This window comes from Eulemur rufifrons, chromosome 19 (genome assembly GCF_041146395.1).
Source record: "Eulemur rufifrons isolate Redbay chromosome 19, OSU_ERuf_1, whole genome shotgun sequence".
In the NCBI taxonomy this organism is placed as follows: Eukaryota; Metazoa; Chordata; class Mammalia; order Primates; family Lemuridae; genus Eulemur; species Eulemur rufifrons.
The window spans coordinates 65133371-65277549 of NC_091001.1; the positions used below are offsets into that span (position 1 = coordinate 65133371).

Sequence of the window (144179 nt, forward strand, 5' to 3'; positions counted from 1 at the left end):
TCACCATAATTTTGGTTTTATGGTTTATGCTTTTAGAGTGTTGTTTAAGAAGTCCTTTTCTATCCTAACGTTACAAAGCTATTCTATTCTTAATTTCTATTAGCTTTATAGTTTTACCTCTTACTTTTAGGTTTTTTAAATTCATCTACAGGGAAATGCAAATCAAAACCATAATGAGATATCACTTAACTCCAGTGAGAATGGCCTTTATCAAAAAGTCCCAAAACAATACATGTTGGCGTGGATGAAGAGAGACAGGAACACTCATACACTGCTGGTGGGACTGTAAACTAGTGCAACCCCTGTGGAAAGCAATGTGGAGATACCTTAAACAGATTCAAGTAGACCTACCATTCGATCCAGCAATCCCATTATTGGGCATCTACCCAGAAGAACAAAAGTCATTCTATAAAAAAGACACCTGCACCCGAATGTTTATAGCAGCACAATTCACAATTGCAAAGATGTGGAAACAACCCAAATGCCCATCAATTCATGAATGGATTAGCAAAATGTGGTATATGTATACCATGGAATATTACTCAGCTATTAGAAATAATGGCGATATGGCATCTCTTTGGTTCTCCTGGAGAGAGTTGGAACCCATTCTATTAAGTGAAGTATCCCAAGAATGGAAAAATAAGCACCACATGTACTCACCAGCAAACTGGTTTCCCTGAGTGCACATTTGGGAATAACACCAATTGGATATCGGACAGAGGTGGGGGTTGGGGGGAAGGGATGGGTGTATACCTACTTGATGAGTGCGATGCGCACTGCCTGGGGAACAGACACGCTTGAAGTTCTGACTGGGGGGGGATGGGAGGGGAGGGGTTGGGTGCATACCTACATGAGTGCAATGTGCACTGTCTAGGGAATGGACACACTTGAAGCTCAGACTCGGGGGGATGGGGAGGCATGGGCAATATATATATAACCTGAACTTTTGTACCCCCATAATGAGCTGAAATAAAAAAAAAATTCATCTAGAGCTCACCTTTGCATATGATATGATATGGACTCGATTTCATACTTTTTTGTAGTAAAACAATTTTTCCAACATTATCTATGAAACCAAATCTCTGTGTTAGATTGGATATTGTTCCCAATTCTTCATGTGCTCCTGGCTATAGAATTACACATCATACCCTTTGCCCTGTGAGTTTGCAGCACCTTCCACCTTTGATACTCTACTTGGCCATATGACTTGTTTGGCCAATGGAATGTTAGTGGATAGGATGGGAGAAGAGGCATTAAATGTGTTTGAGTGATTTGACTTCACCTCTTAGGCTTCTGTTGTTTGCCAGAATGAGACACACAGTGAAGACTTGAACCTGACCTACACCCTAGAGCCAAGTCCAGCTGAATTCGTCTGAGCCCAACCAAGTCTTGAGGAGCCCAGGTGAGATTCAGCTGAATCTCAGTTCTCATACCGACCCCTGAGGGAGAAAAACAAATGGCTGCTATAAACCACTGATATTTTGGGATTGTCATTTATATAGTAGTATTATTGCAGCAGCAAGCAATAACTGACTATCTCAACATGCTTTCCTTATGGATTATGGTATTAATATCACATACCACGTTCTCATAGGAAAATGGTTTATTTCTGAGTTCTCTATTCTGTTCTGCTGTTCTATATGTCTTGTACTGTACCTTATAATGTGTCTTAATAATCTGGGAGGGCAAATCTCTCTTATCTGATTTTCTCTCTCAAAAATTATCAGATTATAATTGAATTTGGTCTTCCATATGCATTTTAGAATAAATTCCTCAAATCCTGCTACAAGTTTGATTTGTATTGTTTAGGAATAAATTTAGAGATAATGGATATCTTAATAATGTTACATCATCCTATTCATAAACATTATATATCCCTCTATTTGGGTCTCCTTTGAAGTCCTTTAATGGAGTTAAAATTTTGTTCCGTAAAGATTTTGTGTACTTTTTTAGGTTAATTCCTGGCGACTTTATAGTTTTATTGCTATTGTAGATAGTATCTTATTTTCCAATTTGTTAGTGCTAGTGTGAAGGAATACTTTTGGTTTTCATGAATTGATTTTGTTTTGGGGAATCTTGCTGTATAAGTTGGGATTAGGTTTGGCTAGAAATAACGCAAACACATAAACATAAAGTAACAGTGTCATGATGAGATGGAGGTTCATTCAAGAAATTTAAAAAGATTGGTGGTAGACACTTCAGAGCTGGTATTGGTATAGCAGGAGCTCTGCCATGTGTGGCTTTCCTATCCATGGTTAGCTCATGGTCTAAAATGACTGCTGAAGCTCCAGCCATTATGTCTGTGTTCCAGCTGACAGGAAAAAAGGTGAGGACACACCTTCTTTCTTTAAGGATACATGCACCACTTCTGCTTATAACCCATTGCCTGGAACATGGCAATGTTTAGCTGCAAGGGAAGCTAGCAAATGTTGTCTTTATTCTGGTCAGACATATGCCCTGCTAAAAAATCTAGTACTATGGAAGAAGGGGAGAGTGGTGTCTCTTGTCACCTTGCCGAACCCTCCCATAATTTGTAATAGCTTGTTGTTTCTATTGGGTGTTTTATGTGGTTGATCACATTACTGCAAACAACCCCACTTTTGTTTCCTTGCTTCTGATTCTTATATTTAATTGCCTCTTTTTTTAAAAAAATATTACTCTGTCAGCCAGGACATTCAGTATCATGTTATATAGTAGTGGCAGCCTTGTTTTGATCTCAAGCTTACTTCAAATGTGTTTAAAGTTAATTCACTAAGCAATTTACTTCCCATACATTTGTGGTCCTTTATAAAGTTAAGTAAATTTCCTTCTGTTCCTAATTTTATGAAAATTTTTTATCACTGATAAGTGATACACTCTCATAGTCTTTTTGAGATAAATTCCATTGATAGGTTTTTCTGATATTAAATCATACTTGAATTTCTGGAATAAACTCTACTTGATTTATGTTTTCATGATAGATAACTAAATATTAAATAGGTGGCTAGACAGATAAATGTACTCTAAGTGAAAGACACGGAAATGAGTTTTAAGTTTTCTCCTAGCTCACTGGAGTAAGCATGTTGGATTTGGTTGATGAATATTTTATCTATAATTTTTGCATATATGTGTATAAGTGAAATGGGCCTATTCTGGACTGTCCTTTTTCAGATTTAGGATATAATTCTGCTGTGTGTGTATGTGTGTGTGTGTGTTTTTCCTCTGCTTCCCCTTGCACACAATGACTTTTTTCTTCATTTGTTTTGTAATTTGGATTGTGAACTCATGTTTGCCTAGGCTTTATATGTGGGAATTCTATAGGTCTGGGTTCAATCATTTACCCTTGACAAGAGGATTTGCTTTTTTTTTTTTTTTTTTGAGACAAGGTCTTACTCTATTGCCTGGGCTAGAGTGCAGTGGTGTTATTGTAGCTGACTGCAACCTCAAACTCCTGGGCTCCAGCTATCCTCCTCCCTCAGCCTCCAGAGTTGCTGCGACTACAGGAGCACACTACCACACCTGGCTAATTTTTCAATTTTTTGTAGATATGGGGTCTGGCTCTTGCTCAGGCTGGTCTTGAACTCCTGAGCTCAAGCAATCCTCCTACCTCGGCTTCCCAGAGTGGTAGGATTACAGGCTTGAGCCACTGCTTCTGGCTGAGGATTTGCTTTTCTTCCTGGGCCATGTGGGTAGTATATAGTCAAACCTGTTTTATAAGGAGCTTAAATTGAAAAGATCACCTACAACCATAAAAATATCTAAATAACAATAAAAAGGAAATCTTTTATTATCACATATTACTTGTTTTTTTATTTTAGATTTTAACAAATTATACATATAATTCATAATCATAACAGATAAGAAATAGAGATAAGTAAAAGGAAAACTAGACAGAAATGAGCCAAATCCTGCTTATTTCTGACAAACACACTTAAAGTTTCCCTAGACATTTCCTTGGGTTCCTATTTAAATGTTGCATGTGTGCATTTTTGAACCTCTCAAATAGGTTGTAAGCCATGTGAAACAACAAAAATCTCATATAGTACTTAAAAAAAAACCATCACAGTCTTAGTACATCACTAGTCTCTTAGTACATCTTTAGTGTGGAAGAAAAATGACAGTAACACTATAAATATACTATTTGTATGTTGAAATTTGCATTTTGAAATGTGGCTCCCACATAGGAAAAATTCTCTCTCTGTGCTCTTTGAGATCATAAACTAGTAAGCATTTCACATATTATAGATTCACATATAACATCAATTATAGTGATTTTTTAGGCTTATAAAATTTTGATTTGACTTTCTCACACTTTTCATTGGTGTAGCTATGAGCTATGTCCACGTCATTTATGAAAGACTATTCGCCAATTTCTTCCATTTAGAGACTACCCTTTCCCCACCAAGGCATGTGTACAAGAAATACAGAAAAGGAAGTGATCACAAAAATGAGAAACAGAAGATATAGGGGAGAGAGGAAATAGATATATGTGAGAAAGGAGAAGGAAGAAAGGAAGGAATAAATAGGGGTTCTCAAATCAAATATTTATTTTAGTATTTTAATATTTTAAAAATTTAGTATTTATTCAAGTCACCTGAATATTTGTTTTAAAAAGCAGATATCCAGGTACAGCCTGCAGAGATGATGATTCAGTAGGTCTGAGAGCAGACCCAGGAATCTAGGTGGGCCTGGGACAACTCTTTAAGAAATACTGGAATAGGGAGAGCACAGAATTAGAAAGTGACACATGGTGGGGTTTGGAGGCATGCCAATAACAATTGACAAAGAGGCAACTTCTGCCACAGGATGCTAACCCTGGGTATTTGGAGAGCCTCTGAAAGATGGTAGTATACATCTAGACTCAAAATCTTTTTCTGTGTTATTAGTACCCACTATGGAATGTAAAATAATACTCTGACCAATTACATTCACCTGAGTCATAAAATGACCTCACAGTGAAAAATTTTTTTTAAAAAGGCGGGGGGCAGGAGCTTTGTAAAATGTGGCATTAGCACATTCTTAAATGTAGTACAATAACCCACATTAGAAATGGAGCAGGTATTTCCCATATGAGGGATCTAGTTTGTTTAGCTTATCACAGGGTGACCTGGCTAAAGGAACACTGTCCACCTTCTGCAAATCTCTATGTCCTGGGGTGAGGACACTGGCCTTCTAGCACTGCATAATTCCAAAGGAGTTTCAACACATTGAGCATCAACACATACCTATACAAGCTATGTGCAGCAAGAAGTTTCTGGCACAGCTTATTTTTGTAAGTGGACTTAGGACTTTAGAAAGAAATCATGGAGTAGGGCTAAAGTCCGAGAGAGAAGGTGTCAGGCTGTGTGTCATAACTAAGCCCAGGGGAAGGATCTGTATCCCAAAAAGACAATAACCAAGGAGAACCACAATATGATTAGAGTAAACCTTTGTGTTCACTTAGTATCTCTCTTCTGATTTCCAGACCACTGTAGGTTTCAACTATATGAAAAAAATAAAATGATCTTGCTCACTTCAAGACCCTAAATTAATCCTAGGTCTCGTTAGTTTATGGAAAATGGATGTTTAGTGTTCTGAGTGGATTTTAATAGAGACGCAATGTCTGATTTGCCTTTCCTTGATTTCTTGACAGGAAGCAACTGTCTTAAGTCTCAAATAACGTGCAGAAATGCACATCGTGGGGAAGAGGGTGGGTTTTTGCCAGTGTATTTGCTTTAGTGAACATCCCTATTAGGGTTTATTCGTGATTACAGTTACAGCACTCCCAAGTACAAGGGTGTGGAAAGGGTTAAGGTCTGTAAAATGATTACTGGACAGTAGCCAAGAAATTGAGAAAAGCCATAACTCCTGGTAGTCAGCAGTGGGAAGATGTAGTAGTGGGCGCTCCCAAGCATTGCCTTAAGGGTTCAAGGTGAGCAAGTGGGAGAAAGAGCGGCGCGGGAGGGAGGGTGGAGGAAGCTAAGGTCTATACGTGCATTTACAACTTCGCTGATGCCAGGTTAAGAAGTGCCTTCTCCAGAAACTCAAAGAAACGGTATGTATTCAGGAGCTGTTTCAACCTGTCCACACCCTACCCTGACTTCCCCAGAATTCAGGCAAGCAAGGGGACAAATGTCATCGCCAAGCCTCCCCTCTCTGGCTTCCAGCCTCTCAGATCCCAGAGCACAGCTCCGCCGGATTTCAAACGGAGCTGTCTCCAAGAGTAGGCACTGCGTGGACGCGGGGCCAAGTTCTGATCTGATTCTCTCCCAACCTGCCTGTCCTCCGGAAGTGGGGTTTGGAGGCAGGGGCTCCCCGGTAGCGCCAGGCAGAGGCTGAGCAGCAGCAGCAGCAGCAGCAGCAGCCTGCAGGCTGAGTAAAAAGCCAGCCTCCGCCGCCGCCTCCTCCTGCCGGCGCGGAGTCGGCAGCACAGCCAGTCCCTGTCGCTGTCACGCAGCCAGCAGCGCGGCTCGCGCCCCCCCCTCCCCCGCGCGGCCCCGGCCCTCACACTGTTATTTGCGTGACTGACCCGAGCCGGGCGGGAGGGAAGGCCCGGCAGGGAGGGGGAGGGCGTGCTACCGCCCGCTCCTGCCCCTCGGGCTGGCTGCGGCAGCCTTCTCCTCCTCATTGGTCACACGCCTGCGTCCATCACCTCCACTCTGCGCTCCGATTGGCAGAAGGCGCACTTCTGGAGCGAGGAGGGCAGAGAGACTCCGCTGGTCTCCGGCGCCTCGTCTTTCCCTCCACCCCCCAACTTCAACGTCCACCCACCTCTCCCCACCCCCCCCACTCCACTTCCCCCCGCCCCGTTCGCGGCAGTGTCCTTAGAAGACTCATTGGGCCAGGGGGGAAGCCAGCCGCCTATCGAGCCGGGCCACCATTGGCCGATGCCCACGCCCGTCGGAACAGCGGGCCTCGCCATTGGGTGTTCCGCTGCGCTCCCGCCCCCTCGGCGCCTCGCCCTCCCGTCACCGCCTCCCCTCTCGGCTCTCCCTCGGCCCCCTTACCCCGCCCGTCCCCGCCGCTTCTCCCCTGTCCAGCTGGGCGGGGACTGCTGTACGACTCTGTAAAGTCTGTGAGTCACTGCACAACCCATCAATCCAATTAAATGTCTTGAGCGAGCCGAGCAGGCGGTGCTGCTGCCCGCCGCCGCTCGCCCCGCCGCGGCCGCCCTGCTCGCAGCGCCCCTCTGATCCATGGCTGTCTGTCTGTACTTGTTACGGTGTAACATCCTCCTCCTCCTCCTTCTCCTCCTCCTCGGGAGCCGCTGCAACTTCCCCTCAGCCAGCCTCCTCCTCTGCTTGGGGACTGCAAAGGCATGGGATAGACCCAGAGCCACTTCTCTCTGTCTCCCCTACAGCCCTCGCTCAATTCCCTTCCTTTAAATTAAAGTCTGTTCCTCGCTCCTCGTCGTTTTAGAGATTTATTTGATTGTCTGTTATTTCCCCTGATTTTATTTTCCCTCCCTGGGGCAAGGGCTCATAGGGTCCGGTGGGTTTATTTTAGAGAGGAGGCGCTCCACCCTCCCACCTCCTCCGTTTCTCCCCCTCCCTTGTCGGCCGTGACTTGGTTTCCCTGCTTCTCTCCGCTCCCACCCCTCGAACTCACCGTCCTGCACGCGAGTGACGCACCAGACACCCCCCGCCCACAGCCCAGACGTCCCCTCCCTCGCTGCCACCCCGACCCGTCTCGGAGCTGGACCAGGTGCCGACTTCTTCGCAGAGGGGTGAGTACCGTGTTGGGTTTTGGGGGGAATCTGGGAAAATGTGGTGGCCGGTCCACTTTTGGGGCGGGCAGGGATCAGGTTGTGGGCTGGAGGTTCCTGGTCCGGCGTGGATTTGAGGTGGCGACTCCCTCCCTCCCTCGCTCCCTCTTCCCCCGCCCCTCGACTCCTTATTCACCAGCTTTGCTGTATTTCTAGGTATTGCCAGACTTCCACCAGCGGGGCATTATAAAGCTTATAAAATAATTGGTAATGGCATGCTTTCCGTCTTTAGGATGCTAAGTGAGTGGTAATAGTCGGCATTGTGATCTGATGGGCTCTATGACCTGCAAAAAGTGTAAAACGGCTGATGGGTGCATTTTCCTCTAAATCAAAGTTAAACTTTTATTCAATAAAGGCAAAGCAAAAGGTATCTTTAATTTGAATGCATGGTGATAGAGCAACGGAAGACAGGTTGCCTAGAGGCATCGCTTAGTATTTTCATTTTAAGATAGTTTTATGGGTTCCCTTTTGAAAAAAATAACAATTCAGGATTAAAGGTTATGAAGTCTTTGAACCTGTTGGAGGAAAGCAAGGTAAGATGGAAATCCTGTTTGACACTTCATCTTTCGCTCACCTCTGTTCTAGGGAGACATTACAACACAGAATTTTTTATTTCTCAGTCACTACACACAGTGGAGTATGTTAAGGATACCAGAGAAATATGGCTTATTTTTCTTTCGAGATCCATCTTTTGTGTACTTGATTGCTCTTTAAACAATGTCATTTACAGAATGTTGTAAAATTTTAATTTGGTGTTTTGGTTGTCAGTACTTCAAAAGTGCAAATACTTGCCCATATATGCTTTATGAGAATGTTGCCTTATGCATCTTTAGTATTTAGTTTGAGATAAAAGTAAAAATTAGGAGAAATAGTTGCTCTGAATTGGCTTCCGAGGTTGCTTTTTAGAATTCAGCTGTTTTAAGATGTTATTACTCTTTTTGAATCAAGTTCTGGGCTAGTTGTCCACAAGATTCAAATTAGGCCAAAGCAAACATGTTTTGAAATATTAAAGTACAGGAAAGGCCTCTTAGTAGTTCATTCTCTCCTTCTTTTTCAGACTAACCAGAATAAGTTGTTACTAAATTTAATTTTAAAGAATAGACTGTTCCTGTGCTGAAATCTGCCAAGTTGCTACAGAAAGATTTCTTTTTAAAGAGCAGAAATGTGTTTATGATTAGCCCAAAGTAGTAAAGTTGAAAAGTGACTTAAATGTAAATGTTGTCTTAAAGAAATGCTTGTCATAAGTCCCAAAACCTTTCAAAGTGTTTCAGGAAGACTTATACAAAGCCTTTTTAAATTGTTTAATAAATTTTATCACGTGACCCTTTTCTTGAGTGTAAGACTGAATCACTGAAAGGCCTCATTGCACAGGGGAGCCATGCTGCCTGAGTTTGACTCTTACCACCTTCCCTCACTGGCTGTGTGACCTTGGGCGAGTTTCTCACCTGCCTATATGGGGTTTTGCCTGTAAATGGGGAGGACAACTTCTCAAGGGATGTAAGGATGAATGAGTGTACTTGTCACAGAGCGCTCCTTGTTAACTGCCCCATCATCACTGCCAGTCTCATAGAGGGTGTCTAGTATAGTGGTCAAGAGTGGGGCCCCTGGAACCAGATTCTTTCTATAGGTTCAAGTCCCAGCTTTTCCTCTTGTTGTCTTTGTGACTGGTCAAGTTAGCCTCAGATTCCTCATCTGTAAAATGGAAATAATAGTTGCACCTAATTCATAGGGTTATTATGAGGACAGAATGAGTTAATATATGCAAAGATCTTTACTAGTGTTTGGTACATCTTTTCAAGTTTAACTCTGATAGGTTCCTTATATATCTTGAAATATAGGTGACTGTATTTTTAGAAGTAGGTTTGTAAAGAATCATTGCTATCAATAAAATAAGGAGAATTTTTATCCATATTTGCCTGATGTTTTATGGGGTTTACACTTTCAAACTAGAGTTTATATGAGCCTTTAAGAAATTTAGTTACTGAGTTGAGTTGACCCCTCTTTCATTTAAACTTGCATAATAGAATGTATATACTTTTATTGCAAGTATAACACATAACACACATTTGCTGTTTGTAGTTTTCTCCCCTATTAAACAGAAAGCTCTTTGAGGGTAAGAATAGTATTTCATTCATAATTTAATCTCCAGTGCCTAGCAGAGTACCTGGTACATAAAGAAGATTAATGAATGCTTGTGGAATTAATTAAGTAATGTTATTCTCAAGTTGTTTCTGTGTAGTTGAATGAACATTATAAGTGATATTGTGGAGAGTACTATTATTTGTATTGTTGAATTGAATTTTCACTTTCTCTCTTATTATTTTTGCAAATAGAGAATAACTGAGGGGAATTACAGTATAATTTACCTTTTACTATGAAATGATTTTTCATTTTGAAGATTAACTAGAAAACAGGCTGAAAAGTAGTTGTCTAATATCTTTTTTTTTTTTTTTTAACTGTTCTTTTTTTTTTTGAGACAGAGTCTCACTCTGTTGCCCAGGCTAGAGTGAGTGCCATGGCGTCAGCCTAGCTCACAGCAACCTCAAACTCCTGAGCTGAAGGGATCCTCTTGTCTCAGCCTCCCAAGTAGCTGGGACTACAGGCATGTGCCACCATGCCCGGCTAATTTTTTCTATATATATTTTTAGCTGTCTATATAATTTCTTTCTATTTTTAGTAGAGATGGGGGTCTCGCTCTTGCTCAGGCTGGTCTCGAACTCCTGAGCTCAAACGATCCGCCCACCTCGGCCTCCCAGAGTGCTAGGATTACAGGCGTGAGCCACCACGCCCGGCCTAATATCTTATTTTGATATCTGACATATCCATTTTTTAATCATTACAACTTTCTGACTCTGACTTTTTGTCATCAAGTTGGATGTTGTCATTAATCAATATGAATTATACAAATTAAATTTGGAATGTCCCAAATGTTAATATGATATTACTATCTGCTTCAGAATTAATAATAATAAAGAGAATTTATCAACCTAACACTATGAAAATAAAATGGTATGATTTCCTTAGGGATCAAAGCCTTATTTCTCTTTCCATTTGAGAGTGAAGCTCTTCCTCTTGAGCAGTCTTAATAAATAATTAGCTATTGAAATAGCTGCACTAAATAATGTGATAGGAATCATAAAGGAATTATATGTAATTAGTAAATAAAACATTTAACCACACACTTAATAGGTGTTACACAATTGGAGAATTTTTTTTAAAAAAATAAACAAAATTGATGGGCCCTACCACCTGCTTCATTTATAGACTCATTCTATTGTACTTGTCAGTAAACTCCAGTTTAATTACTGTGCCTCTGAAGTGATCAACTGCCAAAATTATCTTTCGTGAGCAATCCTTAGTAACAAAATCTGAATACTAATCTACTCAAAAGAGTTACAGTGTTCCATAATATTGTTAAAACTTTTCAAATATGTATATGAAATATCTATTACACTGTGGGAAATTTTGTGTACATAGTCCTTCATTGAAGCAAATCATCAGTTACCCAGTTTTGTTGAATATATTACATTCTTGTTCGCTAAAACAATTAATTCTGAAAACTTGACCCTTTTTTTGTTCACATACTTTTAAAGCAGCTAATCTAAAGTGAGACTTTTATTTTATTTTATTTTTTTATTTTTTCAGACTCATGACTGGCACATAATAGAGACTTTTAAAAGTAATAATGTATAGGCACTTGGAAACTACACTTAAGTGTTGGTCTGCAAGATGGAAGAAGGTCTTTTATTTTTCACTTGACACATTTTAGCATGACATTTATTCCGTAGCTCACATCTCTTAACCTTTTTTGTGAAGACATTTGGGTATTTGTTAGTATTTTATAGACATATACAATATCTCCAACTTTTAAAACAGCAATGTTTGTTGTAAAGAATTATTTGTAAAGAAGAGCAAGGAGTAGAAATAAACTTTGAGGCGTGTGATATCTACCTTGTCTTCTGACATTAGGAAAATGGATAACTACCCATAAACTCTTGTCAGTCATCAAAAAGAGAGGAAAATAATATGTGCATTATATAATGACATAAACTCGGAATTAAAGTCCATGGAGTTTTACACTGAGTGATGCTACAGATTGGCACGTGACCTTGAGTTTTACCCTTCACCACCACTCTCCATAAGTGAAGGCAGTTACCCTGTGCTCACTCACAGAGGAAGTTGTGGAGTCAGATGTAATAACTTTTTAAAAGCATTTGAGAAGGACAAAATGCAAGCAAATACAAAGTAAACATTGGCATTCAGAAATGAATGTTTGTTCATCATTATTTTAAAATTATGACCTTTCAGATTTTTTATCTTAAGGGCATTTTTCCTTTTAATTTTACATTTGAAGAGACTTCTTATTGGTATGTTCACAAAAATGTATAAGATAACTTTTAAAGGAGCAAGGAACTTTAATTGAATGGGCGTTTAAATGTTTTTTTTTTTTTTTTTTTTTTTGAGACAGAGTCTCGCTTTGTTGCCCGGGCTAGAGTGAGTGCCGTGGCATCAGTCTAGCTCACAGCAACCTCAAACTCCTGGGCTTAAGCGATCCTACTGCCTCAGCCTCCCAAGTAGCTGGGACTACAGGCATGCGCCACCATGCCCAGCTAATTTTTTGTATATATATATTTTAGTTGTCCATATAATTTCTTTCTATTTTTAGTAGAGATGGGGTCTCGCTCTTGCTCAGGCTGGTCTCGAACTCCTGACCTCGAGTGATCCACCCGCCTCGGCCTCCCAGAGTGCTAGGATTACAGGCGTGAGCCACCGCGCCCGGCCACGTTTAAATGTTAATGCTGAATTTTCCTGAGTTGTAGCAGATGTTGATATTTTAAGAACAAACTTTAGATATCTGAGAGAGAATACATTTTATTAAGTTAAAGTTTGTAAAACTTGTACTTGCATTGCAGGAAAAAATGTTCAGACTTATCAGATTCCATTAGAAGCATATTCAAAGAGAAAAAATAATCATATTATCTACTTCTGAATTTCAAAAAGGTTGACTAAAGGCCCCCTCTTTATACTCATTTATTTTGTACCTTGAAGGCAGTGAAATATACATATTTCGGAATATAGTGGCTTAGAGGCTTTAGTTTATTCTAGTTAATTTTTTATGTAAGAAGGTGAGTAAAGGCTTGTGTGGAAAGGCTGCATTTTAAGAAACTACTTTATTTCCCCCCTTGTCCCTAAAAATGAGTTAGGAGTTTTTAAAATTTAAAAGTCAAAACCTTAGAGTTATCACATTCTGTAAATTTCTTTGATTTCAGTTTTAATTCTCTCTGATTAATAGCAGAATTGTCACAAACTCATGATGTCACTTTTCTAAGTGGAAATGAAATTCTAGTGTACTCAGAATAAGAACTGTTAAAACAAATAAGGCATGTAAAAAATATTTATTCTAACTGATATTAGCAATAATAAATAGTAATTCTCAAATATGAGGTTTCCAAGCAGAAAGCAACTTTTAAAAATATATTGTCCTTTTGTCCGTACTGTTCAAGAGCCAACCCACAGAAACTTAGAACAATCTGATTTCTTTTTGGATTTTGAATTTAAAGTCCCCATTAATGTTTATAACATTTTATGTGGTGGTATGTATAACTCTTTAGTATTGTTTACTTTTAATATATTAAATAAAATGACCAAAGTAGTCCACCTTTAATTTAAATTATATCTATTTTTGACAACCATCTTCTTTTTGTTATAAAATTGTTTTTCAATTTTCTTAATATTTCCCCATGAGTTTATCTTTTCTTTTAATGCAGCGTCTTTCTTATTTTGTCCTGTCTCCTTTCCAGGAATCACTGGAATTCTTTTTCCTTGATCATAGCAGGGTTTTTTGTTTGTTTGTTTATTTTGTTTTTTAGCTCCCTTTGTGTTTGCCTCTGTATAAAGTATGGAATAAGGGTTTTCATTTATTTCGGTCTGCTTTATGAAACTGATGGAAAGACTTTCTATGGAGAGAATTTGCTTTGCCTTATCTCAAAAGATGAGCTCTGTATCTTATCTACACAAAACTTAAGGGGCCACTTCATAACCTGAGACCAAGTTTTAGCTTATGTGAGGTGGTGACAATGGAAAACCGTAGCATGTTTATTATTTACTGATTTTCTGTTAATCTGTTTTATGTGAGGAGACCCACGGAATTTTTTCTGTCCGTGTTACCTTGAAACGTCTCAGACACACAAACTTTGTTTTTCTCCATGCCTGGTGCTCTGGAGAGCTTTGGGAACTTTTGGGATGACCACTTGCCACCTGAACACGTGGGGAGTGGCTCACCTAAGAGCATCACATTAGATAGGATGAGCAGCTCCCTTGTTTTGTTTCGTTTTTAATGCCTTCAAACTAGTGGAACATCGGACCATGTCCACTGTGAGGTTTTCTGGGTCAGAATGATGAATGGTTCCTAGTGAAGTAACCATCAGCTTTATTGTCTGCCATGGCTTCAACTCAAACAAAATGTATCCCTTTGCGTTAACTCTTGTTATGATTTTGAGAGTGCTCTTTACCCAGAAAAAACAAAGAGTATGCAAATAAATATGTATTTTTAAAAATAAAAGATTTACATAAAAATCTTGTGAACAAAAAGTTTTCCTAAGTACCAAAATCCATTGATCTGGAGAAAATGTTTAATAGTTTTTCAAAATACCTGACGTTATTCAGACACCAATAGGAGAAAACCTTTAAATTTGATTAAACAAAATGAATCCTCTTTTTGATTTAGAAAACAATCCATTGTTACTTTTTTTTTTTTTTTTTTTTTGTTGAGACAGAGTCTCACTTTGTTGCCCAGGCTAGAGTGAGTGCCGTGGCGTCAGCTTAGCTCACAGCAGCCTCAGACTCCTCGGCTTAAGCGATCCTACTGCCTCAGCCTCCCGAGTAGCTGGGACTACAGGCATGCGCCACCATGCCCGGCTAATTTTTTCTATATAGATTTTTAGTTGTCCATATAATGTCTTTCCATTTTTTTAGTAGAGACGGGGTCTCGCTCAGGCTGGTCTCGAACTCCTGACCTTGAGCAATCCACCCGCCTCGGCCTCCCAGAGTGCTAGGATTACAGGCGTGAGCCACCACGCCCGGCCCATTGTTACTTTTTATTTAAACAATCCAAATATAAAATTAGATACACTGTATTTTGGAGTTGATTAAATTAGAGACTTTCTAGAAATTAGACTTTATAAAATCTATGCCACATAGAAGAAGTTTGATTTTTTTTTTTTTGTACACCTGTATCCTATTTTTGGCTTCCATTCCTTTACTCATTGAGGTGACTCAACAGGTATTTATTGAGTACTTACTATGGGCCAGCGACTCTTATTAGGCATATATGATATAGCTGTGAAGAAGAGAGATATTCCTGCCTTTGTGCAAATTATATTCCAAACTATTTTAGGGTGTATAGAGCTTGTTATCTACTATTTGGAGTAGTCATAATTAAACATTGTGCATATCATGGCCTGAAAAAAATAAGAGTTCTTTATATGGATTTTATCCTTTTGACTTGGTATAAAAGGAATTCTAAATCCTAAAACAAAATTCTGCTTTGAGTAGACAACTTTTATTTGATTTTGATTGAAATATTCAAAAACAATAATGTTGTTGGTATTTCCAACAGAAATCATGAATCGTACTCATTTTTGAACCCTGGAAGACCTTCTAGTGGACATGGTCTGAAATTTCTCCTAGGTTTTCTTTATACTTTTTAAGTTGTTTTCTCCTGTTCCTTTGTGTTTTGGGTGACAGATCCTGAAAAAAATGGGTAACGCTGAAAATTGTACAATGGAAATGTACTCATCTCTGCTCTATTGCACAATTAAAAGAAAATCTTAAAAGTTTGCTTTGTCTAGTGTACATGAAGAACTTAATTTTTTGTCTCTATGATTGTACCATATAATTTCCTAAACAAATAAAGCCCTTAGTGTTCATTTCCATCTCAAATATATCTAAGTGTTTATGCAGTACAAATAATATTAATGCACTATAATATAACGTAAGGACTTTCATTAATTATTTTATTCATAAATATTTAATACATGTCCCAAGTGCTTAGGGGTATCAGAGACTAGTAACAAGGCATGGCATCTGCCTATGATGGTATTCACGGTCCAGTTGGTGACAAAAGATCTCCACGTGAAAATTAAATCTCTTGTATTAGGCAATATGTGAATTAGCTTAATGGGAAGACTAATGGAGGCTACCACAGTAAGCCTAGTCCAAGTTAAGTGGACTTGTTGTCTAGAAGTTCTGGGTGGTCTTTCTGGGAATCCATCCTTCCTTTTAAGTCTGGGCAAAGTTGATTAGCAGGCCTTCTTTGTGCCCTGGACGCCTAAGGGTATAATAGCCTTCACTGTGGCTTCTGTCGTGGCTCAGCAAGGAAGGGGAGGAAAAGGAATGGAGCACACATCTAGTGTTTATTCCGGTCACTAGCTGTCCCCTTGGGAAGCAAAAACTGCACCTGAGAATAGAATATATGGGCCAGCATGGATACTTTTAGGTTCTTGAGAATAAAGATTGTTCAGTAGCTTTGGGAAGCCTGTTGTATCAGTGAGGGTCCTGCGGATGAGGGGAGCTCCCTGAAAAAATGGAAGAAGCACTGGAAGGGGAGGAAAGAAGTGGAGTTGGAGGCTTTTGACAGTTATTAAAGACACTTTCTTCCTCACTTTTGCCTCAGGCAGCCCTGCCTACAAGATGAGTATACTCCGGGCCTAATATGACAAATTTAGGAAGTCTGCACATGTTGCTAAAGTATGTAGATATAATCTTTCTAAGTGGTTTTGCTTTGGAATTAACTGAAATTCCTGATGTGTGTGTTTAAATTCTCAAATATAATGCTGTGTGACTATGACTTTTGTTTTTGTTTCTTGGATATTTGGAAATATTAAGAATCTCTTTGTTTTTAGAATACAGGTATTAAAATATTTGTTTATTTGGACCTAAGTCTGAGATAGGATAATACAATGTATGCTTGTCTCTTAGATTTAAATTAGGGTGAAAAAATCCAAAGCTTCATGTTTATTTTGTCTGTTAATGAAAGTATTTGGATAGTTGTATGGAAATGTCCTTTTTTTTTTTTTTTTTAATAACAATCTCTATGAAGTGCTTCTTTCCCTGAAAACTCTATTTCTTTAGAACCATCACCACTCAATCTATTTGATTCAAAAGGCCACCTAGGGTAGTTATGTTAATTATCTTGACTGCTGTGATGATTTCAAGGGTGTGTACTTACGTCAAAGCTTATCAAATTGTACTTTTTAAATACATGCACTTATTGAATATCAATAAAACTTCTAAGAAAGCTACCTAGTTTGTAAGGTATATTTTCAAGATAAAATCCCTATTATAAGAATTATATTTTTAAAGTTTATCATTTATTTTTTATTTCTTTATTTTATCTACTCTTTATTCACCTGTATCCCATACCCCAGACACCTACATTTCAAGTAAGAAAGAAAAATAGAACTGAGGAGGCCCTTGTGCCAGCTGAAATGTAGATACAGGACCTTAGAGAGCTTTTTTCCATTTGTAAGACTCACTGGAGTATCTTTAAGTAATTTGCACAAATTTGAATTTGGAGAATTGGAGTTGGGTATTCTTTAAGGAATCCTTTCCTGATAGTTTAACAGATTATGACTCATCTTTGGCAAGGAGTAAAGAGCATGAGTTTTGTTAAGGCTTTCCCCCCGCCCCTTCTTTTTTAAGAGATAAATGGCTTAATGCTTCTCCTTAAATATTGTTCCTTTTTAATTTTTTCATTTTTGTAAATTAAATTTTGGTAGAATGGGCCATAGACTCTCTGAATAGATTTGTTTAGGGAAAAACTAAGTCTATTCCATTCTTATTACCGCCATGGTCTTGAGCACAGCACAGACAGCTTAGTATATGTTTGTTAAGTGATGGTTTAATATTAGTTGAGTATTCTTTATGTTATCCAGTGTATGCTTCAGGGAAATTTCTTTATTGTTGGAATTAATGCCTATGTTAATTCCAATAATTGCCAAAAATGTTGGCAATTTTTCATGAATAAAAACAGTCTAGAAACTTTATCAGAGTTATCTTTCTGGGGTTGGGACTCTCAGGGTGTTAATGAGTTGTGATTTGGAAGCTCAAGCTCTTTCTACCACACCAGCAGTACATGTGCCCAGGCCACAACCCAGGGTGAGGCCCTGGCTTCAGTATGTTAAAAGTCCCCAGGTTGTTGTAATGTGCAACCACACCACTCTCCACAATGCTGTCTCCTGCCCTATCTCCCACACCAAAGCTTTCTATTGTAGAACTTTTCAAATATGTAGAAAACCTGGAAGAATAATTTGACAAAGACCCATATTCCCTCTGCTTAGATTGAGTAATTATTAACCTTTAGCTGTATTTGTTTTATGACTCTCTCCCTCCCTCTTTCCTGTATGTATACTTTTTCTGTAGCAAGTGAAAGTAAATTCCGACATGCATCTCCTGAGTATAAGGGCATACTCCTATAAAACCACAATACCATTACCGCACCTAAGAAAATTAGTAATAACTTGGAATACTTTTCAAAAGTTTGATTCATTTATTAAAAGCATATGAATCCATATTCCACTAAAAATTAAATGCACGTGAAGTGAGAAGTTCTGCAGAACTCTGGAAATTTTGGGTAAAGATGTGTTTCTTCTTTGTGTTTGCAAGTGAAGCCACTACTTCAAATTTTTCTATGAGGTAAATGGCTTTTATGTGCGGCGAGGCGAGATCCTTTCTGGCTCTAACATCGCATGATCATATCATGAGGAGAAACATTTATCAAAGTTTATGCCACATGTGGTTTAGTGGAAAAAGCTCAGTTTCGAGCCGGAATGATGTTGGTTCAAATACTTGCTCTGCCACTTAACTACAGGTGACCTTGGGGAAGTTAAATTCTTGTTATCAGTTAAGATGCTTTTAGAAACTGCCCTCAAGCTTGCTGGAATCATCAGGAAATTTATTATCTCACAACAAATTCAGAGGTAGGGCAGGCTTCGGGGTCGGTTAGTTCAGGTTCATAGCATCTTTCTGCTGTGCGAGGCTCCTTGTTGGCGCCAACTTCTGTTTTGACTCCTTTCTTCGGCTGGTTCATATCCATACATTACAGTATTCAGAGGAAGTCAGAAACCTCTTCACAGGTGTGCACTGTCAGTTTCCCTGTCTGATTGGGCTTCTCTGCCCACCCTTGGACCGATAGCTATTTTCAGAAGAGCATTCTGCCCTGACTGGCTTGGACTAACCTGTATTCCCCCTAGAGCTGGGGCTCTCTTAGGAAGAGGAAGGGAGGAATGGGCGTTGGATATGCCTCTAACAGTGTTTATTACTCCTCTCTAAGCCTCCATTTTCTTTGCTGTAAAATGGGAACACTGATATCTACCTCTATGATTATTACTGATATGAAATAGGTAAAGCTCCAATCCACGGAGCAGCAAAATAAAATATTAAAAGAAAAAAAGAGAAAAAAATTAAAAAATGATAATAGTAAAAAAATAAAATAGGTAAAGCTACAAACACAAAGCTGATGTTTAGTAAATGCTAATTTCTATTCTTTCTTCTCACCTTTCCATCTTATAGAAAAATCCAGTCTTCCTTTGACATCGCCACCCTCCATACTGGTAAGATGTGTCAGTGACTCTCCCTTAGCTGATCTCGTATCTGTCCGCTAACCTCAGTATCTAGGACACAGCCTTTGATGTGAGCTTTGCAAATTGTTCAGATACTTTCCATTAACCTATCTTGGTCCATCTTACTTTTTCTTATACATTTCAACTTCACTTTATATTATTCCAAAGCTAGGGAAGGAAGACTGTCAACAGTGTCTACATATTTATCAAGATCCAGATCAAATGTGAACAAAAATCTCTTCCACTTTACTGTCCATAAGAACAACAGAGTTGTAATAGATTTGCCCCCTTTATTAAAATTAAAGCACCATGACCCATGAAAAGGTCAGCAAGATGAAATGCTATTGGAAATACAGTACTTTATTTGTCCAGGATAGACCAGGTCTTTGATATTTGGGGAAAATCTAGGCTTACCACAGTAGTTTAACTGCTCTAGTTTCTCTGGAACTTCCTTTCTAAAATATATTGTGTTTAATTTAGCGGCAAATCTTTTTTGGATTGTTGGGTCTTGAACCCTCTCACATCCAATGTGAGAGAGTCATCTTCCAAAGACATGTTTTCTAATACTATGTGTGTGAACAATGGAGGGTCTTTGTTCAGGCATGCCCTTTTCAAAACAGGGAGAGAAGGATTGTCATCTTTTTTCCCCTATGGCATTTCTAAAGCACTCCTGAAACACCTGTGATGTCTTTCAAAATTGTCACAACCCAATTACATGGAAAGATCTTCACCTTTTTGGGGGTGATTTTCTTCTAAAATAATAGGATCACTCTTGAAGGGGAGCTGTTGATCCTTCTTGAGTCCTCTAAGTGGAATGTTTAATTCCTGCTACCCTCCATGGCAAGGGAATAGAAGAAAGGTGGAGTCTGGTGTCTCTCTTGACTCGAAAGATGCTGAACCGTCTCTTGTCCCTTTTCAGTTACAATTCTTTTCAGTTTGTCTTTAATTTTTAGATTTAGTGTTGATGAGGTATCTATTGATTTGTTAAGCTCTGTGAATGCTAAAAATTCTTACTCAAATTTTGAATGGTTCCATCCACAACTCAAAGCTTCTGCTGGCGTGAATCGTTTCAGCCAGAGAGATGTTTTTTAAAGGAACATTTTAAGTGTGTGTTGATGTTTCTTATACATCTCAAATGAAGGTTCTGCAAACATTCAATTGTAATGCAACACAATGAAAGCAAAACTCTGAAATAAATTGTAATTTTATTAAAGAAGCCAGAGAAGGAACACTGTGGCTATAATTTTAGTTAGAAGTACTAGAGTTTTGAGAACAAGAAAAGTTTGAAATTTGAATTGCATTTCCTTGTGCTATTGGTTATGTTTAAGAAGGATAAAATATGATCATAACTTGTGAAGCTTGGTTTCGTTTGAGCAGCTTTTTAATTTTAATGCCTTGCAGAAAAGTTTTCTGGACAAGATCCCCTTTGCTGCGTAACAAATGCTTTCACTGTTTAGCTAAGGTTTGCTACTAATGGCTCAGAGGCTGAAATGAAAAGTGAAATGGCTGTTGTTCCCCTCCAATAACTGGATTTTATTTTTATTTCCACTACCCAGTGTTATAAAAAGAAAAGAAAGCAAAGATCAAGATCCAAAAGCTCAAACTAAAATTTAATTTCCTAACTAGAATAAGGCTGGCTTTGCCATGATGTGAAAAGTCCTATGTAGGAACCATTTGTTCATAGCTACACAGTTAACCGTACTGATGGCTGGGATTAGTGGTCGGATCAGGATGTATTCTTATCTTCAAACAATCAAGCAGGTAAAAAGCAATCAAGACTAAGCGATTAGACTGACTTAACTTTTTATTTCCCCTTGCAAGAAGTGTTTCCACTATGCATCTTGCCCCTACTTCTTAGTCCACCTGAGAAAATGAAACAAAAGTCTAAGTGACAGTGGATTGGAGGGCAACAAAGAGTACAGAGTGTGTTATCTGCTTCTTATTACTGAAGATTCGTACTCAAATCATAGAGTAATTGCCAGAGCTTTGTCTTTGCTTTCTTGATTCCATCATTCCTGTGTTCTGTCTTGAAGCTTCTTCTGGGCAAGGTCTACACCCTCAAATTGTGCGCAGTGGATTCTGAGGGCAAACTGCTTTTGTCCCAGGTTATTTATTCTTTTCATTTTTCTCTAAAAGAATTCTTGTTCTGACTGAAAATTGCAGCATGACCTATGAAAAATTGTTGACCAGCTGAGAAAAATATATTTATAGTAACTTTTAAAAGAATTATTTGGAAAAGAGATTATACTTGGAGAATATTTGTTATTACTTCTGAAAGATCCAAATAACCTGGGGAAATGTTAGGGCCATGAGTCCATTTTGCCATTCACATAGCACCAAGTTCTGTGCTATGTGACTGATACTTTACTGGTCAACTTGAGTTTTAAGAATCACTTTTTTTTAAATTGTAGTTGAAGAAAAACAAAGGATAGTTTGAGGGTACTGTTGGAACTGTATTATGTTTGAAAATTTTGGTTGTCAGAAAATTTGTCTATAATTTGGCAGAGTCCCTAGACACAAAGTTAGTTTTATGGTGGACCAAGTCATGGAGTCATCTTTCCTACTTGTGGTCCAGGGACACTCTGGTCTTCTCAGCACTGTTGTATATCACTGCAACGATAGTCATATATTATCACTAACATAGTGACTATTAGTGGTAAGTTCACTAGATTGACATGCGTCATGAACTTTTGGTTTTTTGCAGTACTTATGCATCCTGAGAACAATATGATGAAAACGGAAGCATTTTGTATTTGGCCTAATTTAGGATTACCAATAGAGTTATAATATAGAATTACAATGGAGTTATAAAGGCATTTGACCACTCCTTTTTTCTGTTTTGCTCTCACATGATGACTGGACAGGGAGATGGGCAAAGAAGACTTATATAAAAGAGCTCACTTTCATGATGCAAGAGAGGTGCTTGTTGCCACCACTTTTTGTTTGTGTAATCTATGAATCATTTCATATGGCTTCTGACCTAGGTTCTGGTGCCCTTGGTTTCACCTCTTTTGGATGACTGTGACTTTTTTTTTTTTTTTGAGATGGGGTCTCACTTTGTTGCCCCGGCTAGAGTGCAATGGCATCATCATAGCTCACTGCAACCTCAAACTCCTGGGCTCAAGCAATCTGCCTACCTCAGCCTCCCAAGTAGCTGGGACTATAGGCATACTCCAGCATGCCTGGCTAATTTAAAAAAAATTTTTTTGTAGAGATGGGGTCTCAATATGTTGCTCAGGTTGGTCTTGAACTCCTATTCCTCGAGTGATCCTCCCACTTTGGCCTCCCAAAGTGCTGGGATTACAGGAATGAGACACCGTACCTGCCGTGTGACTTTTATTATTGAATAATTATATGAACAAGAAGGTTTTTCTGAAAAATGGATTTTCTATTTCCTAAAATAAAGTGGAGGTCTTTTCTTTGGTTCTTCTGCTTCATCCTATGTTAGTCATTTGTATACTTATAGTCATTGTTGGTGTGAGCATTACTCTTTTTTTTTTTTCAGACAAGGTCTCACTGTGTCGCCCAGGCTGGAGTACAGTGGTTTCATCATGGCTCACTGCTACTTCAAACTCCTGGGCTCAAGCGACCCTCCTGCCTCAGCCTCCCGAGAATCTGGGACTATAGGTGTGCACCACCATGCTTAGCTAATTTTTGTATTTTTTGTAGAGACGGCATCTCGCTCTTGCTCAGGCTGGTCGTGAACTCCTGGCCTCCTGGCCTCAAGCAGTCCTCCCACTAGAGCCTCCCAGAGTGCTAGGATTACAGGAGTGAGCCACTGTGCATGGCTGAGAATTACTCTTTTTTAAAAGCTTTCAAATTGTTTTTCAGACCCAGTTGTTGGCATTCTGGCTAGCAATATCCCTACCGCTTACCTTAGGAATACAAAATAAGATGCACTTTGGAATATTTAACTCTTAACTTTTGAATACAGGAAGCAGGTATCAGTACAAACTCATTACACCATTATATGATGAGAAAAAATATAGGCATTTTTATGACTAAGAAAAAGTTTTTGGCAAAGAAAAGTTCTGTCCTGTTCAGTAAGTTACTGAAATGGAACCGAATCTTCTTTTATTAGGTATGTCTTTGAAGTTGAAATGACTCAATGCTTACAGTCACCCATGAGCCTTAGTGTAGTGAGTTCTTGGAACCCTTTGTGCTCCCCAGGAGGCAGTTTATGCAGCAGATGTGTAGTGAGCAAGTATATTATGAATTTTCTTAATAGCATACCATAGAGCAGATGATGTTTTGGTATACCGGAGTGCAGCAAGCAGTTAAGCCATGAGGCGTCAAGTGGAAACCCAGGCACTTGCCAATCCAGTTATAAATTTCTACTCTTCACATGTCACCCTGTTTTCTCTGTGTGCATTTATAATTGCTTTTAGTGATCCTGTCAATTTGACAAACAGAAAGGGTAACAAAAATAAAGTCTAAATAGGCAATTTTAGAATTTTAAGTTAAGTTGGATGGGGGAAATATTAAGAATGAAGGTTACCATCCATTTGGTTTCTCTTACTGTTCCTCTTGCTGATTGCCTTGACTGACAAGTTGACTGCTTTACTTTATGTAAAGTTTTATTCCTTTTAAAGATGAAGTTCATGAACTTTGTACTGGCATAGGATGTGTGTGAAACTCTGCTCTAATCCTTTGCTCTGTTCAGTCAATAAAATTTCTGCACATTTAAAACATCCCTAGCTGTAAGACTGTTAATGCACCTACCTGCCGCCATTTTGTTACCATTGTTTCACGTTGTCATTGACTTGTGTGTTCAAGGTGTCCTTTACCACATGTAGGAGTGAAGCTGGGAACAGCTGTTTTCAAGTACAATCTAAAACTACTTCTGTATTTTTCTGTAAAGGTTTTTTGACATCCTTTTTGGCACTCGTGTTAAGGAGGAACCCAGGGATGGCCCTTCAGGTTTCCTGATGTGTTTAAGAATATTGGCCAAAGTTACATGTTGGAACCAACCCTGGAAAAGTTGAACCGGTGCCATATTTTTCATGCTGTTTTGTCTAACTGTAAAATGAAGGAAGTGCTAATAACACTTCCTACTTTTTTAGCACGTTTTCCTCCCCAGCTCTCAAAGGAGTTGGCCAATATCAGGCTTCATTCCCAGCCCATGTTTCTATTCTTTTCTAACTCCCGTAATGTGATGTTGCACAAAACTCTCACTTGTTATCTTCCTTTTTCTTTTATGTTCCCCTAAAGACTGGAAAATTATATTTGCTATTATCATCCCCATTTCTAAGATGCCGAGAATAAGGTACCTCTTGGCTACGTATTTGACCTACGATTATACATAAACCGCCTCAGAGCCAGAAACAGAACTTGGGATTCTTCCGCAGTGTCGTTTTATTTCTGAGCCATAGTTTCTCTCCTTTTCAGCTACACTTACAACAGGACCAGAGAAACACATTTCCAGGTACCAAAAATATTTCCCATGTCTCTTCTTCAGTGTTCCAGTGTTAGGATTTACACTAGATTTATTGCCTGAAGTAAAGTTTCATTGCCAGTTATAAACATGATCTGCTCCTGTATTATTTCTGATTTGACTGCCATCCCAGGGATAGTTGAAGAAAGATTATAATGAATGCAGCCCCTATTTTCTTTTTGCCCTTCTAAATTTGATTTAGCAGGTTGTTTTTGGCCAAGAAATTTCATGAATGAGCAAATGTTAATAAGCCAGCTTTTTTTTTTCCTTTATAGTAATAAACCTAACAAAGTATCTTCCCAAAGTGGATTCAGTTAGAGTATGTTAATACTTGGGTGAGTACTTCCTGAATGTATAGGAGGAAGCAACTCCAACTACTCTGAAAATGAGTTGTTCCTGTAAAACTCGGTTACTGCAGTCTGAATATGTTTTATGCTTTGAAATACATCGTCATAGTTCTTTTTGTTAGTGAATGTTTGTAGAACTTGAGGAGGGTTCTGTAAAAACTAAAAGAATTGCCTGTTCTGCTTTCAAAATGTTTTTTAAAAATTAAGGATGAAGTTTCTGAGTGACAGTACCCCCCCCCCCCCCCAGAGTAACAAAAGTGAAAGTTGTTTTTTGATCAATTTTGCGTAGTCTTGTTAGTGAAAACGTAAGACCCAAAGTGCATGCTGGTGTGCATACGCTCTGCAGTTTCCTTGTTTTGGTGCCCCTGCACGTGAACCGGTGCGTGCGCACACACGCCACACATAAAGAGTCCATTCTTGCTCACATGCAGCCAAAGGAGGCTGGCCACTGCGGGTCTCGGGCTCAGTGGAAGTTGGCAGCCTTTCTTCTCCTGTAAACAACAGCCTGACGTCACCCCATGCAGTGGCGATAGCGGACCCACTTCGGAGATTCTCAGTTGGCAGAACTGTGGAAGGCCTGGCTTTGATCATCTTCAGTCACACTTGAGTAAATGCAATGCAGAGAAATTTGTTAATGTCAGAAGTACTGGGGTAGCCCTTTAAAACCGTTTTTAAAGTACTTTTCCTTGAACTTTCACATGTAATCCTACCAACAAACCTGTGTGATCAGCAAGAGAATTGTGGTTATTCCTATTTTAGAAAGGCACTAACTCAAGTCCAGAGAATTAAAAAGTTAGTAAGTGGTGGTGGAGAGACTGAAGTTTAGGCTTTTCAAACCCACTATGTTAAATAACTTCTTTAGAATAGTAGTTGTTAATTGTCTCTTCTGTTCCTTCCATCCCATCTAATGTATGGGATAATGATGTATGAGTTTTTTCCAGTCAAGACATCTGTCATTAAAATCAGATACAGTCTTGCTGCATTTGAGAACTCCTACGGTAACCCACTCCCCAGCCTCTGAGAGAGCCTTTGAAATATCTAGCCTAAGTCTACACTCAGCAGTGTAATTGGAAAGATTTATTAACAAGATGATCCTGTTGCTCATTTGGCCTCTGAAAGCTACATAAAGTTGAGAGGATGAGTGATCGTAATTCTTTTGTGTTGTTAACTGCAAGAGACAAAATCAACATGAAAGGACTGCTTTATTAGTTAGAAATCAAAATTTTATAGGGGAGAAGGAGAGAGTTGAACAGCCACTGGTTAAAATATAACTTATTTGTTATATAAAATAGTTGTCTTTCTCATGTGTCCACTTCTAGTTTATTTTCAGGCAGTTATAAAAAGTGGAAAAAAGCCAGTTACCTTCCACGATTTATATAGTTGCACATATGATTTGGAAATACTTTAGATTGCAGGTAGTCCTTGATTTTCTGTTTGTGACTCTGAGTTTTTCAAGGTGACATTAAGAATAAACAGGAGGCCGGGCGCGGTGGCTCACGCCTGTAATCCTAGCACTCTGGGAGGCCGAGGTGGGCGGATCGTTTGAGCTCAGGAGTTCGAGACCAGCCTGAGCAAGAGCGAGACCCCATCTCTACTAAAAATAGAAAGAAATTATATGGACAGCTAAAATATATATATAGAAAAAATTAGCCGGGCATGGTGGTGCATGCCTGTAGTCCCAGCTACTCGGGAGGCTGAGACAGGAGGATCGCTTGAGCCCAGGAGTTTGAGGTTGCTGTGAGCTAGGCTGACGCCACGGCACTCACTCTAGCCTGGGCAACAGAGTGAGACTCTGTCTCAAAAAAAAAAAAAAAAAAAAAAAAAAAAAGAATAAACAGGAAGGGTGCTTAGATACATGTGGATTATCCACAGTAAATTACGTGGACCTTAACTTCTCTGCTGAATACCCAGAACTCAGGAGCTAGCTCACCTGATTTTGAAGTATATGTTTAGGGGATGCAAATCAATGTTAATTTTAGCTTAACACTGACAGAAAATATGTTAAAATCCTGTACATTAAAAAAGCAAATATAGTTTTTTCAAAAAAACTGCATTTTAAAAATGCACTTTGGCACATAGTAGGCACTCAAAAATCAATTTTAAATAAAGCTGTGATGATCAGAAGTTAACTATATTAGTGATCTCAATATGCTAGCATCTGTACAATAGTAGACTAAAATATGCCCAAGGAAAAAAGCCCCATTTTGGGTGAAAGAATGTATCTTACTGAATAACTTAAAATAAACCAAAAGGGCTGTTTATTTTGCTTTTAATTTCATTAAATGGAAAAAAGGTTTTGCCTTTAAAAGATGATACTACGTTTTAAAATTACAGCAGGCTGAAGGAATAGAGGTGAAGTTCATAAAACCTGCTTTAACAAAGAAAACAAGTCACTGCCTTCTCACCATCTTTCTTGTCTTTCTGTGAGTGACAAGGAATAAGGAACAAGTAACAGCTACCAGCCAAAGCCTCTCACTTCTGTTCTGCAGCAAAGTCTCAACGTCTGGGGCTGCCGTGGGAGTGGGGCGGCCCATCAGGGCACTGTGCAGGCTGTGTGGGGAGCTGCCATGCAGGGAGCAGCCATGCAGGAGCCCAGGCAGGGAGCATCCTGTGCAGTGCAGTGAGCGCGCCCGCCCTGAGGAATGCAGTGCAGAAAGCCACCAGCCCAGTGCAGTGTGCACACCAGGCCGGGTCTTCCCCAGCACTGCCCTTGGGGGAAACCCACACCCACTTTTTACAGGAATGGCAGCAGGGGGTCTGCCCAAACCAGCTTTAAGTTAAAAAAAAAAAAAAAGAAAAGAAAACTAAACTAAACTGTCCTAGCTTATCATCTAAGAGGCAGTGGAGTTTCTCATCACTGCATAAGATTGTTTGTAATTGTAAACAAATAGTAGTTAGATAACTGAAGTCAGTGGTAGACCAGTTGGAGAAAGAAGCTGGGCTTAGATTTTCACTCTTAAGTAAGTTATCTTGCTTATCCCTCTCCCACCCCACCTCACTGGATATAATATGAGCAGAAAAAGTAAAATTTTAGTTTTAATCCTTCAGGAAAGCATTAGTTTTTATTCGAACACTTCAGAGTTTTTTGAAAAATACCATTCTGGCAGATTTGTTCCAAGTAGTAATACCACCTAGATTTGTATGGTGCATTGCAGTTTTATAAGTGCTCTCATGAGATTGTCCCGTTTAACACCCACAGCCACAACCACCTTATGACATGTTTTCTTTCCCATTTTATAAACGAAGAAACAATGCTGAGAGTTTACAGCCTGTGGAAGGGCACACAGCTGTAATGCAGTAGAGCCCTCCTGTTCCCCTGTTCCCAACATCTACCTTCCTGGTCTTCCCCACCTCTCACTCTCATATTTGCACAGAAAACCACAGTCCAAAAATCTAGCTGAGTGATCATTTCATGTTGCTCACAATGAGAACATATATATCATCAAAGGACAGCTTCTTGATTGACTTAGAAGTTAATAATTGAATAAAAGAAGAGAAGCCTTGTTATTTCTTATTTAGGATCATGCCGAATGAACCTTAGCAACTGTTGAGTTTTAATATAATGTTTTTAATCTAGAGTAAAGCCCTTCATAAAGAAAGTGAAACTCCAGTTAATTGCAAATAATAGGGCCTAGTTCCTCAAACTCAGACCAGTGTGTTCTTTCTTTTAAAGGGTACCTCCTTCAACAGCAGCTACAGTTCTTGTCCCGGGAGCTAATTTGACTTGAACTCCTAGCAGACATTCCTCAGTATATTTCCTGTGCAAAGGCCTGTGTGGAACTGGCTCTGCAGGAGTTTAGGATCTAGTAGGGGTAGATCCTAATCCAGGAGAAAATGCACCTAGTGCTAAGTGTTCAGGATTTAAAAGACTAAGAATGTCATAGATAACTCAAATTTGGCCTCAGTCCTCTGGAAACATTTATGTAGAAACTCTTTTTGTGTGTTCTTATGTGACCTCCTATTTGTATGCAAAATGACAACTATGGCCACTTTGAAACCTTTAGAATAATGCCACCTATCTCTGAGAAGCTGAAATATAAAAAGGTTAAAAGCAAACCAAATTGTGATTGTTAGCACCAGATTTCTCTTTAGGCATCGTCCCTAGAAGTTTTAACTGAGAGAAGAATCACATTACTCATGCCTTGTTATAAAAGCTCTGCTGATAACTTTGAACTCCTTGAAATACATTTTCTAAGAGCTGATGGCGAGCAAGCCGCATGCTTTGTGGCCTTCTGTGAGCGGTGGTCAGCTGAGAACCTGGAGAGCCTTTCTGAATGCACCCCTGATAATCTGGGCAGTCTCCAACTCAAGCTGAATTGATAGGGAATGAAGAATTGATCAGAATAATCATTATATAAAGGTGATCACTTTGCCGACAAACATTCACAGAATGCCTTTATAGACTCAACTTGCATCAGAATTAAACTTGTCTTTCTCAGTAGTTGCTTTTGAAGCTGAACAAACTTCATTGTGTAAATGGGTCAGTTTCTACAGTATTTTGCATGAAATGTTCAGGTATATACAAAGGCAGTTGTATTGTAAATTTCAAGGGCAAACTAGCCTCTAGTAAAGCAGGTAACGGAAGAAGCTATGTTATATTCTTAGAGGAAGAGAAGTTTCTCTTTAATTTAAAAAGCTGCATTCAATTTCCTAGTCTCTTGGCTTGGATCATAATCACCTCTGTCAGCTCCTGTTTTTGCTTTTTTAGCCAGACTCTTCATTCTCTCATGTTTCTGCCTGTCAGTCAGCAGTATTTGGTTATAATCAGGTGATCTTGCCCTCACTCAGTTCTCCAGGGCCTAAGAACTTGATAGAATGATTTTGGGTTAGGTTTAAAAAAAATAAATAGGAGCCTGTTTTGTTTTGTTTTGTTTTGTTTTTTTAGGAACCCTTTTAACAAAGAGCTATGCAGTACCAGACGTGTAATGTGTCTCAACGGCTTCCAATCCGGCCAGCAATAGAGGCAAAATATTATAAATGGTACATACATGAACTTTGCCAAAGAGGCTTTGAGGGTCCCACCTCCACTTACCATGTTTACCCCAAAATGTTCTTTATTTCATTATAGTAGTGAAGACCAAAGTTGAATTCCAATAATAATCTTTTTATATTTGTAGTTTTTAAATGAATTGTGCCCGTTTTCCCTCTTACATGATAAATGGGCTCGGGAGGGAGGAATTTCATGGATTAGTGGAAGAACCTGTTTGTTATTCATTGGGATTGAAATTTTCAATTCATCACCTCAGTCCCCAAGACTTCAGGAGAAAAACAGGCATTGCATGTCTATTTGATTGAATGTGTTGGAAATCTATCAAAGTAACTTAAGAGAAAACAGACACTTATTGGCTTACAGGATCTAAGAAAAGGTTAGGCCACCAAACTATAGAAAGGGCAGTAACACAGGCCAGGACTCTCTCCGTATTTCATCTCTGCCTCTTTCTGCATGTTCATTTTATTCCTTCTCATAGCAGACCATTTCTCCACATGGCTGGAAACATGGCCACCAGCAGTTTATACTATAGCTTCTGTCGCTGAAAAGTTCTCTGGGTGCTGGGTTAAAAAAAAAATCATAAGCAAGGAAGTCATCAGATCAATATGGTCGGGTGTCTATCCCTGGAACCCTCAGCAGGGGTCAGGGAGGAGGGGGTCATGTAGAGATATGGTGACATGTGTGTTTGCCCATATGACTGTAACTGGCTGGGTGGGTACTTCCCAGGATAAACGATGGTTTAATTCCCCAGCATGTATGCCCACTACAGTGTGCCAGCCTAGTGCCTTTCCAATGTTTGGGCAGAAACCCACAGTAAGAAATGCATTTTGCGTTGAGGCACACATATATACACAGGTTTAATTGAAAAACAGTTTCTTGAAACAAAACTCACCATCACTGTGTGCAAGGCATTCTGATATTTTCTGTTATATTCCATGGTAGTTCATTTTTACAATGCTGCTTATAACCTGCCTAATTTACTTCTGTAATTTGAAAAATACTGTGCTAGACATTAAAAGTAGCAGGTAAGTTTATGTGTCAACAGACATTTGGGTATGGATATTTATTGAGTTTTGTTGAACAATGTAGAAAGATGCCAGTGACTCGGAGGGTGACAAATATGACGTGAATTCCCTTTCCAGTTCCCAAGGTGGATATTACAGCAGCTTTCCCACTGAGGAATATTCTGGAGCCACTCCCCGGCCCTTTGTAAAGTCAAGTAAGTTAAAACAAGTGCCATATGGTTATTAGCTGCACTTCCCTCTGTTTTGGTTTTACCTTTTGCTGAGAAGTACTGAAATCCTGTAGACCTAGAAAATTTCCCAAAGTGCTTTCAGTTCTCTCTGAAAACAAAACATCAACACAGCTTTCTTGAAAGCTTTCTTGTGGCAGCAGGAAGGGCAGTTTTCCTGGTCATTGTAATGCCATGAAAGGATGGATGATTCCTTTACCTATGGGGGAAGCAGTTGAAGAACTCTTAAGTCTCTGATTTTTTATCTTCTGTTGAAACATTTGAACCCCTAGCCTTCTATCTCTTAAGTTGCATTGAAAGATTCAGATGGAAACTTAATAACAGTAGTCCAGAATGACTCCTGAATGAGAGACATATGAAAATGCAGAGAAGAGTGGTAAAGTTTGTTACTGTAGTCAGAAGCCCAGAGATCCTAAATAGCTGATATGCATATAATGCCATGGATCCAACTGTGAACTGTAAAGCAATAAAACTTTTAGAATATATGGGGAATATAGAGTTAGGAATAGAGAAACATTTCATAAGCAAGACACAAAAAGTTCTGACCGTAAGGGAAAAGATGGATAAATTTGACTACTGTTGTTGAACTTCTATTCACTAAAAGACAGATTGAGAAAAGTATTTAGAACATATATAACAATAGATAAATGGCTCATATTCAGAATATATAAAGAACTGCTGGTGGGAGTGTAGGTTGGTACAATCATGTTTGGCAGTGTCTAGTGAAGCTGGAGATAAGACACCGTACCATCCAGCAGGTTTACTTCTAGCTTTATATTCTGAAGCAGCCGTTCCTCAAACCTTTTGATCTCACTTTACACTTGATCTCCTTTACACTTTTAAAAAGTGTTGAGGACCTCAAAAAACTTTTGTTTGAGTGGATTATATCTATTGATATCTACCATATTATATAATTGAAAATTTTTAAAATATTCATTAAAAAAGCTCCTTACATGTTAACATAGTATATGTTTAATGAAATTTTACCAAAACATAAAAAAATTAATGGAAAAAGTGGCATTGTTTTACAATTTTGTAAATCAATTTAATGTATGGCTTAATAGAATACAGCTGGATTCTCGTATCTGCTTTTGCATTCAAGCTGTTGTGATGTGTTGTTTTCTTGACATATACAAAGAAAATGTGGCCTCACACAGATATGTAGTTGGAAAAAGGAGTATTTTAATAGCCTTTCAAATAATTGTGGACATTCCTCTTGGTTACTCAACTAAAACTTGACAAATGGTGGTTTGAAAGGTTGGTGGCAGTGTGAAATCTGAATCCATATCAGTGAACTTTTAATTATTGTTACATTAAAATCTTTGGTTTACCTTGCATGTTGAATAGGTTTTTACTCTTGCATTATTTTGTGTTTAATAATATACATTGATTATTTGGAAAATGTTGGTTTACTGAGTTATATAGATCTTTCCATTGTTGACACATTTCATTATACAATCTTAAAATATCACATTCTTTAATTTCACCACTGATCTCATCAGAAAAGTGTTTAAGTATTGGGAAGCTGTCATGCTCATAGTGGCAGATGCATTTTCCAAAACTAATTTTCACTTGAAAGCCAGAATTTTATCACTGGCACCAAAACTGTCGATTGTTTTTCTCCAAGTGATAGGTTCATTTGTCTGCCAGATACTCAAGTCTGAATAACCATAGTTTGTCTGTCATTCCTTCAAGTAATAATGGTGTCCCATGATAAAAGCAGTCCTGCCGGCTCAAAGGCAAATTACTGCTCAATGCTTTTCATCCATGTAACCTTCCTACCTGGTATGCAGCAGAAGTGCTTTCTATGTGCTCTCCCATTTTGTCACACAGAATATTAAAAAGACATGTACTCAAGGGTAGAGATTTAGTAAAAGGAGTGCATCTACTGCCTCACCAAGGACATTTTAAAGTGAAACTGGCATATTTTCTTTAGTGTGTAGAGGTGGGGAATACGATGACTGCCATGGGATTTGGTGCTACTGCTTTTGTTCATGCACCAGCAGTGCTACCCACCTAAATGTCAACAGTGAAAAAGGCAAGTAATAGCTTAGAAATATGAAAATGAGGCCGGGTGCGGTGGCTCACCCCTGTAATCCTAGCACTCTGGGAAGCCGAGGTGGGTGGATCCTTTTAGCTCAGGAGTTCGAGACCCCGTCTCTACTAAAAATGGAAAGAAATTAGCTGAACAACTAAAAATATATAGAAAAAAGTAGCTGGGCATGGTGGCGCATGCCTGTAGTCCCAGCTACTCGAGAGGCTGAGGCAAGAGGATTACTTCAGCCCAGGAGTTTGAGGTTGCTGTGAGCTAGGCTGATGCCACAGCACTCTAGCCTGGGCAACAGAGTGAGACTCTGTCTCAAAAAAAAAAAAAAAAAAGAAAGAAAGAAAGAAAATGAGGCCGGTGCGGTGGCTCACCCCTGTAATCCTAGCACTCTGGGAGGCGAGGCGGGAAGATTGCTAGAGCTCAGGAGTTTAAGACCAGCCTGAGCAAGAGTGAGACCTCCCGTCTCTACAAAAAAATAGAAAAATTAGCTGGGTGTGGTGGCGTGCGCCTGTTGCCCCAGCTACTCAGGAGGCTGAGGCAGGAGGATCGCTTGAGTATCGTTTGAGGTTGCAGTGAGCTTTGATGACGCCACTGCACTCTAGCCGGGGTGACAGAGCAAGACTCTGTCTTCAAAAAAAAAGAATTATTATGAAAATGGTTTTAACTTTTTGGACCCCCTGAAAGAATCTAGAGATCCCCAGGGGTCTCGTTCCCTTCCCCCAAAGGCTGCGCTTGGAACCAATACCCTAGAGCGGCAGTCCCCAACATTTTTGGCATCAGGGACCGGTTTCATAGAAGATAATTTTTCTGCTGATGGGGGTGGGGGTGGGAGGAGCAGGGCTCTGCAGCCCGGTCCCTAACAGGCCGAGGACTGGTACTGGGGGTTGGGGACCGCAGCCCTAGAGCAGCATGCACAGCTCTTGTGCACCAGGATATGTGCATGCAAGTGGAGGTGAGGCGCAGGGGTCTGACCTAGGAGGAGTAGTGGCTGGGGCAGAGAGTGCTTCTGGAATACTGATAGTGTACCCAGGTGGGGGCATTTGTTCTAGAATAGGGGAATCTGTCCATTTATATTTATGTACTTTTTTAAAAAGTCTGTATAACTTTTAAGTTTTTTTTTTTTTTTTTTTTTTTTTTTAGCAAAGCCCGGGCTTTAAGTTTTTAAACTGTATTGTTAGCCTCTGGTTTAGTGAGGTAAACGGTGTTGAGAAGGAAAGAACCATCCTCTGATGCTTCCCTCTTTGTAATGTATGTGGGATTTATTTGTTGAGCCTTTTCTGCTTTTTGGGCTGTGGTTCCTTTGGTTATATTGTAATTGAGGTAGGAATTTAAGTACTTTTATGTACCTTTCCCCCTTATAGTTGCTGACATGACTAAAGCAGTGAAAATTATGAAGAGTAAACTTTTTTAAAAAATCAAAAACTTTATATCATACTTAGTTACTTGAGATTTAAGAAACTTACCATAGAAATTATTCCCATATCATTATTTTCTGGAAGGGAAACAAAATGAAAAGTGACAAGGAAGAACACAAGTACAAAATAAAACCATTTCCAATTTCCTCAAATAACCTTGCTGTTTGTTATTAAATCATAAAACTATGGTGGCTTTGTAAATGAGATAAGAAATAATAGTAATAAGATTTTGGCGCTACTGTATTATTTATGGTCATGCTTTTAGAATTTTAGAACACTTTCACTTTAGTTGTCTCATTTTATCTCTATAACACTGTGAATTTAGCATAACAAGTACTAATATTTCCATTTCATAGATAAGAAGAGTGAGGCACAGAAAAGATCAATGACTTACATATAAACTAATTCAGTAGCAGAGCCAGGACTAGTCTAGATTTCATGACGCCCAGAATTTGCTTTTCCCACAAAGCTATTTTAATTGTAAGCAATTAAAGATAGTCACCAAAATGTGGACATTTTTGTCCCTGCCTCGTTGGTCGTCTTGCTGCAAGCCAGGCTCTCCCACTTGTAGACAGGAACGTCAGTCTGTTCTATATGTGCATCAGCATCATCTACTGTGCTTCCTTACAATCACAGACTTGGAATGAAAACGTTTAGAGGATAACAAAGGCTAAATTAAATTTCACTTTTGTCTGTTAGAAACTGAGTTCTTTGAGATGTGCATTCCATGCTATAAGCATAGCCATCAACATGAACTCAGCTGCCTTAAGTGAGAGGAGTATTTATTCTATTTATCAGCTGTCAAGATGACTGGAAAGTGGTGGAGTTGGGCTGTGGATAAAAGCGATTGACTTTCAGATGTAGCTGATGTCCCAATAGGAACATACTCCTGTTCTCTGGCATTGGTTCACACACTCCGGGTTTGTGTGGTGTGCAAGAGTGTATGCACTAAGAGAAAAGAATTATTACAGCTTGGTTGCAACAGATTAGGCAAAGATTTCCTGGGCTCTGCAGTGTACGTGGCACGGCGTCCTCACAGAACTCAGTCTGATTGAAACGGACATGTAAGTTCCTCATGAAAGCGGTTAAGAATCTCTGGCAACAGAGTGAAGTAATTAGAAAATAAATTAAGGCTCTTTTTATAGTTTGTCCAGGCTAATCTTATTTTTTTAAAGTAAGATTTACCTTTTAAAGTAAGATTTAACATTTGTTAAATGTTGGTGTCTCTGAATAAATAAAAACATTTTTGGATATCATGGGCTTTGTATTTCACAACTAGAATCCAGATTTGGTAACACTTTTCTCGTTAAATCCTAGCAGGATATTATTTGTAAGACGTAATACTTAATCCAAGTATTTCACAAGTGAAATATAACAGAAATCTAATAAATGAATCCGCTAATTGCATTTTTCCTGATGCATTTCAAATAGGGCAGTCTCTAATTATAAGCAACCTCTACATACAAATGGCTGCTGTGCTTGCCCCAGTTTTCCCCTTCTAACCAGGCCCAGATGCTGCTGCCACAGAAGGCATTGTCAGTGCTTGTAGAGAATCAGAGGGTCAGAGTAGGGGAAGGAGGAGAAGTTACGGAGACCGTAGCCAGGGGAGCAGACCCCAGGAATAGAGCCCATGTGGACCTATTGTGGTGCTTTCCTGCTCTCCTGTTTGCTTTGGAGAGTTCTTTTTCTTATTTATCCTTGTCGAGTGCCACTGAACAGAGTAACAAGTTTGGGGTAACAAGTGTTGTCTTTAACGTATGTCAAAGAGGTTAAGAGCATGAGCTTTGGAGTGTGACACTTCAGACTTGAAATTGGGCGTTGCCACCTCCCAGCTGTGTGACCTTTGGGCAGGTTGCTTCACCTCGCCTGTCAAATCTATTTTGTCTTCTGTGAATGGGGATAATTGTACCTAGCTCCCAGAGTTGCTCTAAGGATTAAATTAAGATTTGTGTACATACAGTGTACATAACCCCATGCCTAGGACCTAGTAAGCTCTTAGTAGGCGGTAGCTCTTATATGTGCAAACAGCTAAAAGGTTTATTAATGATCTGTATAGCATAAATTATTTTTATGACAGTGCTTTATTCCAAATATCTAATTGAGCTCTACTCCCTGGAGGAACTGACATTTTGAAAGGGGTGGGATGGTAGGAGACTTTTAGCACAAAGATGCTAGGGAAAGTGGCAGATCAAGATGGGGAATGAAGGAGAATTATAACATCATATGGAACTGGGAAACAGGGAGGGGAATTGTAGAAGGTAGGAGTGAGTGCGTTCTTCCTGCAGTTGAACCCCACATACTCGTTGCTAGGACCCCAAACTCAGTCCAGGACTGCTACTACTGTATCTGCCCTCTGGCCGTACATTCAATCACCTGTAGAGCGTAAAACAGACACCCATGCTTGGGTCCTGCCCCAGTCCCTCAAATCTCAATCTCTAGGGGGGTGAGCAGCAGCACCTGAGGTTACTGAACGTGCAGGCAGGGTGGGGAAGCACTTGAGCTATGTATGGCTTGAGTACACTTGTCAAGGCCAGCCTGAAACCTGCCCATTCCAACTTCAGACAAATGGGAAAACACACATACACACACACACACACACACACACACACGCATACACACATGTGGAGTCCTAACCTCACCAAAACTTAGTTTTTCTTTGATTCAACAGTCATGAGGAGTGCAGGAAGAGATGCTATTTTCAATGTTTTTAAGGTGGAGAGATAAGATTTTTTCACAAATAACTATAAAATTTCCAAGATATCGCGAATGCTGAATAGAGGTACAAATTAGGATGACAGTTTGGAGGAAGGACAAAGTATCTCATCAGTGCTAGCAGGGAAGGCTTTTAGAAGGAAGTGCCATTCAAACTGGACCTTAAGGGGCAGATGGGGTTTTGGACAGTGAGGATGAAGAGGGGAAAGGCACGGCAGAGAGACGGAATGTCCAGAGGAAAGCCTTGGCGATGGCAGAGTCTGAGGCTCCTGTAGGAAGGAGTTCCTTGTGCTGGGTGGGTGAAGCAGAGAGTTAAGGGAGAAATTCTACATATAAAAGGGAAGACAGTAGACAGACCAGATGGGAGAGATGAAGAGTTCATGCTGAGGAATGTGGCAAGTTAGTGCAGGTCTTGAAAAGGAGGGTGACGTGGATAGAGCTGTCTTTTAGGAAGCTGAATGTGACGGTAAACGGAGGGGTTGGGGTAGAGGACTGGAAGCGGATATGTTTTCAGGGCCATATGTCTTTTCTGAAGAAAAGCGGCTGTGTGAAGGAGTGAGGGAACAGTGCGTGCTGAACAATGAACAATGGTGGTTGGGGTGACATGGTGAGGATGGGAAACGGGAGAGGAGGCGGCTGCATCCGAGGAGAGGACGCGCATTCTTTCATTCGACCTGCTGTTGCCCAATATCTGCATATTATTCTTTAAGATCTATGTTGGCCCATTTCAAACCACTGTTTGGGTTATTCCTGGAAATGCAAAGATCTAGAAAAAACCTGCAACAGTTTTTTGAAAACTACCTTTTGGTTTTCCTGAGAATGTTTTTCTGGAACTGAGTCTAGACTAGTGGTAAAATTGTTTAAGACGAGGTGTTTCCATTGCAACCTGCTCATAACTGCTGATTCCTCCCCGATTGTTTCTAAAATCCTGGCAATAGGAAGACTTCCCTGGAAAACCATTTTCAGCTCTTCCCTGAATCTCATTTTCCCTTTGTCAGGCCTTCTTTATCTAATGGCCTAGATAAAATGAACTCTTTGGGAGAATCTGAGTGCATTTCCACTTATAAGCACAGAGACATACTTTATTTAGAAATAGGAAGAGTTTTGCTGTAAGCCAATCCGCACGGCTGCAGAACTCTCATATCCAGAAATGAAGCAAGGAGTGTGGCTGTGGGAACGCCTCCCTGCCTTTGCCTGGAGTAGCCCTGGACTTGGAGGCTTGGGAAGGGATAACGATTTATCTTCTTTCCAGTTAATTAAAATAAATGTTAAGGGTGAGAAGAATGGCCACTGTTAGTGCTGCCTCAGAAATGAGACTAATTAGGCAGAACCATACATGGTAGAAGTTACAGTCAGTGAGGTTAGGGGTAGGGAGGTAGCTTTCCCTTTGGAAGTTTCCTCCACTTTTAAAGAAATTGAAAAATTTCTTACAGATATAAAGATGATAAAAAGACAGTAGAACAACATCATTTAGACATTATTATTTAAAACTTTTATTTTAAAAATGACACTCATTCACAACCATTGAACAACTATGTTTTTAGTCCCAATACTGATAAAGGCAGAACTACTATTTTTATATTTGCCATTTGCTTTATTCCATGAATGTATATATTTTTTTCCTTTTTAACAGATTCTATGGAAGCAGAGTATGTATGTTTTTATACAGGTATAAATAACATTGATATATCCCAGAATAAGCACTTAAAATATAATAATTTTCTTATATTTCTATAGTTTTATATTAGAAATTTATTAATATTATAAATACTCTATTATGTTTATAAATCATTATTTATCAAGCAGTTCCTGAATGCTAGATTATTTTTTTTCTTATTTTTAGGTACTAGAGAAATGCTGCCTTGTGTAGCCTCTATGTGTGCTTTTTGCTTGTATTCAGTTATTTCCCTAGAATAGATTCCTAGGAGTGGATTTATTGAGTCAAGGATATAATATCTCTATGGCATTTGTCTTAGTTCCTTTCTGAAAATGAATGCTTTATCTGCTCAACACTCTAATGATAATAAACATAGAAACTGGCCGGGCGCGGTGGCTCACGCCTGTAATCCTAGCACTTTGGGAGGCCGAGGTGGGAGGATCGCTCGAGGTCAGGAGTTCGAGACCAGCCTGAGCAAGAGCGAGACCTCGTCTCTACTAAAAAAAAAAAAAAAGAAAGAAAGAAATGATCTGGACAGCTAAAAATATATATAGGAAAAAATTAGCTGGGCATGGTGGCCCATGCCTGTGGTCCCAGGCACTCGGGAGGCTGAGGCAGAGGGATCGCTTGAGCCCAGGAGTTTGAGGTTGCTGTGAGCTAGGCTGATGCCACGGCACTGTAGCCTGGGCAACAGAGCAAGACTCTGTCTCCAAAAAAAAACAAAAACATAGAAACCATGAAGCTTTCTTATTTTACCATAATTTTGATTTTAGTTTTTTAATCCCAAATTGACAAAAACTGTTATTCCCTTAAATTTAGCATCTCATAAATGCATAGACATCTACAATTTAAATTAAAAATAAATTCAATTTATGAATTTATAAATATCTAAACAAGCTATGTCCTTTATTATATTTTAAAAATCCACATTGTCTTCTCTTTTCTTCATTATTTCCAGGAAGTTTATATTACTAGTTTGTTAAAGCTATAAATCCCTATAAAATTTTAATTTTTCTTTTTTTAACAATATACTAGGTGAAATCAATCATATTTACATATCTAGTATGTCTCAGAATTTTCTATGTAAAATCTGATGTTTGTACATACACATATATATGTGTCTTTTGTTAATTTTAAAAAGGAACAACCTGGCCGGGCGCGGTGGCTCACACCTGTAATCCTAGCACTCTGGGAGGCCGAGGCGGGTGGATCGCTCGAGGTCAGGAGTTCGAGACCAGCCTGAGCAAGAGCGAGACCCCCATCTCTACTAAAAATAGAAAGAAATTATCTGGCCAACTAAAAATATATATAGAAAAAAATTAGCTGGGCATGGTGGCACATGCCTGTAGTCCCAGCTACTCGGGAGGCTGAAGCAGTAGGATTGCTTAAGCCCAGGAGTTTGAGGTTGCTGTGAGCTAGGCTGACGCCATGGCACTCACTCTAGCCAGGGTAACAAAGTGACACTCTGTCTCAAAAAAAAAAAAAAAAGGGAACAACCTGATTTTTATTTGAGCCAGTATATGTAGATCTGGAGCACTAAAGTACAATTTTCTACAGGCTGTAAGTTTTTTGTGTTCAGGTGGGTCTTTTTCCAAGGATTTATTTTTCTGTGTGTCTGATATATAGCTTTGTTAAGACTAAAATAAGGTTTGTGGCTTAGAATAGTCTTCTAGCCAGTTGGTCTCTGCTATACTTTTCTTTCTCCTCTAGTCTGTCCTATTCATTACTCTCAGATTAATTTTTGTAAAACACTGGTTACTGAAAAACCTCACTGAAAAACCTTAATTTACTCCCCATTTCTAGATGAATTGAGCATAAATTTTTCACCTTGGTACTTACAACTGACAACAAAACATGCCTTTGCAGCAGGCCCATGAGAACCACTGAAGGGGAGATCACGTAGATCTACCTAGTCAGAAACCTCTAGGGGTAGGACCCCCTGGAATCTCTCTCTCTTTTTAAAGCTCTTGCACTGGGAACAGGTAGACACAGGCTCACATCCTGGCTTTGCCACTTCTAGCTCAGTCATTTCTAGCATGGGTGCAGGCCTTTCTATGCCTAGGCTTCTTCCTTCAAATAATATCTTATGAGAATAATTGCGATTATGCATATAATAATAATTGGCACAGGGTAAGCACTGAACAAATGTCGGTTGCTACTGTTTCATAGAGATAGTAGTAGTAATAAAAGTCACAAGCTTCACGTTTAGGCAAATGGGGGCCCAAATCACAACTCTGTTCCTCCTTTCTCTAGATCTTACCCAAATTGCCTCATTCTTTGACCCTCAGCTTCCTAATCTACAAATAGGGCTAATAATTATTTGATATAAAATGTAAGGTAATAGCATATTGCTACATAGTAGGCATAAAATAATAGCAAATGTTTTAATATGTGCCAGGCACTGTCCTAATTTCTTTATGTTTTAACTATTCTTCTCGTCAACCTTGTGAGATGGTATCACTATTATCATTATTTTGCAGATAAAGAAACTAAGACACACAGAAGTTAAGTGACTTGCTCAAGGTCACACAGCTAAAAAGCCATGGACTAAGCCAGTCCTCAGACTCCACAGCCCACTCTTACCTGCCATGCTGTGCTTCTTTTCCAAATTGTATTATATAAATATTGAATTACTTTATTTCCACACCTCCGCCCCTATCAACACTAGCTCTCTTAGGACTGTGGGTAATTCTTCTTATCCCCTGCAGCACCTGGCGAGCACTTCATATGTAGAAGACACTTAACAAATATTAAGATGTACTGAAGTGAGAATAATTATTAATAAACATATCCATTTCTCACATCTGGTCACAAGTGAACTACTACAGGTTGAGTATCCCTCATGTGAAATGCTTGGGAACAAAAGTATTTCAGATTTCAGATTTTTTTGGATTTTGGAATATTTGCATTATATTTACTAGTCAGACATCCCAAATCTGAAATGCTACAATGAGCATTTCCTTCGAATGTCCTGTTGACACTCAAAAAGTTTCAGATTTTGGAGCATTTCGGATTTTGGATTTTGGGTTTGGGATGTTCATTCTATATTGGCTTTCCCCTTCTAGGCAGCTGTCTTCTGGCAGACCATCTTCCAGCCTCAAATTAGAGGACTCCGACTTGTCACTTAGCTGCTTTTAGGAGCCTCTTCCCTCTGAGCTTTGAAAGTCTGTCTCCCGAGGGAGGGGAGGAGGGGAAGACAGGAGTCTGGGTCACAGGATATGGTAGGAACTCTCTGGAAGTACCAGGCATCTGGAAGGCAGCCTGCTCAGCTGTGATGGAAGGTAAGAGGCCAGGCCAGGAAACAGCTCTCTCAGGGGAGGCAGGTTTAGCCTCTGTCCATGTTACTCTTCCCTTGTGACTGAGCTGGGAAGAAGCCTCACCTCCTGGGCGCTATTATAGTTAACCCTGCAGACCTCATCATTTTAGAGAGATGTTGTATTCATTTCCCAAAAGCATGATCCTGTTTGATTTGCTGTTTTCAAGGGGTCATTTCTGAGCCGACTGTCTCCTCTGACCTCTTCTTTATTCTACTTGTATCATGAGAGTGTCAATCATGTTCTCTTTTCATGCTGTTACACATACTTCTATGGATTTCACACTTACTCCTTAAAAGAACCTTTTATTCTAGTTTTCTCCAAAGGAGAAATTTAGGTGTACATTTTCCTTTATTTTATTACTTATATTCTGAAAATTTGGAAATTTAATCAGAATTTCCATCTTCCTCAGTAATCTGAAATTCTGTATTACAGTTGTGATTATCTTTCTTTGATATTAAAATTTTGATTTTTTATAACACTGTTGCATTTCTTCTTATTACCACATGAATATATATTCATTGTAGAAAACTATGTAAACATGCAGAAAAGAATACGTTAAAAATTTAAAACTATGCTGCATTTTGTTCCTTAGTCATACTCACTTTTAACGTTTTGATAAATGTCCTTATATTTTTTCAATGAACACACACACCTTTCTTCCATAAAATTAGAATCCAGTTATACATACTGTATCTTAATTTTCTTTTATTGTGTGATTTACAAGTATTGTTCTTTGACTTGTTTAAAAAAAATAGAAATGAATGAAAAGCAGATTTTGTATACGTTGGTGACAATCAACATTAGGCATTTATTACGAATGCATTTCTCAGGACCTAGGCAGACTTTCCAAGCTCCGTTTAGAAGTTTATCTCAGTAGCAAGAGTGACTAAAAGAAAATGAGCTTGACAGGGAATTTCGAGGTGGTTCCCTCTGTGGATAGCAGGCGCTGGCCTTCACCCTGCCATTTGAGTCCCGCTACTGAAAACAAAGCTGGCTTTGGGCTGTGTACTACTACATGTGGTATTTGATTCTATATGCCTTGGTTTTCCACATGCCTTGCCAAATTGGTTTCCTGACCATGACCTTGTAGTTCAGCGTTTCCCCTTCCCTCCACCCGTTTCCTGCCTTTACTTTTGATCATCAGAATCTTTTTTCACACGAGTCCCATGGTAGTAGTGTAGCAGTCAGATCCACAGTCGGGAGACCCCACCCTTGGTCTCTAGAAATTCTTCTTGGAAAACTACATTTTACAGAGCTGCACTCCATCACTGTAATATGACACCACCACACAATATAACAATGTCTTTTTCTTACTATTTTTAATAGCAGATTTTGGAATAGGGAAACATTTTTTCTTCATAAATCCTGGCATGACATTGCTCTTAAGGAGTGTTTTCAACTCCTACCTGCATGCCTGTGACTCCTGCATCTCTCCAGCCCTCGCCTCTCCCCTCTGCTCCAGTTCTGTATTTCTGTATACTTTTAGGACATCTTTGGTTAACTCAGCCTTCTTAAATGGACTTCGTTATCTTACATGCAAACCTGTTTCAACTGCCTATTTTTTTCTTTCCTGTGGAACTCAGTAAATACTCTTTTTACTCTGCTGGAGTGTTATTCGAACTAATAAGAGAAAACAGTAAGGTGACCAGATGCAAAATAAGTATACACAAGTCAGCAGCTTTCCTATATATCATGAGTGATCATTTTGAAAATGTAAGGAAATAAAGTCCCAGTCATCATAGCAATTACAATTATAATTGTGTAATTACAATTATAAAATAATTGTATAATTGTATAATTACAATTATAAAATACCCCAAGACAAAAAATTTAATAATAATTCTATAAAACATATATTACCAAAAAAAATTTTGTTGAAAGACTAACTTCATAGACAAACATATATTCCTAGAAGGGAAAATACCAATTCTCCCCAAAGGGATCTATTGATTCAGCCCAATTCCAACCAAAAGTCCCCATGGAATTTTAATAGAATTTGATAAGCTGATTCCAAGGTTCCTCAAAATTTGAATAAAGAAGAATGAGAGGAATATAGTCCTACCAGCTATAAAAGCATGCCTTAAATCTAAAACATTATGGCATTGTCACAAGAAGAGACAAATAGATCATTGAAACAGATACAATATATGATACATGCAGCATTTAAAATCCGAGAGAAGAGGAGGGACTGTTCAGTAAATTGGAGAGGACGAAGAGAACATTGCCAAGGCCTTCGGGTGAGAGAGCATGTTTGGTGCTCTCTAGGAGCAAGAAATGCCTATGCCTGGAGAGCAGGAGTGGGGCAGTGGAGAGGTGATGTTAACGAGGCAGGGGAGGGTCACCTCTCATGTGCCTTCTAAAGAGTGTGGACTTCTATTCAAGTGCTGTATTCATCCCCCAATTAGTAAAACTATTCTCTTATATTTTCTTCAATGTTCTTTTATACTTTTTAAAAATTACATTTAGATCTTTATTTGGAATTTATACTTTTCATGACGAGGTAAGGATGCACCTTTCATTTTTCCTCACTAAATAGCCTTTTGTCCCAACTCTATTAGTTGAATCCTCTCCCACTGATTTTAAATGCGGCTCTAAATGTCATCATATATAAAATTATGTTTCTGGACTCTATTCTGTCCATAAATCTGTCTCTTCTTGTGTCTTTGTTAAATGCTCTGCCTTGCATGGTCTTAAGCAGCTGCCTGGCATAATCAGATTTTCATTTGTAGAGCAATTGCCCTGGCCAGTTAGGATTCTGTTCCAGTAAAATTCAAGTAAGAGATCCTCTCAGCCTGAACTGAATGCAGCGCATGGGGTGGAGTGGGCAGACCTGGGTGCTTGCTGGCATGTGGTGGGTTTGTAAGGAGGAGGAGATGAGGATGCAGCCTGGCTTCTGACTTGGGAAACTGGGTGGATGGTGATGCTGCCTTCCACTGAGAGAGAGGACGTGGACCAGGTTTGAGGAGAGGCGTGGAGAAGAGAATGAGTTCCGTTTTAGACATGTTGAATTTCAAATACTCATAGGACTTCTCAGAGGAGAGGTAGAGTTAGGCATTTGAGGTTGTAAATCTGATAATCTCGTTAAGGATCTGGGTGGAGATGTACTCCTGAGGCATCAGCATGTAGCCCACAGTTGACATCACAGAAGTGGATGAGAGTACAGGGAGAGCATATGACTAGGTGGGGACAACATCCTGAGGAATACCTGAGGGAGAAGAGCCTCCACAAGAGACCGAGAAGGGAAAAAAAGTGAATATAGACAACTCGTTACGAATTTTGGCTGCAAAGAAAAGAGAAATGTAAAAAAGACAATATGTAGAGTTGAACAGTTTTCTGAGTTATTTTTTTGAAGATGAGAAAGGCCTCAACATTCTTAGGTATTAATGAGAAGGATCCACAAGAGGGAAAGGAAATAATTGGATAGGTCCTGGTCCCCAGGGAAGCTGAAAACAAGAGCCCCAGAGGGGTCGAGGTGCAGAGAAAGTGCATGTCTAGGGGGCTTTGTGAGATTGGGATCTAGTTGAGAGTCTGATGTCTTCTATTTTCTCCGTGAAGTAAGAGCAAGGTTTTCTGTTGCAAACAAAGAGATGTGGTAGAACAAGGGGTTTGAGGAAAATGCAGAAAGTTTGAAGTAGCTGCTGTGGAAAATGGAGAGAAGGGCAACTAGCACAGTATGATGATTTTGGACAGATGGAATTTGAATTCCAGAGAGATAACATCTATGTAAGGTGAGGGTCTGAAGCTGAGACTTGAGTTCAAGATTAGATACGAAGATCTGGATTGTTAAAAACCTTAGATTAATGGTTGAGTGGAAAATCAACAATTGACAGAGCACAGGAATCAGAGAAAGAGACTCCAGACAAGGATATTGAAGATGAACAATAGGAGAAACAGAAATATCCAGCAAGTGTGATATCATGGCAGCCAAGAATTCCAAATAGAAGGAGTGAGGTAATGAGCAGAGTCAAAGGTTGTAGAGTAGTGTTCTTGACCTTGCTGCATATGAGAATCACTCGGGGAGCTTTAGGCAAGGACCCATGCCTCTGCAAACCCAAGGCCAGTTAGACTGGAATGTGTGGATGGGGTCCTGGCATCAGTATTTTTCTTTGTTACAAAATTCTAATTTGTAGCCAAAGTTGAGAATCACTGTGTGTGTGTGTGTGTGTATGTGTGTGTATGTGTGAGAGAGAGAGACAGAGACAGAGACAGAGAAAATGAAGTGATTGGATCTGGCAAGCAGGACATCAGTGGCTTTTGAGAGAGCAGTTTCAGTAAAGTGGGGACTGGATTCCAATTTATAGCAGGAGGGGCCGAATGAAGATACAGGGTTTTGTGGTGAGAGTGAAGTAAATGGAGAGAGTTCATGCTGCACACCCCCCATCTTCCTATAAAGTTAAATGTTATCATCAACTGCTAACTGTGAGTAGGGTGTGTGTCTATTTGAGACTTTGTGGAGAGTGGGGGAAAATGAGGAGATGCTGTGAGGAATACAAGAGACTGCACGGCCACAGTGATGGCCTGGAAGAGCATGACTTGCCTTCTGTAATTACGTGGCCTCTATCACTCACTGTTACTGGAGAAATGTGTAGCGCTGATGCACTCAGTGGAGTTGCTTCTAAGGACTGAGATAGATTCTGAACTTAGCATGTAAGGCAAAAACTGCATTTGGTCAAAATTGCTCTTATAAATCTCTTAGGAAGGTGCACAGTGGGGACTGACATTCCATCTCCACAGAGAGCCAGTTTTCCCCGGCAGCAGTGCGATAATCTTCAATTGAGCACCAGATGAAATAGTTGACTTGTATACAACTAATGCTATATGAAAAATGTGACTCTTAACACTAAAGCCACACTCAGCTTAATTAAATAGTCTCATTAAGGAGAAGTACTCGGGTCATTAAGGAGGGGTACTTAAGTACTGAAATCAACTGAGGGTGCAAAAGAATTACTTTTCCATCTCTGTCCTCGTAGGCATACAATGAGTAAAACGAGGAATGGCATATACTACCTAAATTGTTATTTTTCAGTATTCCTTTTTTTAATTTGAGCACATATAATTGAGTTTGAGTGAATTAAATGCATGATGATGCAGCTCACACCACTGTATTTTTATTTCTTCTTGCCCAAAATTATCTTTGAGAGAGTATAATGCAGTAGTTAACAGCACGGACCCTGGGTCAGACCACCCGGGTTTAAATCACATCAGCATCACTCACAATCTATGTGACTTTGGTCATGTTACTTAAACTCTCTCCTTTCCTCCAGTCCCCATCTATAAAGTCAGCATGAAAATAGTATCTAACCTCATAGGTTTGTTGTAAGGACGAATTAAGTTAGTATGTGTAAAGCACTCAATACCGTTAGAAGTTATTGTTAGTTATAGTAATGGTGTGTGCTGAATCATAAGTGTGATATGATGTAAGACTACAACTTACACCACAAGGTCAAACTTTTACTAGAGCTCAGCTGTGGCCCAGTAGATGATCTTGACTTTCAAATCAAGGACCAGATGAAAGAGCTGCTGACAAAGTTTAGACATTTTACTGCAAAAAAAGGAGGGGGAGGCTTATTTATGATTTTTAAAAAATTGAGCCTGCCCAATTTGAGCCTGCGCAAAGCTCAGATCAAAACAAATACACCTATCAAGACATAAAATCCTAGTCTTTGGACTAAGATAAATGGTAAATACATTGGGATGTGGTAGATTCCTAGCAAATGTAAGTTATATGAATTGTCTCTGCCAAAGTCAACGGTGCTGGATGTGTTAAAGGCAGACTCTTTTAGGTGAAGTGATATGATGAGTTTGTCAGATTTTAGGCCTCGTGATTTTTTTGTAAAAAGAGACAGAGACATTTGTTTTAAAAGAGCATCCCTATTGAAAAGGGGGAATGAATTGAAGTCTGATGGTGTGTTGATGAAATTAAAGGATGGCTAAAAATGGAGTGATAAAGTGGTGAAAAGAAAGCTTCATTTAGATGGGGGGGGCACCAATACATCTGAGAAGAGGTTAGTTTTTAGTACGGCTTTTTGTATTTGGATTTTGGAATGGTCTCTTTCAAATTTATAGTAATTACTGGCATAAACTTCTCATTACCACTTCTTTGAAGTATATCTGTCATGTTTGCAAAGATTTTTTTTTCAGAACAAAATCTGCAGCTGATAAACATGTCCACATTTAGAAATTGTCTATTTGAAAAAAAAAAAAAGCCTCACACTTTAGCTCAGAAAATAAATAATTAGATTAAGCCTCTGAGCTCTGAAACAATTGTACCATATAACTTTATGGATAATATTTAACTAGTGCTTAGTTTAGCACCTCAAAGAATTAAAATTCATTATTTGTTACTTTTTTTTAAAAAGTTAGAACAATAATGAGTGGAATAATAAATGCCTTAAAATTTAAGTTTAGTTTGGTTAGTTCCATGGCTATCACCCAGCATTAGAGTACTAGAATCATCTATGCCCCATAACCATAGCTAATATTTATTGAGCATTCTTTGTGCCAGGATCTGTTCTAAGTGCTTTATATATATTAGCTTATTTAATCATTACAAGTCTATGAAGTAGGTCTTATTGTTTCCCCTGTTTTATAGATGAAGAAACTGAGGCATAGAGCAGTTAAGTAACTTGCCCAAGACTCCATGGCTAGTATGTGGCAGAGCCAAGATTTATATTCCTACCATCTGCCTCCATGGCCTTAACCACTAGGCTAGACTGCCTATACTTGAGTATGTAAATTCTGAGTTGGAACTTAACATGCTTGGATTCCCATATATCTTAATTTTTAAAGAAGTGGGGAGAATTTAACTTGGACTTATTGTACTAGTTATGATACCCTGTAGAGAAGTTTTTGTTTCAAAGGTAGAATTCTTGAGAATTTAAATACCTCTGAATATTACGGGCCATTGAAACAAGACTTTCACATACACTGGTTGTACTAGATTGTACTAAATTTACTGTACTAGATTGACAGCTTGTATTACGTTCCCCCTTCCCTGTATCAGTCTTGCCTTTTCATAGTACATGCCAAGCATTTTACTTACTACTTTTAAAATTGATCATATGTCTGAGGATTTTGGGATAAGTAGTGGGTGAGTATGTTTGAGTTTATAACAAAATAAGAGATATTATAGTGGTTTTGGAAAAAGAATTCCATTGCATTTTGGATGTTTTTCAAGTGTAGCTTTTCTGACTGTTGAGAATTGATGCAACAGCCATCTGAACAACTCTTGATGGCCTTGGTTCATTCCCTCATAGTTCCTCATATACCTTTGCTTTTTGTGTTAAATTCCGAAGAGCATCATTTACAAGACAAAACAAGTTATTTTCTCAGGATGTTTCATGTGGGTTGCTGATCTAGCTTAGGCCTTTCCCTTGGGTCTTACATCTCTGGAATAAAAAAAGGGGATTTTATTCCCTCTTAGGTCAATTTTGTAAATTTTTAGGCTTATATTGACATAATGAAAAGATTAAAATTATCTTATGTCTTAACTGACTCCATATTAAATTTAATTCTTTTGGAAATTGCACTAATTCTGTGTATGTGCGTGTGTGTGTATGGTTTTCATTATGATTTTGTCTGATTATAAAGATAATATATGTTTATGCAAGAGATTTAAATGCCCCCAGCTCGCCACTCAGAATCCACTGGCATCATTTTAATGAATAAGCTACTAGACCCCACCCTCCCCCAGGGATATATAGAAGTAAATAACTTGACATAAACAAAATCATATTGTAGATGTTGTTTTGCTTTCTATTATTTTCAGTCATGGAGATCTTTCCATGTCAATATAGACTGTCTTTTTAAATAGTAGATAGTATGCCAGTGTGATGGATGTATAATAATTTATTCAACAAACCATTATTTGTCTTGTTTTTTATTTGTACTTTTGTTAGCAGAGTGCTGCTGGGAATGTTATGTAAACTTACATATTTGGACATTTTCCCATTTTTTTCCATAGGATAAATTCATAGATATGGGCTTGCTGAGTCTAGCAGAAGGTAACTTGATTACTTCTGTAAAGTTGAGCGAGAGGATAGCCATATCTGTAGGAGGTTAAGTACATTAAAATATTTTCTCATATTGCCAGTTTACTTCCCAGTGTCTGTACCGGTGTGTGCTTCTATGAACAGTTCATGAGACAGTCTGTTTTGTTATACTCAATTTCTTTTTCCTAATTTGATTCACTCATTTACTTAATAACTGAGTGCCTACTACATGCCAGGTACTAGGGTTTTAATGGTAGATAATACAGAAATGATTTTTGCTTTCCCATGTTTTGGAAGGCTGTATCTTTCTGTTTTGTTTTACTTTACTCTCATTTTTTTCTTCTCATTACTTTCAATATTTTTATGTATATATTGACTATTAGTCTTCGTTTGTGAATTATATATTCATATACTCATTTTTCTATAATTTATTTTTTCTTGTTACTATTTTTAAATTGTTATGTACTCAGATGTAGCTTTCTAGGCAGGCCTTCTCTACTTTAAGATCATAAAATTGTTTGCCCATTAGACTAGCCAGGGTTCTTGGTTGCAAAATCAGGAAGCTAACTATGGTCTACTTAAACCAAAAATGGTATCAGATGCTCCCAGCATTGTCAGGAAGGCTGGAAACAAGGAGTCAAGGGAGCTGGGTAGCTTGCATCAAAATAAGGCCGCACGACAGGGATAGGCTGGTAAGACCTTCCCTGTCCCTGAACTTGCTGCTGCTCAAATGATAGTATCAGGAATATAGTTTCCCCACTTTTCTTCATTTTTTTTCCCTGTGGTTTCTTCATTCTTAGATGCAGTGTCCCCATGTGGTTGCAAAGACAGCTAGAATCGACAGTCTCACAGTTTTAGCATCCCAGGCAGAAAGAGGGCACTTCCTCCCCAATAGTTTGTGCAAAGTCTTGGCCTTGAATCTCATTGGCCTGTCCTGGGACGTGTATGTATCTATGAACCAATCACTGTGGCAAGGAGGATGGATTGCTTTGATTTGCCAGGCCTAGGTCATTCGCCCATCCCTGGTGCTGAGAATGAAATCATTTGGACTGAGAAAAAAGGGAGGGTGGTCCTCAAAGAAAAGTAGGGTGCTGTTATGGGAGAATGGGAAATAGATGCAACCAAAGAAGTAGATAGCCTCTGTGATCATGGTATGTGACATTTTAAATATTTGACTGGATTCCGCATTCTTTCAGTAAAGCAGAATGCCACTTTGCAATTTACTATTTCAGAAAATTAAAATGCCTTTTTATAATCCATTCCTTCTCACTATATATCAGTTACTAGGTAGAAGAAATATTAAAATCCCAATAAGGAAAGTAAGTTTCACTTTTGAATCAATTATCCTGAATTAAAGCAAGCTGTATACAGGAATAAAGAGTTGCTTCTTTTTTATTGTATACATGGAACATGGATTATTTTTCTTTTTTTTTAATTTTTAAAATTTTTTTGCATTGTTTTTGTTGGGATAGAGTCTCCCTCTGTCGCCCTGGGTAGAGTGCAGTGGCATCATTGTAGCTCACTGCAACCTCCAGCTCCAGGGCTCAAGAGATCCTTCTGTCTCAGCCTCCCAGGGTACCACACCTGGCTGGGTTTTTTTTTTTTTTCCTTACTTTTTGGTAGAGCAGGGGTCTTACTTTTGTTCAGGATAGTCCTGAGCTCAAGCAACCCTCCCGCCTTGGCCTCCCGGAGTGGTAGGATTACAGGTGTGAGCCACAGCACCGAGCCCATGGATTTTTAAATTTGCAAGATTCATGCATGCTGAAGATGTATATTTTACTAAAGGACTATATATTAGTGAATCTTATATAGTGTTATAGACACGTTTAGAGGTCTAGATAGTAGCATACACTAGGAAAGCCAAAAACATAAAACGAAAAGAAAAAACAAAACACCAACCCCTCGGTCACGTGAGATAAAAAAGTCACTGCTATGTGTTACAAGACAGTCCTGCAGTCATTCAAAACTGTTTCCCCATTTGAGTCACTACTTGCTCAATACATTTTCTCTCATGAATGTCGGCAATATGTCCTTTAGCAAACAGAAGAATATCAAAAAACAAGGTAGTGTAGTGAAACAAACATGGGTTTTAGAGTTAGACAAACTTGAATTTCAATCTGATCTTAAAGATTGTGACCTTAGGGCTGGGCTTAGCTCTGTAATCCTAGCACTCTGGGAGGCCAAGGTGGGAGGATTACGTGAGGGGTTGAAACCAGCCTGAGCAAGAGCAAGACCCCATCTCTACAAAAAAAATAGAAAAATTAGCCAGGCATAGTAATGTTTGCGTGTAGTCCCAACTATTGGGAAGGCTGAAGCAGGAGGATCGCTTGAGCCCAGGAGTTTGAGGTTGCAGTGAGCTATGATGATGTCACTGTGCTCTAGCCAGGGTGACAGAGTGAGACCCCGTCTCAAAAAAAAAAAAAAAAAAGAAAGAAAGAAAGAATATGACCTTCATGTGTCTCTCCATCTGCCCATCTGAAACGTACCTCATGAGTTTAAGGATTAAATGATGTTATTTATGTAACTATAGGATAACTATTACCATTGTTATATAATTTGGAATTACTATTTAGAGGAAAAGTAATATTCTTTTGGAAGATCAGTTGTGCCAGTTAGTATATTCTGAGACAGTCGCGTCTGTAAGAGAAGTATGACACATTTCCAAATGTGTACTGAGAATTTTCTTTCCTGTCTGCAGTTTTGGTGTAGCTGTGATAAGCCTATGGGGTGAAAAGGTTAATTTACCAAAGGTAGGCTGTGATATGCTAGCTGGGACTATTCCACAGCCTTCCAGGATCTGTGAGAAATGGCGCTTTCTATACATTTTCAGGTGTAAGAGGGAGCAGCAGTGGCTCAAAGTGCCTGGTCCCTGCACAGCCATCTTACCCCTAGGAATTGACTCAATCTGTGGAGTGAGCCAAATCCAGTCAGCAGTGTTTGAACTCTGGGCCACACTTTAATTTGATTAACACTTTCTCTTGGCCGGGTGTGGTGGCTCACGCCTGTAATCCTAGCACTCTGGGAGGCCGAGGCGGGTGGATCGCTCAAGGTCAGGAGTTCGAGACCAGCCTGAGCAAGAGCGAGACCCCGTCTCTACTAAAAATAGAAAGAAATTATATGGCCAACTAAAATATATATATAGAAAAAATTAGCCGGGTATGGTGGCGCATGCCTGTAGTCCCAGCTACTCGGGAGGCTGAGGCAGTAGGATTGCTTGAGCCCAGGAGTTTGAGGTTGCTGTGAGCTAGGCTGACGCCATGGCACTCACTCTAGCCAGGGCAACAAAGCGATACTCTGTCTAAAAAAAAAAAAAAAAACACTTTCTCTTATTGATGGTCTTGTTTTGGCACTTTGCAACTGAATGATTTAAACAAAGGCTTTATCCATTGGGCAAAGCAGATATTTGTTGTCTAACTACAGAGTTTAACGTTGAATAATTTTATGACAGACCACATTTGGCATGCCTAGTTATTCAGGGAATTTTCAAAGAACCGTAGAGGGACTTTTTAGTCACACATCCTCTCCGTTCTTAGTCATCTACTCCTTTTATGGTAGTCATTAGCAAATATCTCTCAACCTCTTCTGTAATGTTTAACAGGCAGCGTAAGCTCTCTGTGGTGTTGGTTGTACTGAGCTCTGTGTATTTAATTATGAGACAGTCAGATTATACTTGTGAAAACATAAACTAAATGTTGGTATATTCTCCACATGGTTTCTTTTTACAAAACCACAGTTGTTAATACACACATTAAACTATTTCAAAATCACTAATTAAAAGATTTTTCTGATACATACTTTTTGGATATTATCTTTTCTCTCCTCCAGGTGTACCACTTAGTTAAAGTGTCATTGATTACATTCAGAATTAAGGAACAAGAGAAATGAAAGTCAGTGTGATTAGTTGTTTTGCTTTAATGCACAGGAAAACAGACATTTTTACATTCTAGGTAGTCAAGTCGTAGCACCTTCTACATTTATCTGCTTGACCGCAATGGCCTGGTCAAATTCCAGTGTTGCACAACTGCATTCTACCTTCCCTCATACCTAGTAAATCCAATTGTTTGCCTGGTACCTATTCCACTTAACTTTTAAAGACTGTTTATAGGCTGTGCTCTTACAAACGTAGACCAGAAGCACCACTTGTCACCTTTTCTAAAAATTTGATAATTTTCACTCCAACTCCTTCGAATCCTGCTACTTTCTCCCCATACTCATAGACACATTTCCCCAAATATGTTCAGTAGTGTTTCTTTTTCATACACCCAAAAGACATTGGGCACACAGCTTGAAAGCAACACTAGGTGTATTAATTAATTAAGGTAAGAAAAAAAGGATTTTGAAAAGTATGGGTTGATGACTCAGGTAATGGGTAGGCCCTTCCTCCTGATCGCCAGTAATGTATTACAAAGCACTCTTCTAAATGTCTTGCAGGCCCTGACTCAGCATATCCGGTGTTAAACTTGTTCTCTCTCCCCAGCCCCTAGCTTAAATTCTCTATCTCCTGTCACGGCATCTCTCTCCATCCTTTAGTCATCTAAACTGGAACCCCAGCTCTCTTCGTCACACTCCACAGCCGATCCCCTCAGCCCTTGGGAGAGGGGGGCCGTGGATCCTGGGCTGCCTCTGTCCCTAGTGGGCTCCCCCAGTCCCCAGGGGGCTCCAGCAACAAGCAGGTGCATCTATTCACTGTAGTATGCTGTACAAATATTATTTTCTCTGTATGCTATAATGTGAAAAAGTTTGGAAAGTATTGCTCTGCAGTATAAAATACACACTCCCCTGAAGGCTGTGCCAGAAATGACCCCAACTGACTTCTGGCTTTATCCCCCGTCAGCCCACCCAGTGCATTTTCTGTTATAACCTCATCAAAAAATTCTCAGTACCCTAAACACACTTTGCCATTTCATTCTCCTGTCTTAATTAGGTCATTTTGTGGTTGCTTTTCCCTGTTCCTGCATGGTGAAATTTTATTCATCCTTCATCCTTTAAGCACAACCCAAGTGTTATCTCTTTCTTGGCCTCAGTAGGCAGACTTAATGGTGTTTCCTTTTGTGAGTCCAGCGTTTATGCTTTTAACCACTATGCTATGTGAGCCAGTAAATCTGTATTGCTCTGGAATTCTATTGCCCGGATTTAGATCTCAGCTGTGTAGCAGTTGAATGACTTTGGGTAATTGTGTAAACTTTCAAGTACTCAGTTTCCTTATTTGTAAAATGGATATAATAACAGTCTCTAATTTGTGGGGTTGCTACAAGGATTAAGTAACAGATAATGGTATTTAGTGTTCAGTAAATGTTATCTTACCATGATTATTTGAACTCCTGAATATTTGGAAAATAAACTTCTTGTGTGCCCTTTGCTGGGTTGTAAACTCCTTGGGAGAGAGGGCTGTCTCATTCATTTTGTCCAACATCTCTGATAGTGTTTGGCACTATTTTTAGTATCCGTATTAGTAGTAAGAACTCTACAGATCTTCTTATGCTCCAGGCACTGTTCTAGAACTTTATTAATATTATCTCTCGCAGATACCCTCACAACAGCCCTATGAGGGAGATACTGTTTGTCTGTTTAACTGATGAGGAAACTGAGGCATAGAAAGGTTAAGTACCAGCTAGGCGTGGTGGCTCACGCCTGTAATCCTAGCACTCTGGGAGGCCGAGGCGGGAAGATCACTCGAGGTCAGGAGTTCGAGACCAGCCTGAGCAAGAGCAAGACCCCATCTCTACTAAACATAGAAAGAAATTAGCCAAACAACTAAAAATAGAAAAAATTAGCCAGGCATGGTGGCGCATGCCTGTAGTCCCAGCTATTCGGGAGGCTGAGGCAGAAGGATTGCTTAAGTCTAAGAGTTTGAGGTTGCTGTGAGCTAGGCTAACACCACAGCACTCTAGCCCAGCCAACAGAGTGAGATTCTGTCCCCAGAAAAAAAAAAGAAAGGGTAAGTACCTTGTCTAAGCCCTCAAAGCTAGTTAAGAAGAGAAACCAGAATTTGAACCCAAGCAGCCTGACAACAGATTCCAGGCTATGAAACAACCACATTAGGCTATCTCATACGTAGTAGGTGCTTAATAAATATCTGTTGGAACAAATAAGTGAACGAGATTCAGATAAATAGGCATGTGGGACAGAGTGCTAGGAAATGGTCTTATTGAAAGAGATGCAGGTAAGAAGTAAAGAAATTATCAAGAGATAGACTAAATGAGTAAGAGAAAACATTGATAGCAGTAGTAACACCAGGGGGTAATCAGCAGTAGTGAAACTGGGCGGCTGGTCATTGGCAGAAGTATAAAAACCTATTTTCTGAGTTGGAATGCTTCTAGATTGCAAAAAGTAGCTTTATACCTCAGATTAGCTCAGTTTACACCCAAATAAAATATATTATGATGAGGATTTCTTTTTCTATCACAATAGAGTAATTGGTAGTGGTCTTTCCCTCCTGCCTCAAATAACTAGAAAACTGGACAAAATGTGTGAAAGAACTATTTCAAACACTAGATAACAGGCAGTGTGCACTGGGATCTCTGAGAGAGGGGAATGGGCCAAGTCCTGGTGTCACTATAGGCTTCTGCCCAGAGGCACTGCTTGTCCACCATGTAGCTGTGCTGAGGAAAGAGAGATTAGAGGCCAGTGAGGCCGAAGAGACTGGGATTTGTGAGGCTACGTGCCAGAGAGGCTTGAGCTATGCAGAAAAAGAGCTTCAGACATCTGTGTAGGGGTTCCTTGAGTCAGTTCCTGAATACTAAGCTATGCATGCCTACAGTTAAACTCCACATGGCTGGATATGTTGGTGGTCCCCAGATCACCCTCAGTTTGATGACTTACTTGGAGGACTCAGAGAATATAGTCATATCTCTGGCTAAGATTTATTACAATGAAAGGATACAAAGCAAAAAAAAAAAAAAAAAAAAAAACCACAAACAAAACAGCAAAGGCATGAAATGAAGTCTAGAGGAAACCAGGCACTAACTTGGTTCCAAGAGTCCCCTCCTGGTAGAGCCATATAGGATGTGCTTAATTTCCTTAGCAATGGGTTGTGACAACACATGTGAAATGTTGTCCACCAGAGAAGCTCATTGAAGACTCAGTGCCAGGATTTTTATTAGAAGCTTGTCACATAGGCACATTCTGCCTGGCACACACCAAAATTCTAGATTTTCACAAAGAAAGCAAATGTTCAGCATAAACCATATTGTTTATAGGAACAGTTTAGGGACAGTGAGCCACTCTTATCAGTTAGGGTGTTGAGAACTCTCCTGAAATCCAAGTTCCCAGATGTCAGCCAGGGGCCAACCTTGTAAGCAGGCCTTTCAGAATATAACAATTGGGCCTGCTATGTTAACTTTTTTCTGAACACTGGGCAAAGAATTGGGAGAGACCCCAGAGGACATTTGATAATTTATGGAGACATTTTATATTGTCACAACTGAGAAGTGCTACTGATGTACTGGGTAGAAGCCAGGAATGCTGCTAAATACTCTGCATTCCATAGAATAGCCCCGCACTTTCAACCAAGAAATGTGTGGCCCCAAATGTCAGTAGTGTCAAGGTGGAGAAACCTTTGTGTAGACCCACCCTAACAGAAATTTAAAAACAAGTCTGGAAAGGATCAAGTTGATTTGCAGGTGACTTAAATGCTAATCAAAACAAAATCAGCACTTTATACAGAAAGACAATAAAATCAAGACACTTAACAATGCAACATTTATAACGTCCAGCATCTAATAAAAAATTACTAGACATGTGAAGAAGCAGGGAATGTGATCTATAACCAGGAGGGGAAAAAAATGGTCAATATAAGAAGGACTACAAACTACTAAGATGATTAATTAGTGGTTATTATCAATGTGATCAAGGATTTAAAATAAAACATGAACATAAATAAGGGTAGAAATGGAAGATATTTAAAAACTAGAACTTCTAGAGCTGAAAAATACGATGTCTGATATGAAAACTTCACTGGATGGAATTCATAGCAGATTAGAAATTGCAGAAAAAAAGGATCAGTGAATTTGAAGATCTACCAACAGAAACTATCCAATATGAAGCAAGGAGAAAAATAACTGCAAAAAAGATAAAAAAATGAACAGAGCCCCAGTGACCTGTGAGACAGTATGAAATGGTCTAGTATACAAACAATTGAAGTTATAAGAGTGGAGAAAAAAAGAAAAAAGAAAAAAAATTAGACAAAATAAAGGCCCCAAATGCCCATTTTATGAAAACTATAAGCCCATAGACTCCAGAAGCTAAATGAACTTGAAGCAGAATAAACACAAAGAAAACCATACCAAGGCATATCAGAACCAAATTGATGAAAGCCAATGATAATGACAAAAATAGTAAAATAAGCCAGAATCAAATACATGTACATATAGAGAATTAAAAATGAGAATGCCATAGACTCCCTATCAGAAACCATAAAGCAGAAGACAATGGAATAACATCTTTAAGATGCTGAAGGAGAAGACAGCCAATATAAAACTATGTACCAGATGAAAATATCCTTCAAAAATGAAGACAGAACAAAGACCTTTTAAAACTAATAAAAGCTGAGAGAATTCATGGCCAACAGACCTGCACACCAAGAAATGTAATGGGAAAATTTTCAGGCTGAAGAAAAAAGATCCCAGATAGAAGCAGATATACACAAAAGAATAAAGAACACTGGAAATAGTCACTATGTGGGTAAATAGAAAAGATTTCTTTCCCCATTAAAAATTTTTTAAACTCTTTAAACAACATGGACTGTTGAAAGTAAACATAAAAATACTGTATCGTAGGGTTTATAACTTATGTAGAAGTAAAATGTATGACACTAGTAGTACCAAGAATGGTTCTTGCAGTATGTGTGAAGTAATCTAATATTATTTGAAGGTACAGGTTGAGTATCCTTTATCCAAAATGCTTGGGACCAGAAGTGTTTGGGATTGGGGATGTTTTTATATTTTGGAATATTTGCAGTGTGCTTACCAATTGCATTTCCCTAATCTGAAATCCAAACTCTGAAATGCTTCAATGAACATTTCCTTTGAGTATCATATTGGCACTCAAAAAGTTTTGGATTTTGGATTCAAAAAATTTTGAATTTTGAATTTTTGGATTAGGGATGCTCAACCTGTATACTGTGTTCAATTAAAAATGCATGTCATAAATACTAATAAAGAAATAAAGAGGTATATCTAATGCACAAATTGAAAAGATAAATGAAATAGTAAAGTATTCAGCCCCAAAGAAGGGAGGGAAAAAGGGAAAATGGGACAAAGAATAGATGAGATAAATAAAAACCAAATATCAAGGTGATAGGCTTGAGCCTACCCATATCAATAATTACAGTAAGTATAAATGGTTTAACCTATCTGTGTAAAGGAGTCTGGTGGAAAAAATAAACTATATGTGCTATCTACAAGCAGGGCCCAACTATATCCCATGTGCAATTGTATGTTATCTATGCACTTAAAATATAAAGACATAGATTAAAACTAAAAGGATAAAGAAACATAAATCATGCAAACACTAATCAAAAGGAAGCTGTAGTGGCTATATCAATATCAGACAAAGTAGATTCAGAACAAGAAATATTACCAGTGTTAAAGAAGACATTTCATAATGATTGTGGTGATTTTATAGTATGTGTTCAAATTGTTTGATTTTTCTTTACGATACGGAGCCTAATTCTTCTCCCCTTGAATGTGGATTAGACTTTATAACTCACCAGTAGAATATGGTGGGAGAGATAAAAGATAGTGTGGCTTCCAGCTTGGTTGTTCTTTATTCAGTCATTAGCTCTGGGAGAGGTCAGCTGTCATGTCATGAAGAGAGGTCCAATAGTGGTCCAATAGAGAAACTGAGACCTCTAAACAAGAGCCTTGTGTGTTAGCCGTCCTGGGAGCAGATCCTACAGCCCCAGTCAAGCCTTCAGATAACTGCAGCCCCAGTTGACATGTTAATGGTCACCTCATGAGACTCCCTGAGCCAGACTACCCAGCTAATCTACCCCTAAATTTCTGACCCTTAGAATCAGTGTGAGATAAGTCTTTGTTGTTTTAAGCTGCTAAATTTTAGAGTAATTTGTTACACAGCAGTAGCTAGCTAATAGAGTGATAAAACGGTCAATTCATCAAGAAGACATGCAAATCTTAAATCTGTGTGGACTTAACAGCTTCAAAATATGTAATGCAAACCTGACAGAACTAAAAACAGAAATAGATAAATCCATAATTAAGTAGAAGATTTCATCATTCCTCGCTCAGAATTGATAGAACAAATAGGCAAAAAATCAGAAAGGAATTGGAATTCTTGAAAAACATCATCAACATACCTGACTGAATTGATTTTTACAGAATACTCTATCTACCCAGTAGTGGCAGAATACCTATTCTTTTCAAGTGCATATGGAACATTCACCAAAACGGGCCATATTCTGCCCTATAGAAAAAGTCTCAGCAAATTTAAAAAGATTGAAATCATGGAGAGTGTGTGTTGTGACCACAGTAGAATCACACTAGAAATCAGTAACAGAAATATATCTAAGAAATTCTTCAAATATTTGGAAATTAAACTTCACACTTTTACAATAAGACATACTTTAAAGAAGATATCACAGGGGAAAATAGAAAATATTTTGAACTCAACGAAAATGAAATCATAACATATCAAAATTTGTGGGATGCTGTTAAAGCAGTGCTTGAGGGAAATTTATAATTTTAAATGCTTATACTAGAAAAGAAAAAAAGATCCAAAATCAATGATTTAAGTTTTTACCTTTAAAAACTAGAAAAAGAAGAGCAAATTAAAACCAAAGTGAGTAGAAGGAAGAAACTAATAAAGAAAAATCTATAAAATAGAAAAAGGGCAACCAATACCAAAAAAATCTATGAAACCAAAAATTGGTTCTTTGCAAAGAACAATACAATTGAATAAATGAGTTTTCCTTTTTGCATCCTTAAACACAATACATTGTTAAAATGACTTTTTGAAAACCAAAAACCTGAATTCTTAATTGTGCATTGAAATACACGGCTTTGTTTTGAGATCTGGATATTGAGCTGTAGTAAAACTTTTTTAAGCAAGTGTCAGTTACAGGTTTAGTTATGAATATTGTATGTATTTTTGTCCAAATATTTCAGAAAGTTTACTCTGAAAGATAGTTATACTGATGGACAAATAGTGTTTCGAAAAAAAACCCTACAATTTCTGTATTCCCTATTTTGTCTTCAGTTTTGAACAAACGTATGTAAAGCACACAATGAAAAGTCTGAAATCAAGAGCAATAATATAAATTTTAGGAAAATCCAGTTAAAGACGTTGAAAAACATATATTGGGCACTTACAGATTCCATTTGTAAGAAACGCATTCTTGTAGTACACAGTATTTACTTCGAGGTGGTGTTCAGATACTATTGGTTATAAAAAAATTACTTGCTAAAAGAAATAAAACTGTACAGAGACCAAACCACAAAAATACCAAATGATCATGTACAATTTTAATAATTGATCTCTTCAGTTGTCAAACCCATTGATAAATAATCTGTGCCACTATCTGTAATGTTATTCACAGTGACAGACTCTTGTAATAAAAATGATATGAAGTAAATGTGTATGTATAAGGAATAATTTTGTTCTTAATGAACACGATCTCAAATATTCAGCTTGTAAGATAATAAATTACTTAATTGTACTGTTCAGTAAATACTGAATACAAGCCTGAGGAAAAAGTAAAATTCATTAAAATTCTCTTAATCGCTAGGATATTTGGTCAATTTATATCCTTCCTTGCTGATTCACTCTCTGATTATTTAGTTCATAGGCTATACAGATTTCCTGTTTGCTTATAAAATCTTAGACTCAAATAACATAAGCCAGCCCCCTCATTCAGTTTCCTTTTGCTTTTCATCTTTTGAAACACTTCACTGATTATGAGCCTCCCAGATACAGGAAGAAATACTTAAAACTAAACCAGTCAGTTCTGCTATATTCTAATAGTGTTTTTAAGAGATTTCTTCATGTAGGGGGTGAGAGTGGAGGTGGAGGAAGGATATGCAATGATAAAACAACGATAGAACAATGATTAGGATTTTAGGATGATAGGTGGAATTCAATTTCAAATTCTAATTTGTAGCTTTGTTTAGTCACCTCATATTAATAATTTGTAATAAGCTTGTCCACCTGCTTTTCAAGAATAGTTTCTTTCTATTTTTGATTATCTTCCTTCTGAAGTATGAATTTTCACCCCAGGCTAAACATTTCAAGTTACTAAACTAATAGGGTAGACACAAAGAAAACTTTATAAGGATTCATGTTCTGAGGGAATTTTGCTGGTTTGATTAGATAGGGTGCAATGCTCAGAAAGAAGGAGACTTTTGTCTGGCCTAGAGAAGAACCAGTTTTAAGGATAGGAGTATCTTTCTTTGTGCCTGTTGTACAGTTTCAGCTACCAGGAATTCTGGCTGTGAATCCCAGGGATTAAGTGTGACAGAGTAATTGTTACACCCATTATTGTTGGGTATTGTTTGCACTCTTGTTTCCTATATGCATGTCCTCCTTCCACATTTCTGGGGTTTGCTGTATTTGACAGCTGTGCAATCAGTGGTATTTTTATAGATCAACATAAATTGAAGGTGCTATAGCTGTAACTCTGTTTTCTGTAGTTTTCTCTCTTTTTACTCTCTAGTATGAGGATTTGTTTTTGTTTGTTTGGAGCTGTATTTAGAAAGTAGCAGGAAATAAAACACCAGGCACATTTGAATTCTAAGATTTATTGTTGCAGAAGGTAAGGTCTAAAGCCATCACAAATTATCAGAGAGATGTAAAATGAATTGTGACCATCTGTACTCGCTCTGCTTTTTTTTTTTATTTGTTATAATGAGTGCTTCCCTTTTCTGAGTTCGACTTCTCAACTTGCGATTTCCCTTTTCCTTATTATTATTCTAAGATGTCTCTTTCTAGGCTAGGCAGTTCTTAATTATTTCTTCTGAGAACTGGGTCTTTCCTATTTTCTTTTTTTTTTAAAGGCATGACCTTTCTAGAATCTCACTTTTCTTACCAAAGTTTATTTGGCAGATAGCATTTTTAAATGAATATTATGAAATCTGTAGTAAATTTTCCAATAAAAAGTTTCCTATCATAGTGGGCACTGAATAAATATATGTTGATTAATTAAATGAATTCTTATGCTTAGCTTTAATTCAGAATTGAGAAATGCCAGATTATCAGAGTCCCCAGAAAGGGATCAATTAATCCCAGCAGACTAAAGACAAAGATCGCATGTTCCCAATGGTTTGTAATTCTGCAGAGACTGACAAAAGTGAACCCTTGGTTACTGGGTCACATTGCATAAGAAGAGGAGTGTAAACTCTATTCATTCAACAAAATGTATTTAATACCTGGGATAAGCTAGGCACTGTCTGGTGTTGGGATATGGTGATAAACAGGGTAGAAGTTGTCCCTATCTTCATGATGCTTGCCTTCCAGGTTCCCTGAGAAAGTGATCCTTAGCTAGAGGCAGCCATTTCTCATCTGATTCCCTTTTGCTTTTCCCTTTTATTTCTCAAACCAAGTCCAGGAGTTTTCTTTCTTACATTCCATCTCAGTAAACCTGTTAAAATTTTTTCTCTGCTGTATTTGAGGTTTTTTTTTTTTTTTTTTTTTTTTGAGACAGAGTCTCACGCTGTTGCCCGGGCTAGAGTGCCGTGGCATCAGCCTAGCTCACAGCAACCTCAAACTCCTGGGCTCAAGCTATCCTTCTGCCTCAGCCTCCTGAGTAGCTGGGACTACAGGCATGTACCACCATGCCTGGCTAATTTTTTCTATATTATTTTTTTAGTTGTCTGGTTAATTTCTTTCTATTTTTAGTAGAGGCAGGGTCTCTTGCTCAGGCTGGTCTCAAACTCCTGACCTCAAGCGATCCTCCCGCCTTGGCCTCCCAGAGTGCTAGGATTACAGGCATGAGCCATTGCTCCTGGCCAATATTTGAGTTTTAAAAACATAAATTTGGGCCGGGCGCGGTGGCTCACGCCTGTAATCCTAGCACTCTGGGAGGCCGAGGCGGGTGGATCGCTCGAGGTCAGGAGTTCGAGACCAGCCTGAGCAAGAGTGAGACCCCGTCTCTACTAAAAAATAGAAAGAAATTATATGGACAACTAAAATATATATATACAAAAAAAATTAGCCGGGCACGGTGGCTCATGCCTGTAGTCCCAGCTACTTGGGAGGATGAGGCAGTAGGATCGCTTAAGCCCAGGAGTTTGAGGTTGCTGTGAGCTAGGCTGACGCCACGGCACTCACTCTAGCCCGGGCAACAGAGTGAGACTCTGTCTCAAAAAAAAAAAAAAAACATAAATTTGAAGAAAACAAAAAACAGTTCTCTGTGCAAGAGAGAGTCTACTTAGCTATTGGAATGACCAAAGTATGAGTATTTAAGTTACCAATACTTAAACATTTCTAATTCTGAATATTTAGAAATTTGCTTATTTTTATTGCTACTTTGTGAATTTTATAACATTTTATACATCTCACAGATAGAATTACATCCTGAGTTATATAATCAAAATGTTATTTTTTGTCTTGACAGAAAAGAGTAAGAAATCTTTATGGCTATATAGAATAGATTATTACTTTGAAATGAAATCATTAGTCCCAAAAGATTTAAATAAAATTAGTTATTTGGGTACTTTCAAAGACTGATTTGCTAGTATCCAAATTATAGCTATAAACAAAGCTATTTTCATAGTTTGGATAATGTATTCCTTTTGTTTTCATATAATCACTACCTACAAGTATGTATAAAAGCTACAAAATAATGAAATGTACGTGTGCCTTTTAAGGATTATGATTTGTTATTGATATTTATATTTTGTAATATCCATATTCATTATCTATCACTACATAACAAATTATCTCAAAATTTAGCAGCTTAAAACAATAAGCATTTATTATCTCGGTTTCTGGGAGTCAAGAATCCAAGTGCACCCAAGTTGGGTGCCTCTGCTACACGATGTCTCAGTGTCAGGCAGGGCTGCAGTCTCATATGAAGGTTCGAGTGAGGGAGGATCTAATTCTAAGCTCACTCACGTGGTTGGGGGCAGGATTCCGTTCCTCATAGGCCGTTGGAATGAAGGCCTTAGTCCCTCATGGCCGTTGGATGGCATTCCTTGACACACGGACTTCTGTCTAGAGCAGCTCATGGCAGCTGGCTTTCATCAGAGCAGGCAAGCAAGAAACGGTGAGCAAGATGGAAGCCACACGGTGTTTTTGTAAACCTAATCTTAATAGTGACAGCCCATGACCTTTGCTGTATCTCTTTGTTAGAAGTGAGTCACTAGGGCAGCCTCTACTCGAGGAAAACGAACTTCACAAGGGTGTGAATACCAGGAGGCAGGTACCACTGGGGCCATCTTAGAGGCTGCCTATCGCAACATTCCTCTCAGAAGTTTCTAGATAACATATATTTTAACTTGGAATTCATTTGTTTACTAAGAATGTTATGTTATCCCTTGAAAATATTAGTGATACTCAAAGATAAAATAGGTAAAGGATTGAGGAACAATAAACCAGAACTATTATCATATCACGTTCTATCTTGTTGCTCCACTGTCCCTGGAGCATGGCCTTTGTCCAGATGCTTCAGCTCCTATTACAACAAACACTGGAAGGTGAAACAGGGGCTGAGGGGGAGATAGGCACAACCCAGAAGTGGCAGCTGTCACTTCAGCTCAGATCCCATTTGCCAGGACATAGTTACGTGGCCACATCCAGCTACAGAAGAGGCTGGGAAATTTAGGCTTTGGTTGGGCAGTCATGGACTCAACTCAAAATTACATTATTATGGAAGAAAGGGAGTCTGTGGATTGGGGAGAAAGCTAGAAGTCTCTGCCCAAGGCTGCCAGCAGCATTAAAATAGATATCACACGGCCATGCACTAATGCATTTTATTCAGAGGTGAGTAAAATCATGTCCTCATTCAGAGCCTCTTACTCTTACTTAGACAGAATTCTTATTAGCTTGGTTATAAGGCTTCCTATACCACTGCAGATTAAGAGGCAGTGTAGTGAGGGGCAGGCATCTTGACAGCTGCAAAAATTGAGAGTAGAATGTCCGATAACAAATAAGGACATACAAAAGGCTGAGGCAAAAGCTAAGCTGGCAGTTCAGAGGAATTTGATATGAGGGGCAAACAGTTCTGTGAATTCTGGTAGCCCTGAGGCATTGCCCATTTAACATTACCACATAGTAAGATACTTAGACTTAGCAATGACGATCCAGAGTCTTCCACTGTAGTTAAAAGAGAAAACATTTTGGCACTCTAAAAGACGTAAGCTTCATCAATTATCTGGAAGATGCATTTATATGAAACATTCTCTAAAAATGATTCTGTCAAATAAAGGAGTAGCCTCCCTGCTCTCGATACTTTTCACCTTTATCTAATTACCACCACATTATTTGTATAGGAAAATGCTTTCTGAAGTCCATTTCTGGAGTCTAGGATGATATATTGTCTCAGAGGGTTTGACGCTAGTAATTTCTTTGTTTTTAAAGAAAGTATTTATTATATTCACCAATCCCCAAATATTTCAAATTGTAAAAACAGAGCAATTATTCCCCATTCCCACCTCACCATCCTATAAAGAGTATAGAACTTTCTGGCTGCCCAGAAAGTATTGTTGTAGGTATAGGATTGCCAAAAAGTTTCCTAGTTGTCATATTTTTTAAGCTAACTGGCATCCCAGCTAGTATTGCAATCCTGATACATTAGCCCTGAATGTTCTTTCCCATTTCTTCATCTGGCAAAGCTTTAGTCATTTAAGACCCAGGGACATTACAAAATAAATTATATTATATGTGTAAAGCCCTATCAATAAAAGGAAAAATTGATAAATTAAACCATCAAAGTTAAAAAGTTTGCTCTATGAAAGACCATGTTAATAGGATGAAAAGATAAGCTATAGACTTGGGGAAAATATTTTTAAACCTTATATCTGAGAAAGGACTAGTATGTAGGATATATAAAGAACTCTCAACACTCACTAATAAAAACAACCATGCAATCCAATTAAAAAATGGGTAAAGGGTATGGAGAGACATCTCCCCAAAGGGGATATACTTATACAAAAAGAGGTTCAACATCATTAGGGAAATGCAAATTAAAACTGCAAAATACATGCACAACCCAGCAATTGCACACCTGGGCATTTATTCCAGAGAAATAAAAACTTAAGTTTATACAACAACCTGTACTCTAATGTTTGTAGCAGCTTTATTTGTAATAGCCCCAAACTGGAATCAACCCAGGAGCCCTTCAATGAGTGGATGGTTAAAAAAACTATGGTACATTCAGCACTACTCACCAATGAAAAGGAACCAGCTAATGGTTCATATTACAACGTGGATGAATTGTGCTGAGTGAAAAAAGCCAGTCCCAAAAGGTTGCATACTGTATGATTCCAGGTACACGGTGTTTTAAATGACAAACTAGAAATAGAGAACAGATTAGTGGTTTCTGGGAGTTAATGGGGAAGGGGGAGTGGGAGGGTGGGTAGTGAGTATGGCTATAAAGAGACAACACAAGGGATTTGTGTGGTGATGACAAAGTTCTGTATCTTGTCTATATTAATGTCAACATCCTGTACTTTTCAAGATGTTACCCTTGGAGGAAACTGAGTAAAGGGTGCAAAGTATCTCTCAGGATTGTTTCTTGCAACTGCATATGAAAATACATTTATCTCAAAATAAAAGGGTTACTTTAAAAAATTAAGAACTTCCTAAAACTCCACTGGGCTATGAGCTCCACGAGGGAAGGATATTTGTTTTTCCCCAGCAGTTAATACAGTGCCTCACTCATACAAGATGCTTGCAAAATGTTTGTGGTTTGCCTTAAGTGAGAGAGGCTGAACATTTGACTGTAACCATATTAAGCACCCATAACTGACTGTACTTCCCCAAATGAAGGGCATCTCTTTGTTTAGCCATTCATTTAAAAACTATCTACTGAGCACCTATCTTATGGTAGACATGGTTCCAAGTGCTAGTGTCTTAGTCAGTTTGGGCTACTATGACAAATTACCATGGACTGGGTAACAATAAACATTTATTTCTCATAGTTCTCGGGGCCGAAATGTGAGATCAGGGTTCTAGCATGGTCAGGTTCTTGGTGAAGTCCCTCTTCACGGTTATGTCCTCACATGGCCTTTTCCTTGGTTGGAGCACGTGGAGAGATCTTGGGTCTCTTTCTCTTTCTGTAAGGGCACTAATTCCATCATGGGTGCTCCACCCTTATGACCTTGTCTAAATCTAATTACCTCCCAAAGGCCCACATCCAGATATCATCACCCTGGGAATTAGGGCTTCAACATATGAATGTATAGGGGCTACAAACGTTCCGTCCACAGCAGCTAGAACGGGGCCAGGGGCAAGCCCTGGCTTTCATAGAACTTAAGGTTGAACTGGGGCAGAAGACGATAAACATAATACATAAATTATACAGTATGTTAGGAGGTGATAAGTGCTATGGAAACAAATTTTAAAGCAGTGTTTAGGGCTTGAGTATATGGAAAGGACTGCAAGAGTGGGTGGGTTGCAGTTTTAAACAGGGTTTGAAGACAAAGGGTGTCATTTGAACCGAATCTTGAAGGAAGTGAGGGAGAAAATCATACAGACATGCAGATATGTATGGAGAGAGAAAGTTGCAGGCAGAAGGAACAGCTGGTGTAAAGGGTTTGAGGTAGAACATGTCTAGCATGTTCCAGGACTAGTGAGGACGTGAAGCCAGTGTTGGTGGAACAAGAACGAGTGAGGGAGAGTAGTTTGGTGATGAGGTTAGAGGGACAATGAGGGCATGGATTGTAGAAGCCTTTTAGCTTCTGTTCTGAGTGAATGGGGAGCCACTGGAGGATTGAGTGTGGAGCAGTGGCCTGACAGCTAACATTTTTAAAAGGATCACTCTGGCTGCTGTGTTAAGAGTAGACAGTAGAGGAGCACACATAAAATCAGGAAGAGAACTTAGAAGCTATTTCAGTACAACATGTCTAAGAGGTGAGGGTGATTTTGGGCTGGGTGGTAGCACTAGAATCCTGAGAAGTGACCCATGTGTGTTTAGGTTTTGAGGCAGAGCCAGCAGCATTTCCTACCAGACTGAAGGTGAGGAATCGATGGTAACTCCAAGGCTTTGGAGCTGAGGACTCGAACAAATGGTGTTGCCATTAACTGAAGTGGAGAAAACTGCAGAGGGACAGACAGCTTTGGGGAAGTTGAGGAATGCATGTTGAATTTGAGACATTTACGTGGAGATGTTGAGGACAGTTGGAGATTCAAGTCTGAAGTTCAGAGGAGAGGAATACAGGTGGGAGATGTAAAATTGGAAGTTGTCAGCATTTGTATGGTATTTAAAGTTGTGAACTAGATAAGATTTCCAAGGGAAGAGTATGGTGAAGAAGCCCAGGGACCGTGCCTGGGGTATACTTTAGTATTTAGAGGCCAGGGAGAGGAATCAGCTGAGAAAGAGAGCCATGCTAGTGAGAGAGGAAGAAACTTCTCAGCGTCCTGGAAGACATGTGAACAAAGTATTTCCTGAAGGAGGTCAGGTCAGGTAAGGTCTGAGAATTGACCATCGAATTTAGCAATGTGGAGGCAATTGGTGACATCCACATATGAGAGAAAGAATTTTAGTTGCTAAGCTAATTTGTGGCTCATTACAAGGACATAATTAAGTTTTAATTATGATTTAAAAAAATTTTTTTTAAAGATCTATTTTTTAATTCCTCAAAAAGTTAAACGTAAGGCCGGGCATGGGGTGGTTCACACATGTAATCCTAGCACTTTGGGAGGCCAAGGCAGCAGGATCGCTTCAGGCCAAGAGTTTGAGACCAGCCTGAGTGAGAGTGAGACCTCATCTCTACAGAAGATTTAAAAAATTAGCTGGGCATGGTGGCACGCTCCTGGAGTCCCAGCTACTTGGGAGGCTGAGGCAGGAGAATCGCTTGAGCCCAGGAGTTTGAAGTTGCTGTGAGCTATAATAATGCCACTGCTCTCTAGCCCAGGTGACAGAGTGAGACCCTGTCTCAAAAAAAAATAAAAAAATAAAAAAAATAAAAAGCTAAGCATAGAATTACTGTTATGATCCAGCAATTCTACTTCTAGGTGTATCCCCAAAAGAATTGAAAACAGGAACTCAAACAGATACATACTTGTGTGCCAGTGTTCATGGCAGCATTATTCACAACAGCCAAAAGATGGAAACAACCCAAATGTCTATCAACAGAGGAATGGGTAAACAAAATGTGGTATATACCTACAGCAGAATATTAGCCTTAGAAAAGAGTGAAATTCTGATGCATGGTACAACACGTGTCAACTTGGAAAATAGGTGAAATAAACCAGACACAAAAGAACAAATATTGTATGATTCCATTTATATCAGCTACCCAGAATAGTCAAATTCTTATGTATAATAGCAGTTACCAGAGGCTGGGGGCAGGAGAGAATGGAGAATTATTGTTTAATGGGTACAGAGTTTCTGTTTGTGGTGATGAAAAAGTTCCAGAAATGAATAATGGTGATGGTTGTGCAACATTGTGAAAGAACTCAATGCCACTGAATTGTACGCTTAAAAAAGGTTAAAAATGGTAAGTGTAAATACCACAATAAAAAAGAGTATAGGATGCAGGTAAAACACTGTCTGAAGGGAAATTGATAACATATATTAGAACTAAAATCAATGGATATGCAAAAGAAAAGCTTTCACTGATTGCTAATCTAGGAACTAAGTTTGCTTTAGGCATCATCTGTGACTTGGCTTTTCCTTGTAGATTCTTTCCTACGTATTTGTTACACTCCTTTCTGAAAGGTTCAAGCCTTAGCCATTGCAGTTAAAGAAAACAGCATCCCCTTATAGAGGTCATTATCATCAGAAGGGCGGGAGAAAAGTCAGTTACTACAGAGTGATCCGATTAATTATAATTTTTGGAAAAGAGTACATCTTTTAAATTATACATTTAAAAAATTATATGCATGTGCATACACACACACACCCATTCAGGAAAACCGTTCTCTCTCTCATATGATGGTTCTTGAAAATAATGTTCCTTGAACGCACATGTAAATAATTCTGCTAAAACCAGTGTTACTGATAATTGTACAGAGCTGATATGGAGAAAACCTTGAGTACTGGAAGGTTTTGTGGTACGGCATATTTAATAACCGTGACAACTCAAGAATTTTAAGCAGACTCGCCTCCTTGTCTGGGATCTGTCAGCAGCATTGTGTCTCTACTGGCAAGCCCCTAAATGTACTGCTTCAGCCAAAACCATGCTAATGATGGCCTACCAGATTTTTACAGGATATTTTTAAGTCTCGATATTCTCAGGATTTAAAAAATACTTTCCCCTATTTCTTTCAAAAGCTGCCACTCTAAGATATGTAGCAAATTTTTTTTTTTTTTCAAAAAAAGGTCTAAAATTGCTTTACAGCCTTGATGAAACAAAGACTGGTGTGTTGGTGTGGCTGCTTTTGTATGATTTCCGAGGTGAATTTAGATGGCTGGAAGATAGATGGGTGCCAGATGCAGTTTGACATAGATTCAGGCAGCTGCTCCTGGGCTAGGTTTCATTAGCTGGTAAGTGCGCCAGCAGAAGCAGCAGAGCGAGGCCCCAAATGCCAAAATGACAGTGAGAACAGTGGAACAATACAATATTCACCAAGTGATTTTAATCTCGGAGATTAAATGTCACCCAATCAGTTTCCAGGTTTTAAAAGACCAACTCGTATGAAGCCATTAGAGGGCCCAAGTCTTTGTCCATTGGAGGAAAAAAGTTTTGCTTTTCTTTTTTTTTTTTTTTTTATGGGGGAGGGAGGTTAGTTTTAAAACCAAAGAAATCTGTAATATACAATTCAAAATCTTGTCAACCTCCCCAACACCCATACCACAGTAAAAGAAGCGTATTCATTCTTGCAGCCAGGCAAATATTCCTCAATAAATGGAACAATGTTTGTTTGTTTATCTATCTTTCTTAAAATGAAAGTCTTGGAAGAGCTTTCCTGGGGCCTCTTCCAGCTTTAAAGTCCTCCCTCCCCCACCACAGCCACACCCATTCTCTTCCAAGGAAAGGCAGAAGTCTCAGCACAGAGAGAGTATACTTGTTTTTGAGACCTTAGGATCTGCATAGCTAGTGGTGAGTAAATATGCACCCAACCACATAATTGTGAACTTTTTAAAAAAAAGTTCCTATAAAGGATTTTTGCTCCAGCTACTTGTGGGGTCATAAGTAATCATGAAACTGTCTCCAGAACTCCCCATACTTGATTTCAACTCACGTGTTTTCTCAACTGAGAAGAGGAACCTTTATTTAGTATATTATTTACACGTACTAAACTTATCTTTGCTTTTCTGAAAAGAGCGTTATGATCTAATTCATCAGTGATGCAACCATTTCATGTGAAGTAATTTTTTCATCAAAATTAACACTAAATAAATAATTATTGGACATATACATATTTGCAAACTGTAAATCTAACCAGTCACTGCTTTTCTTGTGTAGTCTTAGGAGAAGCTAATGCATCACTTTCGATAGCTCTGAGGCATTACACGGTATTTTTTTCTCCTCCAAATGTGCGTGTGCTCAGCTCTCTTAATAACAATGGGAGTTGTATATGTGCTCAGAGAAGAATAGCTTCCTTTGTGTTTTAGTATTTTTAGTATTTTGCTTAGTAATAATGTTGTAATACTACTTTTTAAAAAAGTCTATAGAATGGTTAAAAATTTGGAAATAAGCTCTGATTGAATTAGAAACTCTATACATTCAAGAGCAAATTATAATGTTAATTAATGGCTATATGATACCCTCCTGAGTTTGACTATATTCTGGGCTTAAATATATTGCATACATGTTCTCCAAAATTTTAATTTTCCTTGGGGGGCAGAGCTACCCATCTGTGAATTTATGTTTGAATTTACAGGGAATATCTTAGGTGACATGGTTTGACTTCATTTAAATCTTTGGGAGATGTTCCATAGTGATCAAACCTCCCTCTCCCTTCTTTTGTCCCTCCCTTCCTCTTTTGGTCTGGCACTGGCAGCTTGACCACCTTGACCTAAATATTGAGTCCTGTCTTTCGTTTGACTGCACATACTACTCGCAAAGGCCGTGCTTGCAAACCACTTGATAAGCGGCGAGTGTTGGCTTAGAGAAGAGTCTGCTAGGTTCAGCATACTGCTAGGTCCAGTTTTGGTGAACCTGACTAGACTCAGATTGCATTTCTTTTCAACAGCCTTTAAAAGCCTATCTAACCTTTCTTAATCCTGAATTTATGTAATTCCTTGGGTCAGTTTTACTTCTGTTTCTACCAGGGGTCTGGCCCTTCTCTATCTTAAAAAAGATATTGTGAAAAGAGTGTCATTGTGGGGCCCTTTACCCCCAAAGTTGCCCCCCTGCTCAGCAAGAGCCTGAGCGCTGTCTGCCTCACAGGGCTGCGGGGAGGGGTGCGGGAGGCAGCGTAGGTGATACAGCTAGGGTAGTACTTGGCACAAGAGTTCGTTCCATGCTTCCATATTCTATATTTCTTCCCGTGACCTTATGCAATATTCTCAGGAAAAATTCTCATTTAGTCTTTGTGAGAAAAGTTAATATGTGTAGAAAGCATATGAAGATCCTCAAAGAAAAGTGCTGTCAGTCCAGGATGCCATTGTAGTTATTATATTAATTACCAACCAATACAAAACCATTTCAATTGTTAATAGTCATTTGACATCTTAATTCATTTTTTTCCACAGTAAAATCATAAATTTAAGTCACAGTCTTTTACCACTTATGGCAAATTCTATTAACTATCTATGCTGTATCTATTCCCCCAGTTCTCCCATTTTGTTTTAAGGCAACACTGATTTTATTTGGGGTAGCTTTGTACTAAGCTAAAAAATGTGATGTCCTGTTACCCTTATAGCTGAGGTGGCTATGTTCTCACTCTGTTCTGGCCTGCTGGGGTAGATATATCCCTTTTGAATAAAAAGACAAAGCCTCACAAAGACAATGCTTTTGACTTTATTCTTACCTGGAATGTGGATGAAAAATCTGATGGATAGCACCCTTCTTATGACCTTGAGGACAATGAGGATTGTGGAACAGGTACCTTTGAGCCACTTTCTGGTCCTGGACTGCCTAGCCCCAGATTTCTAATTTTGTGTGAAAAAATAAAAGTTTAAGCTAATGTTAGTCTGTATTTCTTTACTGATAGCCAAATGTAAATCCTGATATACCATTCAAGCCCTATAATCCATCTGCCTGGGGCCAAAGGAAATATTTGTGTCTGTGATTGCACCAATATTTTTCAGAGCAACTCAAAGACTGAGATTTGAGTTTCAGTTGCACCGTGGTACAATGGGTACTAATTAAAGAAAGATGAGTACGTCTACTCCAAATGAGGCTTAAAGCTCTCTATATTTTTTGTGTACAGTCTATGTTTCTTTGGGTTTATTTGCCAAACATTATTGCCTTTTTTTTTTTGTACAGGGGCTCACTGTGTTGCCCAGGCTGGCCTCGAACTCCCGGGATCAAGCGATTCTGCCGCCTCAGCCTCCCAAGTAGATGGGACTTACAGGCTCATTGCTGGCATTTTTTTTTTTTTTTTTAAGGTGGAAAAAGAAAGTATTGTAGCCCAACTATAAAAATGAAAGTAGGAAGAGGTATGCCGGTTGCTCCTGCCACTTGTATTATAAAGCTATTGAAGAAAGTAGCTGATCTTTCCTAGTCTTTATTATGTTTTCCCATCAGAATATAATTAAAGCAAGGGGATAAGGAGGAGGGAATCACAGATAATTAACAATCTAGAGGTTTAATACTCTTTTAGTTAATTTGTGAGAGAATCTTTTCTTAAGCTTAGCCTAGGGCCTGACACAGTGGGCATTCGATAAATGTTAGACAAAGGAAAAAAAAGTGGTGTCAGTTTTATATTGAATTGCAGGGACAAAGGTGTATTTTGAATGCTAGTCAGATGATAAAATTCATTCAGTAAAAATGTCTTTTTCCTGTACTCCAGTCTGACCTAATGCCTTAAGTGAGTGAGTGGAGCTTCATCTACTCTTTGGTGCGCTATAATGTGTACCCCCAAGCCTTACCTGGGCTCCATCACAGCTGCATCCCCACACTGTGGGATGAACAAGGGCGCTCTCCTTCCAACACCGGCGACCACCGGCACAGCACTGAATTCCGTGAGCGTTATGTGAGTAATTATTAACAAAAACAGCCACCGCTCTTTGTCATTTTCAGAGGCTGCGCTGACGTCTTTACATACATTATCTCATTTAATCCTCACAGTCACACCATGCTGCAGGTCCGGGTTCTGTCCCCGTTTTACAGATGAGGAAATTGAGACTTAAGCAAATTGCCTGAAGTCAACCAACACATGGTCAAGCTAGAACTTGAAACCCTGTCTATCCCAGGACTATTTGACTCCAAAGACAGTGTTTTTAGACATGTTGGAAAATGTTGATTGTAATTTGTTAAGTTACATGTTAAATAGTCTCAGAATACTCTATATTTTGTGCTTTGGTTTCTCTGCAAAGGAACCACAAGGTAGTGGTATAAAAGAGGCTAAACTCATAGGGAAGACTTTTTTTTTTTTTAATGATAATTTTGGTTTTATTTGTTATTCACAATGGCAATAACAAGGGAAGACTTTTTTAACTGTTAATGTAGAAAAGCTGATTCTGACTAAGGGTGCCTTTATGTAATCCTTTTTTACTTCAGTCTCTTGGCGTGCCTGTGCTCCCTCGGGTGGGCAGGGGTGGGTCAGAGTGGACGAGAGTGCTTTGCTGGAGCTGTTCGCAGTGCGTGGTCGGGGCGGAAGCACATGAATGCAGGTGGCGCAAGTGCAGCCTCACTTCCGATGGGCACAGTCCTGAGCTGCACGACTGCGGCAGCCTTGGATGAATCATGGCATTTTAGGCCCCGCATGTGTCGTCAACATATGTGGTTTGAAATAGCATGGAAGCATCGTAGTTCTCTAGAAATATAAATAAAAGTAAAATAAACCGTTGGAATACCTGCAGTTCTTCATAGAGCAACAAATGCTCCTGAAATCTGTACATTTTGAGCTTTTTGTTTTTAGAGCTAATGCCTTTGTTTACTAGCTAAGACCATCTTAGCATTTTCTATTTAAGTGTTTAAGATTCAGTCATAAAATTTCACTCTAAGCTAAAGCTATTTGTAGAAACTTAGTGTATGGGCACATTAAAAAGAAAGAATTAGGGTGTATTAAAATATATATATTAAAGTCTTTCTGATTTGTGCTGCTTCGTAGATAGATAAATAGAACACCATACTTAAAATTTTTTCCCATCTGAGTTTGTTTTTAGAAATGTGCTTTGGCAAAGACCCTTCATTAGACAGTTAAGTGATATTTACAATAATGTAAATTCAAAAATGAAAACTAGATCTTGAATCAGAAGATCTGGGTTCCAGTCTAGGCTTTGCTGTCTGTTGGTTGTGGCATCTTGAGCAAGTTTTCTCTGAGCCTCACTCAATTCCTCAAGTGAGAACAGTAGAATACTACAGAACAGTAGCTGGCTCTTGGGGGTCTTGGGGATCAGGCATCAAAGAAGATGATGATGTCAACATGCTTTATAATCTGTAAATGCTATACAATTTTTAAAAGTACTGTAATTATCTAAGTTTAATGGTGTAGTATTTTTTTTTTTTTTTTGAGACAGAGTCTCACTCTGTTGCCCTGGCTGGAGTGCCGTGGCGTCAGCCCAGCTCACAGCAACCTCAAACTCCTGGGCTCAAATGATCCTACTGCCTCAGCCTCCCAAGTAGCTGGGACTATAGGCATGTGCCACCATGCCTGGCTAATTATATATATATATATATATACACACACATATATATATATGTATTTTTTTTTTTTTTTTAGTTGTGCATATAATTTCCTTCTATTTTTAGTAGAGATGGGGTCTCGCTCTTGCTCAGGCTGGTCTCCAACTCCTGAGCTCAAATAATCCGCCCGCCTCGGCCTCCCAGAGTGCTAGGATTACAGGCATGAGCCACCGCGCCCGGCCAGTGGTGTAGTATTGTGTACTTCACAGCCAGCAGATAGGCCAGTCTATCGCCATCCTTTATCCATGAAAGTGACAATGTCGATTTTGATCTCCCAAACAACACAGATTTTTAAATTTTTTTTAGCAACACATTTATTGAGCTCCTATAATGTGTGAGCACTTCCTTCAGCAGAAGTTACGTGTAGATTTACAACAGCCATTGTTTACACAGTGACTTATCATTTATGTAGCATACGAACGTTCTGTACATGTGAATTTTATAGACACCTGAAGTTTATCTTTTTAAGTCCCTAAAATTCTTTAACATAAGTTTGTTTGAAAAAAATCTTGCTCTGTGTCTTTATTGTTGGTGGTGTTACCAACATATTTTTTCCATGGACAGCATTGAGCATAATGCTACCTTTTCATCACAATTCAGGATCACTTGGATTGCTAAGGTATGTTGAAATAGAGTTCCTTTAGGGTGGGTCTTGTCAGAGGCATGGTGCTATTTGCCCTTACTTTAAATGGTCCCAGATCAGTAAATTTTTTGAACTCTTGTTTCAACATTTTTTAATTGTCCCCTTCTATTCTAGTTGTTAGCTGTGGTTCTGTTTGTTTTATTTTGTTGCTACTATCATATGCTTGCCTCTTTTAATTCTTTCTCCCTTCTAAATTTTCATTTACAATCTGTGGTTTGGGGAAAAGGCCAAATATATTTAATCTTTAGGCACTCAGGGAATACATGCTAATGTATGAGGTTTGGGACATGAATTTTGTGATATCTTCTTTTCTCTCAAGGATTTATTAATATTTTTTTTACTTTGTAAGTTCTGAGTAACCAGAGTCTTGCTAGATAAATTGTTTGTCCAACACCACCATTTGCAGTCTGCATCAGTTTCCTCTACTAATCACCAATGATACTTGCATAGCTCTTTGCCAGTTATAAAGTGCTTGCATGTACATTGCCTGCCTTTATCTTCACATGATCATGAGAGATAGGCAGGACATATATTATTTTTGTATTTTATAGATAAGAAAACTCAGGCATAGTTGGTGGTTATTCAGTGGATCTTAGCCAGGGGTTGTAGCTGAATCTCCCAGGGAAGTTTGTTCACTTTGACATGCCTACTGCCTAGGCCTGGATATCCCAACTCATGCCTACCAGAGAAAAGATTCCTTCCCAGGGCTTCCAGCCATCTTCCCCCGATTAGCCAGACCTGCATCACCTGGCCACCTCCAGCTGCACAGGAGGCTGGACAGCAAGAAACCTCGAGTGATATCTCAAAACATTATCCTGTCCTCCTACTGGGAAACTTGTGTGCCCCCCAACCCCTAACACTTTCTTCTCATCTAGCTGTTGTCGCCCTCCTACAAGGTGGCCATTTAGCGCCAGGTCCTTGTACCTTTTAAAATCATCTCGTGTATCACCAGTGGCTCCCTCATTTTGAAAAAAAATGCATTATCTCATTAATCTTTATAACTCCATGGGATGGGTAATATTTTCCCTTCTTTTACAGGGAGAATTAGAGATTGAGAAATGTGCCCAAGGTTCATAAGTGGAAAGCTCATAAGTGGCAGATCTACCTTAACCATAAAGCTCAAGCTCTTAACCATGACACCAACCCAGTGATTCTCCATTACTTAGTGTTGGTAGCACACTTTCAAATGTCAGAATTTTTGGCACACTTGAGATTAAAAACTCAAAGCAACCCTGAACAGATCATCAATCATTACAATCCAGTCACCATCATTGTAGGGTTTTGAGAGAGTGGCATGACCTGACTGTTGTTTTCATGGGATCACCGGACGCTGTATTGAGAACACAGAGTTAGGAGTCAAGGGTATGACAATAATCGCTTCCCATCTGATTCAGAGTAAAAGCCGAGGTCATTGCACTGGCTTATGAGGCAGGCCCTCCCCAACCTGCCACCTCTCCTCGCTGTACCTCCCCCACCACACATGCACTCCTCTCCTCCGTATTGATATCCTCGAGCCCGCAGGCGTGCTCCCCACTTGGGCCTGCTTGCACTTGCTGTTCCGCTGCCATGAGCACTCTTCTGCCAGGCGGCTGCTTGGCTTGCATTCCTCACCTCCTTCAGGTCTTTACTTAAATGTCACCTTCTTGGCCAGGCGTGTTGGCTCACTCCTGTAGTCCTAGAACTCTGGGAGGCTGAGGTGGGAGGATCATTTGAGCTCAAGAGTTCGACACCAGCCTGAGCAAGAGCAAGACCCTATCTCTACTAAAAATAGCAAAAAAATTATCTGGGCAACTAAAAATAGAAAAAATTAGCCAGGCGTTGTGGTGCTCCCCTACAGTCATAGCTATTTGGGAGACTGAGGCAGGAGGATCACTTGAGCCCAGGAGTTTGAGGTTGCTGTGAGCCAGAGTGACGACACGGCACTGTAGACTAGACAACAGAGCGAGACTCTGTCTCAAAAAAAAAAAAAAAAGTCACCTCAGCACAGCTGCTTTTTAACCACCTCTTTAAACCTATAGCTCATCACCCCACACATGTACACCCAAGCATGCATTCCCCATCCTTTTTCCCTGTTATATTTTTCCTGTGCCACTTAATTTCTAATATACCATGTCATTTACTAATTTATTCGGTTTTCCCTCTTTGTCCCCACTGGAATGTAAGATCCGTGAAAACAGGAATTTGTGTGTTTTGTTTGCAGCTGTATTCCCTGCTCCTAAAACTTAGGATACAGTAGGTATTTAATAAACATTTGTTGAATGAATATGTTATTTATGTATGGCTCTGATTAGCACTATGGGGTAAATTCCTAGAAATGAAATTAGCACATTACAAGATGTAGATATTTAAAAAATGATACACATGAACTTAAACCCTGTCCTTCCCAAGGTTGAATCAATTTATACTCCCATCAGTAGCTACAAGACAGCGACTCAATCATAGCTCGCTGTAACCTCAAACTCCTGGGATCAAGCAATCCTCCCACTTCAACCTCCTAAGCAGTTGGTACTGCAGGCACATGCCACCACAACCCGGATAATTGTTTAAATTTTTTTTTTCAAAGATGGAATCTCGCTATGTTGCCCAGGCTGGTCTCAAACCCTTGGGCCCAAGCGATCCTCCCAAAGTGCTAGGATTACAGGTATGAGCCACCACTGCACCTGGCCTGATTAAGTGAATTTGTATTTATTTTTTCATTCATTTCTTCCTTTGGTAATGATTAGCTTGTGTCTTTTGCTCATTTTTTAAATTTAGTTTTAGTGTTTTCTAATTTAGTATTGATGTTTTACTAAGGTCCTTTTCAAAGTTTTCAATTCTGAGTAATTTATATATATATATTTTTGCCAGGATCCAATTCTTAATTGTTGTAACATGTTAATATATTTTAATATCTTCTTTTTATTTTCTCCTCATTTGCTGGTTATTCTAAATAAGTTTTAGGATCATTCTGTCAAGTTCTAGAATAGATGGGAAGTTAACTTCCTAAAATGGAAAGTCAGATCATGCCACTCTCTCATGGAAAATCTTTTGATGACTCCTCACAGCCTTCAGAATATAAAGGCCACACTCCTTAATGTCACCTCCAAAGCCTTCCTAGACCTACCCTAGCCAAGCTCTCTAGTCTTATGTTATTCCTGCTCCCTGCTTAAAATTTATACTTCCAATCTGCATCCATATCATACACTATTTCTCACCTCTCCGTCTGCCCTTTATGACCTTGATCATGACCTTGATTAATTCCTGTTAACTCTAAAAATCTATTACCACCTCCTGGCCTATTTTCACACTGACCAGGATCTGTGGCCACTGACGTGTGTCCATTGTCACCTTGTGTATGTCTCTGCCACCACACAGCCCATTGCATAACGGTGATGAGTTCATCTTTCCAGTGAACTCGGTGGGAGCATCGCTTGTTCATTTTGTATTTCTAGTACCTACTATACTACCTGTCATACAGTAGGTGGTGTGGATGGATTAGAGGAGAATATTCAAGACTGGAAATAGGGAGATAGATTGTTGCAGTAATCACAGTGAAAGATAACTAGGGTCTTGACTGGGGCAGTGGTGGGAGAAATGGGATATATTTGGAAAATATTTAAGAGAGAAAATTGACATTGGCTTTGTGTCTGGATGAATGTGAGGATAAGAGAGAGAGAATATATTTTAAATTTTAGATTTCCAACTTAGACACCAAGTGGATGTTAGTGCCTTAACCATATTTAGACATTTAGGAGGAGGGGCAGATTTAAGGAGAATGTGACGAGGACAATTTTAGATGTGTTGTGAGATGGAGATGCCTTTTTGATACCCAGTGGAGATGTCTAAGAGGAAGTGGGATGTACACAGGTTAATTATATGCTTTTATTGTTCGAAGCAGGACCTTTTTGAGATGGAAACAGGTGCTGTTAATAATTGTGCCAGGACAACAAGCATAAGCCAGGAATGACACTGAGTAACTGGGCCGTATGTTCTTCCTATACGGAAAGATCAGATCTGAAGCTCAGAGAGAAAGGTCGGAACATAGTTAATGATTTGTGAATCGTTAGCATATAGGTGCCCTGAAAGGATGTAAAGTTGCCTCAGAAGAGTTTATAGGACAAGAAGAAGAGAAAAGGGGGAAGACAAAACCATAGGGAACACTAACATTTACATAGTGATAATCAAATGGGAAAATTTTTTTCAAAGCACTCATGTCCCTAAATTTTCCTGAAGATTCTGATATCCTAACTAACCATTCCCACATTCCCTTCACCCCCCCCCCCCCCCACCAACCATCCCTATCTCCCACCCCACCCCACCCCAGGTACTTTTTTGGCCCCAAACTGCAGCCGGAAGTGATTTTTTTAAAAGACTAAAACTATAGGTTTATAGGGAGGGCAGAGGAAGAGCAGCCAACAAAGGAAACTACAAGTGGCCAGAGAGATAAGAACCAGGAGACTATAGTTCAACTTGAAAGAAACAGTTGGAGGTGGTCAGTAATATCAAATGCTGCAGGGAGGCTGAGTAGTAGGAGGAACTGAGAACTGTCCATTGACTCTGGCATTTAGGAGGCACTGTTGCCCTTTTCTGGAGGGGCCAGTACAGTTGTCCTGCAGTAGGAAGAGGAAGTAGGAGGAAGAATAAAGTTGTGAAGGGTGGACAGGAGAAGCCACCAGCATTCCTGCAGCATTGAAGTGGGGAGGCTTGTATCTTGTTTTAAAAATGAAGATAAAGCACATTGAGTCTGATTTAAGGAGCCAGTAGAGAGGGCAAGGCAAGAGAGGGAAGAAATACCAAATTGATGTCATATTTAAGCTTTTTTGCTGAGTCCCACTCTCCATCAAGAGTACCTGTGCTGTATTACAGTTGCATCCCATCAATCCATTCCAGTAGGAGTCACTTTGACTTTGAAAACCACCATCCAGATGTCTTTCTATTTGGTTGGCTTGGGATTAAATATTTCTTCCTCTCTTTCTAAAGACTCAGATGGGAGCCTTTGAAGAGAATATAAATTTGTCTTCTAGTTGCATTGACTTGCTGAAATGTCACTGGTGAAGTGTTGATAACCCATCATTCTAGACTTATGGGTTAGTATGATGCATCCTTCTTGATAGATTTAGAGGCAAACATATGTTTGTAGGCAAACATATTTCTTTAGAACATATATATGTGTGTTTACATGGTATCAGATGTATTAGATGGAAAAGTGAGTTTTTAAACCAAAAATTAATTGTTTTTCCTTGGAAGTTCCATTAAGAAAAAAGATGTTATAATAGAAACTGTTCTGTTTTCTGATCTGCTATCTCATAGTCAGAAGTTAGTTGTAAGGTTAACTTTCTCAGAGAGACGATGGCAAGGACACCCGCAAAAGGAAAAGAAATGTTTAATTGCTCTGCAAAGGCCCCAACATGCTCTGAAAAGTAAAGATTTCAGGCTTAATGTGCATGGAACAAAAGGCCGTTGTGAGCTGTGTACAAGAGTTGGTGAGAGTTTGTATTCTGCCCCTTTTTTCTGTGGGAGTTATTTCCTGTTGTTGACTAGAGTTCTTTATTTAGAACCACCTAGCTTCAGAATGCCTGCTAGCTTGCAGAAAAGTGTATGCTTAAAACATAGGCTTATTTCAAGACAATCTCTTTGAAAAAAGTCACACAACGCATGCACTGAGACCACATCATGTTCTCAAAGGTCAGGATCCCCAATGCCAATAGACACAATAAGAAAGAGCCAAAATGCGTTTTGTGTAGCAGTTGGTGGTCACCTGAGTGCCTAGTGAAAAATATTTTGTGGGGAAAGTGTATTTCCATTTTTCATTTTTTTAAAAAATAAGATTTCACTTTTTAGTGTTAAATGAGTTGTTTGGCATATTAAGGAATTAACTACAAGCCTTCCATATTTTGTGAGGAAACTTTTATCCTTTTTAGCATGATAGAAGTTAGTCTAGCAGGTGAGAAATATACCCAAAACATAGGCTTTAAACCAATTGTCCTCCTATACCTACTCTATGAGCTGGGCTTCCTGTTTAAGAACTTTAGGTTATTTTAGCATTATCAGTGGATTTTACAGTCTAATATTAAGAGAGTGAGGGAAGAAGGATAGTATATCAAACTGAGTGAGAGGAATAAATTGTTTATTACTGAAATTATGGGGAACAAATGAATGCTTAAAATACAAATATTGTCTAATATTTATTAATGGATACTAAAAATTGTAGGAAAAAAATCTTACAAAGTTTTATTTCATGGGAGCCATAAGGAAGAAAGAAAAGAAAATACATTTCTTTAACCTAATAAATTCTGAAACAATAAATTAAAATCGTTTATTACAATATATTTTTTTGCTTTTGATACTTTTTAAAAAGAAATCAAACATTCTAGATAAAATAGAAGCCACCTATGTGTCTCTCTCTGATTCTTTTACCCCCTCGCTTTATCAGAGGTAACTACTTTCCTAAATGGTCTTTATCTCTAATATATTAATATTCCCTGTAACTGCATACATATATATCTATAAACTATAGACAGCAATGTTTTATATCTTTAAAATATTTTATATAAATGGTATTATATTGTATATACTTTACAACTTGCTTTATTTTACTCAACATTATGTTTTTGAGGTTTAACAGTATGTTTTGAAATCAACATTATGTTGATATATGTACCTTTAGTTCTTTTTAGCTACTGTAGCTTTCAAGTGTATCAGTTAATTCTTGGTGAACCTTAAGGTCGCTTCCAGTAGTTTGCTATTACAGGCAATGCTGCCACAAGGATTCTTCTTCTGTGTCTCCATGGGGATAAAAACAAGAGTTTCTCTAGATTCTAGACTTAGCCCCTCTCATCCAGAATTCCTCAGGAGAATTCTCCTTAATACCCTAATATCCATTGTAGGTAATGAATCAACTTCTGCCCTGTAAGTCTAGAATGGTTCAGTATTGGGCTGGAACTAGAGATTGATAGCAGCTCCTAGTAACGAATGTGCTAATCTCTTCCTAACTCTTGAGTTCAGTTGGGAGGCTTGAAATACCCATGGTGTGGTATTTACACCACAGAAATCAGCAAATGCGACAAATAAGAGCTTCCTTCCCCCCACCCCCCCAACAGCTGGTTTTTAAACATTTGCCAGTATAATACTGATTTTAACTTTATACCATCCTTGGAAGAACTGAGGAAATAGTCTCTTGAATCATTTTCTGTAGGGCTCATCTTTTCATGAAACCTCAGTTGAGAAAGATTGCAGGTTGTGTGGGCATCTCCAACTTTGCTAGATAATGCCGGATTATGTCTAGAGTGGTCATACTAACTTACATACCCACGAGTGGTTTATGAGAGTTCTTTTTTTACCTACATTCTCATCAATATTTGTTATTGTCAGACTTTAGTTTCTGTCAGTTTGATAGCTATGAACTATCTCTTTATACTATGCCTTTTTCTGATTATTAATGAGGTGGAGTATCTTTTCACATGTTTATTGAGCATTTGAGTTTCCTCTTACCCATTTCAGTTGAGTTCATGTGTCTTTTTAAAAACTGACTCAGAGTAGTTCTTTATTAATTCTGAATACTAATCTTTTGTTGATTCCATGAATCACATTTATCATTTGACAGTCTTTAGCTTGCCTTTAACTTGTTTATAGTATATGTTAAGGGATGCTTAATGTTAATGTAATCAAAGTTATTGATCTTTTTCCTTATGGTTTGTGCATTGGATGTCTTGTTTTTAACAGTTTGGATCTCTACAGGAAACAGAATTCCACTGAAATGATTCAACTAAAGAGACCTTAATAAAAGGACATTTTACAGAGACATGACAAAAGTTGAGGCATAGAAGACCAACAATAGTTGGAAACTGTTTTTATCCTTATGCCCGAAGGGGGAAGAGGAGGAAATGGTGACACTGGAACCGGGAGGGAGTTGGCCTCCCAGAGAAGGGGGCGACTGCTGAAGCTGTGGTCATGGAGGGATGGGTACTACCAGGTAGGGGCCCAGAGCAGGAGGGAGCAGGGAAGAAATGCCCCACCTCTCGCCCTTCTGACCCACTGATCTTCTGGTGCCTTCTTTGTCTGAATCTAATTGGAGCTAGTTAGCAAAGGAGCTTGGATGAGGCAGTCTCTTGAGGTCAGGATTTCAAGGCATGAAGCCAAACAGAGGCAAGTGGAGGGTGCATCTCAGGAGATGAACAAAAATCAGCACACATTCCCTTATCCTAAAGCCATAAACATATGTTCCTATATTCTCTCCTAAAAGTTTTAAAGTTTTGTTTTATATATTTAGATTTTAGTCCACCTGAAAGGTATGTTTTGGTAAATATTAGGCACCTAATTTTATTTTTCAGGCAGGTAACCACGTGATTCTGAGCTGTTTGTTGAATAGTCCATTCTTTCCCTGCTGATCTATGATCTTATTTATGTCATATATTACACTTCCGTAGATGTGTGGGTATATTTCTGCATCTTCAATTCTGTTCTATTGATCTATTTATCTATACCTATGCCAACACCACCCTGTTTTAATTACTAGAGCTTTATAGTAAGCTCTAATATCTAATAGGATGCAGCCCCCATCTTGTTCTTTAAACTTATTACAGCTATCCTTGGACCTTTTCTACTCCAAATAAATTTTAGGATTAGTTTGCCAAGTTCCATGGGGGGGATAAATATTGGGATTTAAATTGCATTTAATTTGTTATGAGTTTGGGGGAAAACTGGCATTTATATAGCATTAAGTATTGTCCATAAAATGATATGGGCACCTCCCTCCTTAATTCTGATCTTTTCATCTGATGAACTTTTGAAAAGGTGTTTATTTTCTCACTTTTCATTGTTGGCTTTAATGTGAAAATAGTAATTCTGGAATCTTTATTCTCACAGCTGTTAATTTTTATCATTAAAACCAAATGCATGATGTCCAACAGTTTTAAAGTGGCAATATATCAGAATGGACTGAAAATGAATATCTGATTAATAAAAAATTTTTATACCTTTTTGTAAACTGTGCTGAAATTACCAGTATTAGTCCCACAAAAGCTTTTTTCTGCAGCTGAGTACTGGATTTTGCTGCACTCAGTGTAATGAGGCCAAATGAATCGCTGCAGTTATAATCAGGGAATCCGGCACGTTTTGAGTGAGATTTTTGACTCAATGTGACTCTTTCAGATGTATGTTTTCTTTTAATGAATCATCTTTAGGGACGATTAAATACATGCATTGTCTGAGCAGTTTCAAGATCGTAGAGTGTACGTTTATTTGTAAGAGAACAGAACAGCAGTGGGCGTCAATGCTACAGATGATATTCTTAGGGTATTTGCTACCATCCACTCGCCTTTCTAAATTTGGTGTTACAGATTCAACTTCTGTTTTTAAAAAGGGAAGTTGCATATAGATCATTCACACTATTATTTTCTCCCTAAAGCCAGTTTCTCTGATAACTGCCCATGTAAGGAGTTTCATATAACCTAAACGTGACTTCTCTAAGACAACAGTTTTGAAACAAATATTACCTAGCAAGATTAAATCTTTGTTCAGTATTTAAAGTGTGTTTAAAAAAAAATTAGTTACACAAGTGTACTAATGTGGTGGTGGTGTCTGTCTGAGCTGCCTGCTTTATTTTCTTCCTATTTGACTTTGTACATTTCTGAAATTTTAGAAATAAAAATTTATGAGTTTAAAAATAGACATTTTTTTCAATTTAAAGCAAAGGACTATTATTAGACAGTTGGATAATTTTGAAGTCTTGCTTATTCTGGCAACAGGTCTCTAAAAGACAATTCTACATCGATGACTAAAAGAAAAGGTAAATTCTATACTGTCTTGGCAAGTTGTTACCTACCTCTCCTTTAGAAAACTAATAAAAATTCAAAGTGGCAACGAGCTGATTCATTTTTAGTTGTATACTGTGTTTACATGTAACTGTTTCCTCTGTTCACATGTTTATTTTCTAATGATACACATAGCCTGAACTTAAAAGCATTTCCTGGGCACCTATACACATTAAAGCCTTGAATTTTTTTAACTTCTCAAAGTAGAATTTTTGTAGCTGGGACTTCTAAACAATGGTAAATATATTGTTTACATTACAAAAATCACCATACTTTTCTTAAAGGTCCTCTTTACCCAATCAAAGGTGGTTTAAAGGTATATAATTCTAAATAGTTTCTACAATAGACATAAGAATACATGTACCAGAAAATAGGATTTAGTCTAGCCAGTGATATAAATTTGTTTGATTTTGAAACATAAAGACATCTGGCATCAGAGTAACACTTTTGAAAAAAAAAAAATTTTTCCTATTATTTTACTAAGTTTTCCTCATAATTAATATTGGTTGATTATATTCATAACATGTTTGACTATTGTTACATTTTTGTATTTTATGAACAAAAGAGTGTGAATGTGACAGTAGTAAATGGTTGTTTGAACCATTCAGGCAGTCATTTGAATATGTGGATAGGCAAGTCTTTTTTTTTTTAATTTATCTCAAGGTTGATGGCCTAAGCATATGTTTTGGTTCTCTCTAGCCTCTACTTTATCCATAAATATAAATTGCTGCTGTGTTTTAACATATGATTTAACTGGGACTTTGAATTCTTAAATTAAGTAGGAAGAGAAAAAAAATCTTCGTTAAAAAGTACAAAATGGTGGAATTATAGCAATAATTTGGTGTTTACCTGCAAGGTTGTCCCGGACATAGTGAACCTGTATAGATGAACTCTTAGCACCATACACTTTCTGAGGAAATTTTTAGCAGGAAAGATTAACCTCTTCTTGAGTTTGTGAGGTTGGTGTAAGCTCTCCAGCATTTCCTAAGTTATTCATTCATTCAGTGATACTTACTGAATGCCTGATGTGTCAGGTACTGTTCTAGAGGCTAGAGAAAGAGTGATAAACAAGAATGGCAGTTTTACGAACCATATTGGAAATGAGTAAGAGGCTAGACGGTGTGAGAAGTTTATTTCTTTTTTGTTGTGGTGGTTGTGGGTTGTTAATTCTGTGGGTTAAAATGTGGTGCTACCAAGGCTAAGGGCAGGCAGGGTTGGAGTTTTTTGTGTAAGAAATAGAATTGTTGTTATTCCATGGCCCTAACGTAGGGATGGAGCTAAGTGGCATCCAGTTCCCTGCACAGCACTGCCCTCGTGTTGGTCTCTACACGGTGACTCTGTATTTCCTGGCTGTAAACCACCTGCCATTCTTGAGAAGTTCATACTCTTCTCAAGACACTCAGCACTCCTGGATTCTACAAAAAATGTCAGTGAATGTTAGATCATGCAGCCTCCAGACTTTCTCTGTCCTTGAGAATCAGCTTGATAAACTGAAGAGTTCAGTTGGTAGGTCCTTCTCGAGCCTCTGTTTATTCCTCTGTGAGATATGGGTGGTGGTTCTTGTCCGGCACAGAGAAGGTGTCATGAAGAGCAAACAAGTGTATCCATATGAAGGTACCTTGTCAATTGTCCTGCTGCTGTACAAAGGAACGTTGGGGAGGAGGGGCATTCCAGACTTCACAGCGTGGTGACTTGAACCCTAATGAGTAACAAATCCAGGAGAATAGGAAGAGGACTGCTCAAATCCATCTTCTGGACATGAAAAGTAATTCAAAGAATATATCCTATTGAAGAGAGCACGTTATCACTATTTGTATTTGTAGTCCTTTCATTTAGATGTGTAAATGCGAACTTGGTTTTTTATTCTTCCAGGCAAGCTGGGCAAATTACAAAACATTTTATCTCATTTGAGCCCTAAAACTCCTCTATGAGGATAGTCACTGTTTCATAGACTCCGAGATCTAGGAAGGGCCTCCAGAAATCTTTGAGTCCAAGCTTTTTTTTTTTTTTTTTTGCCAGGTGCATAAACAGGTTTGGTGAAGCCGGGGTTCTGATTCCGCCTCCCTGTTGGCTGTGACTGAGGAGCTAGACTCAAAATCACGTGGCTCCACAACCCAGTGCTCTTTTTACCAGAACTAGTGCTGTTCCTAAATCTGTGATGTAGTAGATTAAGAAACGGAAAAGTCATAGATTAATCCTAGTTAAGTAATTAATTTGTGTAAGATTTTCAAACTCCTAATCCAGGACTCTTCATCACACCAAACTAGTTCCCAGGACAAGAGAGGTCTGGAGGCTGTGCAGTTTCTAACATTCATTGAAATTTTCCGTGAAAGCCAAAAGTGCCGAATGCCTTGAGGAGCGTCTGAACTCCTCAAGAATGACAGATGGTTTATAGACACGAGGAAACACAGAGTCAGTGTGTAGAGACCAACAGGTAGTGCTATATATATCAGGAACCGGGGCCGAGGGGAGATGTGTGTGAGAAGCAACCACCAGGCTTCGTGGAGTAGCATCCCAGCAGGAACACTGGAGTTTTCGGAGTCACCAAGAAAGGGCTTTTGCATTTCAGTGGACTTCACAAGTTTTTGAAGATTTCAATGGAAAATAGTAGCAAATGGAATAGGAAGGAAGCTCATACCCAACAGAAGCCATCTTCTCCAGTAATGGTTAGAGGGGACTAATCAAAAAAGCTAGAAAAAACAAAATGGTTTTAAAAGCATTTTCTTTAAATATTGCCACATTAAGATTGTATTTCAAGTTAAGATTTAAATATTGTCAGATTGTTAGAAGATAAAAAAGGTGTATCTCTAACAGACAAATGAAACCTCCCTCAGAACATAAGGGGTGGTGATTGCAAAGCAGTCGGTAACAATATGGAAAGCTTTGCAACAGCAGTCCTTTGCTGCAGTTGTAGTTCTACTTGTATAAATTGTGACTTCAGGGAGGAGCAGCAGAAAAAAGCCTGACAAAAGTAGGTGGAAGAAGTGATGGACAAAAGTTTGCAGAAGTGGATGAGTTCACTTGCTCCTTTGATAGAATGAAGTTTAAATTACTAGTGGCTGAAAAGGACTGAACCTATCGTGCCATCTTCGTGAGAGCAGTTTTCCAAATCATTGTATCCTATATCAATTCCTTGATAGGTGATGTGGCTTCCAGAACTTTATTCTGAAGATTTATTCCAAGTTTTTAGTCATCTGAATGGTAGGTCCACAGTTAGGAGCTCTCTTTTATCCATGAAAAGATTATTTAGCCCAGCTGGCTCTCTACAATTTGTTTAATAACTGAAACATTTATCTTTTTTGGCCATAAAACCAAGACCAATACTTGCAAGGTATATAGATGGATGATTATCACTAGTATTTCAGGTGGAACCTGAAAGATAAAATATAATGCAGGTGAAAGAAAAATTAACTTAAGTTCAGAACCTGTTTTAAAGTCTTTGTTTCTTAGTTTTATATATCCAGCTTGTCCCTTGTTTCTTTGGTGCGTGCTAATTAAGTGCTAAAAGTAGCCTTCAGTTAGTGCAGTAGTGTACTGTCTGCAAGACATGAGGGCATAGAAGCTTTCAAAAGAGAAGCAGTGAAGTGTAAACTAGTACCCAGAACTACAAAGTGATGCTGAGAAATACCTCTCTGAAATTAAACTCATGAGCATTTTCTAAATTTTACTATCACAGTTCTAGACTTACAAAAGGACTATTTCTTTTCTCCCTAAACAGATATGTTCCTGATAGTTAAATGTGGATGACTAGCCTAATTTCTTACAACCGTTCTAAAGTTATGTTATATGAAATTGAGAGGGAGAAACTCTAAATTCTGGATGAGGCCCTGAGAGTAAGATTGTTTACGTGGGCTTTTAAATGTCCCAAAGGGTGAAAACCAAACTTATATGTTCACTAAGCATTTCTTGTTTATTTGCTAGAATAAATAATAATTTTTTTTTAAAAAAAATCATGCCATTGTGTACTGAAGGGAGTTGACTTCAAAAGTGTAGGGAGGTACTTTTCTGGGGAGCATATTTTTTTTTTAAAAAAGTGCAAGTCCTCATAGATTTGAATTTCCAGGCCTGGGTGGGGTTGCTGCTCTGGCCTGTGTGTGACTCAGCCTGGGTTGGGGGTGAAGGAGGGAGGGAAGGGTTAACCACCTGGTGTTGGACCACATCAGCAGCTGTTGAAGCTGCCACTTCACGCTTTGACTTCTGGGTCAAAGACGCCAGATTCTATAAGTGGGGGAAGTGGGAGTTGTGTGTAATATGTGCGTTGATAAGATAGTACTGCCTTCAAAAGTATAAAGAGGTGATAACCATTTTACCCCAAAACTCAGGTTCCTCTCCTAAGAACTCAAACCTTTACTGAGCATGCAGAGAATATGCACTTTATGGAGTTTAGCAGAATCATGTGTCCATCCTGGAGACACAAAAATTGTCACATTGATTTTAATCCTTATCTTTTGTACAGGAACACTGCATTTGGTAATCCATTTGCTAGAAAATATCCAGGTGTCCCAAAAATTCTGCAATTCTAACTTTCTGCTTGCTTCAATTCATGAATAGCAGTTTAAATTCATTTTAAATTCAACAGAGCTAATGCCTCTGGCCTTCGCTACAAAGATATTACAGGAAGAGATTATTGCAGCATCTATTTCAATGGCTTTTCCTTACTTAAAGTGAGCACTGAAAGTATAAGTGAGTGGGTGGTTAGGAAACTGTTAGTAGTTAATGTCGTCTCTAAAATGCAAAACTCTGGAAATGAAAAATATCTTGGCTTCATAGCAAAATGTTTGAATGCTCTGCCACTCAGGCACAAACTGAGCAAGACCTGCAGAGGGCTGTTGAGCACTGCTTCCATGATATCTAATTTTGAAAGCCACTGTAATGAAACTTTCCAAAGATATCCACAAATAATGAGCTTTTGGCTTTGGTTATACTTAAACATCTGTATAAGATTTTAATTACACTTAGGGTCCAGTAAAATCCTTTTCCTTTCCCCTTAAAGATAAAACAAGAAACATTGTCTCCTCTACCAACATTTTATCCCAAGTTTAATTTCGATAAGATCATCAATTTGATTGATAACAAACCATTACAGAACAGTTTGAAGAGGTCTAAATTTGTCTGATGTTAACGACTTATAATCACCTTTATGTTGGGTCTTAAAGCTTTATTATCCTTAAATACAACTAGTATACTGGACCATCAAACGCCAAAGTGATCTGAGATAATATTGACGAGGGTGGCAGCCAAAATTTTAAGGTACCTCAATTACTCTTTTAACATCTTTACACTGAATGTGCATGTAATTTTAAAAATAATCATTAATTTTCCATCGGAGCTGTCTCTCTGGCCTCTTTTCCTAGCGCTCTTAAATTCTCACCATTTGGGCATACACACGTCCTCTTCCAACTAGTATGAATTTCCCTGCTAAATTTAAGTAGTTCAAAGCATAAGCTTTCTTACAGGGAGGGGAAAGGCTATCAACATTAAACTTGCGGGCAGAGGACGGCGCCTCCGACCCCCTGCGTCTCCAAGCCTGGCTTCTCTCCCGTTGGCTTCCGGGTCTGCGCCGCGGCTCAGGCTGCCACGAAGGACGCAACTCGGTCCTGTCCGGCTCTGAAAGTGTTGTTGACTTGATGTCCCATTCGAGCGTTGGGCTGGTGCCACCAAGCGCAAGGGACTTTTCTGCCCCAGGCTCACAGCTAGAGCCCTCACCCTGTCATTCGGACATCTCTGCGGGCCGCGGTGCGTCCCGAGACGGGGGCGTCGGGGAGTGTCCCGCAGCGGACGCTTGCTCCAGGACCCCGCAGGCGGCGTGGATGCAGCGCCCGAGGGTCGGATCTTCGCCCCGCGTCCCCCGCGGGGACCCTGCCCGCCGGGCTGACCGGCCCCACGTTGCCGAATAGCTCAGATGCTTGTCATATTTGCGGTCGCGCGACTCAGCGGGCTGTGCGCGCACTGCACTCGCCGCCGCCTTTGTCACTGGCCGCTTCGTCATTTGCTGAGTATTTTCTAGAGTGTGTGTGTGTGTGTGTGTGTGTGTGTGTGCGTGCGTGCTGGGAGGGGGTGATTGGTGGTAGTTGTCGCCCTCTCGCTGGAGTGTCTCCTTTCTCTCTCCCTTCCTCTTTAAGCCATTCCTTAAGAGAAAATAAAGGGCGCGCCGGCCGGAGAGGGAGCTGTGGGCGGCGCTGCCACCCCGCATCTCCCGTGCTCCGCCAGCCCCTTCCTGCTCCTCCGCGGCCGCGGCCCGGCTCCGCGTATATCGCCTCCCGGGGCCGCCGGGGCGGGGGCGGGGCGGGCCGCGGGAGGGGCGGGGCCGCGGGGGCGGGACCGGCGGGCGGGGCCTCCGGAGCCGGGGCCGGGAGCTCGCGGGAGGCTCGCTGGCCGCACGTCACTACTGCACGGCGAGCGCTGGAGCACGAGCTGCCGCTCGCTCGGTCAGGGCGCCCCCTCCGCCCGCCTCCCGCTTCCTCCTCCTCCGCCGCCTGCCGCCTCCTCCACCATTGTATAATGCTCCGGGCGCGCAGGCAGAGGACGGCCGAGTCTTAGCTTCGGTCTTGCCTCCCGCCCGCTCCCCGGCGCCACCCTCGGGCCCCCGGAGCGGGGCACTCCGCATGGAGCGGGAATAGCTTGAGGAGTGGGCGGAAACCCCTCCTGATGCGTTAGTTCCCAGGTGGAGCTGCATGTGGTAAGTTCGCCCGGCACCGGGCTGCAGGGGATCGCGGGGCTCCGGGTGGGCGGGGGACGGTGCTGGGACTCGGCCAGGGTCGGGAGAGCCCGGAGGGCGGAGGAGGGGCCGGGCGCCTCCGCGAGGGGGACTCGGGCTGGAGCAGGTACGGGAGCAGCGGTCTCGCCCGCCGCCTCCCGGCCCTGCCCCCTCAGACCCCCGCGGCCAGGCCGGGGACCCCCGGCGTCCGCGGGCAGACCTGCTGGGGGAAGGGCTGGGCGGGCAGCCTTGGACCGGGGTCAGGAGGGGGTCGGGAGCTAATGAGAGCCGAGCCTTGGGGCGGAGGGAGCTTGGAGCTGTCGCCTTTTACAGCTGGGATGTGTGTGCCTGTTGTGTCGGTTGTGTTGTGAACGTGCGAGACTTTTTTTTAAAGGCTCGGATTGCTGGCGCGAAGGCTGCTTCACTTTTGAGTTCCGTGGCCGGGTTTGCATCCAACTTGCTATGGTGTGTTTTTATAAGTTTTTCGGTGTTTTTGTTAAAAAAAAAAAACCCTCTCCACTCTGCTTTCGTCCATGCCCGAGTGAATTGATTTTGGATTTATATGTATATTAGACTTAACGTCTCGTTGGTTTTAAGTTAAGAATCTACAAGTCATCTTCGTGGTAACCTCCTATGACGGAAAGGGAGGGGGGCTGAGGGGAGCCAGCTGTCCCAAGCCCTAGACTTTGTACTAGTAAGACAGGGGGTGTCGTCAGAGGGCCATTGCATCGAGAGCAAATAAGTTCTTATTTTTTTCTTGGCCGTAAATTATCTTACCTTCAGCATAAGTGGTAGTAATAGATTGAGATGGGAGCAGAGTTTTAGATTTAGTTTTAAGTTTCACAAAAAGATCAGATATAGTTTGTCTTAGAATAACTTTTTGCTTGTAAGCTGGGCAGTTTCAGGAGGTAGAAAGTAAGTTTTCACAGGCACGGAATGGGCCTGGGCAATCGGCAGGGTGAGACCTCCAGCCTCACTCTACAGCAGTTTTTATTTGAATCGAATTGGGCAGCCCCATTTGGTTTTCAGGAGGAGAGTAAATGTTTTCGAGCTTTGTTCATGAAATATGCTTTTTGATTTCCCAATATATGTTAAGAAATATCCATAATGTGTGTAAAGAGCCTAGAAGTTGTAGTCACCAGTAGGATTACTGAGGCCCTCAGTGTTCAAAGTAGCTTTTTTAATTAGGGACTAGTCCCTGACAAGAGTGAAGTTGGCTTTGGGCTCTACTCAACCCCTGGAGGACTGTCCACCTGAGAGCCTCGGTTGTTTTGCTGGGTGGGGGGGGCTTAGTTGCTTCGCTCAGCAGAAGGCATGTTTCACCCTGGCAGCTCTCATCCCTCCCCCTTTTTATAGCAATCTATTCTGATAGGAGAGTGTGCTAGGGTGTTCTGTGAGGATGAAAATACCCATCCTAAGATCCCAACTTCTGGCATGAGCAAGAATAATAGCTTGTTGGTGGATCTCTGCTTTCCTGTTCATTTTATCAATTTCTTCATTTAAAAAAGGGCACAAATGTTTGAACATTTTCCTTTAGCTTCATTGACTTACTTAGAGGTATTAAATGTTAATTTGAAATTGTTTATGTTGTTCACCAAGTTCCGAACCCTTTAAAATAATTTTTACTAATTTCCCATCTCCTTACTAAAATGTGCATAACCGTGTTGCTCTCGGGTGAGAAATCTTATGAAATGGATTTGACAGTGTGCCCCCCCCCCTTTTTTTTGAACACCGGGCTCTGTTCCTTCCTTCATTAAGACAGGTAGGGGAGAAGACTCAACAGGCTATGCTGCCAACCAAGTGCACAACAGGAGGTGTCCTAGGGAACAGTTTTATTGTCAGGTGAATGTCACAGCTTCTTAGGGAACAGCCGCTCAGGCTTGTTTTCCTTAAAGAACTGAGAGAAGGATGTTAACTCAGATTTAGAAAATCTTTACACTCCTAATCACTGAATTGTCCCCTTTTAAAAACTTTTTTATTTAATTGAAAAGCTAAAATATAAATTATACCCAGTTGCTATACACTGAATTATTGTTAATAATGAGCATAATAAAATAGCATACATTTTGATATTTTGAAACTCATTCAAATTTGTGTGGCGACTGATAGCTTATGACATCTGCTATTTTAAACAGTGCTCAAATAGAATAAAAGTTACTACAACACTACTTTTAGAAATGTGCACACACAAAACAGGTGAAATAGAAAAGGTACAAGGGGGGTTGAAGATGTCAGAATGCAAATATATCAAACTATTTTTCTATCAGTCAATAAAGTATCGTTCTACAAATTATCAGTATCCAACTATACTACAAGTTTACCCTCACTCAAAATATTTTACACTTTAGTGACTAAGAAAGGTAAAAGCTACAAGAGAAACTTTTAGAGGTTTCTTTTGCTATGGTTTCTTGTTAAAGAGCACTGATAAAAGTATGAAGCTTTATTTTATATTTCACTTATATCAGAATCAAAACCACTTTGTCAATATTATACGTAGATAAAAATACGTATAGATAACAGTATTTAGGAGTGTGAACTTTAATCACTTGTAGAATTTTTAAAACTTTGCGGTGATTGTGCTCGCTTCGGCAGCACATATACTAAAATTGGAACGATACAGAGAAGATTGGCATGGCCCCTGCGCAAGGATGACACGATAAAAAAAAAATTAAAAAAATAAAAAACAAAAAACTTTGCGGTGAAAGAAATTTTGTATTTACTGTCATGGCCTATCCTATAGGAGATAGCTCTAGTTGCAGTAGGTGGGGAAGAGAAGAGAAAGGGAGGGAATGGGCGGGGAGAAAAGGGGGGCGGGCGAGTGAGCAAACTGTCTCTGATTACTGAGTCCAAAGATCAGATGTATACTAAAGGCACCAGAGGGCAAGCTCCAGTTTAAGTGAAAATAGCCTCACAATAAGGGCAACACTAGCTCTCATAGGTCCTTCCATTAATTAATACTGACGAGCAGAACATGAAAATCTAAAAATGCTATGGCCACTACTTGTGCACAAATCATGTATTTTCTACCTACCATTAATAATTATTCTTTAAACAATTGATAGAAACCCACAAGGTACGACTCCTGTTTAAGAAGTGTGTGGATATTTAGTTTAGTTTTAATATTTTTGAAGGAAACATCTACTAAAATTGGTGTATCTTTTAAAATAATTATTGTCTCAAATGGCCAAGCATTTGGTATTAAAGGCAAACTTCTGCCCTGTGTGCAGATGCTGGGAAACCCTTATGAACAGAACTGTCCCCTGGAGCGTCCATCACTCATTGTGTGGAGCAGTGTCTTTCTCCATTAGCACTGTGTGGCAGTTCATTCTTTGTATGAATCTGTGAATGGCATATGTCAGCCCAATAAGACGACATTCCTATTCTGGGTAATAAATAGAAGCCTTGTTTTTTTTTTATTGAAGATCACGGGACAAACAAACCATGGTTGGCTGTCTAAAAATTTTCTTTGAAATACAAATAAAAATTTCAAAATAAAACCATCACAATATCTTTTAAAATACATGATTCCTAATAGGACAAAACAGATACTTAGAATCTCAACAAGCATTGCACACACCCTTTCTAAAATTTTGGTCTCTCTGTGGTCTGAGGGATCCTAAAGCCGGGAAGACCGATTTGTCTTTTCTTTGGATCCGCTGTCCCTCATCTGAACTTAATTGGAAATACCTGCCCGGATTCACATGAAGCAGACACCACGATTTGACTGATGGATTTTAGAAATATAACTTAGGATCACCTAAGCCATATTCTGCACCCATTGCAGTTTTGGGCCCAGAATGGAGTTGGCATCTGCGCTCTGGCCTCCTCTTACACTTGCATGCTGTCTGGCCAGAGCTGGCCCTGCCTTCCAGCAGGGACTGGGCAGGACGAGGGGTGAGTGTGCCTGGCCCCCAAAGCCTGGCGTGGAGAGTGGACTGAGCTGTGTGGGTGTGTGGGGTGGGGGCTGGAGGGAGGAGAGTGGAGGACAGATCTGGAGCAGCTGTGCAACTGCTACAGCAGGTCTGACTAGTTTGAGGTGCCCAAAGGCAGCTTTGTTTCTCTCCTAACTCCAGGTAGCAGCAAACTTAAGTTCTTAAACCTCATTCACGTCTGCATTACCGTCTTTTTATCACTTTGCAAAACCCTGTATCTTTGCAGAGTTACTAATTAATTCTAAGTTTTTTTCCTTTAAAAAGTTTCATAGGCAGTTAACTGAAAAGAAGCAGCTAATCCAAGCATATTTATGCTTCTAAGGAGTTTCACATAGAATAGTGAAGGGGAAGGGTGAAGGCTTTATATGGACGTGATGTATGTATATATTATATTTACCCATGCGTACACACGCACACTCATGTTTACGGTGGGCTCAGTGAACCTGTTGAACAAAAGTAAAATGTACACTCGAATATACCATGGTCAAAATACTTAAATAAGCAGAAATGCTTTGCTGTGGATCAACCTGTAGCCCTTTGCCCTCTTCTGCTCTGGCCTGCTGCTTATCTTTCCACACCACACACAGCAGCTCCTGGGGTTTGGAGCAGGCCTGCTGGAGTACACCACCCCTGTGTTTAGAAGCATTACTGGGGTTAAATGTAGGGAATCTGAAAGTCCCAAGGTCATCTCTACACCAGAATAAATTTGCATAAAATCCTAGTCATGCTAATGAGATAATGAGGGGGCAACTGTTTTGAACAGATCTGCCCTGAGTGGTTATCCCATTTTATTATAGGTGATACACATTTGCTTCAGATTTCCTTCCTTTTCTAAGGGGTCATCTCCCCGTGCATGTGTATTTCTTCCATGTCTTCCATGCTGTCAGAGAAGACCAATCTGGCTGAGGAATTTGGGTGCTATGATCTGCAGCAGAAGAAGAATTTTTGCTCTGCCTCTCTGCTTATCAGGAAATTGGTGATAGCCTTTCCTGAACAGTTTTTAAGACAGACTAATTTATTTATTTATTTATTTTTTTTTAAGAGAGAGTCTTGCTCTGTCACCCCGGCTAGAGTGTAGTGGCATTATAGCTCACAGTAACCTCAGACTGGCCTCAAGTGATCCTCCTACCTTAGCCTCCCAAGTAGCTGGCACTACAGGCGTGGCTGTAGTGCCTACCACGCCTGGCTAAGTTTTCTATATTTTGTAGAGATGGGGTTTTGCTCTTGTTCAGGCTGGTCTCAAATTCCTGGCCTCAAGCAGTCCTCCTGCCTCGGCCTCTCTGAGTGCTAGGATTATAGGCATGAGCCACTGTACCTGGCCAAGACAGATTAATTTTTTTAAAAATAGTTTTACCATGTCTCCAAAAGTTTCTACATGTCCAGAAGTGTAAGATAGGTTTCACCTGGTAATGATTCTTGGAGTCTGACAGTAGTTGGTCTAAAAATTCAAAATGTGATTCCTTGGGTGACTCCTGCCTCCTTCCAAAGCTCCCAAAGATAGGTAGGATGAGTAGAATGTTAGGGGGTGGCAAGCTGGGTGGGTTGCAGGAAGGCTTTCCATAAAGATCATTGAAAGTAATTGAAGTATTAAGAAGTATTTTCCCTAGAAAATAAATATTTATTACATTTAGTGTGGTACTGTGATTATTTTTATTGTATTTAACTAAATGACTTTGCCTAAAGTTCAATGAGTCATTCATTATCAATGCACAGCAGTCCTTGGGAAGAAACACATTTTATCTCAAAATAGTCCCAAAGCAGTTATTTAAAAGACAAAAATAAAAATGGCTACCCTGTGTACAAAGTATCATTCACTACCCTCAAGTTTAGTTTGTATCCTCATTGCCCTGTATGAATTATTCAAGGATATGATATAAAGGTTAAATTGTCTTTGTAAAACCTTATCATGAGCCTACCTAATTCTTAGGGACATCTAAAATAAACATTTCCAAATATGTAGATTACTTACATGGGACAGGTATTTTACACATTAGAATAGTTATTTCCTCCCCTTTACATGTCTCATAAGTATATTTCCATTATCTTAGACCTCAAATTTCTTAGCTCATATCATGTTGTAGAAATGTGATATTTTTCTCTTAAAGAATTCAGGTTTACGCCATACAATACAATGTTCAGTTTTACTTAGTAAATAAAAAAATAACATTTCTCTGGTTTTCTCTTTATGTAGAAATTAAAAGATGATATATGTTCTGTATTTGTAAGGAATATTTTAAGTGATTTTTCATAATAATAAAGCATCCAAATTTTGAAAGCATGACTAGTTTTAAATTTTTAACTTTTAAGAAACACTTCCATAAACACACTTCCTGAGGTAGCATACTTTTTATTCATTCCTTAGTTTTATTCAGTGGCAAGCAGTTGGCTAATTAATAAAACCTAGAAGGCAACCTTTGGTTTTAACTAAGATGCAATTTTATGTTTTACAAAATTATTCTAAAAAATTACATTTACCTGTTTTAGTGTGACTTTTATATATCTCTTTTTTAAACAAAAACTCTCATGTATTTTTGGCAAAGCCTTTGGTTTCTACCTACCCTAGACCTTCCCCTCCCTCCCCCCACATTGTTCATTAAGGGTCTCTAGCGTGAGGGGAAAAACAAGGTATCTTTGGGGAAAAGATGCTACAGGAGGGTTGAAACCAGAATCTCGTCCAAGCAATTATAAATACAGCAGAAAAAAATATTTTCATTATGCAAGGGAATGGGGGGTTGGGCAAGGCTGGCTGGCCTTTACTAGCACACAATCTTACGGGAAAGAGAGTTGAATCTGAAAATTCTTTCTTTCCCTTAATGAGATTTTAGATTCAAAATGCTACAATGTACTCCTGACTCCAAATTATTCTGAAACAACATAATTTAAATGATTATAATATATATAAAAATAATGTTTATAGTTTCCAATTTTCAGATGGGAGGAAGATTGATGATAATAGTTCATCTGTTGTGAACATTGTTGTTGAACATACAACATCACATAACCTGAACTTGTAACTTGAATAGAGTGAATTCCAGCAAGTAGTTATTATACAATGAACTTGCTTCATCCCTAAGGTTATCTGAGTTACATTTTACAATCAGATGGCTCCTCCCCAGTGTCCTTTATGAAGAGTTTTCCCAAATAACTGCCTGAAGCAGTATCTGTTCAGTATGGAGGTAATTTATGGTTAAGAAGCAGTAGTAGGATTACTAAAGGCTTCTATGATAGTAAAATTCTTAGTGCTAAACTTACTGAGACTCACTGTGTTATTGGGAGTCCATGTTAGTACCCCCACTGGAAATTCTGAACTCTTGGCTTCTCCAAGTTCACATCTCATGACTTGGGTTTGTGTTGGTTGTGTGTATGTTCTTCAGGAATCCTCCAGGGATTTTAACCATGGTTTTGAAACATCAGTGCTACTTACATACAGGCAACAACCTCTCCTATACACAGTATTTCCAGAGTTTGAACGATAGTATATTTAGTTTGGGCTTGGCAAGGCTCCCAGCTGCTTGCATTGTCCTGTGGATACCTAAATTTGGGGACAATCTTGGAAATGTGTATACTCTGAGAGATCTGTAGGTAGATTGCCCTGAAAAAGCAGACATCAGGGGTGCCTTGTTACTCTGCGCCGCCCCCTTGTGGCTGGATGTGACATGGCTGTATTTCAGAGTTAAAGGAGTTCCAACTTGCATTGGGCTTGCTTGTTTACGTAGAGCATTAATAACTTTCTTCTGTGTTAAAAAAAAAAACCTATCATGTTAATATAATAGTTGTCACTCAGGGTGTGAATAATTTATTGTGCTTATTTGGTATTTTTGAATTTGCAGAATTTAAAAAATATGTATTGGTGTGTTATGGTTTTTCACTTTTTATTATGGAAAATTACAAACATACTCAAAAGTAAAAGGAAGAGTACAATGCACCACCTTGTACTTATCACCTAGCTTGTTGATCTTGTTTCATCTACGTGGCTAGTTTTATTCCAGAGTATTTTAAAGCAAATTCCAGGCATCATATCATCCTGAATATGTTTTTGTCAAACTTAAGAAACTTTAATTCTACTCAGCCGTATACTTTAAGTGTGCCATTCCCAAATAAACCTTTTTTCTTTATAAATTTTTAAAGAATAAACCTTTTATCTTTACAAATTAAAAAAACTTTTTAAAAATAAAATTAAAAAAATTTAAGTGTGCCATGCTTTTAGCCAGAATCCTTAGGTAAAATGAAAGAATTGTCAGCATTTCCATCCTCCTTGGAAGGAGGTGACTGGTGTCCTTAGCTTCGTAAGAGTTGGGACTGAAACCTAAAATTCCCAGCTGGAGGAGGAACCAATAAGAAAGGCTATTAGAAACATTTTGTACTACTTGACCTTTATATTCTAAAAAACCTATTTTTCTTTCCAGATGTTTATTAACAAGGCAATAATTTATTCTAAAGAAATGTTTGCTTGAAACATTCCCTCCCAGAATTTGACTGTATTTTACTTACTAACTGCAGTTGTCAGCATTTTAAATTTTTCTTTCCTTTCTCTAGAAAAGATTATGTTTGTCAAACCATCAGTATTAGAAACTGTCTGTAATTTAATAGAAGCGTGTAAAATCCTGAAAGGGAAAGCTAGAATTTTTAAAAATGTGGACTTTAGAAAACAACCCCAAACCTTAAAAGTTGTTGTTAGAGGTTGACTTCTTGGCAGAATTTAGGTTTATCTCCAGGCTTCAAAACGCTGTCAAGAAAGCCAGGAGGATTGTTCCTGTGGGTCTTCGTGCAGTGTAAGGTCTGATCTGGAACAAACAGCGGCGCCGACCGCCCAGTGCATAGCAGGGGAGAGCCCGGAGGAGGCACCGAGAACAGTGGTATCGGGTTACAGGTTCAGAATATCGCAGGGCGCTGGTGACTGGCTTGATCTAGTGACTGGCTTTATAATTACATTGCTGATTTGTTAGGGGAGGCTTTGTCTTACTTACCAATTAGCATGGATGTTACTGCAGGGACCTCAGAAATCCTGGATGAGCTTTGGTGTTAAAAAAAAAAAAAAAAAGGCTTCCCAATCCAAGCAGCTTTAGGGGTTCTGTTAGGAACACTCTTCCTTGTCTTCTGGGAGTCCTTACCCTGTCTGTAAATAAGCCATGGGGAGGCTCTCTCTCTGTTGGAATTTTGCCCCTATTCCTGCCACTCCTCTGGGCCAGAGGCAGTTGCTTTGGGGTCTGAGGTCTACCTCTGGCGTGTGGCTACCCCGGCAGCTCCCTCCCCGCACCCTGCTGGAGGGGGATGGTCACTCCTCCTGTGCCAGCTGCAGGCCAGGACACTAGGGCCAGCTGAGGGCTCGCCTATTTCTTTGAGCTTCCCTTTCTGACCTGCCAGCGTCACCAACTACCCGTCCTTCTCCAGGCAGCCTTTTTGTTCTTGCTGTTCTTGTTACTTGGGGGAGAAGGGTGTTAAAAGCTGAGGCGTTGTCAGAGTTCGTTAGTCCAGGGTGTTTTTAGGTGTAATATTTTAAGTGTAGTAAGTTGTCTAGGCAGAGGTGGCCCCTTCGTGGCAGTAGGCTGGGGCTTCCCCTTCCTGCTTGGGGAGTCGCCCTGTCTACGTGACAGCAGCCTGGGGGGACGGCTCCGGAAGGTCTCTGCTGCTGGGCCCCCGGCTGGTGGGAGGTGTCCTTTTGTCTTGAACGGAGGCTCTCCATGTGGACCACCTCAAAAGCAGGCTCCAAAACGCATCCTAAGGCAAGTGTATGGAGTGAAGCGAGGAGAAAGGTGAATATTCTGCGTTTCAGAAATTATCTCAGAGCAATTTCTGGCCCAACTTTGATCCAGACTCTTTTCAACTCAGAAGTCCGTCACACACACAATTAATTTTGCCAGGGGCACTCCTTTCTTCTTCCACGACCCCCAAAAGAAACTGAAAGGGGGGTGTGTTTCCACTTAAAGGCTGTGGGTTTCAGTGGCACAAGATGTCAAAGGGAGGGAACAGCCTCTGCTAGCCTTCTCGGGAGACGCTCGCCACACCTCTTCTCCTTGCTGCTTCTTCCTGCTAAGGAGGACACATCACTGCTCTGAATTGTTGGCATTAATTATGGGTTTTAGAGTCAGCATTGGACTCTTGAGCAACCGGTGGTCACACCAGTAGTCATGCAGGGGTGGGGAATCGGCAGCATCAAGGCCACAAAGCCCTCGGGATCCCCAAGTGCGGGTCCTCGACTGAATCCAAACTTCGCAGAACAAATCCCTTTATTAAAAGGATTCGTTCTGTAAAATTTGGATTCAGTCAGAAGGCAGCACTCAAGGATCCAGAAGGCCACACGTGGCCTTTAGGGCCACTGGTTCCCCACCCCTGCCAGGGGTACAGCTTCTTAAAGCTCCCTTTTCCTTGGGAGCTTTTAACTAATATTTTAAAAATGTTTTTGTTGAAGTATAGCACACATATGGAGATGGGCAAGATCCTAAGTGCACAGGCCAGTGACTTACCACAAAACAAATCCCTGGGTGTATTCTCCACCCAGGTGAAGAAATATTAATAGAACATGACCGGCTCTCCAAAAGCCTCGTGCTCCACCAGCGACTACCCTAACCCAGCTGCAGACACCATGGTTTAGCTTTGCCTTGTTAACTGAGTTTTAAAACAGCATGTCACTGAATTGTGAAGCCTGCTACACTCCTGAAAAGGGAAATCACAGAATTTCTAGTTCTTACTTACTAGTTCAAAAGGAACTTGGATCAAGCTCTTGAAAATTTGCCTTGAGGTGTTTGTCTTCTGAGGAAACTCTTGGTAACATTTATTACTTTTCTTTTCAATTAAAATTTATATTTTTTAAATGAGACAGGGTCTCCAACTCTGGACCTCAAGCGATCATGCCTCCCAAGTAGCTGGGATTGCAGGCACACACCACGCACCCAGCCAGCATTTGTTACTTTTGAGCATCTGCCCTGACAGATTATATTAAATAGCTTTTGAGGTTAGGTCCTTCCTAATGAAAAGCTGCACAATTGAAAGCTGGGTTTGGCATATAGAGTTTTATTCAATATTAAACTCCAGAAGAGAAGTTTTTATTTATATAGCTACCAATGAGTTTCGTTCTTTATTTTTGAAACTTAGTTTGCTGCAGTTAATAGTTGCTGAAATTTATTTTAAGAAAACCAGAATGCTAGGAATTTGTTTCTAAGAAGTTTATTAGGGAGGCAGGGTGTCTTATTTCAAACCTTCTATTAGGAGCCAATGAATTGGAATAGAAAAGTGGCCATGGTTAGTTTGAGGCCCCTTAGGGTGGGCAGAAGAGGGAGGGAGCACCCCTCCATTCCTCATGTGGGGGTCTCTAACCCACCCCTGAAGCTCGGGGTCCCTTTGGGTCTTTGTTTGAAAAATTGGGTAGAAGGCATGGGTTTTGGGCTTGGGTCTTCACAAGTGGGGTGTCAGAGCCCAGGGGTCCCTAGGGGCGGCCTCGGAAGCAAGGGAGTCACAAGCACCTCCTTTCAGTGAGCTCCAGGCCACCCCCGGGCAGGGACCATGGAACCCCCTTTCCTGAAGTTACCTAGAAGCCCTTAATGAGCTCCTGCAACTGCTTCATCTTCTAGTTGCGGCCTGGTGAGGCCTTTTGAAAGGTCACGTGCCTCTCCTGTGGCTGCTTAAAGAGCTATTGTTACTGTATCTTAGAGTGCCTGAGGAAATAGAGGCTTCTGAGGAGCTGGGCTGACCCTGGCCTTGGGCAGCCTGCACCAGGCCCTGAGAGGCAGGGAGGGGCCGGGGCATCTGGCTTCTTGCCCTCAGGTTCTTGAGGGCATGTCCTTGAGGACATGTCTCCTCTTTTCTTCTTTAAATCCTGCCCTGCTTAAGGAAGTGGTTGTTACACAAAGCCCTGAGAGTGAGAGTTCTCACCACCCTCCCTCTTTCTAGGAGCTGGAGGCCTCTTCTGATCACGCTAATCTATTGTTACTGCAGTGTGTTAAGCAAGCTGGGAAAACTTTTAAGTGAAAATGTGAAGTCAGTTTTATCATGTTTCATTTTATTCCTTTCTACAACAATTAAGATAGAATGAGGATTAAAAATCAGGATTGTGTGCATTTTTCAATCTTACTGGGGGGTGTGGATTCAATTTTGTCTCATAATATGAAATAGAGAAACGAAGGCAAACCTGCTTTGAGCGATACTCCATGGGGGGTCCTTATTCACACATTTGAAGTACATCCAAGATTTGATTTGTGTGTCTGCTCCTGCTCACAGATTTTGCTTACACTAGGCCTCCACCCTCCCCTTCCAGGCAGCATTACAGATGTCTTATCAGGCTTTCCCTAAATCATTAGGATTAGCACACACCTACCACCAGCTGGATCTTTCTAATTGGAAATTTGGTGCTTCTCACATTGATACCTCTCTGAAAGTATCTCCACCCGATCTCTTTCAGCCGTGGGAATTCTGCTAAATGCCCATAGTATTGCATGGCCTGTGTGCTTTTTAAATGTATGAGTTCTGTAGATTTAGTGATTATTTCTAGAAAAATGTGTTATTGAAAAACTTGTTTTATTCTGGTAAAAAGTCTTAGAAAGACAGTTCTAGGCCGGGCAGAGTGGCTCACGCCTGTAATCCTAGCACTCTGAGAGGCCGAGGCAGGAGGATTGCTTGAGCTCAGGAGTTGAGAACCAGCCTGAGCAAGAGCAAGCCCCCGTCTCTACTAAAAATAGAAAGAAATTAGCCAAACAACTAAAAATAGAAAAAATTAGCCGGGCATGGTGGCGCGTGCCTGTAGTCCCAGCTACCCGGGAGGCTGAGGCAGGAGGATCGCTTGAGCCCAGGAGTTTGAGGCTAGCCCAGGCAAGAGAGTGAGACTCTGTCTCAAAAAAAAAAAAAAAAAAGACAGTTCTACATTGGTAACTAAAAGAAAAGTCTACACCATCTTGCCTAAATGTTACCTCTCTTCCAGAAAACCAATAAAAATTCAAAGTGGCAATGAGCTTACTAATTTGTTTTCAGTTGGATTTTGGTTGACATTTTGGGACAGAGCTTAAGCTTTCTGCGATGAGGCGCCATCTTGTTTTTGCTCCCCCCTGCCCAGTCCTTCCTGGCCTTCAGAAAAACACAACAAAAATAATTACTAGAAGCAGAGCGTGGTGGCTCATGCCTGTAATCCTAGCACTCTGGAAGGCCCAGGCCGGCAGATTGTTTGAGTTCAGGAGTTCGAGACCAGCCTGACCAAGAGCGAGACCCCGTCTCTACTAAAAATAGAAAGAAATTATATGGACAACTAAAATATATATAGAAAAAATTAGCTGGGCATGGTGGCGCATGCCTGTAGTCCCAGCTACTCGGGAGGCTGAGGCAGTAGGATCGCTTAAGCCCAGGAGTTTGAGGTTGCTGTGAGCTAGGCTGACGCCATGGCACTCTAGCCCAGGCAACAGAGTGAGACTCTGTCTCAAAAAAATAATAATAATAATTACTAGAAAAGTAAAATTAAAATACAAAGGTATAGAAAATAGAAGATTGATTTTAAAAATTAGATTTACAGACAGTTACCCTGTAAGTTTGCACAAGTTTCTAAATAATACAATATCCCTACTTAGCTCATTATGGACCTGTAACAGTTCACAGACTGGCACCATCTGTGGGCCACACTTTTAGAAATACTGTTTTAGACTATGCATATGTGTATTTGTGTACTCACACGCATGTGCAAATGTGGTGCCATGATCACATAACATAGATCATATAACAACTTTATATGAAAATTAAATGCACTTAGAATTAAATGCACTTAGTAAGCTCTTTAGCCAATAGTGAAATTTTTCTGTAAGTATCTAAATGCTCAAAATGTAAGCAAATACAAATAGTATAATTGTGAATATAATTATGTGTTTCAAAATCCAGTTGTCCGGTAACCCTTCTGATGCATCAAGTAGTAAGTGTTTTGCAATGTGAAATGAAACCACCTCCCCCTTCTGATTCATTCTGAAGTTTAAATGGGCACAAATACTTGAGATAGGAAATGTTCTATGCAAAGTAGATATATAATTGAAACTTTTAGCACTAAACAGTAGGAAATATGCTTGTCACATGAAGTATTAGATAAGTCACTTGTTACTATCATACTTTCCTTGCCTTGGAGAAGAGTTAATTACAGGCATGGTCTTTGGTCCTAGTGATTGACAGCCATTCTCTTAGTGTTTACAAAATGAGAGGAAATGTTTCATACAAGTAACTCCACATTCTTTGGGAGTATTAACAAATCTCGGGCTGATTCTGATGTTGATAGGTTGCAGCCTTCTTCCTCCATCTCTTCTGGAGACTGAGGCCATGAAGTCAGTCACCCTAAGTAGGACTTGTGTGCCAGGCTCTGTGGCCACCTGTACATCTGTCTTGAGGGACAGCATTACCTCCTTTCTAATAAAGTATTGGAAGAAAGTTGTGTGAAGTTTATATTCCATTTAGCCTTGTTCCTTTGATGAGTCTTGAAATTCAGAGTGGTGATACGGTGTAGGAGGGAGGTATTTGGCCTCTTGAAGACCAGACTGTATTCATGCGTGACTCCCCGCTGTGCGTGGAAGCGTGCCTGAGGCAGCGTAGATGTGGAGTACGTTAATAAAGGATTGTATGAGACGTGATCAGTCAGCTGAAGCAATTCAGTAAAAGGTAAGTAGTGTTTAGAAGAAAAATTGGATAACTGCATAGCAATTGCTTGTATATGAAGATATCAGAAAGAGTGAGCCACGTTGAGAATAGGATTAACGTGTGTGTGAGTGGCATAGAGGGAGCGAGGAAGCAAGCATGGGCCTGGCTTAATTAGAACCATGTATCCTGGTCTGAACAGCAAAGGACAATTTCTTGATTAAATGGTTAGAAAGTGAGGTCTGTGAGGCAAAGGCTAATGGACTTGAGATTGTTATGTTTAGACGGTAGAAGTTCTGAAAGTAAGTGATGACAATGTAACATGACCTTGGAGAGTTGGAAGGAGCACGCTCCAGAAGGTGACAACCAGCTGAAGATCAGTATTCACTAAGGCCAGAGCAAGAGAGGACACAGCCTGGGCCGTGAACGTAGGCGAGATGGGGCAGTTCTCCACTGCAATTTTAAAATTCAACCTATTACCAGATTCCCAAGGTGTGAGACCTGAGGTCATTGTTTCTTGAGAATACATATGTATCTCTGGAATCACAGTAGATATTTTGTTATGAAATGTCTCAAGTATCCAAACAACAATGCTTATATTCAGAGCAAATTACTTTAAAAGTAATCCAGTTGCATTCAGACATAACTGTGATGAATTGAGCCAAGGAAAAACTTAGGCTGGGAAATACACATTCCTCCACTTGATTCTAGAATGAAAAGCAGTGGTGGCTCAGTCACTGTGGTCATTTAACACAGGCCAAGTGCTTCGCCACATGTCACCAAACAGGCAGAAAGACTCCATGCATAATGAGGAAGGAAAAAGCGTTTTGAAAGCACACACAGCTCTACCAAAATTATACATGTTCCCCCTTCTTTAACTTGGTTCTTTTAATCCTTCAAGATGTGTTCAAGCTATAATTCATGACACCTGTATCTGTTTAGGTCATAGCATTGTAAGTATTTTCTTGGGTTTTAAAAATAAATCCATTTGGGGGAGGGAAATTGAACCTGCATGTGAATGCAAGCACATGAGCTGAGAAAGTCAAAATCACGGTTTCCATGGCAACTCTTAACTTGTCTGTGTCGTACACATTTCTCAAGAAATACATTCACCAGACTACCTAGTGATAAAAATTGTTCCACAGGCATACAAAGGTAGATTTGCTAATTCTCTCTTCTTCTAAAAGGTGTCCCCTACCCCCCAATTAATCTGTCTGCTCTTCTCTAAAACCCTGGGCAAGAAACTGAAGTCCGAGTCCTGAATTCTTTCTTTTTTTGGTAGAAATCAGCTTTCGTGTGATTAATGCTATTTCCTCCGTCTCTCCTTTGCAGATATATGTTGGGTAAAGGAGGAAAACGGAAGTTTGATGAGCATGAAGATGGGCTGGAAGGCAAAATCGTGTCTGCCTCTGACGGTCCATCCAAGGTGTCTTACACCTTACAGCGCCAGACTATCTTCAACATTTCCCTTATGAAACTCTATAACCACAGGCCCCTGACAGAGCCCAGCTTGCAAAAGACCGTTTTAATTAACAACATGTTGAGGCGGATCCAGGAGGAACTCAAACAGGAAGGCAGCCTGAGGCCTGCGTTCACCCCCTCCTCCCAGCCCACTGAGGAGCTGAGTGACAGCTACCAGGAGGCCCCACCTGCCTTCAGCCACCTCGGGTCCCCTCCCGCCCACCCCTGCGACCTCGGAAGCACTACACCCCTGGAGGCCTGCCTCACCCCGGCCTCACTCCTCGAGGATGACGATGACACTTTTTGCACTTCCCAGGCCGTGCAGCCCACGGCTCCCACCAAACTCTCACCTCCAGCCCTCCCGCCAGAAAAGGACAGTTTCTCCTCTGCCTTGGACGAGATCGAGGAGCTCTGTCCCACATCTACCTCCACAGAGGCCACAGCAGCAGCGACTGACAGCTCCAAAGGGACCTCCATCGAGTCCAGCATCCAGAAACCCGAGGGGCCCCAAGAGAACCGCACGGACGACTCAAAACTGATAGACTCTCTGCCTGGGAATTTCGAAATAACAACGTCCACGGGTTTCCTGACAGACTTGACCCTGGACGACATCCTGTTTGCCGACATTGATACGTCCATGTATGATTTTGACCCCTGCACATCCTCGTCAGGGACAGCCTCAAAAATGGCTCCCGTGTCAGCCGACGACCTCCTCAAAACTCTGGCTCCTTACAGCAGCCAGCCCGTCACCCCGAGTCAGCCTTTCAAAATGGACCTCACAGAGCTGGACCACATCATGGAGGTGCTCGTTGGGTCCTAAGACCCAGGGCGATCGTGCCCGCCCAGACCCTGGGGCGTTCCCACAACCTGACAGTTCTCCGCACTGTGCATGCACCCTTGCTTGCCTTTTTCAGAGAAAAAAGAAAATTTTACAAAAGGATCACACTAGTTTTTGCTTTGAGCAGAGTTGGAGTGCCTTCATACAAGTATGACCACTTTTAATATGCTTTTTTGAGTGGTTCCTCAGAGACCTACTACCCTGGTATAGGAAAGAATACATTTGAAGACAATGTTGCTATGTTGAATGACAAAAATAAACCGTTCAAGTGAAGCACAAGGATTAAGTTGGAAAAGCTGTAAATTGCATGTGCATATTTGTCTATTTTTTCTATAAGTTTTATTGCAAGAGGTAAAGAAGAAAAAAATATATATATATAATTTAGATAATCTCAGTACCTTTTTTGGCATTTTTGCCCTGTATAGGTTGACTTGGCAATTCAGCCTTTTTAGAGGCATTAACTACTCCTCGTAAGTGTTGCATTTACATGGCTGTTTAGAAAACTGCTGCCCAAATTTATTTTATATTTTTGTACAGATTCTGCAGTTTATGATATTGTTTTTCTAAAAACAAATGCTGTTTATACATATGAGATAGCTATTTTGATAGGATTTGCTCACATAGTTCCTGCAAACTTCAGATGTACAAGTTGCACTTGTACTTTTATAGAGTTGTAATGTTTTATATGTGTATGGTGCAAGAGAAAATTGGATCAAATCAATCTGCAGTTGATGTCCCCAAATGCAAACACACCACGGGCACATACATGCACACACATAACACACACAGCGCTTTAAGAAAGGGCCAGGTGATATCACACCCAAATTTCACAAGCACTGACCCCCTGGCACAAACACCCGCCAGTACTGTGACTTCCAAAGCCAGAGCCACGTCTGCTCATCAAACTTGCATTAAGCAGCTGGTGGAGATGGCCACAGAGCTTGGGGTTTAAGTGATGGTTCTCCTTAGCTCCCTTTTTTAAAGGGAAGGCTACCAGTCTTACTTTAGAGTGTATTTATGCCAAGTTTGCTCTTTTAATTGTTTTTATTTTTTTAAGTGAAAACCTAGATCTTTCCTTTTTGGCATAATTTTTATGAAGACCTGAAATTTTACATCTGAATACAATTTTGTGATAAGCAACCAACCTCTTCATGGAACTAAGCCCTCTTGCAATGCTTAGGGCTCCTAAAGAAGAAAATCTCCCCAGAAGGCATCCATCATGTTGCTAAATTGTCTTTTGCAGCTTCCCTTCCCTAGAGCTTTTGTTCTCTCTGTTGCTAAGAGCTAAAAATGGCATCTTTGTGATCACCACAGTGAGCTCTGCTCACCTCGGCTGGCCCGGGATGCACTCTTACAATATCCATGACTCTTGAACCTGGAGTTCCTCACCTTACGTGACGGCTTCCCATCTGGTTGCTTTCTTAAATCAACTGCTTTAACTACACTTTACAAGGCTGTTTTACCCAAAAACACACACAGGATTTTCTATGCATGTTTCCCCCTCCCCCCGCCTCCTACCCCCAGGACACACTTGAGAAGTAGCTTTTTATTCCTAGCTGTGTACATTTAATTTTAAAATGTTTGCAATGTATCATGCTTGTTGCCGAAGTTGTTTATGGCCTTTTCGTTTCAGTTTTTTCTTTCTTCCAATGGTACTTTAGCTGTTGAGTGCAGGTTACAACCTATATTGTTATGCAGATGGCTTCTTTAGGAATAACTTTTATATTTATTTAAAAATTTTAAATTATGGGATTTTGTTTTTTGTTGTTGTTGTTGTCTTTGTTGTTGGTCATTTGTCAATATTCAGTCACCAATTCTGCTCACTTCTTGCCATGGATAAAATTGGGTCTTTCTGGCTAATTAAAAAAGACAACTTTATAAAATGGCACTTTAAACAAGCCATAGTTTTATTTTTATAATGCACATGGCAAAGCAAATACGTTTGTGATGAAGGAACTGCTCATCGAAGCAAAAGATTCATATGTGATATGATAAAATCTTTCTACATTCTAATGTACTTTTTTACCCCACTTGAATGTGTTTTAATGGCTAATTATCAACTCGGTAGAGCAGTGAGAAACTGATCAAATTGCACTTGTTCTCCTACAAGCAACCTCCACACAGACACCTCTGAGTGCTACAGATGTGTCGTTTCCTTTGATAGGACCAGGGACCATGTAATCAAGGTGAGGGTTGTAGATGCTTCCAGTGTCACTGTGCCTGTCCATTTTAAGAGCTTCCCTTTCTTGTAGAGAACAAGTCTGCCCAGACTCCATGCTTTTTATAACTGGAGGACCCGGCGAATCGCCCATGCTGCACACGTCTGCATACGTACACACATACAATGGTGTTGATTATTCCGAACAATAACCGGGTAAAGCAGTTGATTTGCCATTGTTAAAACTGATTTACAGTAACTTAGAACAACTGTACTTTCGTTGGATTAGCAAATCCTGTGTTTAAACAAATCCCATATGTTGGGCAACAGTTCAAATAAGCACAGAGAAGTGTTGCCCAAACTTGGTTCTCTGACTCTCATGTATTTGTAAGGCTGGGCTTCAAAATCAAAACAAAACCCCCCAACAACAGCAGGCAAATGCTTTTTAACTCTGACACCCTTGCTGTAAATTCTTGATTCAAAGTCTAACGAGAAGGACATGGAAGATTAGTGGCCGATTTTCAGAAAGCAAAACTGTCAAGGGTTCACATTGTCTTTGTGTCCTATTCTTACAAAGTGATGTCCCAACAAGGAAGGGTAGGAGCCAGAGGTGGGATCTCCAAGTCCCAGTGTGAGTACGGGATGTGCTTCCAGATGCCACCTGGCAGCAGTGCCTTCCCCTCTGTAAAAGATGTTGCGTGGCATCCAGAGCCAGGCAGGCAGCTTGAGGTGCCTTCATGAGAAAGACGTGCTGGGGGCTGGGGCTGGGAGAGGACAATTATTGACAGTGATGTGCAATGAAGTGACAAGATGAGAGCAGAATCATAAGAGCTTTGAATTTGAAGTGATTTTTTTTTCCCATAAGTTATTTATTCCTTTTTCTGTGTAAATATATTTATTTTACTGTGGAGCTCTAACAACATCTGGATCGTAACATGTGCAGAATGTATGGTAGGAATGTATTCTCTTGTAGGAATGTAAATCTGTATTAAAAGGGGGTCCGTGCCAGGACCCCTGGGTCTTCTCATCGTATGCACAGTCCACATTCATTTTTACTCTCTTCTCTAATATGGGTCTATTTGAAATATGCAAAAGGTATGGACGAGGAATGTTTTAATACCTCCAAATTTTTGAGAAAATCAAGCATCAAAGGGTTGATATTTTTAAAAGTTTTTTTAGTAGCACTTTCTCTGGATGACAGAAGGGGCAACCCCACGGGCACCCTCGTTCATACCAAAGGGTGAGAAATGGCCTGAGCCGCCTCTGCACCTCTCGAGTGTCTTGATCAATTGAGCTTTCTGTCGCCGTAGCCCCTTGGAGTGCCCCAACTGCCCCGAGGTCAATCAAGGAAAATTTATCAACTAAATAAGCTCCAAAGAGCCAAAGTATCAACTTACAGATCGTTTTTAAAGCTTAAATGTATTAACCACCTATGCGGTAAACAATGAATTATGAATACCGCAGGGCAGCCTTCTTAAATAACAAATGTTAAAAAAAAAAAAAAAGAGAGAGACTCTATACTTTGTGCAGCGATTGTTATTCCACTCTATATGAATTGTCTTAATTTGAAAACCTTGCTGTTACAAATTGGACCTTTATACATTTCTGAAAATATTGGAAAGAGCATATTTAACCTGTTCTGGCTGTAAATGGTTAACTTCCTGTAACTGCCCTGCACCTGGAGGCGTAGAGTTGTGTGCGTCCTGCTTATGTACAATTGTTTTCAGTGTTTCTAAGAATGAGTCTGAATGGTTCTTTAAAATTAGCCAGGATCAAATGCTATTGCAGACAAAGCCAATAAAAATGTTGGACTTCCTTTGAGGATAACAAGTTTGGAAGAGAAGTGCAGGCCATATGTGCGAATGACCGCGATTGTGAAAAAGGTGTACATAGTGCCGTGTTTGGTGCATGGTTTTTGAGGAGGGCTTCTTGTCAAAAAGGAGGCATAACCTTTCCCCCACAGACCTGAGAGCTGTGCCTTTTCTATGCAATGTTACAGATGTTACATCGGAACCCTGATGGCTGTATTCACATGTAGGTTTGGGCTGTAATCAAAACAATTGGACAGATTAAATGTACATGGAAATGAGCAGTCTTACTTTTGTAGTTTTATATTATACAATAAACAATTAAAAGATGAGAGAGGCGTGCTCGCAGTTTTCTTTTGACCGGAGCACAGCGCGGCAGTTCGCTCGTGTTAAGCAACAGTCCTGCGGCAGCAACAGCGGCCTCTGCTGGGGTTGGTGCTGTTGGGCCTGGTGAACCTTCCTGCTCACAGGAACCGTCTTTCTCTCCTGGTTCTCCCCCTGCCTCTTGGACCCTTCCTGACCTCCTTTTTCTCACATCTGTGCCCCAGCTCTCCCTAAAACATTGTTTTTTCAAGGGTTTGGCCTGTGACCAGCTCTCCGGCAAGCCTCCACTCATTCTACGGCTTGCTCCCCCAAGGGCATCTGACCCCCTGGGATTCTCAAAACGATTTCCAGCCCCTGCCTCTCTCCTGAGCTGATGCTCATATCTGCCATCTCACACATAGCGTGTCTCACACCATCTCGTTTCCCGAGGGGGCTGGGCTGCAGGCTGGTGGGCCTCAGCTCTCTTCTCCCACATTCGGCTCAGCTGCCCACACGCACGGGCTGGGCTCCGGCCCCAGCCACTTTGTTCCCTCTGCCATCTCCTCCCCGTCCTCACCACAACTTCCCCAACTCAGTCCCTCCCTCACAACTTCCCCAACTCAGTCCCTCCCTCCTGCCGCCAGCGGTTGTACCTGCTCCCTAATGAGTCTTTCTGCCACAGTTGTCTCCAACATCCCTGACTCTAGAGTTGACGTGCTAAAATGCCAGTGGTTCCTCTGATTGTCCCACATCCTCCGTAAGTGCCCCCTGGCTGTGCGATCTGGAGCCTCCCCCGGCTGTGTCCCAGGGGCTGACGGGGGAGATCCTGTGCAGCCCCCTTGGCTGCTGGACCGTCTTTGATGGGGTCATCAGATCCAGACTCGCCTGCCCAACTGGAGAGGGAAGGGGCTGGTTTGTGAGAGACCTGGGAAGTGAGGATTCCGTTGAATCAGCAGTGGGATGGGTGGGGCAGTGTTGGGAAGGTGTTAGGGTTTTACTGTGGCCCTCCAAAAAGGTTCCAGTACTGCAGAATGTGACCTTAATTTGTAAATAGGATCTTTACAGAGAAAATCAAGTTAAAATGAGGTTATTAAGTTAAAATGAGCCCTAATTCAATATGACTAAAGACCTTATGAAAAAATTTTGACACAGGGAGAATGCCATGTGAAATCAAAAGCAGAGATTGGGGCGATCGGCAAACCAAGGAACCGGCAAACCGCTGGAAACAAGGGGAGAGGCACGAAGCAGATTCTTCTTACAGCCCTCAAAGGAACCAACCCGCCAATGCCTCAGTCTGGGACTTCTAGCCTCTAGAAAAATAAATGTCCAGGCCACCCAGTTTGGGGAACTTGGTTACAGCAGCCCTGGCAAACTGAAACGGAGCGCTTTCCAGACAGCCCCGTGGAGACACTCAGGCAACTAGAGATGCTCAGTAGAGTGGTTCGTATCACAAATTATGAGCATCTGCTATTAACTAATGATAGAACTTTGGCAAATCATTGAATCTCTATTTCTGAGGATGAGATAAAGTCATAGCTCCTAAAGCTCTTTGAAAATGTCAATGGTATAATAAAAATGCAAGTATGAATGTGAGGTCTATCCTCATGCCTAGAACTGTACCTGGCACATAGTAGGCACTTGTAGATGTTTGTCAAATTAAAAGAAGAAAAAAAAATATTCTGTAGTTAACCCTTCTGTACAGAATGAGAGAAGCACAGCACTCCACCTCTCCCTCGCCTGGGTCCAAGGTTCACTCCGTCCTCACCACCTCGAACGGACGTGCCCCGTTCCCTGCACACACCAGCACCCTGCGTCTGTGTGCACTTGGGTGTGCCTTGCGCCTTCTGCGTGGAGAAACTCTACCATCGTTTCAAGGCCAAGCTCAAATGCCTGTCAATGAAGCCTTCTCTGCATCCCCCCCCCACCCCCCGTCAAAACTAACCTCTTCTCCTGAGCTCCTGTAGGGCTCTGTACCTGGGCAAACACGCACATAGCAAGTGCTGCCGAATCTTCAGATTAGCCCATCGTGTTTCCTCCGTAGCCTTTGCTCTCCTTAAGAGCAGCAATCTGTGTTGTTTATCTTCGCCAGAGGTCGGCAAACTGCGACCCGCAGGCCAAATCCTGCCCACTGTCTGTTTTTGTAAGTAAAGTATTTATGGGACCTGGCTGTGCTCATGTATCTGTGTGTCGCCTATGGCTGCTGTCGTGCTACTGTGGCAAAGACTATGTGGTCCTCTAAGGCTAAAATATTTGCTCTTTGGCCCTGTACAGAAATAGTTTGCGGCCGGGCGCGGTGGCTCACGCCTGTAATCCTAGCACTCTGGGAGGCCGAGGTGGGCGGATCGTTTGAGCTCAGGAGTTCGAGACCAGCCTGAGCAAGAGCGAGACCCCATCTCTACTAAAAATAGAAAGAAATGATAAGGACAGCTAAAAATATATATTAAAAAAAAATTAGCCGGGCATGGTGGTGCATGCCTGTAGTCCCAGCTACTTGGGAGGCTGAGACAGGAGGATCCCTTGAGCTCAGGAGTTTGAGGTTGCTGTGAGCTAGGCTGACGCCACGGCACTCACTCTAGCCTGGGCAACAGAGTGAGACTCTGTCTCAAAAAAAAAATAAAATAAAAATAAAAATAAAATAAAATAAAAAAAAGAAATAGTTTGCCAAATCCTGATCTTTGCAACCCTCACACAATACTTAGGACAGTGGCCGTAGATGGGACAGGCTCAGGGCTTCCACCGTCTGCGGGCATACTCCCCTGGGAAGATGACTGCAGTACAGGAGCCAGGAGAGTCCTGGGGGCCAGAGGGGCCAGAGCACTCAGGAAAGTCACGCGAGAATGGACATCTCCTGTGGGCAAGGCTAAACCCCAGGTCTCCACTCTCAGTGTGGTGCTTTAGGTTAAGTCTTAAGGCAAAACAGGAATATCTTAATGCTGAAAGCATGTTTGCAGGGAGGCAACCATGACCTCTAATACCATGCATGTCCTGATGGTCAGCTATTTATTTACAGAGAATACTGCGCTGCGTGCTTACAAGCCAATCCAGGGTCCCGGATTCTCTATTGCCTCTTCCATCTTTGCTGTTAATGTCCTTTTGTTCCTCTTGGAAGGGAATCTTTGACTAAATCAGGACTAACAGTCCCCAGGGTTACCGCTTACCGAGCACTCACATGTACCAGACACAGCTATGTACTGGTGTGCATGGTCGCAAGAACTATTTTCTGTTTTTTTTTTTTGACCACCCCCACTTTACAGAGGTGGGAGTCCAGGCTCAGAGAAATTAGGCAACTTTCTAAAGGTCACACAGCTGGTAAGTGGCAGAGCTGGGATTGCAGCCTGGGTCTCTCTGACTCCTGTGACACCTTTAGCAAACTCCTTGCCTACAGCCTGGAAGCTGAGCAAGGTGAAGGAGTCAGGAGGCCATGTTCTAACCTGAGCTTTACGTCTATCCCTTGCCTGACCTTGCATAAGTGACTTCACCTCTCTTCCTAGGGCATTGGCCTGAGGAGCAGGAGCAAGAAGACGTCCTGGTGGGGTCAGCAGTGAGCCAAGAGGTAGGATAGCTCTGCAGGGCTGAATGCCCCTAGGCTCTCTTGTCATGGCTCTGTGTGGCCTTGGGCCAGTCACTTCCCCTCTCTGGGAGTCAGTAGCAAAAGAAGGATGCGGGATACACATGCCTGCCACGCTCTGAGCTGGGGCTTTCCCTGGCAGCACACTAGAATCACGGGCGGACCTGGGCGTGTAGTCCAGGCCTTGAGGATTTTTATGAAAGCTCTGGGAGGGAGGAGAGCCACTACTCTAAGGATGCCAGCCTTCGAGGCTTCTGGGATGGTGTGGCCGTGTGCATGACCGGGGAGGCACACATGCTGGCATTGTCCCTGGAGCTGGGAACCCCCTCCACAGCAGGCTGGTGGCCCCAGCCCCACAGCCACCAGGCAGCCTCCCCTCCTTCGTCCCTCCCCTCCCAGGCAGGACAGCCTGAGCTGCCAGCTGCTAGCAAGGCCTATTGTTCAGCAGTGACAAGAAATGGCTGCAGAGCACAGGCTGGAGGCAGAGGGGGAGGGGTGGGGCGAGCTGGGAAATGTCTCCCAACACCAGCTTCCCTGGGGGATTTGGCCTGCCTGCCTGGGAGAAGTCTGGCAGTCTGTCCCCTCCCTGCTTAGGGTCTAACAGACTTCTTTTTTCCCCCTAGTTGTCTTCTCAGGACGTGATTGCGGGTGGAAGCGTGTGGCACTGTTTGTGTGTCAGTGCAGGGAGTCAGGCTGCCTGCAGAAAAGGATTTATGGTCACTCGTCTCCCAGCTGAGTGCCTGAGTGCGGTGCCAGGTGGCCGAGCGCGTTTGAAACGGTGTTGCAAGCTGGTCCGATCCAGACTCTTGTGCCGAACGGGCTTCCTCGGGCCTGGAGAGGCGGCAGCGGTGCTGACGGTGATGATCCCGGAGGTCTGTGTATAGCTTAGTGGCACAAGATACACGTCACACACACATTCGCTTTATTTGATTCTGGTGATGATTCTGGAGGGAGTTCGGGCCCGGGGGGCCCTTCTTGGGCCTGAGGAAACTGAGGTGCAGGGAGGGGCACAAAGTGACTAAGTGTAGCCCCAAACTCTGGACCCTCCCTTTGTTACCCTGGGGGGAGTGGGGGAGGCTTCAGGGCTTAAAGAAACTGGCCAGAAATCTATTTATGAAGAAATAAAGCTCCTAGCAAGCCGAGGAGCCGAAGTCACGTATTCTCTTGACGCTTTGTAACAGGGGCTTGGTGGGAAGAGAAGCTATTCAGAGTTTTGGCGCTGTCCTGTCCGTCCCTGAGACCCCACCTCCCCCCCCACCCCGCCCCTGGCCCAAACACACAGCCCAGACGGAGTTGAGGGGGCAGGAGTGGGTTACCTGGGGGCCACCGCCCTCCCCATGGCGCTGCCTACACAGTCCGCCTCACAGACTCAGGCACTTGCTGTGTTAACCCGGCTTTGAGAAATCCCGGGTCCCCGTCCCGCCAGACTGCTGCCCCTAAGCCATGCCGGTGCAGCAATTCTGCAGCCACCAAGCTGCCCCTTACCTCCCAGTCTCTGACTCTGTCTCTGTTTCTCCCTTCCCCTACTTTGCGGTCAGTCTTTCTGTGTGTCTCTGCACGCTTTGCTGGCCCAGAGCAGCCGAGCCTGACCTCGGGAGCTGGATGTCACAGGTCCCTGCCCTCCCGAGGCCTTGGTTCTCCAGGGCGGTCTGGTGTGCTTGGCTCCAGCTCCTGGGCTTTGAGGCAGGCCTGGTGGGGTTGGGCGGCTGTGGGCTCAGGCTCATGGAGGTCTGGGGACCTCCGAGTCCCTTCCTGGGGGGCTCACCCACTGGTCCAGGGCCTCAGTGCTGCGTCCTGGTGTCCCCATCTGGGCTGTCCAGCCCCCCTTGGGCTCAGCTGGGGTAGAGGTTGTCCATCTCTGTTTTCCAGGTTAACCTGAGCATTTCCGACTGGAGTGTCTAGTTGGCCTGCAGGTGTGGATGCAGTCAAGGCAGACAGCCCTCCTGGCTGGCCCAGCTGGGGGCACCGGCTCCTAGGGCAGGTAGGCTCTGAGGAGGGACAGGTGTGTCTGCCGCGGAGGAGGATGGAAGCCTGTGGTGCCGGCGAGGAGGGGGCTGCAGGGTTCTGAGTCATTTGCTCTAAGTGATCTGCAATCAGAAGAGGTGGTGTGGGCAGGGGACTCCGAGCCAGGGCTGGGGACCTGTGCCCTCAGGGAGACTGGGCGGGGGAGACTACCTTTGTAAAGCACATTCTCTTTACAGAAAGTGTGGGCCCTGGGCTGGGCCCTCTCTGATCACCTCTCTCTAATCCAGAAAAGGAAATTAACGCCCAGAAGGGTTAGGCCAGTTGTCCAAGGCAGTGAAGGAGCTCAGGAAATTTCACCCCAAAATATGACTCCTTGGTATTAACAGTACTTTGAATTAAAGGCCTTTAGGCTGGGCGCGGTGGCTCACGCCTGTAATCCCAGCACTCTGGGAGGCTGAGGCGGGAGGATCGCTTGGCTCAAGAGTTCTAGACCAGCCTGAACAAGAGCGAGACCCTGTCTCTACTAAAAATAGAAAAATTAGCCGAGTGTGGTGGCGTACCTGTAGTCTCAGCTACTCGAGAGGCTGAGGCAGGAGGATCGCTTGAACTCAGGAGTTTGAGGTTGCAGTGAGCCATGATGATGGCACTGCACTCTAACCTGGGTGACAGAGCAAGACTCTCAAAAAAGAGAGAGAGAGAGGATCTTTGGAAGCAAAAAGGGCTCATACCCACTGAGGTGGGTCCCTGTGGGTCATAACAGAGAACTTGTGTCTGATGGCCAGTAGCAGCAGGAAGACCAGCTGGGATGGCCCTGGATTGGGACACCCCTATGACACAACTATGCTTTACTGGCTCACTCCCCCGTGTTCCCCCTCACAGTCGGTGGCACCACGATGCTCCTAAGCATGATGCCCAAATCCCTGGAGTCATTCTTGACTCTCCCCTTTCCCACCTGCACCTACTCCGTCAGCAAACCCTGCTTATTCTGCCTTCCAGACAGATTCGAGATCCACTGCCACCTCACCGTCCCCATTGCCATTGCCATCCAGATGGTCTCCCTGCTCCCATCCTTGTTTGGATTTCTGTCCTCAACAGAGTACCCAGAGAGATACGGGAAATACACATTAGTCGTGTGCTTCCAAATACGAGCACCTGGGGACCTTGTGAAAATGCAGATTCAAATTCAGCAGGTTTGGGATGGGGCGGGAGCCTGCATGTCCAGCAGGCGTCAGGCAATGGTGGACCAACTGTTAGATGTGTCACTCCCGTGCCCCAACCTCTCTCCACTGGCTTTTTGGAATTAAAATCCATAATTCTTGTCGTGGCCTTTGTGGCCCCAGCTGCTTGTCCCACCCTACATCTCCCGTCTGCCCCACCACTTCATCCCAGGCCACCGGCCTTCTTGCTGTTTCCTCCTCTTGGCCTCTGCACCTCCTGCTCCCTCTGCCTGGCTCCTCCTCCCCCTCTTCCGTATGTCTCTCTGCGTTTATTTGATGATTGTGTCTCTCTCACTGCGTTGTAGAGCCGGGGAGGACTAGAATGTGTGTGTGTGGTTGGGGGCAGGGGCTGTGTCCCCAGTGCCTGGCAGAGAGGCAGGCCCTTGGGAACCACTGCTGAAGGAAGGAACAAAGGACTAGATCCTGCCAGGCGCTGGGGTCAGGACGGAGCAAGGCAGATCTGGCGCCTGCCCTCTGTCACCTATAGCCTTGTTCCCCAACAGGACAGGGTGTGGGACTGGGTCGTGGTGGGTGTTTCCTGACCTCTTCCTGTGTCTGCCGTGGGCTGAGGGTTTTCCATGAATTACCTCATTTAAGCTTCACTCCCGGCCAGTGAGGTGGGCTTTGTCATCACCAACTTCCCATGGGAGGGTGGCCTCTTGGGCTGCCCCACAGTTTCTAGGGCTCCCCTCTCTGTGCCCCTGGGTCAGTGGTCTGACTTCCCTGCCCTGTCCTGCCCAGAGCCAAAGCGTGGGCAGCCTGCAGGGAGGAGAAGCATCTAGCACCCGCCCTGGCCCTGGGTGCTTGGACAATCCAGCTCCCACCCCACCAGGGACACTGGTGAGGGTTGGGAGGGGTGAGAAAAGGGAGGTGCGGATAGTTGATCGAGATTAATGGTTTGTGTGCTGGTCTTGTGAGAGCTAGTTCCCTTTCCCAAAAGCAGTTTTGTGCAGTTAGCCTGAGCCACCCCCCACCCTAAGTGGTTCTCTGGGCTCCAGGTGCACCCTCCAGGCCTTCTGCTAGGGAGAGGAAAGAGTATGCTGGCTGTTGGTGCCGAGAGGGGCTGCCTGGCCCTGCCCTGAAGGAGAGGGGAGTGGACTGGAATCTCTTTAAAAGTACTTTTACATTTCTTTATTAATAGACTGATCTAAAAGACATTTTTAGATGTACAGAAAAATTGCAAAAATGTACAGAGTTCCCATAGACCCTCCTCCCCAGCCCCCAAGTTTACTGTATTATTAACATTTTGCATTTGTGTGTGGTATTTGTTACAGTTGATGAGCCCATATTGATACATTATTATTAACTGAAGTCCATAGTTCACATCAGAGTTCACTTTGGGTACTGTACATTCTATGGGTTTTGACAAATGTGTAATGATATGTATCCACAGTCACAGTATCATCCCTGAAATCCCGTGTTCCACCTGTCCATCCCTCATCCCTCCCCAGGAATCTGGGCAACCTCTGATCTTTTTACTGTTTCCATAGTTTTGCCTTTTCCAGAATGTCATATACTTTAAATCATACAGTGTTTAGCCTTTTCAGACTGGCTTCTTTCACTTAGCAATACATGTTTAAGATTCCACCATGTCTTTTCATGACTCAATAGCTTGATAGCTTTTTAGGCCTGAATGATAATCCATTGTTTGGGTGAACCACCATTTATTTATCCTTCTCCCACTGAGGACACTTTGGTTGCTTCCAAGTTTTGGCAATTTTATGAAGAAAGGTAATATAAACATTTATGTGCAGGGTTTTGCGTGGACATTTGGGTAAATACCTAAGAGGATGATTGTGGGATTATATGGTAAGAATGTTTTTAGCTTTGCAAGAAACTGCCAAACTGCCTTCCAAGTGACTGTACCATTTTGCATTCCCAAAACAGGACGCTCCTTCAGCAATGATGAGTGTCCTATTGCTCCTCATCCACGTCCCCGTTTGGCCTGTTGTCAGTGTTTTGGATTTTAGCCATCATAATAGGTGTGTAGTAGTATCCCATTGTTATTCTAATTTGCAAATCCCTAATGACATATTACCTTGAGCATCTTTTCATATGTTTATTTGCCATCTGTATGCCTTCAGTGAAGTGTCCGTTCAGATCTTTGCCCAGTTTTAATTGAACTGTTTGTTTTCTTATTGTTAAAGTGTTCTTTGTGTATTTTGGATACCAGTTCTTTGTCAGATATACATTTTGAAAATATTTTCTCCCAGTCTGTGGCTTGTATTTTCATTCACTTAACAATGTCTTTTGCAGAAATGTTTTTAATTTTAATGAAGTCCAACTTATTAATGTTTTTCTTTCATGGATTGTATTTTTTGTGTTATATTTAAAAAGTCATCACCAAATCCAAGGTCACCTAGATTTTCTCCTATATCATCTTCTAGAATTTTTATAGTTTTGCATTTTACATTTAGGTCTATGATCCATTTTGAGTTTATTTTTGTGAAGACATAAGGCCTGTGTCTAGATTCATTTGTGTGTGTGCGTGTGTGTGTGTCCATTTGTTGAAAAGACTATCTTTTCTCTATGGAACTGCCTTTGCTCTTTTGTCAAAGATTAATTGAACTATATTTCTGTCAGCCTATTTCTGGGCTATCTATTCTGTTCCATTGATCTATTTGTTTATTCTTTTTTTAATACCATGTTATCTTAATCATAGTAGTAGTATCAGTCCTCTGACTTTGTTTTCTCCTTCAATTTTGTGTTAGCTACTCTTGGTCTTTTGTCTTTCCACATAAACTTTAGAATCACTTTGCCAATATCCACAAAATAGCTCGCTGGGATTTTGTTTGTGATTATATTAAATGTATAGATCAAGTTGAAAAGAACTGATATCCAAACAATATTGAGACTTGCTATCCACAAACATGGAATATTTCTCCACTTATTTAGATCTTCATTGATTTCTTTCACAAGCATTTTGTAGTTTTCCTCATATAGATTTTGTACATGTTTCATTAGACTTATACCACAGTATTTCTTATTTGGAGGTGCTAATGTAAATGGTGTTGTGTCTTTAATTTCAAATTCCAAAACGTTCAACATTTTAACATTCCAAACATGAATCAGTTTACTTCCTGAACTTCTAAAGTTATTTTTCCCACTGATTGTAAACTCTCAACTCCTTCCCTGACCAGGCCTCCCCTCCAACCTCATTTTTTCCCATGTGCTCCCTCACTCAGGACGCCGTCACTGCACTAGCCTTTCTGACCTGAGACCACCACTCCGAGCTCAGTCCTGCCTCAGTGCTTTTGCACTTGCTGTACCCTTCACCTCTATCCTTGTATTACATTGAACTTCTGGAATTACTAGTTTTATAGACCAAAAAAGGTTCCACATCAGTGATGACGTGGGGCTCTACCTACTATGTCTCAATCCTTGTTACCCTCCAAGTCTCAGCTGAAATGTCACCTCCATAGAGAGGCCTTCTCTGACCACCCAATCCCAACCAGGCACGTCACTCTGTTTCTTTCCTCCAGCATTTATCACCATCTAAACTCATCTCATTTATACATCTGCCTCCTTGATTCTTAGCTGTATTCCTTCCTCTACCACATGAACCTCCTGACACTAGGGACATGGTCTTGGTCGACAAGGCCCTCAGAGACCAGATGGGCTGGGGGCCCAGACACTTGTTCCACCCCCCTCCACTCCAAACTTGACCAGTGTCGTATATCCAACTGGCTCTCTGGCCAGGAATGGAGCCTGATTTACCTGACATAGAACAATAGGGAAGCATGATATTTCTGCCCCTGAGTGTTGAGGACTAAATTCAAAACTTCCATGATCATGTGGTTGAATAGTACCAGGGATTGTTCAAAAAAAGATGCTGTTGGAGGCAGAGGGGACTGGGTGAGGACCAGCTCTGCCCCAGAAACACCCATTTGCTTCCTTAGCTACCACCTCCTCCAGCCTGTCCCCTGCTCAACAACAGAAGAGCTTTCCTACACCCACCGTGCTACTCCAGCTCCTACTCAGATCCATACCTCTGGTGGCTCCCTATTGCCATAGGAAAGAGTCAAACCCTTTCCCATGCCTTCGGGGCCAGCCCCTGCTCTGTCCTGCCGCTCCAACTTCTCCTGGAGTCCTTCCTCTCTCCTTAGTCCAATGAACCCTGCCCATCCTCTGGAGCTCAGATTAAGCCCCACCTCCTCTGGGAATGTTCCCCGTCAGCCTACAATACAGGCTCCTGTGCACCTCCTGTCAGAGTCCTGGTTAGCTTGCTCGGCTCACAGGGTTTCTTTGAGGATTTCCAGGGCCTGTGTCAGAGCTCAGGCTCTGAAAGAATAGGGACTGAGTCCAGAGACTGAGCATCAGCTTGTGAGTGTGACTTCTTAGAAGGGGAAAGAGGGGAGACCAAGGGGCCTCCTAGCCAGAGAGGACCTCTGTGGACCGAGGCTCCTCCTTGGTGGGCAGCTCAGAGAAGTGGAGCGTGGTACCCTCAGAGGGAATCTGTGCAGCACTTCCTCCTCCCCTCCCTCCTCCTCCCCCAGGGTGGAGACAGCCGGGTTGACTCAAGTGGCAGGAAAAATGTCCCCCCCCTCCAAGCTGCTACACATCTGTGCCCAGACAAAGCCAGCTATTAATCCTTGCCTTTGTATGAGTGTTTGGGTGTTGAATTCCACTTGGATCTGCTGGCTTTTGGAAGGGGAGATTGGAGGGGATTTAGTGGAAACAAAAGGAACCCACTGAGGGGAATGGCTTGTGGGGGGGGGGGTTGGGGGTTGTGAAGAGGAGCTAAGAAACCCAAGTGCATTCACTCTTAGCCTGGCAAGGGCTCCTGGGAGCCCAACTTCAGCCGGAGCTGAACAGGGCTCCCACATTCCCAGGGTCTGAGTCACAAAAAGGGGCCACTCCCCAGGAGAAAAACACCTACTTTGCAGGGCCTGGCAGGGTCCTGCCTTCGGCTCCAGATGCTGCCTGGGGCAAAGCCTGACAGGGCCTGGGCACTGCCCCTTTCAGACAGGGAGATCCCATTGCCCGGGGGAGTCCAAGGGTGGGAGACAGCAGGAAATAGGGACTAGGAAGAAGTCCAGAGTGCTGGCGACTGAGTCCAGACCAGAAAGAGAGCCTCAAAGCCACCAGGAGTCCCCAGCTGAGTCCAACTTGGCAATAAGGCCAGAAGGCCTGAGGAAGGATGGACGCTCGAGGACTGAGTTTGGGCTCTCAGGAAGAGTTCTTGGGTACCTGGTCCCAGGCAAGAGCTCCATGTCCATGTCCAGGGTATAATCACACAAGTTCTATCTCTGGCTCAAGCACCAGACACTTGGAATAGCCCAGGACAGGGTCACAGTGTGTGTGTGTGTGTGTGTGCGCGCGTGTCCCAAGCAAGCAACTCTGAGGCGAAGACCTGCCAGTTGGGCAGGTGTTATTTGATTAACGTACTTAGCAGAAGCTCTGGTCTAGTTACCAGATTGCTAGGAGAGCAGCCTGGGGTGTGAACTGAAACACCCTGATCTGCCCCTCCTACTTTGTTAATTTCATTTAAAAAATGAGATTCCCCATCTGTAGGGGCTCGACTCTAAGACTCACAGAGTTGTCAAGTCACACCAAGTACAAATGATTTTAACTCTGTGGGTGTGGAGATACACACACACCCAAAGCTTCCTCCCCCTTTCCCCACCTTATCTGACATGTGTGGTTTTATCATTCATTCATTCACTAAATAGTTGGCTGAACTATTCCCCTGCAGGGCCCGGTCTAGTTTAGCTGCTGGGCAGCAAAAGCAAAATGTGGTTGCCTACTGACACTTGTGTGTTTAACTAAGCTTCTGGGCTTATTTAACTGTTTTCTTTTTCTTTTCCTTTTGTTTTTTGAGACAGAGTCTCGCTCTGTTGCCCAGGCTAGAGTGCCGTGGCGTCAGCCTAGCTCACTGCAACCTCAAACTCCTGGGCTCAAGTGATCCTCCTGCCTCAGCCTCCCGAGTAGCTGGGACTACAGGCATGTGCCGCCACCACCGGCTAATTTTTTCTATGTTTAGTTAATTTTTTTTCTGTTTTTATTATAGTAGAGATGAGGGTCTTGCTCTTGCCCAGACTGGTCTCAAACTCCTGACCTCAAGCAATCCTCCCTCTTTAGCCTCCCAGAGTACTAGGATTACAGATGTGAGACACTGCGCCCGGCCAACTGTTTTCTAATCAGTTGTAGCACATCCAGGATGTTTTATTCTCTCTCTACCCTAATTAACTCTAGAAATAAAAGAGTACACTAGAGGCCTTCATTCATTCACCCCCTCACTGATTCAGGTGAGGGGGAGGCAAGGCTGGCCCTAACTTTCTTTCTTGGTCTTTCGGAGAAGGAATTTGGGAATCAACCTGCTGCTGTGAAGGCTTCCTCCTCCCAACACTGCTTCTGAGGACCTGGCTCCAGACAGCCCCACTCTGGAGGTGGGAGAAAATAGGCGGGCCAGTTCCTGCCCCTGGGACTATGGCCTCCTCTGAGTCAGGGCTACGCACACCTCATCTGGCTCCCAGAAGACCATAAAGCCACTTCTGTTCCCAAGATTGTCAGGGGGCCTCTGCACTGTTGCTGAGATGCCTCCCTGGGCCTGGGTGACTCTGCACCTGGTGGAGACCTTGCTCTGCACTGAAGAGCCGTGACCTTGGTGGGCAGCTTCCCCTCTGGGCTGACAGTGAGGGGCTTGGAGGCACGGAGGTGGGCGTTGAGAGGATCAGTGAGTGTAGTGGATTAGAATCTCCAACTCCCACATCCTTGCAAAGCGCAGGGGGCTGTGAGCAGTGGCAAGTTCAGAGGAGTGGGCAGCTCTGACCCATCACCAGGTGGGCTGTGACAAATGGAATTACTGTGGGAGGAAGGGCCAAGAGGTGCAACAGGATGTTGATGGGATGGTGTGACTGGGCAAATGGGGAAGGGGCTGGGGTTAGAAGCCCTAATCAAGTGGCCTCCCAGGTAACAGGTGCAGGCACAGAGTCCAGGAAGGCCCTTCTGGAATCCATGGCTCTGGGGCTTGGCTGCTGTCTCCACCTTCCCTCCCAGCATGGCCCCTGGTGGGCTTGGTGAGGGTCCAAACCATCACTGTTCATGGGCTCTCCATGTCCATCTGCCCACCCCTTGGGCAGGGAAGGGTCTGGCTTCCCACATCAAAAATGATCAGAGTAGCATTTATGGAGTGTTATGTGTTAGGCAACGTGCTAAGTCCTTTACATCGCACTGTCTCTGTAAAGCCTCATAAGTCAGTACTATTACTATTCCCATTTTATAGCTGTGCACACGGAGGCTTAGAGAGGTTAAGAGCCTGACACAAAGTCACATGGCTAAATGGAGCTGGAGCCAGGACTTCAGAGGCCAGGCTCTTCTCAGACGGAGATCTCTCAGACTCCTGGATCGTCTTTTTTTTTCCCCAGTTCCACTTCCCTCAGCCTTTCCCAGACTAATTATGTAGAAAAGGCCTGGAAGAGGAGGAAAAATCCAGTTTGAGCCTGAATTTTGGCTACTTGGTCAAAGGTGAGCCACAGAAATCCAGAGAGTGGATGGTCAGGGGATTATCTGGGAATTTCATTGCTCCAAGAAGAAAACAGATTAGCAAACTCTGTTCTGGAAAGTAAGTAAAATTTTTTAATTAAAAATATATTTTTTTCCTTTTTGACAAAACAAGTACAGTGTGTCGTTTGTAGGGAAAAGCTAGAAAATACAGAGAAGCAAAAGTAAAAATATAAAACACCTTTGTACTACACACACGTAATTAGGCTAAAACCTTACATATATTTTTGCAAACTCTTTCCCAAACACACACACACGTACTTTTCATAGTCTTTATTCTTTTTAAAAGCAAAAATATTATTATTTGGAAACTGCTTTGTTTCACTCAATAATTTATCTGAGCAGCTTCTCGTGTGAGGATATATTTATCCACTGTGTCATATCCAGTGGCTGTGTGGCAGCCTATTTTATGGCTGCATTGTAAGTCATTGAACTATTCTCCTAATGCGAGATATTTAGGAATTGCCAATTTTTTGTTCCTGATCTGATTAACAACTCTAGTTAAATCTCAGTACATCCTTATTTATTCAGAGATCCTTAATGTGAAATTGATGGGTCAGAAGGTGTATGCATGTTGCCCCGCTGCCCTCGGGAAAGACTAACCATTTAGTCTCAGAAACAGTGTTTGAGACTCTCACCCCCAACCCCCAACACACACACAAACACTGTTGTTATTCCTGAGAATATTCTTTCATTAGGAAAAAAAAGGTTGACAATTTGATACATGAAATGCTATCTCATTATTGTTTTATTTAGCATTTCTTTAATTATTAATTGGGGTCAACAGGTTTTCATGTGCCTATTAGCCATTTTTATTTTGTCTTTGTGAATTGCCTATTCATGTCCTTTGTCCATTTTCTATTGGATATTCTTTTTAACACAGTTGTCTTATTTTAGGTGAGTAGTTCTTAGCCCTGGAATATTAGAATCACCTGGGAGACTTAAAAAAAATCCATAGAAAGAAAGAAGACAGAAAGAAAGAAAAGAGAGACAGAGTCCCATCCCAGGGTAAATAGTTGTTGGGCCCTGGGCATCAGTATTTTTTTAAGCGTTCTTGAGCTTCTAACTTGCAGGCATGGTTGAGAACCACTATTACAAATTAAATTTCTCCCACTGCCTGGCTCCAAATGCTTTCATTGCAGAATCTATTCTCATTTCTTTGACACCCAGTGTTTTCGTGCGGGCAGCAGGACTGTGAAGCAACACAACACCCTCCTCCCCAATTCTGTAAATCCCTTGGAGGAGGCCGGAGTTTCAGGAAAGAGGGTAAGACAGATGCTGCGGTCAGGCCCCCTGCCAGGTGGATTGGAAGAAAATGAAAAGAGCTTGCTCAGGCAATGAGACCTTCCCCTTAGGTCGTGTGAGCTCTCAGTGGAGGGGAGAGAACTGGGGTCCGAGGGAACATTCGCCTCTCTGTTGCCGCCGCCTTCAGCTACACAGCATTCTTGCCCTCTCTGGGTCTTCCTGGCTGAAGATGAGCATTTTATCTGAGGCAGCTCCTCTCCTTTCAGACGTCTGCATGAGGAGGAGGAGTTTGGGCCCAAGGAATTAAGTCCTTCAGCAGAGAACCTGCCAAGGTGTGGAGGGATCCCTGGGTGGTGCTTCTAGTTCTCTGGAGGGGTTTCTGACATTCTCAAACTTGTTTGAATTCACTGCCATTAAAACGCAAAAGATTGGCCTGGCGCGGTGGACCTCTGCAAGACCTCTGCAGTCCCCGACCTGAAGGGACACTGAGCCAGCCTGCGGGATCCTAGGGACCTTCCTGACTGAATTCATCCCGGCCTGTCCCCCAGGAGGAGCCCTCGCCCTGCCCTAGGGTGGAACAGAAGAGTAAAGGGAGAAGAACAGATCTTTTGCAGGTTCTTTTTTTTTTTTTTTTGAGACAGAGTCTTGCTCTGTTGCCCGGGCTAGAGTGACATGGCGTCAGCCTAGCTCACAGCAACCTCAAACTCCCGGGCTCAAGTGATCCTCCTGCCTCAGCCTCCCAAGTAGCTGAGACTACAGGCATGCACCACCATGCCCAGCTAATTTTTTTATCTATGTATTTTAAGTTGTCCAGCTAATTTCTTTCTGTTTTTAAGTAGAGACGGGGGTCTCGCTCTTGCTCAGGCTGGTCTCGAAATCCTGACCTTGAGCGATCCTCCCACCTTGGCCTCCCAGAGTGCTAGGATTACAGGTGCGAGCCACCGCGCCCGGCCTGTAAATTTAGTTTTTATTGAGCACGTACTTTGTGCCAGGGACCCCATGCTTTGTCTTCATTACCTCATTAATTGCTCACAGAAACCTTTTGTTATCTCCTTTTAGAGAGGAGGAAAGCAGGACCAGTTCAGCCTAACTTGCCCAAAGCCACCGGGCCTTGGGGAGCAGAACTGGGACTCTGACCACACCCTGCTTTACTGCTGGAGTTTTGTATCATATACAAGGAGTCCTGTCCAGAAAGTGTCCAGCCCTGGATACATGGACACAATGGCTGGACACTTTCCGGCCAGCCCTTGTACACTGACCCTCTCCTAGGTGCCTGCCCACAAGAGGCACGTCTCCTGGGCCCCCACCGCCCTTGCTCCTCACCCTGGCCCCTCTTCCACCCTGCCTCACACTGACTTTTCTGGCTTCCTCTTATCGCCTTTGACCTTGAGTCCCCCCAGGGCAGAAAATGCGTCTTTGTATCTTTTTATTTTTTTTTTTGAGACAGAGTCTCACTCTGTTGCCTGGGCTAATTGCCGTGGCGTCAGCCTAGCTCACAGCTCCAACTCCTGGGCTCAAGAGATCCTCCTTCTTTAGCCTCCCAAGTAGCTGGGACAACAGGCAGGCGCCACCACGCCTGGCTAATTTTTTTCTATTTTTAGTTGCCCAGCTAATTTCTTTCTATTTTTAGTAGAGACAGGATCTCGCTCTTGCTCAGGCTGGTCTCGAACTCATGACCTCAAGCGATCCTCCCGCCTTGGCCTCCCAGAGTGCTAGGATTGCAGACATGAGCCACCACACTCAGCTTATCTTGATATCTTACTCATCTTTGAGTTTGGCACAATGCTTAGAACATTGTAAGTTCTTAAATTATTATTTTTTCATTCAAAAGAAACACATGCTCATTCTAGAAAAAATGGAAAACAAACAAACAAAAACAAAGCAGAAAACAAATATCACCTATGAACCTACCTCCCAAAGAAAATGATTGTTAATATTTTGGCAAATTTCCTTCTAGTCCTTTTTAAAAAATATATTTTTCCTTAGACAAATAATATGTGTTTTGCATAAAGTAGGCATCAGGCAATGTCATTTTCTATGCTGCTTTTCACCTCATATCACGAGCAATTTTCCATGTCCTTAGAAATTCTTTGAAAATGGGATTTTTTGGTGGCTGCTGATTGTGCTCTCATGTGACTGGGCTCTTTTTAAACCATCCCATACTGTTGTTCATTTAAGGCTCTCTGATTATTCCCATAAGAGAAACTCTCAAAGTGGAACTGTTGGGACAAAGAGAAGGGGTATTTCCAAGGCTCTTGACACAGCACAACTGGCCCTGAACAGACCCCTGCTCTATCAAGCCCTCTCCCAGCCTCCCCACCCAGGGCACCCACAGACCAGCCAGAAAGCCCCATCCTCTGGGGCCCCCTCTCATTCCCCTGGGTTAAGGGCAGTGTGGCTCAAAAGTGGTTGGCTGCAAAATGGACTTCCAATAGTTCTTAACCCACCAGGGCCACTAGGTTAGCTTTCTCTGTCACAAGGTTAACAGCAGCGACTTGGGCCTCAGGAGATGGGACACATTACAGAGTTGTGTATGTGTCAAATTTTGTTGTAAATATTGTGTAAAAATATTAAGGAATATTCTGGGAAAAACACAAAAAGTCCTGGCCACATCTTTTTAATCTTTCCACATTTTTCTAGGTTGGAAAAGTAGTCTCTTCCTATGAAATGACAATAACCTTTAATGAACTATAGGTCGGTATTTGCAGGTGTATCCCAAACCTTCCAGGACTGATTTTCACTCAGCCTATAAATGCCATCCGTAGAGCAGTGGCCCAGGGTTCCCCAGCAGACACTGGCTATGTGAGCCACACCAGGTGCTGTAAGCCCAAGCCCCTCGAGGTCATCAGCAATAGAGTCAGAGTGCTTTTCCAGTTCCACTGTAAACAACTTGGAGTTTAATCTAAACAGATGCTAAGTGGATCAATTCTTTGAGGAAATTTGTGTCAATTTCCAAGTCACTCTTGGTCATCATCCAGGAAAGAATTTCTATTAAAGAACCGCAGGGCTGCCTGTAGGAGCAATTCTGCCAGTCTTACCAATCAGTACTCAGCAGGACACCCTGCCATTTGTGGGAACAAAGGATCCCTGGCCCCAAGGAGCTCAGGCGACTCTCCCACCCAGGAGCTGGAGGCGGCCGTGGGGGGCTCCCCAGCAGAGGTTCTCCAACTGCCGTGGGCTCGCCTGGAGGGGCTCAGAAACGCGGCTTGCTGGGTGCAGAGGTTCTGATCCAGTGCGTCTGGGGTGGCTAGAGAGTTTCCATTTCTAACGCGTTCCCGGGAGATGTGGCTGCCGGTCCCAGGACCGCACTTTGAAGAGCGCTGGCCCAGGAGGTCAGAGGGAGTGACCGCCAGGGACAGCGCCCCCGGGGAGCTGGCGCCGGGCCCAGATGGAGGGTGGCGGCGGGGGCGGGCGCGCCAGGCGGAGGGGCGGTCTGCACCGCGGTGCCCGGGGCGCGGCCGCAGGACCTGGGGAGCACGACAGGGAAGCAGCCAGAGGCCGGAAGCTCGGGCGCCCGGGGCGGTTGGCGGCGCGGGGCTGGAGGGCAAGGCCGCCGCGCGCTCCGACGCCCCGGCCCAGCCGCCCCAGCCGGTTCGGGCTGCCCACGGGGAGCGGCCGACAGCGAAGCGCGGAGAGGGCGCCTCGGAGGCGCCCGGGTGGACTTCGCAGAGGGAAGGGGCGGAAGCCCCCCCAGATCACACCGGGCTCCAGCGGCACCGCCCGCACCCCACCACAGGCCCGCAGACCCAGCTGGTCATCCCCGTCGGGTCCCCAGTCCTCGTGTGCCCCCCGGGACAGAGGGAGCGCTGGGAACCCACCCGCCAGGACAAAGGCGCGAGGAGGGGACCGTCAGCAGAGGCCTGCCACCCCCTTCCTTCCGGAGTGTCGGGGTTCATTAGGTCCCTGCCTCTCAAACCCTTCTTCCCCAGCTTCCTGTCACTGGAGCACAGGGCTCTTGTCCTTGATCACAAGAGACAAAAGGCTTCAAGTGCACACACTACCCTGCTCCCCGCACACTCAGAGAGCACTGGCCACAGGTTCTGTCCCCAGCGCTGCTCCTCACAGCTGGTGACCTTTAACGGCGCACTGCACCTCCCTGGCCTCAGGTTCTCCTTCTGTAAAGCAACTGGGTTGGATGCGGATGGCTCTGAGACTCCTTCCAGCTCAACTGTCCACCTTAAAGGTGGAAGTGACAGAGAGCTGGGGTTAAAGACAGCCCGGGGTTATGAGGTGGGTGGGGGAGAGGAAGACAAGAGGCAGGGGAGGGGGTCGTTGAGGACCCCTTTGCCAGCCTAGCCTCCCAGTCCTGGCCCCCAAGAGCAAACTGGCAGAGCCCTGAGCGCTATACCACGGAAGGCCCCCACGGGAATCCCCTCACTTGCTGGGTGTGTGGGTTGCAGAAATAGGTTTGCCAGAGAACGAGGGAAGGAACAGGAAGGAACGTGCAGGCCTGACTGGAAAATCCAGCTGGGCAGGAGACAGCCCTGGCTGTACCTCACACTGGAGGCTGAAGCTTTGCTCGGCTCTGCACCCATGTCACTTGAGGCTGCTGGACCCCAGGAAGCCCCGTCCAGGGAAGTGACTGCCATTGGGCTGGGACCTCCTGAGCAGAAAGTCTAGTAGCTTTTAGCTTTGGGACCTTACACATATGCTGCCAAGACTGTATGCCAATGACATTATTTGCAACTTAAATCCACTTTCTTATAGATTTACTCAGTGCATTCAAAGATGCTGGTTCTTAATTAGCAAGCTTGGCGGCAGCTTCCAACACTTTAACCCAAAGGCCTTTGTGTCCTCTGCAGCCCACCCCTTCCCCCCTCAGCAGAAAGGGAAGCTCCCACAAAATGTCCAGATGGTTCAGAGAAGCATTTAAGACTGTATGTTGCAAGTGGCAGAAATGCCCCTCCAAGTAGTTTAAAGACATAGGGGGATGTGTGTGTGTGTGTATGTAATATAAGTAATAATTTTTTTCTTTTTTCTTTCTTTCTTTTTTTTTTTTTTTGCTCAAAGAATCTAGGTAAATAACTAGTAGGAAGAACAGGAATGTGGTTGGGCCCTGAATACTATAGGACTCTCCAGTAACAACTGCTAAGCTTAAAAACATAAAGTCTCACCGCAAGTTTTCTACAAAGTTTTAGTTCAAGGTTGACCAATCCTGTGGTCAAGAAGTCAGAGTGCTGTGATTGGAGGAGTCTGAGCCAGGTGCCCACTTCTGAACCAATCATCGGGGCCCAGGGGCTGGTCCATGTTCCATTTACCACGTGGCTTCCACACCTACTGGGTTCTGGGAAGTGGAGGTGGGCAGACAGTTCCAGGGGTCTCAACAAGAATACAGGGTACCTCAGTGTGGAGGAAGAACGTGCAAACCACACAGAACGTTGGAGAAAGGGCTGGCCCTGAAGGACTGGCCACCTGGGAATTTGACCAGTTCAACAGAAGCATCCGAGGCCATGTGTGTTGTGGTGCAGGTTGCACACCGTAGCTCCGGGGCTGCCGTTTGTACTGTCGACCCTGTGGAGGCGTCCCCTGCAGTTGTGCAGTCCACAGTGTGCGTGTGGCCTTGAAGCCATTTCATTATTACTCAGGACAAGCAGGCTGCTCGGTGATCTTTAGGAACATTAGAAACAGGGCTCCCTGAGGTACCTGCTCACACCTGACCTCCCTTGTAATCACCGGGTGTGGCTCCTGATGAGCAGGTCTCCACGTGGCCTGAGTCCTGGCACCTGTGGAGATTCCCTCTTTCCATGAGATGGAGGCCTCTCCTACAGAACGGTAAGCAGGCGGCTGGTGAATGAAAGTGCCACCCCTGTGAGTGATGCAGAATAAGGAATGAGAGCGGGTGTCAACCTTGAGACCCGGGCTCCTTCTCCACTTCTGGGACAATAAGCCACCTCTCCTGGGCTGGGGATCTGGAAGGAGGATTGGTGGCTCTCTGGCCCCCAGGAGCTCTCCCTCAGACGCACACGTCTGAGCTTCGGGGCCTTCCAAATTCCCACTGCCCCCTGCTTGACTCCTCCCCTGTCACCCCTGCCTAGGGTGACCTCTCGCCTCTCTGGATACCTCTGACTCTTCTTTGGCTCTCAGCCCTCACAGCAGGTGGTATGTAAAGCATGGGGTGATCTTGGGCAAGTTGTGCAACCTCAGTGTTATCACCTGTAGAATGGAGATAGCAATAGTAGATACTTCTGGTGGTCGTGAAGCTCAGATGAGATAACAGAGCTTAAAAGGTCCTATAGGCGCAGGGACCTGGAGCCAGATCTTCTGGGTTTAAATCTCATCTGCCATGTGCTTTTGGGTAAGTTACTTACCCTCTTTGTGCCTCAGTTTTATTATCTGTTCAAGGAGACGAGAATAATGAGAATACCCTAATTCATAGGATTGCTGGGAGATTATATGAGCTAATTCATGGAAAGCACCTTGAACAGTGCCTGGCACTTACTAAGTGCTAGGTTAAGAGCTAGCTATTATTATTGTTGTTCTTACAGGGCTTAACATTATGCTGTGTGTACGGAAAGCCCTCAAGAAATAACTTGGCCAAGAGTGGTGGCTCTTGCCTGTAATCCTAGCACTTTGGGAGGCTGAGGCAGGAGGATTGCCTGAGGTCATGTGTTCGAGACCAACCTGAACAAGAGCAAGACCCCTGTCTCTACAAAAAATAGAAAAATTAGCCAGGCCTGGTGATGCATGCCTGTAATCCCAGCTACTCAGGCAACTAAGGCAGGAGGATCGCCTGAGGCCAGGAGTTTAAGGTTGCAGTGAGCTATGATGATACCCCTGTACTCTAGCCAGGGTGACAAAGCAAGACCCTGTCTCAAAAAAAAAAAAAGAAAAAAAAAAAACCCAAAGAAATAATAACAAAACAAAAACAAAACAAAACCCTGACCTGCCATCTGGCATTGGCCTTGTCTCTTCAGTTAACCTAAACTTCTGGGTGAGGTGGGGGCACAGCGAGAGTTTGACACAACTGTATTGGTTCATATATCCCCAAAGCTGCCAGGTGTTATCTCTGTACTGTTCTTACCCTCCTTTTTGGGTTGGAGGGAGGATGTCACAGACTCTCTTGGGAAACCAATGAAAGCTCCAGACCCCATCCCCAGCAAGGTGATCAGAAGCAAATATTGACAACATACTACACACAGTTTCAGTGGGTTCCTGGACCCCCTGATGGCCAGGGTGAGAAGCCCTGCTTTAGATGATGCCCTGTGCCATATCTCACTTGGTGGTTTTTCCCAAATAAAACACAAGCTAGCCCCCTCCACTCATCAGCGGGTGGCACCCCAGCTTCCACCCTGGCTCCCAGAATTCCCCACTTCCTCTCCTGGGCCCCCAGGCTCAGTGCCCACTCCAAGCCACAGCCCTTGGCCAGGAGTTGACTGCAGCACCTGTTCAGCATTTGAGGGCTAAACAAGAAAATGGCAAAAAAAAAAAAAAAAAAAAAAACACATCAGACAAAAGAAATCATCCTCCAAGCCAAGTGTGCTAATTCACAGGGCCATACCTGCTGGGTGGGACTAAATGGTATTTATGGCCAAGCAGCCCTGGGCTCACCCTGAGTTGACTGACCCAGGAGTTGCCCAGAGTCTGGTGGAAAGGGCAGGGCGAGGCCTAAGGGCTGGAAGCTCAGATAACTTGCAGGGGGAGACTTTATTGTTGTTCTCAGATGATGTGGGTTTTTTTCCACTTAATATTAAGCATAGTTTCAGCACATGTTTCTGGGAAGATGAGAACCTCAAACAGTATCTGTTTACCTGGGGTCAATTATGGGCTTGGAGTTGGGCTCTTTGCTGTGGGGCCTTTTCATTCATTCATTCACTCACTCATTCATTCAAGGTTTATTAGGTGCTTTCTTTATACAAGAAGCTGTTCTAGGCACAGCAGTAACCAAGGCACCAACAGTCCCTGTCCTCATGAGGTTTACAGTCTTGGCAGGAGAGATCGAGAACACAAAATAAACAATAAATGTATGTTGGATGGTAATATGTGCTAGGAAGCAAAATACAGCAGGCAGCAGTCTAGAGAGGGTTGGGGGGCACGATTCAGCTAGTGGCCAGGAGAGGCTGCTTTTAGCAGAAGCCTGAGGAGGGAGGGAGGGAGCTGAGCAGAGGTCTGGGGAAGGTCCCAGTGAGGAAGGAGGGCCATCTACCAGGGGCCAGTCCTGGTTGGGTTGGGACAGCCAGCAGGAGTGATGGCCCCAGGGCTGGTTCCCACTGCTGGGCGTCTGGACGACAAGGTTGCTGTACACTGTCGCGCTTACAGGCTTTTATACTATTAGAGGAAGTATGGGGAACAGACGGACAAGCTAGATGACGCCAGGAGGAGATAATCAGATACAGCCAGAGTGTGGGACGTTCTACAAGACAACTGGCCTGATCTCTTCAAAAAAAAAAAAATCAATGTAATGAAAAATAAAAGGATGGAAGACTATTCTAGATTAAAAGAAACACACAACCAAGTAAATGGGCTGTGTACTCCTTGAGCAGACTCTTTGGGTTGAACAGGCAAGCTATGAAAGTCTTTTTAGGGACACTTGGAGGAATTCAGATGTACACTCCATTTCAAATGGTATTTGGAAATTATTTGGTAACTTTCTTAGGTGTGATAATGCTACTGAGGTTAGATAGAAAAATAATCCTTTATTTTGGATATGATGTTGGTGTGTGTGGGTGATGTGATGATGTCCATAATTTATTCTGAAAAATTTCAGCAAAATAAACAAGTAAATAAAACCTAAGCTATTTGAGGTTTGGGATGGCTCAAAGGAGGAGAATGAGATGCCCCAAGGAACACAGCGCACCTTCCTGGGTTTGGCCAGACACCAAATGCTTGGCAAACCCCAGGGTGTGCACTTCCTGTGTATTCAGGAAAGGAATGTGCACCAGCACCTAGTGCGTGGTAGGGGCCTGATAGACGTCGAGAGGATGAATGGTGGATAGTTTTTGTTGAGATTCACTTCCCAGGATGGACTCTGGCTAAGCACCCGCTCTCTACGTATTTACATCCCGCCCACCTTCAAGGCCATCACAAGAAAATTTAAAACAATGGGCCGAACATAAGACAATTAAAAATGTATGCAGATTGTCAAGGGTCACCTTCTATGGAAGTGCCTGGGAAAGCTCTCTGAGGGCTCCCTGGTGAATCTTGGCAGCATGGCCACCTCCCCAACCTGAGCCCCTCCCACACCTCCTGGCAGGGCCCCCTCGTGGAGCCTGTTTCTGCAGCCTCATCGTTCGTGTCAAGGGTAGATTGCTCATAATCGCTTGATCATGAACAGCTGGCTTGGTGGTCCCTAATTATTCCATTTAATCAGGTGCTGCATTTAAACACCCTTATACGCTAAAAAGCTCTCAAGTTAGGCAAGACACATTGTAGGTACTCAGTAAGAACTTGGTGTCCTAAATAATGCCTAGCTTTTATCGATCACTTACTATCTGCAAGCATCATGCTAAGTGTTTAACGTGAGTGGCATGGTCTGAATGTTTGTGTCCCCCCCCAGATTTATACGTTGAAACCTAATCCCCAATGTGGTGGTAGTAAGAGTTGGAGCATCTGAAGGTGATTAGGTCAGGAGGGTGGACCCCTCATGAATGGGATTAGTGCCGCTATAAAAGAGACCTGAGGGCACCTGTTTGCCTCTTCTTCCCCACGAGGATGCAGAGAGAAGGCACTGTCTTCGAAGCAGAGAGTGCGTCTTCACCAGGCACCGAATCTGCTGGCACCCTGATCTCGGATTTTGCAGATTCCAGAACTGTGAGCAATATGTTTCTGTTGTTTATAAATTACTAGTGCTAATGTAATTTGGTTATAGCAGCCCAAATGGACTAAGACAATGAATTATCTCTTTAACTCTCCTAAGAAAGCTGTTTTGGTATTTTTTTTGGTTTAGTTCGTATCCACATTTTACACCCTAGTCTGTGGTCTCACAACCAGGAAGTGGCAGTACCAGGATTCAAACTCTGGCTGCCTCCTCTGTGTCTGTTCCAAGAGCAATGTGCAGCCCACCTCTTCTGTGGCCCTGGAAGGCTCAGGGTTCCTCTTGTTCTGGGGCTGGTGCATGCTTGAGGACAGCAGCCTAGGAGAGCCTCGAGCTGCCAGGGCCCGAGAACTGCCTCACCCACAAAACACACTCCGGGTTTGTCTTCTATTCCCCACCAAGCCGCACGTTGAAATGATTATCTGAATAATAGCTCATGCTCTTTCTTTCATAATCCTTTAGAAGCATACAAAACAATGAAAACTCAGGCAGATTGACAAGTGTCACCTTTAATGGAAGTGCCTGGGAGGTCAGCCTGGCAGAGGTACATACTGTGGTGGCAGACACTCCCCTTCAGCGGGAAACTGGTCATGACTTCAAGCACCCTTGGCTTTCTTGTCCTCCCAGCGGGCCCGCAAGCATCTGCAGCTGCGCTAGATCACCTTTTCTTCTTTGCTCCGCTCTCCCTGCAGGGTCGCCCATCCATTTCCCTGTCGGTGGGGGCTGGTATTAGGTAAATACCAGCTGTCACTGGTGGGCTCTGGCCAGACTTTCTAGCCCTGAGTACATCCTTTCAACAGGTGTCTGGTGACACAGGGCCCATGTGGTCCTGTCTGCCTCACAGATGTTAGCTTCCAGCCACAAGACCAAAAAAAAAAAAAAAAAAAAAAAACCTGGGGTGGGAAAGAAGTGTCCAGATTTCACTGAAAATGAGGCTTTCTGAGGGCTGCTGACTAAGGAGTTTTCTTTCCCAACATCTGAAACAGCAAACAGATTGTAAATTAAGAGGGAATTACAAGATAGTAGCCGAAGGGAAGCAGCCGGCCCTGCCTTCTGAGTTGCAGCCACTGCGCTGCCAGGACACTGGTAGCCAAGAAAGGTGACTAAATAGGGTGGGGGAGAAGGGCTCAGGGTGCTGAGAGAAATAGGCTAATGGGAACAGTTCAGGCCTCTTCTCTGAGCCAAGGGAGAACATTTTATTCTGACAAGAGGTCTGTGCCGTTCTCTTGAGCCGGTGAATTAATGATTCCCACCCAGATCAAAGTTCAGGCTCCCGAGGCAACTCGGCAAAAATAAAGTGAAACCAGTTGCAACCTCGCGCAAACGGACGCTTCCCAGCACCAGAGAGTGCAGCGAGGGGCTGGACGCTCCTTAGGACACTTGCTTCTCGTCTCCCCGAGAGCAAAAATTCTGCTTTCAGTAAAATGTCTCCATTCAGCCGAGGGACTCGTTTTTTAGCTGCGGCCTGAATTTGTGATGAAAGGAGAGCCCGGAGTGGCTTGCTCTGGCAGTGAGCCTGCTGGATTGGGGGGTCTTTGGGCTGGAGGGGGGGTCTGGCCCCAGAGCTACAGAGTAGGAGCAACTCCCTGCCCTGCCAGCCCCGCCTCCAGCCCACAGCGAAGTCTTGCTCTGGGTGACAGGGAGAAAGAAAGGGCGAGGCAGACAGCACGCTGAAAGCTGAGGTGACGGGCAGGTTTCCCAAGGAGCCTGCCTTCAGGTGCCCCTGTGGTGTCACCAGAGTGCAATGACTCTGTTATGATGTCTGGTGATAGCCCCTTTCGGAGGGCTCAAGCTTTGTCTGAGGACCCAAGAACGTGGTCATCTGAGCCACACTTGGGCCTTGCTCAGGGACTCAGAGGCATCTTTACTGATTTCCTGTAATCACCCACTCAGGGCCCCTTGGAGGAGTGGTCAGGATGGATTCCAGGTTTGGGAGTCTGTCCCACAGGGACCGCCCGGGGGTGTGGCCGCACCAGCCGGTCACCCTGTATCCAGCCGGTTGCACAAGACAGGATTGAGGCAAAACCCAACAAAAACAAATAGCATTTGGCAAAATGGAAACCCGTGGGGTTGGTGTTTGGGGAGGTGGGGGGTTGCTTTAGAGCTCTAAGAATTGAGTCAGTGATGATAGGATATGATATTTTGGGGGAAAATTCAGATAAGGCTGAAGGTGAAGTACACAATATTTGCTGGTAAAGGCAAAGCGCAGATTCTGGAAGGGTCCCTGTCCATTTCACTGAGGGGTTCATACATGAACGATTTAGGAAGCAGCCAAGATGAAAGTCTGCCTGTGTGTCAGGCACTGTCCCGGGGACCCCGGGAACAAACATGAGCCAGACACAGTCCCTGCTGTCGGGAGCTCACAGTCTGGGGGAGGAAGACGAGCAAATCAGTCAGTTACTGGAAGCAAGGTGATGGGTGGCATAACAGCCCTCTCCTGCTGAGAGGTGGACACTCTGGGGGGTGTCCAGGCTCTGATCATCCGGACCTGGGTTCAAGACTCTGCTGCTGCCCGGCTCCGTGACCTTGGGGAAGTTATGGAACGTTCCAGTTTTGGTTTCCTCATCAGTAAAGCAGGGATAAGTACGGTTCACATACCTCTTAGGTTCATTTTGAGGATTAAGACAGAGAATGTATGTAAAGCCTAGCATGTGGCCCTCAGTAGCACACTTTATAGACATAAACTAGTTTTATTTTGAGTGTTAGGTGACTGGAGAGGTTTGCAAAGCACTCTGGGAGGCTGGAGAGCCAGCTCTGTCGCGTGTGGGTGGCCCAGACAGGCTCCTAGAGGAAATGAGACTGGCTAGCTGATCAGAAAGGGTTTTCCTGGGAGAGAACTAGCTGGGCCAGCCCCCAGCGGGCGTTTGGCAGCCAGCAAGGAGTTGGCCAGCCAGGTGGGAGCCCCTGTGCAGAGAGGAGGCAGATCCGGGTGTTGGGCAACATGCCAAGGAGTTAAGACTTTGTCCAGAGGGCAAGGGGGTGCCATGAAGGATTTTTTTCTATCAGGAAAAGAGCATTCTGTTGGCATAGTGGAAGATTAGATCGGAAGGACGAAAGGAGGAGGAAGGTCAGTGTGGAGGCAGTTACAATGATTGTGTAAGAGACACTGAAGGCCTGGAGAGCGAGGCAGAGGATATTTAGGAGGTGTGATTGACAGGACTCCAGACCAGTAGGATTAGGTGTGAGGAGGGAGCAGTGAATAAGGAGTGTGTGCAAATAGAGAAGGGCCTGCCAAGGCCAGGGGGCACAGTGGCATGGGGGATGGGAGGCCAGTGGGCACATGGATTTGTACTAAATAATGCACGTGCTTAATTTCAGGAGTGTCGGGACATCTAGGTGGGGATGGCC

At 41.8% G+C, this 144179-nt stretch overlaps 1 protein-coding gene and 1 non-coding gene across 3 annotated transcripts; both read left to right on the top strand.

Annotated features, from left to right (window-relative positions):
- The first annotated feature begins 7595 nt into the window (after positions 1-7595).
- SERTAD2 (SERTA domain containing 2) lies at positions 7596-115611 on the top strand. Of its 2 annotated transcripts, none has more exons than XM_069495314.1 (2): positions 7596-7684; positions 110347-111649. In XM_069495314.1, the coding sequence occupies exon 2, from the start codon at positions 110351-110353 to the stop codon at positions 111293-111295; it is 945 nt and encodes a 314-aa protein (XP_069351415.1). In that variant the 5' UTR covers positions 7596-7684; positions 110347-110350; the 3' UTR covers positions 111296-111649. The 2 variants fall into 2 exon arrangements, with proteins under 2 accessions (XP_069351415.1, XP_069351414.1); XM_069495313.1 differs by lacking the exon at positions 7596-7684 and adding an exon at positions 94180-94474 and having other exon boundaries at positions 110347-115611.
- Positions 97069-97174, top strand: LOC138400375 (U6 spliceosomal RNA). Its single transcript, XR_011236271.1, has one exon. It is a non-coding gene; the product is annotated as a U6 spliceosomal RNA (small nuclear RNA).
- Positions 115612-144179: the final 28568 nt, after the last annotated feature.

Coding starts and splice junctions, on each gene's coding strand:
- SERTAD2 (XM_069495314.1), top strand. CDS start 110,351: ATGTTGGGTAAAGGAGGAAAACGGAAGTTTGATGAGCATGAAGATGGG.